Here is a 144,179-nt window from a genome sequence, read left to right as displayed (position 1 = left end):
CTGTCCATCAGACACCTAAGTATAGATGTTGAGTAGGCATTTTCAGTGGCACGAGAGGTGTGGAAACCAGATTATCCGTGTTGGGGAGTGGATTGGAGGTGAGACTGTGGAAGTGGAAACTGTACACGATGAGCCTGGCTATAGAAGGAGGGTATTCTTACCATGTGGGGAAAGGCGGGAGGGATGGGTTCAAGGGGAATATTAAAAGAAGAGGCATGAGCTTGTTTACAGGAAGAAGTGAAGAATGCAGTGGGAATTCACAGGTTGACAATCATGGGAGGGAAATTGGTCCTGATGGAGCCAGGCCCTTGAGGGAGTCGATGATACTGGATACATCTGAATATCTAGCTTGTCTTTTCCTCTGAGGAGGGGAAATGTTAAGAGCAGATGCAGTGGTGATGAAAGGGAAGGAAGTTGAGAGACTTCATATTTCTGTAAAATAAGAACCATGGTCAACTAAGAGAGAAGGTAGTTGAGCTGGGAAGGTGGAAAAACATAAAGGTTAGAAGAGACCCTGAGGGGAGCGGGAGAAATCGTGGAGTTGCTGAGAGTGATGAAGGTGTAACTGATGCTGGAAATTTGTGGGGCACCATTCTTCATTGTGGTGATATTATTTTCCCCCCTGGCATGGCAGTCCTAAAGGTAACTTTGGTATAGGAGGTGGATCTTTAGATAGGTTCATATTTAGGAGTTTAGGGGGTGGATGAACTATTGTTATGATAGAAAGACAAGCAGATAACGCTGAGGTGGTTTTCAAGAGAACAACTGAACTGAACTGAAACTGTATGATCTTGGCTAGATAGGAAGGAAATGAAGTAGATGCTGATGGCTATGAAGAACCAGGTAGAGGCAAGAGCTGAGAGAGGTCAAGGTGAGGTTGAGTGAGAGCTGGAGGAATCAGAGGCTGTGACCTTGGAGTGGAGTATTGAGGGTAAGACTTCAAAGTGGAGAAGAGGTGAAGGTCAGTAGGGCTGAAAATGTTAAGGACCCTAGAGACTGGGACATTAGGTATCATTTAACATGAATGCAAAATTCTCCCAAGATGATTCTGGGAATTGGGTGAAAAGGAAGTCAGTGGGTCTCCTCAATCTAAGTTAGGGAGATCCAGGCAGTCCCTAAAGAATAGTGATAATGGGGAGTCAGGACAGTGTGGTGGTTGGCTTAGTCACCAACGAGGGAAGAGGTTTTACCCCAAAACTAAAGAGGAATAGCCTGATAAGTTCTTCTTTCTGAGGTTCCTCAGCATAAATTTTGTATCTCTAGGACAGCCTGTATTGCATCTGGCCTCCTGCTATTACCAACCTTTTCAGTCTCTTTCTTTTACAATATTGTTAGGTCCTCGGGGACAGGTATAGTGTACTCTCACGTTGCAAGTACTTAATACATGTTGGGAAAGTTGGCCAGATTGTGACTTTTTGGAGAACATTACCCGAAACAAAATTTGTGACAGCTTTATTTCCCCTCATCAATGTGTATTTCAACATAAACACCCCACCCCCTAAACTCAACGTCAGGATGGTTTGCCTCTCACATGGAAAATAAGAGAGATGTTGGATTCCCATCTCCTCGGGCCTTGGGGTCTGAAAGTGTCCCTGAAACCTGGGGACACTCAGGCTCCTGGGGACCTGACCACTGGCGGGGAAACACAGGAAACTGGAAAAGACGCCAAGCCCGGAAGAGGCTGCTGGAAACCAACGACTCTACCAGAAGATCAGTTGTACAGTGAACAGCAAACTGTACGCAGAAGCAAATATTTAATTTGAGGTGGAGCTTTATTTTCCTTATATCAGAATAATACAGACTTTGAACCAAAGCCTTGGGGACTAATGTCAAAAAAATTAAATTAAGTGTAATTATATGCCACTCAAAGACTCCTGGGAAGCCATTCAAATACGCAAGTGTCCTCTGTGGAAGGTGGAGTTGGTTCTTCTTGATTGAGCGACGCAGACTGGAGAGAAGGTGGGTTGAGTGGAGGTAATTATATTTGATAAACTCAATTACCACTTCTCAGCAACTGTAATGGGTTCTGCTCAAACAATGGAAAAATGATTATATGTGTTATCCCTTTGATGATGCAAGTGAATAAAAGAAGAAATAACGAAGTTTCTAGAACCTGGCAACTTCAAGGCAAGACCAGATCCTAAATTATGAAAGCCACTTCAGGACTCATTAATACGTATTAGACCAAGCCCTTTACCTGGTAACCTGCTGCTGGTTAGCAGATTTGATAGAGGGACAGAGGGATGTTGGTAGCCCCCTCAAGGCAGGTACCATGTTTGATACTCTTGGGTACCCAGGCATTGGCCACAGTCGGTTTGGGAACGCTCAGTTTTGCTCCCCTGAATAAGGAGAACTTGCTGGTTTTCCTGATATAGTTGGCTACAAAGTTTTCTCTTTGAGGGTGATTGTAAAAGGCAGTTCTAGTTCACACTTTGATTCCATGTTAGCCCTCAGAGACTTAGATCTGTAAAAATTAGCAAACAAAAACCAAACCAAGCCCTAACCAGTTTGGCTCAGTAGATAAGAGCGTCGGCCAGTGGACTGAAGGGTCCCAGGTTCGATTCCGGTCAAGGGCATGTACCTTGGTTGCAGGCACATCCCCAGTAGGGGGTGTGCAGGAGGCAGCTGATCGGTGTTTCTCTCTCATTGATGTTTCTAACTCTCTATTCCTCTCCTTTCCTCTCTGTAAAAAAATCAACAAAATATATATATTTTTTAAAAACACCAAACTATAGCTTTAGCCAAAAACTAGCTATGCTAATTTTTGATTGGGATTAACAATATTCTTTTCATATCATTATACGTGTTAGTAAATGTCTTGCTCCCCAGTTTTTAACCCCTCTCCTTGTCCGAACCTTCAGACCACATGTCCAGCACTTTACTGACTGTTTCACAGGCCCTCCACATACAACCCTTCCCTTCTCTCCACTTTACTCCCAGCGATTCTCCCCAGTGCTCCTACCCAACCCCTCACAGTAACTTAGGGTCATCTTTCTCTCTCATCTAGTCCGATGGGTACTTCCCTTTCCCAACTTTCCTCTAAAATCTGTCCCCTTTTTCTCCAACTCCATCCATGAGCACAATCCTGGCTCATGTCCCTGTTGCCCATGACTTGGATGGGGACAGCCCTTTCCCAGCTGGCCTCCCTGACTGTGCCTTCTCGCAGACCCATCCTCTGTGTTGTTGCTGGAACATACTAGTACTTTGAAAGCCAAGGCAAACAACAAACAACAAAAACCATACAGGGATCCCAGTGCACATGGCCCAGTGGTTGAGGGCACTGACTCTGGATGAAGAGGCCTGGGTTTGAGCCCCAGCTCTACACTTCCTGACTGTGAGCCTTGGTTGCCTTGCTGGTAAAACCAGGACTAAAAGTAATCTCTGCTTTAGAGGGATAGCATGACAGTTCAGTGAGTGAATCTGTAAAGCACTGTGTCTGGTACAGAGTTAGCTGTTGTTTCTTCCCGAGAGGGAAGAAAAAGGCCACCTAAGAAGGGCTCCTGGTGGCTAACGAGGCCCAGAAAAAAAAAAAAAAAAAAAAAAAGGCAGAGGCTAGAGAACATTATACACTGGGCTGCTCACGCAAATTACACTTCTCAGAAAGTCTCTGTGCTAAACTGCCTGACTGCAGTGTGTTTCTGCCAGCTCAGCTAGCCCTTATAAAGGTTTCCTGAAATCCTATTTCAACCAATAGGGTTGAGGCTTTCTCCATTTAATCAGAGCAGCTCTATTCAGACCAGTCAGGACAGGGCCTTTCGGGCCAATCAAACTGTGAGGATTCAGAGCCCTCATTTGCATGAAGATGGACCAATCAGGGTCCAGGGATGGGGCCTCCTGTTCATATAAGCCAGCACCCCTCCCCCCCCCCCCCCCCCCTGGCTTGGAGAGTGAACTTTCTCTTCCCACAGAAGAATGTAGACTATGTGCCCTTGGCTGAGTTGAACCATCAGGCTGATGTGGGGTGCAGCAGACCATCCCAGAGCAGAGCAAACTGGCACAGTGCCAAGAGCAAAGCAGACCATCTGGAAGCAGAGCTGATTAGCCGACAGGGGCGTGGCCCATTGGCATTGAATTGGCACCAATGATTATTGGTTGACACATTTCAATCAGGGTTAGCTATCATTAGGCTCATGAAAACCCATCAGAGACTGCCCACAGCTTACAGCAATCACACTGTGCTTTAGGAAGGCTGGAGTGTGTTTTCAGTGTAAGCTTTTTGGTACTGTGGGTGGGTGGAGGAGGAAAGGGCATCGGCACATAAAAGATTATTTAGGATTTACTTTTGTTTTGAAATTTATATTAACGTGTTAGGTAGGAAATGCCCTAGTTTTCCCTGGAGCTTTTAAGTGGAACCTGCCAGTTTCATAATTCTCTTTGTCAATCAGCGAATATTTAGAATCACATTGAAAGGGGAACATTATAATTTCCTCTAAAATATTCAAACTGCCTTTACAGTTCAATATATTCCATTTTTATTTTTAAGTGTTCCAAATGTCTGATTAATCAATATTCTGATTTATATACTTGAAACATTTTTCAAAAATATATTAAGTTGAAGTATAATTATGGTAGCTCCAGTATTTTGTATAAACTTAAGAAAGTATATAAGTCTAAAAGGAACACATTTTAACCCGGCTGGCGTGGCTCAGTGGTTGATCATGGACCAGGAGGTCACCATTCGATTCTCGGTCAGGGCATATGCAGGGGTTGTGGGCTCCATCCCCAGTGGGGGATATGCAGGAGGCAGCGGATCAGTGATTTACTCTCATCATTGATGTTTCTCTCTCTCTCTCCCTCTTCCTTCCTCTCTGAAATCAATAAAGATATTTAAAAAGTAATAATTTTCAAGTTTCATGGAAAGGAAACCTCCTTCCCGTGACTGGCAAATGCTTGAGGGGAAAGGTCTGTCCTTCTGAGCGGAGATGTCGATGGAAGATGTCCAGGGTCTGACTATCTGGAGATGTTAAAACGAAGTCACAAGATTCGACATGCTTTTCAGGTGTTGGGAGGGTGTGCGCTGTCACTGGCCCTCAGCTGTGGAAAAAACACAAGCGTTCACGCTGTGAGGGACCCTCCCAGGCACACGAGAGGGGCCGAGTTGGCACAGCGACTTGGAAACCCCTCTCCCTGCGTCTCTGCTTCCACCCCGGGAAGGGCCTCAGAGTGAGGACAAGGCTCTAATGCAAAGCATGAGGGGTAGTTTCCCCTGGAATTGTGAGCGGTGTGAATTTAGGACCCTTAGTCAGTCCCACTTGAATCAGTGAGGAATAAGCGTCTGGACCTCCTCCCGTCTAGGGGGTCGCTGGCTGGCAGCTGGAGGGAGACTGGGAAGAGTTCTCACCTCTGCCCCTTGAGCAGAGTAGGGCCATGACTGGAGGAGGAGCCCAAAGGAAGGCTCCACAGGACCCTGGCCCTTAGAGAAACGGGGGGAGGGAGACACTGGGGTGGATGGGGAGACAGACTGGGCTTCAGGAGGGGCTCCCCTGGGTGTTGTGGTCCCCCCTGCAGTCGGCGCCCAGGAGCAGGAGGAAGAGGCAGGGCCAGCAGTGCCTTGCTGCGGTCCAACACGTGTGCGCTGTGACCTTGTCTGTCACTTAAACGTTTAGCCTTCCTCTGTGGTTAGAGGACTTGTTCCGTATTTTAGATGTCACGGCAAAGGGGCATATGCCTGCCACCCACTTTCCAGAAGCAAATACCTGGGAGGATTTGTAGGACAAAGCATTTGATTCGAGTGTTCCAGATAAGCTCACGTGGATGGCATTCCTATTCGATTATTAAGGGTTACTCCGGGTGTTTCAAGTTTAATTCCCTAAGTGCCCACTGAGCACGTGCTGTGTGCCCCTATCCAGCACTGATTTCCTGGGCTTGGTTCCAGGCGCCCCAGCAGGAGCTCCCAGTCCAGTGGAGGAGACAGGGCTAACCAGAGGAGAATCAGACGGAGACAAGACTCACCTTCGAAGTATGGCCCCCAGAGGCAGGGCCGGTGCGGCTGGAGTTTGGGAAAGGACCCATCTTAAACGGAATGGAGTTAGAACAGATGTCAGAGGCCAGTGTTGGGCTGGGGGCTCTATTCAGCTGACACGGGGTGGCTTCTCCCATGCTGTGGAATGTTCAACAACTCTAGTACAATTGATATGATTTATAAACCAGGTGACTGAAATCTAGTGTCCACAGTTAGGATCTAAGGGACTAGAGGAATCTGTGTATCTCCCTGTGGAAAGATCCTTTGGGATCACTATACAGAGGGGACATCGGGGGATGTGAGCAAACCAGGGCCCCTGCACATGTACGTATTTCCGGGGACTGTTTTCTCCCGTGATGTGGGCATCCCTCTGATGCCCGGCCTTGCAACATTGCAGTTACCCATCAAAGTTCTTTAGGCCCTAGCCAGTTTGGCTCAGTGGATAGAGTATTGGCCTGCAGACTGAAGAGTCCCGGGTTCAATTCCAGTCAAAGGCATTTAGCTTTCCTCAGAAGCGGGTCCCTCCCCAACGGTCAGATTGTGGAGAATGTTAGCGTGGCAAAAACTCAGGAACACTGTGCGGGGAGGGCCCTATTCCAGTCCTTCTAAGGCTGTGAGTTCATTTGTAAAAACTGAGGACACGAGGGTGTTGTCTAGGGAATTGACTCTCCAGCAGAACTTGGCTAAGCCCCTGGCATTCATGAGTCTCATTCTGGGGATGAGCTGGGGTCCATGCCTCGGCCCCAGAGTCTGTGGGGTGTTAAGCAACAGAGCACCAGCTATCCCCCTCTTCCTGTTGTGAGGGACTAGGAACTTTTCCTGGCTGAGAAAATGAAGCAGGAGGCTTATTGCTATTTCCCTGTGAGGTTTCTCCCATGCATGTAGCTTCACAGTGAACACTGAGGCAACTTCAAATAAAAAGCAGATTAATCAGATCAGCTCCAGTTCCCACGTGAGTGTGTTTTGGGGGAAGGACACTGGCCTTCAAAAGGTAGGGCTGGAAAAAAGGGCCGTGTTTGTTTTTATAAGTTATTTATGTTTTTGCTTGCCATGCAACCACTTTTAAGCATTTAATTTAAATTTGGGGAGAGAGAAGAGGGAGAACCTGTCCCCTGAGGTCATTTCAACTGCTTGCCTTAAACAGTTTTTCTTTTCACATCATTGTACATATGCACGCATATTTGGTAGAGCTATGACCCTAAAGTATGTATATATTCTTTCCACCTGGCCTTGGCATCTTTATATGTTGCTTTATGGATTTGAGATTTTGCTCAGGGCTGCATGATATTGCAATGCGTGAGCAGTTCAGGGGTTAATGGAATGTTCCTCTGGCATTGGAGAGCCAGGTGGTTTCTGTTTATAGACAGTACTAGTGGCCTGGTGCATGAAATTCATGCACGGGGGGGGGGGGGTGTTCCTCAGCACGGCCTGCACCCTCTCCAATTTGGGACCCCTTGAAGGATGTCCTGCTGGTTTACAGGGATCAGGCCTAAACCAGCAGTCGGACATCCCTCTCACAATCTGGGACTGCTGGCTCCAGCCGCTCACCTGCCTGCCTGCCTGCCTGATTGCCCCTAACCACTCTGCCTGCCGGCCTGCTTGCCCCCAAATGCCCCCCTGCCAGCCAGATCACCCACAACTGATCCCCATGCTGGCCTGCTCGCCCTTACCTTCCCTCCCCACTGGCCTGCTTATCCCCAACTGCCCCCCTGCTGGCCTGCTCGCTCCAAACTGTCCCCCCCCCCCCCCGCTGTCCTGATAACCTCCAACTGACCCCCACTGACAGCCTGCTCACCCACAACTGGCCCCCTTGCTGGTCTGCTTACCCCCAACGACCCCTGCCATCCCATCCTGGCCTGATCACCCCCCCCCCCCCCCCCCGCGACCCAAGATCCCAGCCCCTCCTTTTTTTCTTTTTCTTTTCTTTTTTTTTTCAGTGCCTCCTTGAGTGGAGGCCAGGGCCGGCTGGAAGCAAGTATCTACGATTTATTTATCTTCTATAATTGAAACTTTGTAGCCTTGAGCGGAGGCCAGGGCGGGAAGCTTGGCTTCCTCCATTGCCGGGGCAACCGAAGCCTCCTGCTTGCTCCAGCTCCGTGGCTGGCCGCCATCTTGGTTGGGTTAATTTGCATACTCGCTCCTAATTGGCTGGTGGGCGTGGCTTGTGGGTGTAGCAGAGTGATGGTTAATTTGCATGTTTCTCTCTTGTTTTTGATTTTTTTGTTGTTTAAAGTATTACATATATTAGTATATATATCTCCTTTCCCCCCCCATTGACCTTCCCCCAGCCTCCCCTACCCCCTGTTGTATGCCCTCCCCCCCCCCCAGTGTCTTGTGTCCATTGGTGTGCTTATTTATATGCATGCATACAAGTCCTTTGGTTGATCAATTTCCCTCCCTCCCCAACACTCCCCAGCATTCCTACTGTAATTTGACAGTCTGTTCGGTGCTTTACTGCCTCTGTATCTATCTTTTTATTCATCGGGTTATAATGTTCTTTATTTTCCATAAATGAGTGAGATCATGTGGTATTTTTCTTTCATTGCCTGGCTTATTTCACTTAACATAATGCTCTCCAGGTCCATCCATGCTGCTGCAAATGGTAAGAATTCCTTCTTTTTTATAGCATCGCAGTATTCCATTGTGTAGATGTACAATAGTTTTCTAATCCACTCATCTGCTGATGGGCATTTAGGTTGTTTCCAAATCTTAGCTATGGTGAATTGTGCTGCTATGAACATAGGGGTGCATATATCCTTTCTGATTGGTGTTTCTAGTTTCTTGGGATGATATATTCCTAGAAGTGGGATTACTGGGTCAAATGGGAACTCCATTTTTAATTTTTTGAGGCAACTCCATACTGTTCTCCACAGTGGCTGCACCAGTCTGCATTCCCACCAGCAGTGCATGAGGGTTCCTTTTTCTCCACATCCTCGCCAGCACTTGTCGTTTGTTGATTTGTTGATGGTTGCCATTCTGACAGGTGTGAGATGGCACCTCATTGTCGTTTTGATTTGCATCTCTCAGATAATTAGTGACTTTGAGCATGTCTCTTGGCCTTCCTTCTGTCTTCTTTCGAAAAGATTCTATTTAGGTCCATTACCCATTTTTTTTATTGGATCATTTATCTTCCTTTTATTAAGTTGTATACGTTCCCTGTAGATGTTGGAGATTAAACCTTTATCAGTGATAACATTTGCAAATATGTTCTCCCATGCAGTGGGCTTTCTTGTTGTTTTGTTGATGGTTTCTTTTGCTGTGAAAAAGCTTTTTATTTTGATGTAGTCCCATTTGTTTATTTTCTCTTTAGCTTCCATTGCCCTAGAAGCAGTATCGGTGAAGAAATTGCTTCGGCATATGTCTGAGATTTCTCTGCCTGTGGATTCCTCTAGTATTTTTATGGTTTCCCATCTTAAGTTTAAGTCCTGTATCCATTTAGAGTTTTTCTTGTGTGTGTATGGTGTAAGTTGGTGGTCTAGTTTCATTTTTTTTTTGCATGTATCTGTCCAATTTTCCTAACACCATTTATTGAAGAGACTGTCTTGACTCCATTGTATATTCATGCCTCCTTTGTCAAATATTAATTGAGCATAGTGGCTTGGGTCGATATCTGGATTCTCTATTCTATTCCATTGGTCTATATATCTGTTCTTGTGCCAGTACGAGGCTGTTTTGAGAACAGTGGCTTTGTAATACAGCTTGATATCTGGTATTGAGATCCCACCTACTTTGTTCTTCTTTCTCAGGATTGCTGTGGCTATTCAAGGTCTTTTTTTATTAGTGTAGATTGCATGTCAAAATTTAATGATTTCTTGAAGAGAAATGTCTTGGGTACAAATTAGGGAACAACTTAAGAAAGAAAAGCTAGCCCGGCCAGTGTGGCTCAGCAGTTGAGCGTTGACCCAGGAACCAAGGGGTTGCTGCCTTGATCCCCAATGGGGCTATATGAAGGAGGCAGTCAATTGATGATGTTTCTCTCTCATCATCGTTTCTATATCTCTATCCCTCTCCCTTCCTCTCTCTCTAAAAATCAACAAAAACATATTTAAAAGGAAGGGAGGAAGGAAGGAAGGGAGGGAGGGAGGAAGGAAGGAAGGAAGGAAGGAAGGAAGGAAGGAAGGAAGGAAGGAAGGAAGAAAGGAAAGCTAAGCCAAGGCTTCCAGAAGTGGGCAAAGAAACTTGATACCAGTATAAGAGGTAATAGTCAGTTGTCCTTCTGGGTCCCAGGATGACACTTGAGGTGGTGTGTTCTCCGGGATGCTGTGGAGTTTGTTCTGAATCCCCTCCACTGCCCTGTGTTAGGCTGACCCAGATGCTGTGTCAGTGACGGCATTTTATTCTTCTCTGTCCAGCACGAGCAGGGTGGGACCCTGTCTATAATAGTCTAAACAGAAAAATCCAAACTTACAGCATTTTTTCACTTTGCAAAGAGATACATGGCCTTACAAAACCTTTAAATAATGAGTTCCATTTCATCTAATTGTTTTATTCCCGATCACATTGGTAGGACTTCTGATTGGGAGAGGAGATGGAAATTAGGGGACTTCAAACTAAAAGCCTGGGGGTCCCTGCCCCCTCTAATATTGATGGAAAAGTAATCAGTCCAGGCACACAGAACAGGATTCAGTACGCAAAAATTCAGGCAAGTTAAAAATAAAACCAGCTAGAAAGTAAGGTGAACAACATTTGCTGCGCTTCAGTCAAGTCTGGGGTGGAATCATGGAATCACAGCTTTGGGAAGGACCCTCGTCCCCTCGCCTGCAGAGTCTATACTCTCTGAGGTCTCCTGGCAGATGGGCATGGAGTTTTGGGCCTAGAATACTTCCTGGTGTGGGAAGTCCTTACCCCGATGAGATACCCTTAGATGTGTGGCTTGTGGGTAAGCTCTTCTTCCAGTGGTGATGTCATCGGCCTCCCCCGGAGCTTTCTCGGGTGGCCCTGTGTTCCACCCTGTGGAGCAACGCCAAGCAAACCCAACCTCTTTGTCCACCTCTCAGGTGGTTGTGGCTGTCACCGTGCTTCTCTCAGGTGCACTCCTTTCCAGCCTAAATGCCCTCATTCCTCCTCATTCCTCATCAGACATTGCCATTCCAATGTGTCTCTTCCAGGCAAAGGCCAGTGTGTTAACATCTAACAGTGATGTTTATGGGCTTAGGACTTGGTCATCAGACCCACGTAAGACTGGGTGGGTAGAGGTAACCTTTCTGCAGTGACTTTTTCTTCTCTGTGGGACAGTGAGAGTAACAAACAGAAAAACAAGCCTGGTAATTGCACCCAACTTGAGTTCATCATTGGCTCTCTAGTGGTGGGACAGTTACTTGCCTGAGTCATTAAGGGTCATGGGGGTGGGAATGGATAAAAGAGCATCAGAAGAGTTGGCTTGACTCGCCTCTCCCAGCATAGAACACAGGATCTCTTTTATTTGCAGTCCTAGAAAGGAAGCACTGCAAGACTCTCAGAGGTCACTTCCATCAACCTCCCACTGCTCACATGACAAAAGCAGTGCCCAGAGAAGTTAAGTGAGAAGCCCAAGATCACAGAGAGCTCATGATAAGCCCTAACGCAAAGCCCAAATCTCTAGGATTCTTTCCATCAATTTCTACTTCCTCTTCCTCTCTCCCTTACCTGTTCTTAGACTCGACCTTTGCACCTGCTCCCAACCCCTCTGACCATTATTTTTACCTGAAAGCTTCATTTTCAAAATACAAGCACCAAAGTCAGAAGATGCCTTGGCACACCTTTTTTTTTTCTCTTTCCCATGAGAATCTTTTACACTGTGGTTTGTGGAGGAAGCTGACTGTAGCAATTAGGTGCTGTGGTGGTTATCAAAAGAGAACAGTGGCCGTTGAGACAGTGTATGGGTCTACATACGTCAGCAGGTGTAAAGTTGTCTTGTCCCACTGGGGCTACAGGAAATGTTTTCACCCAAATATGCAGGTCACAGGTAGGTCAGAGAGAGAGTGCAGTACCAGGGAGTCAAACAAGCCACAGTGTGGTTTCTATAGACATGCGTCCTCTCCAGGGCCGGGGGAACAGAAATGCCCATCTCTAGAAAACACCTGAATGCTCACATGGGCACCCATAGGAGAAAACTTATTTAAAACAAAATTTCTGTAGAGTCAAGGGCCATCTTTAATTTTAATCTCAGGTCTACTCACTACTTCTAGAATATATCTTGGATATTCCAATATGTTCATTTGTTTCTCTCTGCTTTTTATGCATTCATTCACTCTTTCAGTAATTATTCTTAGTGCTTCCTTTATGCCAGCAACTTTCCCTTCTTCTCTCTCTGAATTCTACCCCAACCCTTTAAGATTCAACTGGAATCTCACATCCTTTGGGATGCCTTTGTTGTCCACTGCAGCCCACAGAATCCTCCCTTTGTTGTTTATACTATATACCTCTCAACTGCTTTGAACACTTAATGCTCTCATATGTAGGCCTTACCAATTGGATAGATGAACCTAACATTGTTTAGCCATTTGCCGCCAACTAAGTTTATGTGTATTTTTACATTTAATTCTCATGACATTAGGTGTCATTATTCTCATGGCAAAGGTGAGAAAGCTGAAGGCTCAGGAAGATTAAGAAACTTGCTTGTCACATGGTTGGGGGTAAAAGTGCAAGACTTCAGAACTCAGGTTGGTCCATCTGACTCTAAAACTTCTACTTTTTTGTCTTCCACCCCACTCTACTTGTCTTAAACTTCCTTTTATTTTCCGAGTCTTAGATATTCTCAGCACTCAACTACATTCTCGTCGATTGAATTGTTCTAAAGATTTCTGCTCCAGTTTGATGTTAATAGAGGCACACATTCACTTTGGAAACGATCACAGAAATATGGAAATACTGGATTGGATTGTGGCCATTTTTTGTTTCTAGTGTTATCCTAATTTCTTGGGTTGAGCCTGGAAGAAGATGAAGACAAAGATGAAATAAATATATTGCCATTATAAAGCAGCTTATTTGTACACAGCTATCACATCATGCCCCACCTTCCAGAACAGAACTTGATTTCTGAGGTGGAGGAGGAGAGGGAGAGTGCTACTGAGTTGGCCTAGACAGAAAAGATGACTTGATATCTGACATTTAGTGAAAATCCTCACTTTTCATCTAGGTGTCTTAGCATCCATATCAACTCAGCTCAGGTTTGCTATTTAAATTGGGAGTTTGGCTTTGTTTGCTTGTTTGTTTGGATATTCTTTTTTTATGTGGTCTCTGGCAGTTCTTAACTCTAGCATGAGCTTAAGAAATTAGTTTCACTCTCTTGACTCAAACTTATGCTACCAATTTAGTAAGGGTTCCTCTAATACTGGGTGCCCTGTTGATCTATTTACATAGGCAATCATGTCATCTCTGAGTGAAGACAGTTTCATTCCTTCCTTGCCATCTGTATACTTTTCTCTGCCTCACCCGCCTTTTATTGTCCTATTTTAGCAGCTAGGACTTCCAGTACGATTGTGAAGAGGAATGGTGAGAGTTAATATCTTTGCCTTGTTCCTTATCTTAGGGGAAAGTTACCCACTTCTCACCATTAAATATGATGTTAGCTGTCTATTTTTTGGTAGATGTTCTTTATCAAGTTGATAAAGTTCTTCTCTATTCCTAGTTTTCTAAGGTGTTGTTTTCTTTTCACTGTGAATGAATGTTAACGCTTTTTTGAGTCAGTTAATATGAGCGTATAATTTTTTTGTCATTAGCCTGTTGATGTTGTAGATTACATTGATTGATTTTTGAATGCTGAACTAGCTTTGCATACATGGAAAAAACTTCACTTGGTCTTGGTATATAATTCTTTTTATTCATTATTGGATTCTGTTTGTTAATATTTTATTGAGGATTCATATGACTTTATTTAAGCCACAGCCATGGATAAATCGTTCATTTGTTCAAAAGCCTCAGTGGCTCCCAAGTGTAAGCAACTAAAATCCAGATCCCTTAGTGATTCAAAGCTCTCTATAATCTGGCCTCAGTTTACCCTTCTATGCTTATCTCCCACTCCTTTCTGTGAAGTACCCTCTATTTCCCTAAATATTTTCTATAATTTCTTACCATTCTGTTTTTATTTTATTTTATCATTATTATTCCCCCCCCACTCTGTTTTTATTTTTATTATTTAAAAATATATATATTTTATTGATTTTTTTACAGAGAGGAAGGGAGAGGGACAGAAAGCCAGAAACATCGATGAGAGAGAAACATTGACCAGCTGCCTCCTGCACACCCCCTACCGGGGATGTGCCCGCAAACAAGGCACATGCCCCTGACCGGAATCGAACCTGGGACCCCTCAGTCCGCAGACCGACGCTCTATCCACCGAGCCAAACCCGTTTCGGCCCCACTCTGTTTTTAAATACCCTGTTCCCTTCATTGGGAACTAGGAATAATAGTCAACTCTTTTCCACTCCCACTTTCTGAAAGCCTAGTTTTGTTTACTACGAAGCTCAAATTACAACCCTTTTCCCATTTGGGGAATTGTGTCTTTTTCATCTCTGTGTCTCCTGAAACACAGAGTCTCATGTATATAAGGAAGAGCCTGGAATTCAGCTTTGGCTTCACTTGTCAGGTCTGACTTTGTCTTTGTGTGTTATTTTTTTTTTTTTGGATTTCAGATATTGAGGCTATCTAGTCCAGCTTTTCAAGCTGAGAAGTGATTCCCTCTGTACTATTTCAGACAGAATATTGTTTCTGTGCTAATTATTTACTACCTTATGGTCCGTTCTGTTGCTGGACTTTGTAACTGTAGAAGGTTTGCCCACCTATGACTTCCATCATTGGTTCAACAGTGACTGCAGGAGCTTATAGCTTTCATGAAGTGTTTTTATAGAGACAGCATGGAGTAGTGGAGAGAGCCTAGGCTTTAGCATCAGGCAGTCTTGGGATAAAAGTCCAGTCTGCTACTAGTAACTGTACTGTCTTGGGTGAGTCAATGGATTTTCCAGAGCCTTTAAAATGGAGATAATAATACCTTTTTAGGAGAATTGTTAGAATGAATGACAAAGGGTATGCATGAAATAAATTATGTAAAGCTTCAAGTGCAGCACCTGTACTAAGGTAAGCACCAAATGATAGCGATTAGTGAACTCGTACAGTGTACGCAATACTCCATTAGGTGCTATAGGGAATCAATGTGTACAAACTAATCCTTCTCTCTTAAGGCATTTAAGGCTAATTTGAATTGTGTTCCAAATTCATTGTTTCAGATAAATATCAGGAGAAACTGTTCCTTCACTCATCTGTGCGATGAGTCCAGCTTGTCAGACGAGGGTTGTGATTTCTGATGGGGTCAATGTCATAGTTTCTTGGGATCAGGACTGGCCTAAACTTAAATGTTATATGATCAATCATTTCAGTTGAAGTGGCCAGTAGTGGTTTGGAAAGGCCAGACTGTCAGTGTAATGCTTGCGTGGGAAGCAGACTTTCGGGGAGCGTGGGGTGAGCTGAGTGAGCTGTAGACAGTGGAGCTGAGGGGAAACACAAGTGAGAATTCCTTAGAACTTTCTTTTCATGTCATCAGAAGTCATTGTGGGGACAAGTATCAATTTTTTTTTTTTCTGGTTGCCAAACCATCTTTAATTGAAATATCTTTTTTTGTAGTTCTCAACTAGCTGGGCATTTCACTGCATGACTGCAGATGTCATCTATGATGTCATGAAGGTGGTGGCCTTCAACACTGCAGCCCACAGACTGGGCAATCTCAGGATCTCTTTATGGTTCCAGAGAGTTCTCTAGCTAAAGATCGGTGCCACCTCTGCAGGAAAATGTTGACAATCTCACCAATAGTGAATTTCCACTGTGCTTAATGGTTTGTTTGTTTTCTTCTTCTTCTTCTTTATTTTTTCTTTTTTCTTTTTTCCTGCCTGTTCTGAATGGTCAGTTTCACTGTAATCCTCAGACCCTTCCAGTCACCACCGGTTGTTTTGACAGTGTCATCACCAACCTTTTTTGGAGACAGGCCCAGGGGACAGATCTTGGGGGCCAAGGCAGACGTGACACCGACTTCCTCACTGGTACATCTCAGTTATATGACATCTGTTATATCTTGTTGGGGTCAAGCTTCAGTGGCATGGTGGAGGCAGCTGGTGTTGGATGAACCTGGATTTGGGACCACCAAAGAAAGTTGCACCTAAGCTTCCTCCAAGCTGAAAACCGAAGAAAGCCCCCTCAAATATCTATTTTAAGACAATAATTCATAGTGATAGCCAAACCTTTTTTTTTTTTCCGAACATTGGTATACTCTTTCCCCTTCTTATACTAGCACGCTCATTCTATGACTTGTAAAGATAACCGTGTATAGCTCGTTTTGGTTAGGCTAGGCAGTGTTTATCCACTGGCATTACGATTCTAAATGTCGTGGGCACTTTATTAAAAGTTTTGTGGTCATAGTGGGCAATTGGTAATGGTTGACTTGAACATTTTCTAGGCTAACATGCAGTGACTGGTCTCTATGACATAGAGCTTTTGGGATTTTGCCACAGGTTGGAACAGATGCAGAATAAATTCCTGTGGGAAACTTTACTGCTCCTCTTGGCCCCCTTCTATGTGGAGGTTCAGTAGATTTTCATGTGGCTCCAATCCTGATTAGGCTCCTTGCCTTGGCAAAAGAGGACATTGGCCCTACCCTACACGTGGCTTGTGGCCAAAGCATATCCAGTCTTCCTTTAATAGGAACCATAGGTGATCTGAACCTCAAGCTTTTGCTTGATAGTATAACTTCCAACTCTGGAGCCTCTAGCCTGGATCAGAAGCTCATTTAAAAATAATAATGTTAATGAAGGATAACGTGAAGGAGAAGCCATTCATCTACTTCTTTATATTCTAAACGTCATCCTTGGGTAAAAGGGTACCATCAGATGGTTGCAGACTTGGACTACATTGTCTTTTTTTTTTTTTCAAATAAATCATTCTGATGAATTGAACTTTGACTTGTGCCATTAGTCTGTATTGAAGAATAGCCCCTGGGAACCTGCTGTTGTATTCATTGTGGGTCATTATTGAAGGTGGAATTCAACACACTACATTACAGCTAGGAGGAAATTCTCTCTACTTTTCAGTATCAGTACAACTGTGCTTTACCTGGGCACTTTTTTTTTTAAAAAAAAAAAAAACCTTTTAGAAACCCAACATCTTATAACCAATATTACTCTCTGTGCATTTGCCCTGGGAAGAATACTGTTAAATTTGTGGTCTTCTCTCTACCTAGCATTGCATCTTACTCCTTGCCTTATTGCTTTTGCCTACCTTATTTTTCCTTCAGCACAATATTCTCATCAAAACAAAACTCTAATTGTACTGTATGGGTATTTGTAATTGGCACAAATTCCTTTCTGAGCAGGCCAGGGCAAGTCTGAATTTGTAAAAGCTGCCTCTCCCCTGATGAAGGTCAGCATGGTATGTGGAAAATTCCAGAGGAAAGAGCAAAGGGGCAGCATTATCTTTGAAGAACACAGGCCAGCCTCTGTTTACATCTTGGTTCTGCAAAACACTCTTCTAACTCTCACAGGCAATACACTCAGGCCACAAGATTCAGCTTTCTCAGGAAATCATGGAGATGTTCCAGAAATGAAAGTCTGGGCCCATTGACCAGAAATGCCACAACCAAAACCAAACACACCCTTTGTCAAGATCCCACAGCTCAGTCTGCTCACCTCTGAGGGGACCAGCAGCTGCTCAGAACACGCCCTCACCCCCACATGGCAGAGCCTCCAGAATTCATGCATCTCTATGGCTCTGCTCATATCTGTAGGTCTCTGATTAGTTGCCTTTATTTCACCCAGTGAAGAGGCAGGCAGGCTGGTGAGGTCTATACAATCCTGATGAAGAGGTAGCAGTTACTTGCCATGACCCTTTGGAGAAGTCATGGACTCCTCAGCCATGTCCTCTCCCCTTGGGATGTCCTCACACTGTGCTCCATGCCCTTAACTCAGTCTACAGCACCCTCCTGGGTGCTATGCAGCCTTCAAGGCTCATACAAGTCCTTTAATTCTCTCCACGCCACTAAGAGGTAGCCCCTCATACCTGTAATTACTGCAGCCTGAGGTCTGGAGCATGCTTGGCCCTTAAATTCTGCTGTCCTGTGGCTAGGTAATTTTATTTGTCCATGGCTCTACTCCAGCTAGGGTTTAAACTTCTATAGACAGCACATATATCCTAACCTTGGTCTTATATTTCTCACAGACATCAACATGATTCTAGGACCAATAGGTGCTCAAAAATGTCTCCTCTCCTGTTGCTCTACATTGCCCTCTTTCTATTCCTCCTGCTTCTCTTTCTGTTTTTGGGACCCTATTAATCAGTTTTGCTGCTGACACAAGTAACCCCCAAACTTTAGTGGCTTATAAAACATAGATTTGTGTCATGAACATGCTGGGTCAGCTGTGGCTCTGCTTCACGTGTTCTCACGTGGGATTCCCGCTGAAGGGGAATGACGAGTCATGGCTGAAGGAAACTTGTACTGTCTCTAAAGCCTTTTCTCTGTTATGGTCAGGAATGTGAACCCAACCTATAGGAAAGCACTTAAGTCACATGGGGATGGTGGGATGTATGACCATCTTTCTAGGAAGGGAGCCAAGAATTGGGAACAATTAAATATTTTATCACAATAGGTGCTTGGCCCTGCTGGGAGCATCACATAAGGCAATGCATGCTCATATCTAGGTATAGTAGTTTTATGGCATCTAACAATTTTAGTTCTGTTTCATAACAAGAAAACAGAAGCTCAGACAATTTAATAGCTCTTAGATGAATGAATGAATGAATGAATGTCTGCATTTCTTCCAGCTTTTCTAGTTGACTACTCATGCCCAGCCCCATCAGCATTTTCCTTCTCCAGGTAATACTACCACTATCACTCTTACAGTTTTCCACATGGTCCTATAGAAGAGCATTCAATAGGTTTTAATAGATTACTTGTTATCTCTCCAGATTAACACATTGCAGACTAGTAGTTTTATTGGTAGCTTTACCTGGTGGCCAGATAAGTTTCTATTGAATGAGTACAAAAACGTTTTACATAAATGTTAAAGGCACGCTTTAAAATTAAATACCCATTGCATTTTGAAGTTATTTATTACATGTTCTTACAAGATAATATCTTTTTAAAGTATGATACTTTGTAAAACTCTGTGTAATATGAAGCGAGAATTTTCGTGATTCATCCGCTAAGATATATAGATGCCTCAGTCCCTAATGGTGAATCTGATGGTAGAAACTTCAAGCACCACCCATAGGCAGAACTAAGAAAACCTTGTTAATAGTATATGTTACTTTAATATATGTTCCAAATATATGCTGCTCTCAAATCATCAATGGGTCTTGACTTGAAATCAATGTAATGGGTTATCAAATATATATATTTTTAAATGAAATATAATAGAATGAAGTAAAAACTACCAGACTCCATCACATGTACTATGGATTAGTTTCATCAAACTGATGTCTCAGTTATGTGTGTGTGTTGTATGTTTATAGAATTACAATCTAAAATGTGTTTTTTATTAAGTTGCTGTTTAAAAAAAGTTTTGAAAGCCATTGCTTTAAAAAATATCTCCTTTAGTTGATTCACTGGTCCATCCTTTCTGGGATTCTGTTCAATGAATAGCCTTGAAGGCCGAAGTCCATCTGTGTGTCCCATTTTGCCATTGAATTGGGGGGCTGATATGGGTGACAAGGATGGGCTTTCCCTCTCTTCCAGGTCCAGGGCCTTGGACTAGGCATGCTGTAGGCTTCCACAAACAAGATAGTTGATCATGACACTCCATGTAAGGATCCTTTCAGCTCTATGATTCCATGAACCTGTCTCTTTTGTTGCAGAAAAAAGCAATCCAGCAAAATTTCTCATTTTTTTGATAACATGAAACCCCAAACATTTTGGGCTCTGTCTTCATACTGCACTCCGATGTCTGTGTCACTAGATGATTTCAAGTACTCAAATGTTTGCCAATTCATGAGGATAGTGGACATTGTTGTTGTTGTTTTTTGTCTGGCTAGCCCTCTTTCCTGCCAGTTCTGTTCCTACTTTCTATCAATAGCACTCAACCACAGCAGTTGGACCAATGGATGAATGTGACACAGCCATTAGAAACTTACTTTGAGATTTTCTCTAAGGAAGCTGAGATAGCTTTCTCCTTCTCTGGACTCTAAATGATGTTAAGCCTGGAGCCTTTTCTGCCCCCCATCTGCCTGAGGAGGCTAAGGACAGTAGAGGATGAGGGCCACACTCAGAGAATGGGTGTGTGGCGGTAGTTTCAGAGTGAAAGGGAAACAACAGAACATACCTGAAGTTTGAAGATACCATGGTTTGAACTCTTGGATCCATCTGACCTGAGATCCCATCTACTCCTGTTTTTCCAGGTCACACGTACCAATACATTCCTTTCTTGTGTAAACTAGTTTTAGTTTTGTTCACATACCCTTTGTTTAAAAAATTACACATCTTCTTCCCAAAAGTATTTATTGATCATAAAAATGTGCCACATACAATGCTTGAGCTAGACAATAACAGTTGCAAATCATACCTGCAAAAAATTTTGCTTTGAATTTTTTCCAATTTTTGTTCGGTGTAAAAAATAACATCATTAAAGAAAACTTTTCAAAGAATGAGATTCATCTCATGCCACCAATGTATTTTTTGGTTTTCCATATTTTCATCTAGTGTTCCCTCATATGCAAGGTAGTTTTCCTTGGGTAAGAGCACAGTGTGTCCCAAATTTAGAATTCTACTTTTTTTTTTAAAAAAAAATTAACATCAAATCATAAAGTCTTCATATTAATTATACTTAATTTATATAACAGGGTTACTCAACTTCAGCACCATTGGCATTTTGGGGTCTGTCCTATGCATTGTAGAATGTTTGGCAGAATCTCTGATCTTTCCCCACTAGATGCCAATAGAACTCGCCTCTTCCTCCACTGGGATGACAGAAAATGTCTTCAGACACTGCCAGATGTCCATTAGGGGTGGGAAGTGGGGCAAAATTGTACCTGGTTGAGAACCACTGCTGAATAATACTGCTTTGATTTAACACCATAATTTTCTTAACCAACCCCCTACATTTGGATTTTGAGGTTACTCTCAAATTATTGCTATTACAAATAATGCAGAAATTAATACTCTATGCATGTACTTGTTTATATTATGAAATTGATATTCTAAGAATAAATTCATCAAGGTCAAGTGGTAGGAGTGATATTTACTGCCAAGTTGCTTTCTAAAGAATTCCATCAGTCTCCAGCATCAGGTGCAATTTTAATTAATTGTTTCCTGCCATCTTGCCCATAGATAGTCTATGTTGCAATTTCAGGTACATGTGGTGAAAGGAATCTAGAATGTGGAGTCAGACTGGTCTGGATCAAAACCCAACATTAGTATTGATAGGTTGAACTCAGGTCCTTTCTTAATCTCTCAATCCCATGTCATCATTTGTAAAATTGGCCTAACAATCCCTAGAAGGGTTGTTTAGCTCAAAACTAGTAGCTGACATTGATCTTTTCTGCTTTGGATGCCCCAAATGCCTCTGCCTGTGAAGTCAGCGCTGAAATATACCATTTGTGTTTTTAAAAGCCTGGAGAGGGGAAGAAATTGACCTCAATCACAATAGGAGATCTGTGTTCCCCACAGAGGTGGAGGTTTATTGCATCAGAGAGGTTGTTGCTTCATATCAGCTGTCTGTATACTGCACTGGGCGCTTGCCTTGCTGGAGGCTATGGGGGTCATCAGAGCAAGAGGAGGCAGAGATTGCTGACACCTGAAATTACAGGAGCAATAGTAGAAATGACAAAACTGAGGGCTGGCCTAGGTGGAACCTGTAATGAGGACTGTGGGTGTACTCAGGAGGATGGGAGTTCCGGGGGCTGTGGCATCAGGGGGAGAAGGCTTTTGAGGAATTTGGGTGGGCTGCAGGTAAGCACAGTTGAGGTAGAGAAGATGAGGGGGTGGTGGGTGCAGGGTGTGTCCTTTAGTGGGGACAGGGAGGAGCCCGAGCTAGCCCTGAGGGGAGCAGGAGTGTGCTAGGAGAAGCAGTGGGGAATAAAGGAGGACAGGTAGGGTGGAGCTCAGGTAGAGTCAGGACAGGGTAGAGCCAGGACAGGGTAGAGCCAGGACAAGGTGACAGGACTATCCCAGCACCCCATCCTGCTGTTGCTGTTGGAGTGTTTCAGACCAGGTATTTGCAAAGGAATTGTTGGGTTGCTGAGTGGACCAGAAAGCTAATTTGAGCCCATAACAGCAGGACTCTTCTTTGATAAAAGTGACAGAAATACAATATGTACAACTTTAAGCAAAAAGAAAATACTACTTTTGGTGATTCCTCACAAAGTTGAAAGAAATTCCAGATGACCCAGCAATTCCAATCCTAGGTATATAACCCCCAAAATTGAAAAGAGAGGCTCACACAAAAACTATATGTGCATGTTCATAGCAGCACTACTCATAAGAGCTAAATGGTGGAAACAAATGTCTATCAATGGATGAATGGATAAACACAACGTGGTATATACAAATAATGGAATATTATTCAGCAAGAAGGAAAAAGATTCTGTTACATGTTACAACATGGATGAACCTTGAAGACATGCTAAGTTAAAAAAGCCAGGGGCAAAAGTCACATGTTGTATGATTCCATTTACAGGTAAATCCATAGAGACAGAAAGTAGGTTAGTGGTGACTAGTGGTGGTGGAGAGTGGTTGGTGTGACTGCTTCTTGGGCATGAAGTTTTCTTTTGGGATGATGAATGTGTTTTGGAATTAGATAGAGGTGGTAGTTGTGCAACATTGTGAATGTGCTAAATGCCACTACATAGTGCACTTTATTTTTTAATAGATTTTTATTGATTTCAGAGAGGGAGAGGGGAGAGTGAGATAGAAACATCAATGATGAGAATCATTGATCGGCTGCCTCCTGCACACCCTCTCTACTGGGGATCGAGCCTGCAACTCGGGCATGTGCCCTGACCAGGAATTGAACTGTGAGCTCCTGGTTCATGGGTCGAGGCTCAACCACTGAGCCACACCAGCTGGGCTAAATAGTACACTTTTGTTTTTATTTAACAGAAAAACAGATTTAACTTTATACATATGGGAACCCCACATACATGACAGGTTCCAAGATGAAAAGTAACATGAAGTTTATATACCATGCATATACTGTCTTGAGCCAAGGAATAGGATAGGGGCTTGTGGTTTCAGAGGGGAGGAGGGTAATTCACAGGACAACAATAGCAGATGTTCAGTAATTAGATGTTTGCCCCGCCATACGGATAGGTCATACCATTTATTTCTGGTAATAACTCTTAATTAGTATATTTTTAGGTTGTTAGTTTTATGTTGGTTAATTTCATCTCATTAAGGGGCGCTGCCAGACTCAGGAAGGGTAAGCATACTGCTGATCCTCAGAAACAGCTGGAAGCGGGAGGTGAAGGCCTGTAAGTGGCTTTCCTCTGCTGCCTTCTGGGTATCTTTCTGGGTATCACCCCTCATGGGGGAGATGTGGCAGCTGAGAGCTCCAAGATGCACTGAGCATAGCAGCCTTCCAGCCTCTCAGTCTCCATGACAGTGTTCCTTACTGGTCCAGCATGGGTCAGCCGCCCACTCCCCGGTCGCTCAAATACAGGGACAGGGTCCTAAAGCCTGCAGGGATTGGGGGAAGACATGGAACGGACATACTGGGATGAAGTCACTCAGGGCCTTCACCTACACGGATTAGATTCCAGGGAGAATGAAAGAGCTTGCCAAGTAGGTCCACCTCACAAATTTAATAGAGATGCTCAAAGTAAATGTCCTCTTTCTGAGGAACAGCCATCTCCAGCCGCCCCCCCCCCCCCCCCAAGTTATTATGACAAACAATTCTCTTCCAGAGAGTCCAACACAGATTGACGTAGGTGGCTTTGCTTTTGCTGTTGCTGGGACCCCGCAGAGTCAGCCCTGCACAGAGAAGGTCCTCAGTACATGCCTGGTGCCACTACTGATTCCAGGCCCCCAAGGATTCATCTCTTTCCTTCATTCCCCAAACTTCCTCCATCAGCAAGTCTGGTCAGCCCTACATCCGTTATACATCCCGATTTCCTGGACCCTCTCTCCAGTAGGCTCCTGCTAGTGCCCTGGCTTCTGCTGTTATCCCTCCACACTTGACTCCTCACAAAGCATCGGCCCCTAAAAGTTAAGTCAGATCATGTCACACCTTTCCTTAAACCCTTCAATGCTTTCCCACTGTATTTTGAATAAATGCAAACTCTCTATTGGGGTCTGCAAGTCTGTATCGCAGAGGCTCTCAACCCTGCCTGGGCTTGAAATCACCTGGAATGCTTTTGAGAATTCCTGATGCTGGGGCTTTCCACAGACCAAATTAGAGTCTCGGAGTGAGGAGATGGGGGACTGGGAACAAATATTTTCTGGAAGCCAGAGTTGAGAGCAGCCCTACATGATCTGCTAGCTGTCAGCCTCTCTGAAGTCCCCTTTATCACTGTCTCCTTCATTACCACATTCCTGCCACACTGACCGTCTTTCTTCTCAAGCCCAGACAAGCTCATGCTCACCTCAGGGCATTTGCACTGACTCCTCATTTGGTCTGGAATGCTCGACCTTCAGGTCTTCTCTTGACTGGCTCCTCTTGCTCTTCAGATCTTACCTTCTCAGAGAGTCCTTCTGACCCTCTGACTATTTTATCTGAAGTTGTTTCTACCTTTATTTCCCCCTCTCTAGTTGCTTTCTACCATGTTCCCCTGTTTTACCACCTTCACAGCACTTGCCACCACCTGAAATAAACTTAAAAATAAATCTGTTCGTATGCTGTCTCTTACAAGAATGTCAATTCCATGAGACAAGGGGCCTTTCTTGCTTTATTCACACTTTATCTCTACAGTCTAGAACAGTGTCTGGCATTTAAAATATGAACCCGTGCATCCCAAACTCTACATTGTTTAGATATGGGCTGTCCATTTGGCTACTGAGCACTTGACTTAACGATTAATTTGAATTGAGATGTGCTGTAAGTGTAAAATATACACTGAATTTTAAAGAGCATAAAAAAATGAATGTAAACTATGTTAATAGTTTAAAAAATTTTTAATCCTCACCCAAGGATATTTTTACCATTGATTTGTAGAGAGAGTAGAAGGAAGCGGGGGGGGGGGGGGGGGGGGAGAGCAACATTGATGCGAGAGAGACACACAGATTGGTTGCCTCCTGAACGTACCTGCCTGATGGGGGTGGGAATTGAATCTGCAACCCAGGTACGTGCGTTTGACTGGGAATGAAACCTGTGACTCTTTAGTGGATGGGCTGACACTCTAACCACTGAACAACACCAACCAGGCCAATAGTTTTAAAGTGTTGATGTGATAACATTTTTTGGTATATTGGGTTAAAGAAAACATTATTAAAATTTATTTCACCTTTTTCTTATTATAATGTGGTTATTAAAACATTTTAAGTTACAGTTGGGTCAAATTAAATTTGTATTGGATAGCCAAGGAGTCGAAAGGGCAGATGACTTTGTCAATGGTGCATCCCCACCAGCTCCCATAATTCCATTCTATTCTAGAAAGGTTTGGTGACCTTCACAGGTTTCCTATTAGGCAGACAGCATCTCATGGAATTACCAGACTCCTAAGGTTGTTGATTTATTACATTTGTTTGAGCCCTCTCTCTGCTTCTGATTTTTCTTCCCTTCCTTTATTGTTCAGAGTATTAAAGATGCCCGCCCTTTCCCCATTGCCCCCCTTCACCCGGTTCCTGGCCAGGCCCCAGGCCTTCACCACCCTATTCTCCGTGTCCATAGGTAATGCATATATGTTCTTCCTTGTTTTAATGGGAAGACTGAGTTTAGTTTGTTGCTTCTGAATAGTGAATTAGATAAGTTCTTTTCAATTAATTGTTTTGAATAGCTATCAAATCTTTATTATGATAGTTATCAAATCTTTATTATGAAACTAGTGACCCGGTGCACAAAATTCGTGCACATTAAAAGGGGATTAATTAAAGGAAATAATTTAATATTGCTATTTGCCCTTTCTCTATAATAGAAGTGTCAGAGATGAAAGAAAATTAGTAAAATGTATATGAAAACCTTCCTCCTGTCAGAGTCTGGGGCTCACCACAGGACCCAGAGTCAAGTCCCTGCCCACCCACATGCACCTCAAAATCGTGTGAGACCCAGACCCACCCCCATTGGGCTAGATCCAGACCCGGCCAGTCCCACCCTTGTCAAGCCCTGCCAGGCAGGGGGCATAGCCTCAGGTCCCCCGGCCCATCGGGGGCTGGGGGCGTGCCTTTAGGTCCTCCATCAAGCCCCACCAGGTGGGGGATATGGCCTGAGGTCCCCTGTCAAGCCCTGCCAGGCGGGGGGGGGGGGGGGGGGGGGAGGGGGGCGCAGCCTCAGGTCCCCCGGCCCAGCACTGGGAGGGGGGTGCAGCCTCAGGTCCCAGTCAGGCCCCACTGGCAGGGGGCACAACCTCAGGTCCCCCGTCAAGCCCCGCTGGGCGGGGGCATGGCCTGAGTTCCCCCGACCCAGCACTGGGGGTGCACCTTGAGGTCCCCTGTCAAGCCCCGCTGGGTTGGGGGCACGGCCTGAGGTCCCCTGTCAAGCCTAGCCAGGCAGTGGGGTGCAGCCTCAGGTCCCCTGGCCCAGTGCTAGAGTGGGGGGACCTGGCCTGGCGCTGGGGCGGAGGGAGCAGCCTGAGGTCCCCTAGCCCAGCACCAGGAAGGGAAGCGCACCTTGAGGCCCCCTGTCAAGCCCTGCCGGGTGGGGGGCGTGGCCTGAGGTCCCCTGTCAAGCCCTGCCAGGTGGGAGGTGCAGCCTGAGGTCACCTGTCAAGCCCCATGGGGGCAGGGGAGGGCGTAGCCTCAGGTCCCTGCCGATTGCTCATTAAGGCTCCTTATGGGAACTTGGCGTCCGCTGTGGGTGCAGCCATCTTTGTGATGGAGTGATGGTCAATTAGCATATTCCCTCTTTATTAGATAGGATACAAGAGTTTCATCTGATGTGTTCTAATTGTAGAGTTCACAAGAAAAATTTTCTTGCTAGTTTTTATTGTTTTGGTAAAAAAAAATAAGGCTTTGTTAAGTAAAGATATTCTAAGGTCTTTTGCTCAAATTCTTTTTTGGGTCATGCTTGACAGAAGTCTGTTTACTTTTATTACTTCCATTATCTAGAAACTTAAGCAGGTCATCCTTTTGAATATTTTTCTATTACTTTTTTCTTTTTTGGATTTTAATGAACTATTTTAAAATTTTATTTTTCAACTACAGTCGACATACAATAGTATATTACTTTGCAATCTTGACGATTTTCATTTATTTTTTGTTGTTGCCTTATAACAATGGCTCAAACCTCTAGTACACTGCTGATTAGAAGTGGTGAGAGCAGTAAACTTTGCATTATTTATAATCTTAGGAGTGACAGTATTCAATCTTTTGCTATTAAGTAAGATGTTAACTGTGGGTTTTGTGTAGATGCCTTTTATCAGTTGAGAAAGTTCTCTTCTACTACTAGTTTACTGAGAGTTTTAAAATCAAGAATGGATGTTTAATTTTATCCAATGCTTTTTCTGTGTCTATTGATATGATTATATGGGTTTTGTGTGTGTGTGTGTGTGTGTGTGTGTGTGTGTGTGTGTGCAAGCGCGTTAAAATTATGAATTATGTTGATTGATTTCAAAATGTTGAACCAACTTTGCATTCTTGGGATAAACACCACTTAGTCATAATGTATTATCTTTTATATGTAACATTGGATTCAATTTGCTGAGTTTTTGAAAGAATTTTGCACCTATGTTAATGAGGGATACTAATCTATGATTTTGTTTACCTGAGTGTCTATTTGGTTTTGGTATAAGGATAATGCTAGATTCTAAAAATGAATTAAGAAGTATTCCTTTCTCTTCAGTTTTTAGGTAGAGTTTGTGTAGAATTGGTATTATTTATTTTTTAGATGTTTGGAAGAATTAATCAATGAAGCCATTAGGGCCTGGAGATTTCCTTAAAAGATATAAAGCTCTTTTGGTTATTTATTCTTGAGTCAGCTCTAGGTATTTTATGTCTTTCAAGACATAAAATACCTAGAGCCCATTTCACATTAGTTTTTGAACTTATTGGCATAAAATTGTTCATAATATTCACTTTTTATACTCTTAGTATATGTAGCATCTTTAGTCACCTCTCTCATTCCTGATATTAGCAATTCATGTCTTCTCTTTTTTATTCCTGATTCTTTTGACTAAGAGTTTATCAACTCTATTGATCTCTTAAGAACTAGCTTTTGGTTTCATTGATTTTTCTCTTTTATTTTTAATATTTTACTGATTTCTGCCCTTTCTTATTTTTTTATTCTATTTACTTGAGTTTAATTTTTTCTTTTTCCAATTTTTAAGCTGAGATCACTGAGTTCAGACATTTCCTCTTTTCTAATAAAAGCCTTTCAATACTCTGATAAGAAACTTGCAACAGTTGCATTTCCTTCCTTCTGACCTTTGTTCTGTTGTTGTCAGACATTTTAGTTCTACATGTTAGAACTAAAGCCTCAGAACACTTTGCTATTATTTTTGCTTTAAATATTTAATCATGTTTTTTTTGAAGACTCTAAACATAAAATAAACTTTTAAATATTCAACCGCATATGAATCTTTTCAATATTTTCTTATGTATTTGGTATATTTCCCTTTTGTGTAAAAGATTTCCTTTAACATTTTTTGTAATGCAGATCTGCTGATGACTTTTTTCAGCTTTTGTAATATCAGAAAGTATTTTGTGTTTGTTTTTGAAATTTTTTTCATTGAATCTAGATGGCTAGGTTGACAGTTTTGTTTTTTTTCTCTTCAGTATTTTAAAGGTTTTATTCCACTGATTTCTAGTTGGTATTGTTTCTGATGAAAATTCTGATGTAATTCTTGTTTGTTATTCTTTATATAGTATATATTTTTTTTATTTTTTGGTCTGCCCGAGTTTAATATTTTCTCTATTGGACTAGCATGTTTGTTTATTTTTTGCTCAGGTTTGTTGAGCTTCCTGTATCTTTGGACTAATGGTTTGCATCATTCTGGGAAAGTTTTGCCACTTTCTTAAAAGAGTATTTCTATCTTCTCTCCACCTCTTTAGGGCAAGAATTTTGTTCATTTAGTTCACTGGTACTCTTTCTTTTTTTTTTTTTTTCCTGTTTCATTTGGGTACTTTCTATTGCTATGTTTTGAAGCTCACAAATGTTGACAATGTCTTATTTCTTGTTAATCCTATCCAGTGTTTATTTTATTTCAGACATGGAAGTTTTTGTTTTTAGAGTTTGATTTGGGTCTCCCCTCCCCACCCCCCCATTTTCCATGTCTCTACTTAACATGGTCGATCTTGCCTCATCTTCCTGCTCAGAATGTTGGGACCTAATCTCTCCTTGCGTTTATCATCTCTATAGGCAATTCTGTCCGGTGCCACCTTGTCCCTTTTAGAGAAGGCAACTTTCTACCCCCTCAGCTTACCCAAGTGAGCTGACTGAGGAGTGCTTCTAAAACGAATGTCAGTTTTGGTGCAATGACTTTTCCGTTGGGCTTCTTGGTCCGATGTTTTATGAGAAGTGCAGGCAGGCTCCAGGCACAGCTTTCCCACTTTACAGGGCATTGTCACACCTTGGGGGGAGTCAGGCCAAGAGTATTAAAAATGGGGGTATTTGGTTCTGGATTGGAATCAGCTATGGTATTGGGCTGAGCTGCTGGCTGTGATTGAAGAAAGAGGCCATCTGGATTATTTAACTGAAGACTTTTAAAGCTGTGGGTCCTGTGCTATGTTACCTTTTATTTAGCTTGGTCCACCTGATTCAGATCACAGCTTCTTGGGAGATGAATACAATCAACATTCAGTTAAGGAAAATTCCAGGAAAAGGGTACCTTGCATGTTGTCAGCCATATACATGACGATAACTAGTCCATTCTCATCTGTTTATACGGCTGTTTAAAAATGCTAAATACATAGACATGTAAGTAATTAAACATTGTTTAATTATAAATTATACACAAACTACGTAGTTATAAAGACATTAAAATAAAAAACACTAAAGATAGTACAACTATTTTGGACACTATTGTCAACATAATGTGGTGATGTGTTGGTCTCATGATTTGTTTTATGAAATGTCAAAATAACTTTGGGCTCAGAAAGTCACTCTAAATCTGTAACTTTTGTTGGGAAAAAAATCATAGTTTTAATGGCTGTATAATGACTTAGATCAGCTTTTGGCCAAAACCACAAGTCTCTCCCTGCCCAAGTGTGGATATTTTAGCCCAAAACTTAAAGGAAATATCAATATTTGGCTGAGAAGTAGAATTGGTCTATTTGTTATTTGCACAGTGGGCATATTTCTTTTATTTTTATGTTTTAAATCAGGAGCAGGAGAATACTTGACTTTATTTCTTCCTGCCCACTTTGGGCTGTTCATTTTTGTGCCTGGCAGAAACATGAACTTGGAGAAATTAGCTGCCCAAATGTGTGATTTCTTGGTCTGCCGGGGCTGGGCACAAAGCAGGTGCTCCTGGGACATTCATGGATTGTCCAGGGTGTTTGTAAAGGAACTGTCTGGACACCACAGTGGCATTATTTCCCAGTGTCCTATGGGCTTCAGATCTTTCCAGTTCTATGCGACAGATGCTGACTGTTGGTGACATATGGGGCTCACAGTTACCCCTAAAACTTGAAGATTAGGAAAACAGGGACTCGGGCAGTGCTGTGTAGCCAACAGAACCTGCAAAGGGGGTGGGCCGTGAGTGATGGGTCTCCTGAAACAGATGTAGGGTTAGGCTCATGGGCATATGAGCCTCCCAGACCTTGTCTGGAGTCTGTGTAAAGTAGGGATGAGTGGGCATTGGAGGCCCTGTGCTGCATCCCTAGCTGGTCATGGGACAAATAGTTTCTTCATCTGTAAATGAGAAGGTGGACTAATGAATGATCTGTAAGGTCCCTTTGAGGACACACATTTTATGTTTCATGATTCCCACTTCTCTGTGTATTTTCTCACTCTTTTCTGTCACCACTTTGGAGCCAAACATCGGCACTGTATGCAATCGGAAACAGAGGGGAAGAGGGGTTCCAGTCGAGGGTGGGGGCCATGTCCCCCCTTCCTTTGGCTCTCACTCTCCCCCCTTTTTATCCTCTAGGAAAATGCTGTGGAAATCTCAGAACTTGGAACAGCTCCCAGTAATTTATGAAGCTCATTAAGTGAATTACTGAACCAGGCAAGGCTCTTCTCAACTGACAACTCTTAGCTAGATGGACTGTTGAGGTGTCCAGAGAAATCAGGTGAATTTGGCCAGGACTGGGCTGACTCAGGGAGCTGGTAGTTGGTTCCTGGGGAGGGAGCAGTGTGTGTGTGTGTGTGTGTGTGTGTGTGTGTGTGTGTGTGTACTCACCTGAGCCTATGACACGCCCAAATGGAACCTGGGCCAATGGTATTGAGGCTGAGGTAAACAGGAGAAGCTTTTGTCAACAGCATCTCAGGCCTGCTTGCATGTGGGCTGGGAGACAAAACTGGGCCTCACAATAGCCCAGAGCAAGTTGGCATTGTCATACTTCCACTTAGAGTACTTAGTTTTATTTTCAAAAGCTGAGCCTAATCCTTTCAGCCCTCCCCTCCCAGTGCCTCCGGGGAGGAAGGTAATGCTGTGCTTGCCTCCCAGCTCAGGGAGGTTATGTAACTGGCACCAGGCTCTGGGAGTGGGCCAGTCCTGCCTGCATTCTCTGCGGGCTGTGGCGAGGACCCACAGGCAAGAGGCCCAGTCCTAGGGCTGGATTCCCCCCAACAGGCTGGAGAGAAGGGAAGGAGGTGCCTCTGGATCCTTCAGGGAGCTTTCCCGCTGCTGGACCTCTCCCCAGGACCCCAGCATGTCTTGAAGCATCCATCTTATATAAAAACTGCTGTTTGCTTCTGTAGATGCTTGCTTGCTTAAATAATAAGGAAAATAAGACTACTCCCACTTCAGAGAGGCCACTAAACCTTCCCCGGACGAAGTTATCAGTGCTGGCACCAGACCAGGCCTTTGGTTGAGGTCTCAAGGGCCCAACACATAGGGGCTCTTTAAAAATTTGCAAAGGAGGCCAGAAACACCCCATATTTGGGAGACAAAGAAGGGAAAAACATATAAATAGGGGAAGTTCCTCCATGTTGGGATCCAGAATTTGAGAGACATTTTCCTCTGGGCCCACGCGTAATAAATGTAATTCCATCTGTCTAAGCGTTGCTTGGTTCTTCTCCGGTTTTCTGTAACAGTCTGAGCCCCTCTCTTCACGTTCAGCCCTTGCCCTTCTCCCTCCTCACTCTCATATACCCCCTGACATCTTATTCCCCCACAGCACTCACTACCCCTCCTTTCTGCTAAGCAATAGACACACAACCAGTGACTGAAGGTCATTGTGGAGCAGTGGGGTTAACAGGCAGATTCTGATAACCACATCATGGTTCTGATGCGAGTTTTCAATCACTCTATGCCTTGATTTCTCAGCGGTAAATGTGGATAATAATAGCACGCTCTTCAAAGGGCGATGTGAGATTTAAATGAAATAATTCATATAAAACTCTCAGATAAGTACCCAGAATCTATTATTTTGTTATTTCTCTTCTTTACCCTCCTCCCCCCCAAAACCTGCCCTGCTCCAGTCTTCCTGGTCCTGACTACTGGCTCTAAGATGACCCAAGTCATCCTAGACCCTGCCTGTTCCTCATCCTGCATCCAATCACCTCCAGGCCCCAAGACTCACCTCCTCTCCTCTCCTCTCCTGCTGCCACGGTGTTAGTTACGCCCTCTTCAGTCCTCTCTTTTCTATCAAAGTAGGTTACCTGCTGGGCTCCTCACCTCCGGGTCTCATTTCTTCCAGTCTAGCTGCCTTGTGACCCACCCACCAAATCCGACCCTTACAATAAGGCCTCCAGTGACTCTGTCAGCTACAGGCCCAAGCCCACGCTCCATGGTGCATGCAGTCTGGCAGCATCAGGCCTTTGCCTATCTTTCTGGCCTCATTTCACCACGTGCCCCATGCAGTGACCATGCCAAGCCACAGCACATGCTTCACATTCCTGCCTTCTTCCCTAGACCCTTCCTCAGCCAAATGCCTGCTTCTCCTTCAAGACAATATTAATAGCCCTACCTATCCAGTTTGGCTCAGTGGATAGAGCATTGCCCTGGGGACTGAAGGGTCCTAGGTTTGATTCTGGTCAAGGGCATGTACCTCGGTTGCAGGCTTGATCCCCAGCCAAGTCGGGGCGTGTGTGGGAGGCAACCAATCGATATGTCTCTCTCTCATTGCAATATTTCTCTCTGTCTCCTCTGCTCCCTTCCACTCTCTCTAAAAATCAATGGGGAAAAATATCCTTGGGTGAGGATTAAAAAAAAAGACAATATTAACAAATACTGAATACTAATAGTTGATACTGTTCTAAACATGCTCTACAGACATTAATTCATTTACTCTTTTCAACAACCTTATGAAGTAGGTGCCATTTATAGAGTGAGGGAACTGGGGCACAGAGAGGTTAGAAAATTGAACAAACATGTAGAACTGGGAACTGGAAGAGCCTGGGTACAAACCCTTGCAGCCAACTCTGGAACCTGTGCCTGGCCACTGCAGCCCACTTCAGGCCCCTGCAGGGCACTGCCCTTCCATGACGTCCCCCACCCCCACCCTCAGCCTCTCCAGGCCCAGTTTGTTGCTTCCTCTTTCGTGTTGGTGACTACTGTCCCTTGTCACAGTGTCTGTCATACTGCTTTCTCCTGTGAGCCTCTGGAGATCAGAGACCATGTTCTATTCATTTCCACATCCCTGTTGCCCACAGTGCTTGGCACTGGGTGGGTGCCTACAACATATTTATTAAGTAAAGACAAAGTGACTTGCTTCTTCCAAGAAGCCCAGCTGACCCTCACTCTCTTCCGTTTGAAGCATCCCTCTCCCCTGTCCATGACTGTGTATATGGTCAGCTCTTGGTTGAGTCTCCAAGGAGCCAGCAGGAGCCAGCCGGCTTGGGAAGAGCTTTGGTTTTCTGATTCTCTCTGGTTTGGGAGAAGGAGGCTTGTGGTCAGATCCTGCCCAGCCGGCAGGAGGACAGAGTGAAGAAGGGTGGGGGTGGGGCTGAGGGCCATCCCTCTGCCATCGCAACTGCCCTCCCTCCAATTTCACAAAGAGTAGCAAGGACTCCAAATGCAAAACTAGCATCCCCCTCATGACTGTAATCAAGGAATCCACATACAGAGTAAAGGAAACGTCTGTCTCGCAAAGTATTCATTCTGAAACCGAAACTATGAGTCAGGGGCCAGGCAGGGCTCAGTGAGGCCAAGGCAAAGCTCCCCGAGCATCAGACCCTCCCCTCAGTGTAATGGCCTGTGTTTCAGGGTGGCAGCGGGCAGCCGGGGCCCCGCACTGAGTGAGCTCCTTCTATGTGCACTGGCTGCCCTTCACACCCAGTCCTCACTGAGACTCAGGAGCTGAGGACCGTGCCCTTTGTGCAGAGCATGGAACCGAGTCGGGAATCTGTTTGCCTGGCCCCAGTGTCTGACCCCAGGATGTTTGCTAGCTCTAACGTTAACCACTCAAGATTTTGGACACAATTCTCCCCTTCAGTTTGCCCCATCAAGTGGGATGCACACCCCCGAAGGAATTGAGGTCTATGAGCTGTGGCATTGTGGGCTCTTCCTCCAGGAAGCCCTTTAAATGTTTTGTTCCCAGATGCTCCCGCCAACCTCTACCCACACTTCCTGTGGAAGCTGAAGCTCAGAGAGGGCTTGGAACATTCTGTCAGCCACCTAGTTTGGTGTGGCTGTGTCAAAACAGCCCTTTCCAAATGTAACATCTTTGGTTATTTTTTTAAAATATATTTTTTTATTGATTTTAGAGAGTGAGGAAGGGAGAGGGAGAGAGAGAGAAACATCAATGATGAGAAAGAATCATTGATTGTCTGCCTCCTGCACGCCCCCTACTGGGGATTGAGCCCGAAACCCCGGGCATGCGCGTTGACCAGGAATCAAACTGTGACCTCCTGGCTCATAGGTCGATGCTCAACCACTAACCCATGCTGGATGGGCACCTCTTTGGTTATTTAAGTTACCAAGTACTATGTCCTTTTGTCAGCCATCTCATCCCTACCTCGTCTCTCCCTCCCTTGATCCCCACACTCCATCCCTGACTTCCTCACCATCCCTCAGCCCCTGCCTGACTTTCAGATCTCAAATGATAGTAGGGGCAGGAGAGAATAAAGCATTTACACATTACTTCGTAATTTTTCTAAAGCAAAACATCTAGTTACATGTGTGCGTGTTGCTGTGTTGGTTTTAGTTGACAGTAAAATGTGCCCTTCCAGAGGCTGAAGTTGGGGATGTCCCTGGGAAGTGTCCCTGCAGGGTTAGGCTTCCTGGTCACAGCCACAGGTCCTCAGATCTGGCCAGGCCGCAGGTTAGTTGGGACATTAGTGTTCTTAGCCACTGGGTCGTGCTAGCTCCCTTCTTGACACAGGGAAAGGTGCTAAGAATCCCATAGGACAGTGGTCGGCAAACTCATTAGTCAACAGAGCCAAATATCAACAGTACAATGATTGAAATTTCTTTTGAGAGCCAAATTTTTTAAACTTAAACTTCTTCTAATGCCACTTCTTCAAAATAGACTTGCCCAGGCCGTGGTATTTTGTGGAAGAGCCACACTCAAGGGGCCAAAGAGCCGCATGTGGCTCGCTAGCCGCAGTTTGCCGACCACTGCCATAGGATACAGAGCCGGACTCAGTGCACTCAGGGCAGGCCACCCTGTGGCTCAGGTCAGCTGGTCCTGGTGGGGCCACAGGGCCAGGGGGGAAAAGCCCTCGGCTGAGCAGTGTGGGCTATGGAACCAGGCCGACTGAGCTCCAGCTTGGCCACTTATACCTGGGTGACCTTAGACCGCTCTTGAACTGCTCCGAGGCTCATGTCTTTATTCATAAAAGGAGGGTAATTATACCTTTCTTTTAAGTTTGCTGAGAGTGAAATACCAAGACTCGTTCCCCTAATTCTCATCACTCCATTTCTCAGAAATCAATTGACCTATGCTATTTCCACACTTTCTCTCATTCCTGACATTGCTTCATCCTCCCTCACCCCTGCCCTACGAGGAAGATAGCAAAGTAATAGCAGACTTTCTTTTTTCCAAAAAGATTTTCTCTAGTGATTGCATGGAGATGGGGATAGAAGGAAGGAGAAAACTTTTGAAGGTGAAGGAAACATTTGCTATTTTGATGATGGTTTTGTAAATATATAGCAAACTGATCACTTGCTTACTTTCAATTTATTTATGTGCAATTTACTTATGTGCAATTTATTGTACTTCAATTATATTACAATAAATTTGGGGAGGTATTTGAAATGAGCAAAGAGAATGAAAATATGCTTTAATGCTACATTCACGTTTCATTAAACGACAACAGAACATTTTAAACAAGCTTTGCTGGTGGTCACATCAATAGACCATCCCCGTTTGCCTGTCAGCTGGGCCAGTGTGTGCTAAACCATAAGCTCTGCAGGGATGGTGTTTGTGGTTATGCCACTGCTGCTGGTTTCTGGTGTGTCCTTCAAGGGACATTCCAGTGTAAGTCAACCTAGAATGAGACTTGAGGATTTGGGCCAGATTGAGTCAACATTGGTTTGTTTGTTTGTTTTTAACACTGGGATGCTATTGTTTAGCTGCCCCATAATTTATTCAGACAGTCCCTCGCCCCCGACCTTTAGGTGTAAACATAATGCTGCACGTGTTTTGTAAAAAGCCACTAAGTTCAAAAGCTATATATGGCATTTCAATTTGTATAAATATTACCAAATTGCCTTTCAAGTGTATTTACAACTTATACTTCTACCCACAACACAGAGTGCCTGTTCCGCCACCCGCCCCCCCCCCACACACACACCCGTGCACTATAATATTTATGCAAGTTTTTTTCAGTTGATAGAATTTTATTAAGGTGCTAGAGGCCGGATGCACAAAATTCATGCAAGAGTAGGCCTTCCTTCCCCCAGCTGCTGGCACCGGCTTCCCTCTGGCACCCGGTACCTGGGCTTCCCTCGCAGCCCCGGCTTCGTCCAGAAGGTCATCCGGAAGGCTATCTGGTCTAATTAGCATATTACACTTTTATTATTATAGATAGAATTTATGCAGAGAAGCACACAAATCTTAAATGTATAGTTAGATGAATTTCCCCAAAGTGAAATATATCCATCTAACTAACTTCTAGGTCAGAAAGAGAATATCTAACAGTGACCTAGAAGCCCCTCTCCTGTGCTTTTTCCTCACTACTCACCATTCTGCCCAGAGGTGATCAATATCTGACTTTTAATACCATCATTAGCTTTGCCTGTACTAAACTTACCCATGGAATGATACAGTCTGTAATCCATTGCTTCAGTTTCTAACGCTCAGCATTTATGAAATTCGTCTATGTTTTTACATGTGGCAATAGTGCATTCCTTTTCATTGTGGCAGCATATTCTATTTCTTTAATATACCACAACTTACCTGTCCATTCCACTGGTGATAGACTTTGGGTTATTTTTAGTCTGAGGCCATTGAAATTAATGCTGCTGCATATGTTCTCCCTTCCTTCCTTCCTTCCTTCCTTCCTTCCTTCCTTCCTTCCTTCCTTCCTTCCTTCCTTCCTTCCTTCCTTCCTTCCTTCCCTCCCTCCCTCCCTCCCTCCCTCCCTCCCTCCCTCCCTCCCTCCCTCCCTCCCTCCCTCCTTCCTTCCTTCCTTCCTTCCTTCCTTCCTTCCTTCCTTCCTTCCTTCCTTCCTTCTTTCCTTGTCTAAAGTTGTACATTTGTCTTCTTTTCCCCGAATAGGCCATCCCCCCCCTCCCCCGCCAGCCTGCATATGTTCTTATACCCGTTTGCAGGACAAATACACTCATTTCTCTTGGATATTTCTCTGAGTAGAATAGCTGGGCAAGAGAGTAGGCTTATGCCCCACTTCCCTAAGAGGTTGTATGTATTTAAACTCTCCTGGTACTGTATGAGGGCTCTCCCTGCTTCATGTCCTCTCCAGGACTTGGTTAACAGTTTTTCAACTTGAGCCATTTGGTGGGTGTGTGGGTGATTTCTCATTGTGATGACTCCTGAGTTTGAGCTCCATTTTATATTTTTATTGGCCATGAAAACTTTTGTGAAGTGTCTATTCAAGTCTTTTATTCATTTTTTTCTATTGTTTTTTTTAAATTGATTTGAGGAGTTATTCTTTTGTGTCAGATGTAAATACTGCAAATATTGTCTCCCATGCTATGGACTGCCTTTTCATGTTTAAGTCTAGAAGTCTACTTTGAGGTCATAAAGATATTGTCCTATGTTATCTTCTAGAAGCTTTATTTATCATTCACATTTAGATCTCTATTTCATCTGGAAATTTTATGTTTGGTATGAAGTAGGAGCCAAGAATAAATTTTTCCCAGATCCTGTTGACTTGGTACATTTATTGAAAAGAACATTCTTTCCTTATTGCTCTGCAATGTTACCCCTGGCATAGAGTGAGTATCCCTATATGAATGGGTCAGTTTCTGGACTGTGGTTTTTGTTTTATTGGTCTTGCCATTTGTCTATCCTTATGGAATACCATACTATCATAATCTTTGTGATTTTAAAATAATGCAGGCCTTCCAACGTTGTTCTTTTTCAATATTGTTTTCAATACTCTTGGCTCTTAGACTTTTCACACACATTTCAGCATATATTTTTCAGACTACAAACACATTACCTGTTCCTTTACCTATTCCTTTCTTTGTTATACACACAAACTAAACTCTAGTATTCTGATTGGGATTGCATTTAATAGTTAAATTTGAGAAGAATTGACATCCTAAACACATTGACTTTTCCAATCAATGAATATGGGATAACCCTTATCTTGTATTTTTTTTCTCAATATTTTTTGAAGTTTTATATTTAGCATTCTTGTATATCTTTTAGATCTGTTCTTAGGTATTTTATTTTTCATTGAAATCAGTACATATTATCATTTAAAAGTGTTTTTAGTATATACAAATACAGTTGATTTTTGTATCTTATCTTTGAATTTAGCAGTCTTGCTAAACTAACTAATGACCTTAATGGTTTATCTGAAGATCCTTTTGCTGAAAAGACCATTTAGGTACTCAATCATGTACACTGTAAATAATGACAGTTTTTTCTTTTGTAATCCTCATGCCATTTATTTATTTCTCTTCACAGTCAGGGCATATGCCCAGGTTTTGGGCTCAATCCCCAGTGTGGGGCATGCAGGAGGCAGTTTTATTTCACTGACTAGGTCTTCTAGTATAAAGTTGAATACAAGTGATAGTAGTTGGCATCTTTATGTTGTTTCTCTCAGGGGGAAATTGATATTAGTATAAGTATTAAGTATAATGTTTATTGCAAGTTTTTAATAAATGCCCTTTATCAGATTGAAGAGGTTACTATATATTACTAGTGTGCTAAGAGTTGTTTTTTAATAATGCATTTCAAATTTTATCAACTATCTTTTCTACATTTATTGATTTTTTTCTTTATTCTGCTAATATGGCAAGTTACATTGATCAGCTGTTCAGTGTTAAACTAGCTTTATATTCCTTTAATAAACCCAGCTTGCGCACAATACATTGTCCTTTCCATGTGTTACTGGATTTGAAGGGGTAGTATTTTGTTAAACATATTTGAATAGATCTCTGTGAGGAAGATTGATCTCCTATAATTTTTTTCTTGTTAAATGCTTGTCAGGCTTTGATATCAAGGGTTTGTTGGCCCCATAAATGAGTTCAAAATGTTCCTTTTTAATCTGTTTATTAAATATGTTTGAGAAAGTGATTTTCCTCAAACATTTTGGAGAATTTAATAGTGAAGCCATCTGGGACTAGTTTTCTTAGTGGGAAAGTTTTATTTAAGGATTCAATTTTTAAAATTCAATGAAATTCATATTTTCTATTTCTTCTTGTGTCAGTCTTAATAAATTTGATTTTTCATAGTCTATTTCATCTAGTTCAATGGCATAAAGTTGTTTCTAATAATCTTTGATAATCTTTAATTTTAGTTTCTGATACTAATAATTTGTGGCTACTCACTTTTTCCTGATACATCTTGCAAAGATTTATCAATTTTATTACTCTTTCAAAGAACTACCTTTAGCTTTGTTGATTTTTCTCTATTTTGCATATGTTTTCTATTTCATTAAGTTTTTCTCTCATATTTATTATTTCCTTATTTCTTTTTTCTATTAGGTTTACTTTTTCTGTTTGTTTTCTAACTTATTGGTATAAATGCTTTGATTACTAGTTTTCATTCCTTTTCTAATATATCTATTGAAAGCTATAAATTTCTCTTCAAGAATGGGAAAATTTTAAGAATGGCCCAACAGGAGTGGCTCAATGGTTGAGCGTCAACCTATCAACCAGGAAATCACAGTCAGGGCAAATGCCCAGGGTGTGGGCTCAATCCCCAGTGTGGGGCGTGCAGGAGGCAACCAATCAATGATTCTCTCTCCCTCTCCATTCCTCTCTGAAATAAATAAAAACATTTTTTTTAATAAAAAGAATGACTTTAACTGAATCCCAGAAGCTTCATTACATTGCTTTTATTAATACTTAAAATATATTCTAATTTCCAATGTGACATTTTTTGACCCATGGGTAATTTAGAAGTGTATTGCTTAAATTCAACACCATATAATTCTTAAACTTGCATTTGGTTACTGACTTCTAGTTTAATTTCACTGTGGTCAGGGAGTAGACTCTGAGTCATTTAAGACATTTGAAATGTGTTAAGGCTTCTTTACTATGGCCTACATGCCTAATTTTAGTAAACTACCCAGGTGTACTTAAAAGAATGTCTATTTAGTAGTTGTTGGGCATAGGGTTCTACATATGTCAATTAGATTTTATTTCTTAACTGAGTACTTCAATCTGTTATATCTTTATCTACTTTATTTTTTACTGAGATATAATTCACATGCCATAATATTGACTCTTAAACTGTACAATTCGGTATTTTTTTGTTTGTTTGTTTGTTTTTTGTATTTAACAAAATTGTGCATCCATCACCATCTAATTTGAGAACATTTCATCACCCCCAAAAGAAACCCTTCCCAGATTGTTTTCCAAAGTGCAATACCATTTTACATTCCTCTTAGAAATAAATGTATGAGGGTTACAGTTTCTCCACATCCTCACTAACACTTGTTATTGCTCATCTTTTAGATTTTAGCCATCGTAGTAGTATTTGAATGGTATCTTGTGGTGGTTTTTATTTGCACTTCCCCAGAGCATCTTTTTATCTGCTTACTGGCCATTTGTATAACTTCTTTGGCGACATGTCTAAATTATTTTGCCCATTTTTAATTGGGTTGTTTTCCTTTTAATTGTTGAGTTGTAACTATCCTTTATATATTCTGGATGTTAGGCCCTTGTCAGGTATAGGACTTACAAATATTTTCTCCCATTTTGTGGGTCATTTTTTTTTTCTTGATCATTATTTACTTTTTTCCTGCTTGTTCTAACAGTTTTTGAGAGATGGGTTTTTCTATTTTTCCTTGTAGTAGTATTAATTTCTGAGGCTTAAGTGCATAAAAATATAGAATTATAGTTCCTTCCTGTTGCATTGACACTTTTTATCATGTCTGGCTTTTTTTAAAAAAATATATTTTATTGATTTTTTACAGAGAGGAAGAGAGAGGGATAGAGAGTTAGAAACATCGATGAGAGAGAAACATCGATCAGCTGCCTCTTGCACACGCCCTACTGGGGATGTGCCCGCAACCCAGGTACATGCCCTTGACCGGAATCAAACCTGGGACCCTTGAGTCTGCAGGCCGACGCTCTATCCACTGAGCCAAACCGGTTTAGGCTATGTCTGGCTTTATTTTAGTAATACTTCTTCTCTACAGTCTCTCCATCTGATATTAGTAAGCTATATGGCTTTTTTTTTTATTATTATTATCTAAAGTTTTACATATGTCTCCTTTTCCCCCAGTTGACCCTCCCCTCCAGCCATTCCCACAGCCTTTTAAATTTAGTGTTTGTATATCTTTTTCATCCTTTTAACTTCTCCTGTCTGTGTTCATATTTAGAAGGGATATATCCTTGTAAGCAGCTTATATTTATTTTTTTTACCCAGTCTGACGTTTTTCATTTAATTGAAATGTTTAACCCATTTATATTTTATGCAATTAGTTATATACAGAGTGTCCCCAAAATGTATATACACTTTGAATAATTATAAAGGCAGTGTTTATTAAAGTACATTTAATTTTCAAAATATAACACCTATCGCTTGGCCGGTGTGGCTCAATGGTTGAACATTGACCCATAGAGGTCACTGGTTCAATTCCCAGTCAGGACAATCCCCAGGCTCAATCCCCAGGATGGGATGTGCAGGAGGCAGCCCATCAATGATGTTTCTCTCTCATGGATGTTTCTATCTCTCTATCCCTCTCCCTTCCCCTCTCTCCATAAAAATCAAAGCCATATTTAAAAATACACACACATATATATATACTATAATAGCTTTCAGCTGTTAAAGTGTGTATACATTTTTAGGGGACATCCTGTATTTAGATTTAAATCTAGTATCATATTATTTGTTTGCTATTTGTCCCACTTATTTTATGTTCATTTTCTCTCTTCTTTTGCCTTCCTTTGGAATAATCATATATTTTTAAAAATATATTTTATTGATTTTAGAGAGGAAGGAAGAGGGAGAGAGAGATAGAAACATCAATGATGAGAGAGAATCGTTGATTGGCTGCCTCCTGCACGCCCCCTACTGGGGATCAAGCCTGCAACCCAGGTATGTGCCCTTGGCTGGAATCAAACCTGGGACCCTTCAGTTTGCAGGCTGACGCTCTATCCATTGAGCCAAACCAGCTAGGGCAATCATGTATTTTTTAAAGATTCCATTTCCTTGCTTTATTAGCTTATTGGTTACACATTATTTTATACATTATTTATCTAATGATCATTCTACTGATTATCTTGACTTATTAAAGTCTAATATAAATTAGTACATTTGCCACTTCCTAGACAATGCAGAGTAAAAGCCACTTAATGCCATTTTACCACTGTCTACCTTTTGTACTGTTGTTTACATTTACATTAATTTCATGTTTAACCCCATAATATATTATTATTGTCTTAACAGTCAATATTCACTTAAATTTACCTATTCCTTTCTTTGTTCTTCATTCCCTTCTGCATTTCTTTGTTTTTAGCTGACATTATTTTTTTTTATTAAATAACCTTACTTTTTTAGAGTAGTTTTAGACTTACAAAAATATTGCAAAGGTAGTACAGAGTTACTATTTGCCCTGTGCCCACATTCCCTATTATTAATATCTTACATTACTATGGTATATTTTTTACAATTAATAAACCAATACTGATACATCATTACTAAGTAGATACTTTATTCACATTTCCTCTATCTTGCCTAATGGTTTTTTTCCCCCCATTCAAGAACTCATTATATTTAATCATCATGTCTCTTTAGGCTCCTCTTGGCTGTGACAGTCCAGTTTACTTGTTTTTGATGACTTGGACAGTTTTGAGCATTATCAGTGAGATATTTCATAGAATGTCCCTTAATCTGGATTTGTCCGATGTCTTTCCTGAGATTAGACTGGTGTTATAGGTTTTGGGGATGAAGAACCACAGAGGTAAATTGTCCTTTTTATCACATCATGTCAAAGGTACATACAATTAACAGGTCCCTCAAAATCTGGATCCACCCCTGACTGTGAGTAACTCTGCCCATTGACGATTTCAGTAAATGACCAAGTGTCCCTGATAGGATGAGAAAGGAGTTGTGGATCAGATGTTTACTCAGGGTGTCTGTCACCACACCCGCAAAGGTGTGAGCATCCTGCTGTGCTGGGTATAGTTGTGTTTAAAGACCTGCCTTTTCTTTACAACATGGTCCCTAGATATCAGCCAACTATTTCACCTGGTGCTCATCCAAAGAAAACACAATTGTTCTGACACTGGAGGAAAAACTGGCTGTGCTGGGCTGACTGAGAGGTGGGGTGTCAGTTTCCAGCCTGGTCACACCTTCTGTGGGGGTTCTTAAAGGCAATTTTGACTCAGGTGGTTTTTGCTTTGCTCACTGACTTTACATATGACTCCACAGTATCTCCCAAAGTAAAGCAGTCATTCTCAGTGACTATATAGTATAAATACATATTAAGAAAAACATTTTTAAAGTCTAAATTCAACATAATTTGTTCTGCCCGTGCAGGAGATAACACTGAAGGGATAGTGCCAGCTTTTCTCTGCTCATCTGAGTTCCATGGGTCCTCTATGTCCCACAAAGATCTGAGCAAAGACTTGAAATTATAGCTTTTCTAGATCTTTGCTAGGTATGCTTAGATGATATCATCCTCCAAATAGCTTTGGTGATTAGAGGAAAGCTATTCTTTCCCTGATCTATTGAGCAAGTAAGCATTGACACGGAGGAGGAGTGAGGTTTCCTCTTGAGCATACTTGAATGGAGCAGAATTCTTTTTCTGAAATTACAGACCCAGTGCTATTCTGGGCCACTCAGAAAACTCTCCACAAGATGCTTTTGTAGATAGTTGTGGCTTTTGACCTCCCCCAACCTTACTTCTTCCTGGACAAACTGTCTCAACTTCTCCAGTCAATTGTGGCACCATTGCAAGTCTCATTACCATTTTAGTCACCTTCTTTGAATAAATTTATCTATATGTCTAATAAAAGAATGGTGCTCAGAGAGGGACATAACATATTGGAGTTGCTGCCAAGCCCATGGAATTGTGGAACTATCAGGTCTCTCAGCTCAGTACGGCTCAGAGTTGGTGCTTAACCTTCAGATCGTTGATACGTGGGGTGGTGGGCATCACCAACCCTCATGGCAGGACCACCCTGGTCAGCACAGCAGCCTCTCCACATTTAAGAAGCAGCAGGAGCAGTCTAGTCATCTCTCTCATCCGGATTTGAGAGAGCCCTGCCTTGGCCTTTGAGCAAGGCTCCCCAAAACGATGTCAATATTCATGCTCAGCTGCCCTCGTCTCAACCAGTCTAATGAGGACTGGAAAACATCCCTTCATTTCAGGCCAATGGATCCTCCAACTGCAGCCATCTTTCTTTGTTCTTGCAAATGCTGGGCCAACCCACAGGATTAAAAGGAAAACATTTTTTTTCTCTTAATCCTCAGCTAAAGATGCGTTTATTGATTTTTTTAGAGAGAGGGAGAGAGATAGAGAGATTGAACCTGCAACCTGGATATGTTCCCTGACTGGGAATCAAACCCTCAACCCTTCAGTTTATGGGACAACACTCCAACCAACTGAGCCACACTGGCCAGGGCCCACCCACAGGGAAAGAGAGAAAGCCACCCCCTGGCCACCCTGACACCTGCCTTAGAAAGCAACAACCTCACCTTACATTCATTGAGTGCACTTGTGTGATGGTCCCCAGGTACTGTACGATATAAGGGAAGCCCTGCAGACATGGTAGAGGAGCTGCTGCATGTCCCTAGTCTTCTGGTTTGAACCTCTAAGAGACCCTCAGGATGATACTCCATCTTCTACTCTCTTTACATCAGTCACCAGTGGCAGACCAAGGCTTCTAGGTCACCTGTCACCACCTGGCCTTTGTCCCTGGACAGTTCATTCTCTCCCATCTCCCGCCCCTTCACACCCTCCAGGTCCTTCCACTGCATGCTCATCAGCCACTTTCTAGATCCTCCCCCCTTCCTTTCTGAATGTGTCTTCACCTTCTTTTTTTAACTAGAACCCCGCTCTGCTGACCTCATGAAGAGGCTAATTTCTCTCTCCCACAGGCAGGTATTAGACAGTGTAGAGTGCCCCCTGGGAAGGCACATGGGCATTCTTCCTTAATAATTGTCAGCTGAACCCAAGGCGACAGGCAAAGCCGCACCTTGGTTACACATTTTACCAAAAAGGCAGATGTGTTCTCAGCATTGACTCTTATCTTTGCCCAGGTGTAGGGAAGTGGGTTTTGATATGTAAATCCAGCCAAGCACTAGGAATGAATAGGACTCTGGCCCACTCAAGAATGCAAATAATCTCCTTTGTCTTGACTTTTGGTGAAACTTCCTGGTGTTTGGGTGTACAAAATAAACACGCTGCTTCAGCTCTGTGTCACCCGGTCCCAGCCTTTTCCTTCTATCTCTGTGTCTTGTCTCTTTCTTTTATTTCTCAATCCCCAGCCCCTCTACTTGAAGAACCGGATCATCTCTCTTTCCGTGCTGGATGTGGAATAGAGAGATCCCGCCATAAGACAGGGCCCAAGGGTGGAGAGGCTCCTTCTAGCTTCTTTTAAAAAAAGTATTTTTATTGATTTCAGAGAGGAAGGGAGAGGGAGAGAGAGAAACATCAATGATGAGAGAGAATCATTGATCAGCTACCTCTTGCATGCCCCCTACTAGGGATCGAGCCCACAACCTAGGCATGTGCCCTTGATGGGAATTGAACCCAGGACCCATCAGATGGCAGACAGATGCTCTATCCACTGAGCCAAACCAACTAGGGCAAAGAGGCTAGCTTCTTGAGGCTGCTTCCAAACCTCCTCTTCTCCCTTTTTCTCCCATTCATGTCATTGAACTTCTTGTTTCTCCTCATAGCTGTGAACCTTGACCTTTGGTCACTCCTCCTTCAGTGATTTCAGTTCCCAGCTCAGATCTCTCTTCCGTCAATATACTCAGTGTCATTATAACACCAGTTCACCAACCCTGACCACATCCTGTGGCCCCTACTTCTCGAACCTTCCCCTCCATGTTATTTAAGCCACCTCTGAACCTTCAAAATTTGCTTTTTGAAAAAACAATTAAAACAAAGTCAATGTACATTATTATATTAGAATCAGGCATACAAGATAGTTCTTCAATATTTATATACTCAACAAAGTGATCATTTTAATAAGTCTAGTAACCATCGGTCACATTACAAAGTTATTATGCTATATCGACTATATTCCCTAGGCTGTACATTATATCCCTGTGACTTAAGGATTTTATAATTGGAAATTTGTACCTCTGATCTCCTTCAAACACACCTGCTTCCTCTAGCAACCAATACTATGTACCATAGTAATGTTAGCAATAGAACTGGGTGCAGGAACTCTCTATCCTATTCTTGTAACTTTTCTGTAAGTCTGAAATTATTCTAAAGTAAAAGTTCATTCAATGTTTAAAAGAAACAGCATTTCCCTTATCCCTTTTTCAGCTTTTCTCCATTTTCCTGCTTCCCTTCACAGGAAACCTCCTGAAAGTGTTGTGTATGGCTATGGTCTCTACCCCTAAACCCCAACCAGCTCATTTGTAAGTTTACTCCCATCAAGCTACTGTCCATAGCTCTCCACTGGAAATTCTTGGGTCAAGGTCAATGATAATCTCCCTGTTGCCCAACTCCAGAGCCAATTTTTCTCCTTATTTGGTTCCTCCATGACTTCTACCAGCACGTACATGGCCCAGGGCTCATTCTTAAGACTCTACTCTTTGTCAGTGCCCTTATCTCAGAGGTATATTTCATCCCATCTCATGGAGTTAAGTACAACTTACCTACTGTTGATATGAAGGTTTATACCTTCAGCCTTAACCCTATGAGGTAGGGACTGTTATCATGCTCCTTTCACATGAAAGCAGACAGGCTCTTAGACATTAAGGGGCTTCTCCAATGTTACACAACTAGAAGCTGCAGAGCCAGGATTTGAACCTGGGTCTGCATGACTCCAGATCTGTGCCATGAGTGACCAGGATGCCCTGCTGCCTTCTCCCTCTATCCCAGCTCCCTGTCCTGCTTGCTCCCCAGGCTCTCCTGCATGTGCTGCTTAGTCTGGCCTTGTACTTTGTACCCCTTGTCCACTTCTGGAATGATCACCCCTGCCTCCCCCCACTCCACCTCTTCAATCCTCTTCCCTCCCAGCTCCGGTGGGGGATTTCTTTACTCCTGAGGCCAAGATTGATCTCTCTTGGCCTCCTCTGAACTCCCATAGGACCCACATCCCCCCCTAAGGCCACTGAGGGCTCATTTGTATCTATGAGTTTCATGCTTTCTGAACCCAAGATGGGGGTCCTTGGCCCAAGTAAAGAGCACACTTGGGGACATTAAAGCACAATGTCTGAGATGGGGACTGCCTGGGAAAGTATGGGCCACAGGCCTCCATTATTACACACCATCTCGAGGGGTCTGAGTTACCCAGGATTATTTTTATTTGGTTTACTCCACTAAGCTGGTGAGCTCTTGAGAGATCATGAATTCATAAGTACCATTGAAAACAAGTGTGTTTATGTGTGTAGTTAGGGGAGTATGTAGTTTGATCCACAGTTGGGAATCTGCACATGCAAAGGGCCTGACTTCATTTACATGTGGGTTTTCAACTGTGCTGGTGGTCAGCGCCCCTAACCCCGGTGTTGTTCAAGGGTCAACTGTACTTCAAAACTCTATTCTCCTGGGTCCTGGGAAGCCAAGGAAAGTTCAATCCAGAAGTGAAGGAACTGATTTAGGGTTCACCAAGGTCACAGAAAGGCCAAACAGTTCTCATAAGGGCCACTGAGTTCAAAGGAATATTTTGAAGAAATGGGCTTGACACTGTGATCTTGATCATTTTTGAGGAACTGAAAGTGCCCTGAGGGAAGAGACAAGGAAGAGGCTGGAGACCTGTGAGGTGGTGGTTGGGGTAGGGGTGGGGCAGAAGGAGAGAACTGTGTGTGTGTGTGGAGGTCTATATAGTGGTTGAGAAATTGAGAACTGATGTCATGGGCAGAGGGCATGTGTTGGGGCTGGAACATTGCTTTCAATGACAGTGAGTTTGACCTCTGTCCCCATGATGCTGGCCTGGGTTCTGTGCCCAACCCTGTCACCCTCACTGTGCAACTGTAGGCAAGCCTACTTGGCCTCCCTGGGCCTCTGTCTCATTTCTAAACCGAGGAGATTGTGGAGATTGAAAAACTAAATGATGGGATTGGGCTACATCATTTCTAGCTCTTCCTGCTTCCTTCAGCTTTTGTCTCAGGTAATCCAGTGAAGACGGACTTAAGTGCTCCGCATTTCATATTTTACCTTTCGAAATGCAGATGGCTTAGGAGTAGGTATGTGCCTACTCCTTTTCAGCATTCTGAGTCAATCTGGGAAAATACCATCCAGTCCCGTCCTCCTGGGGCCACCCCTGCCTCAAGAATGGAAGAGCCAAGTTAATATGATCACTCTTATGCAGGCCTCCTGATAAAAGTTCTTTTTCATAGAAAGCAGAGGATAGGCAAGGGCTGAGGAGAGCAGGATGTGAATGGTTAAATCTTGCATGTTGTGAAGAAAATGGGCCTCATTCCTTCATGTCTCGCTTAAACATGACATTCCAGTCAGAGTCTTGGTTAATAAAACCATAATTGGAAACTGGTCTTATTGAATTCATATAAAGAAATGTATTGCTATGACTCACTCATTAAGTATTGCCAAATTCTGGAGGGATTAGGTAGGGAGAAAAATATATAACTCACCAAATTGCTTAAAGAAAATAAGTCTCCTTGTATCTGAAAAACAAGAGGAAAAATCCTTGTCCTTTTAACAAAGTGAGGAAGCTAATGGTAATGCCCCTGGGGCTGGGATGCAGGGAAGGAGAGCACACTGGACCCTCAGTCCTAAAGGTTTTAAGGGCGGAGATTTTAGGGGAGGTCCCAGGGAAAGATCTTAACAGAATGTTCAGTAACTTTCCAGGTGTATCCTTTTAGGGTTGTGGTCTCCATTCATTGATTGGCCAGCCCCAGTGCAGAGGGTCATTCAATGCAACTGGATCTGACATCAGCAGTGGCTGGTTTTGTTGCTTATCTGGGCCTGGAGCTGAAATACAACTGAGGCGTAGATGTTATCTCTAGGGAGGAGATGTTATCTCTAGGGGTCCAGACCTCATGACCAGTGATATGTTAGGGGAGGAAAAATCACCCTGGGGGCAAGGTCCCATCCTATAATTGATTGTCCATTATTAGGCACCAGGGGTTTTCCATCTGGTGACCTTCTGTACCTGGTCTATCCTTGTTCGGCTTGTGTCTAACTGCCTACAACAAAATCAGAAGCATTTTAGTCCATCTTCACTGATTACCTGAGACAAAACATGAAGGAAGCAGGGAGAGCTTGTCTTGGGCTTGGGTGCTTCTAGAGGCCAGGCTCCTGTAATCCATTGGGGACAATGGCCTTGGTGTATTCCCCACCCCCTACCCCCTTGCTGGACTTGTAAGTAAAGAACTTGGAGCTGCCTCCACCCCCAGGGGCTGGAGGTCACAATCACAGCCTTCAGGTGGTTAAGGCCAACACCTTGCCCAAGGATGCTTTGTAGACCCACAGCCCACTAAAGTTGCTGGGTTCCAGAATGGTGCCCATCCATGTCTGAGTCCTGAACTTGTCAATGCTCAAAGGCAATTCTGCTGTTGAAGGCCTGGCTGAGATGTGTCACTCACAGAACAGCTTCAGAAACAAAACAAAACAAAAACTCAAACAGTGAGGTTTTCAGAAAGTCTGAGATGGCAGGCAAAGGAGATAGGAGCTGGGCAGAGCCCAAAGAAGCCAATCTGAGGGTCCAGGCCCCACCAAGAGAAGAGAAGAGATGAGAATAAGAAGAAGAACCAGAAGAAGGTCTAAAGGTTAAAGTAATCAAGACAGGAATGTTCTATTTGGCAATGAAACAGAGTCAGACAGACCCAGGTTTGAATTCTGGCTCTACAGTTTCTAGTTGTGTAACACTGGGGAAGCCCCTTAATATCTGAGAGCTGTCTGTTTTCATGCAAAAGAAACATGATAATAGTCCTTACCTCATAAGGTTAAGGCTAAAAGTATAAATTTGTGCATCAACAGTAGGCAAGTTGTACCTAAGTCCATGAGATTGGATGAAATAATACCTCTGAGCCAGGCCAAGGTGGCTCAGTGGTTGAATGTTGGCCTATGAACCAGGAGGTCATTGTTCGATTCCCAGTCAGGGATTATGCCTGGGTTGTGGGCTTGATCCCCAATCATGATCAATGATTCTCTCTCATCATTGATGTTTTTCTCTCCCTCTCCCTTCCTCTCTGAAATCAATTATGAAATATACCTCTGAGATAAGAGCTTAGGCAAAGAGTAGAGTCTTAAGAATGAGCTCTGGACCATGTATGTGCTGGTAGAAGTCATGAGGGAGCCAGATAAGGAGAAAAATTGGCTCTGGGGTTGGGCCACAGGGAGATGACCATCAACTTTGACCGCAGAAGTTTCAGTGGAGAGCTAAGCACAGTAGCTTGATGAGAGTGGATTGAGAAATGAGCTGGAAGGGGCTGGGGTTAGAGACCACAGTCATACACAACTCTTTCAGGAAGTTTCCTGTGAAGGGAAGCAGGAAAATGGAGGGGAGGTAAAGAAAGGGATAAGGCCGTGGTCGGCAAACTGCGGCTTGCGAGCCACATGCAGCTCTTTGGCCCCTTGAGTGTGGCTCTTCCACAAAATACCACGGCCTGGGAGAGTCTATTTTGAAGAAGTGGCGTTAGAAGAAATTTAAGTTTAAAAAATGTGGCTCTCAAAAGAAATTTCAATCGTTGTACTGTTGTTGATATTTGGCTCTGTTGACTAATGAGTTTGCCGACCACTGGGATAAGGGAAGTGGTGTTTCTTAATCGGTGTGAGAGGAGAGAAATATGGCTAAGACTGGGCTTACATTTCATTTCTCCCATTAATAGGGTGTGACTTGTGGAAGCCACTCAACTCGACTGTTTCATCTGTGAAGTGGGTGCTCACAGGATTTCCCAGTTTGAGGATCAAGAGAGCTAATAAGGTAAGTGGGAGACCACACTGTGTGGACTGATCTGCTATGCAAACACAGTGCATGATTGTGAGCAGAGGCGGCTGCCGGGTCTCCCTTTAGTCCCCCAATCATACCGTGGAGATAGCTGTTCCTCAGCCATTCATGATTCGGAAAAGTAAACTTTGAACTAGGGAACCCATCATGCGCATGTCCAATTTGGAGCTTTCACTGTGCTCTGTCTCTGGCTGAGTTTTTTTTTTTTTTTCTTCTTTGCCCTTCCCAGTCACATTCTACCTGGGAAGTCCCCACTTGAGCCCCCGCCACCTCCAGACTGAGGTCCTTTCTGACTGCGAGAGCCCAGAGTGTCCACACCTGCAGTCCGGCCGGGCTCTCCTAGTGCTTCATGTAGTTTCCTGAAAGCAGGGACCTGCCTTTTCCCCTTGGGTCCCCCATTGGCTACGAAAAGGGCCAGTGGCAGGTAGAAACACGGACGGGGTAACATGGCCTTCAGCCTCGGCAGTTGCCAAGTATTAATATTAGTCTCCCTCCCTTCACCCATCCTCCTGTTGGCTGGCCTCATTTTGTCTCCCGAAGGTCAGTGCCAATGTCCATTTTTGGGAAACTATTTAATATTTTGCTCTCTGTCAGGGTGACCCATCACAAATCCACAGGAAACGAGAGCCACCAGCCGGGGTAGGATCAGAATACTTTAATAAGATATCAGTGTCAAAATACATTTCCTTATAAAGTTAAGCTCCCATACAGTAATAATGTCAGTAGGAATTCAACAAAATAATAATGTACATGAAATCGTTACATTGACAGGTAAAGTTAATATTGAAGCTCGGAATATTTCTCAGAGTGTTTTAGTAAAACTGCAAGGGTGAGCTACCCTCACGGCCGAGGCAGCGCACACGGGAATCCAACCCCAGTTTACCAGGCCGTGGCCCTCCGGGCTCTGTCGTCACGCCACGCGGGGCAAAGCTGCGGTGCTTACGTACATTTGGCCAACACACTGAGTAGATACTATTTCTCATATAACTTAGATTTCTTGTGAAATTTAAATTTTGTGTTTTGACAGTTAGTCCATCCAGGCTGGCCCCATGCTTGGCCTGTTGTGCTTTGGGTGTGTGTTTCTAGAAATATCTTCATGGTGCCCAGGACAGATGAGTTCTATGCGATTGGTGTTTAGAAATCAAAGGTGTAGTCCCTCTTACGCAGCGAGTTCAAGTGCTCTGAGAACACTATTTCCAGTGCTTCCTACCTATACAAGTCACTTCAAGTGACAGACTCGGGAGGGCCTGGGGCTGGGCTGCCCCCAGGTCTGCCTGCTGCTCGCCAGGGGGGCCCCGCACCTCGGCCTTGCAGGGTGATCTGAGGAAGGGCACTGGGCCAGGCTGGTCAGCACCGGCTGCCCCTCTCTCAGCCCAGCTCCATGTGCTCCGAGGTGGTCAGCTGGGAAGACATGGCCTGGGTCACTACCCCGTTTCTGAAGCCTTCCTTTCTTTCGCGAATTCCCATCGAAACCATCTCTGGGTGGGTTTAGAAACATCCCTATGTGCCACATGAAAGCCCATTAGAGTCACATAGCTCAGTGCACTTGAAGGGCCAGCAACAAGACCTTAAGAAAAGTTAAAGCACTTCATCTCCCTTGGATTTGCCCAGCCCCACACCCTTAGCCCATAATGTGCCAGTAGACCCTCTTGGCAGTAGTAATAATATATACATACATACATAATACACAGAGCACATATGAGGAAAAGACAGCTCCCACTTAATGATTCCACTTCTTGGATTGTTTGTCACGCTATGGCAGACCCCAAAAGCAGAAGCCCACAGAGCAACCTTGAGCAGTGTTAGCACGGCCCGGGGGTGCTGTACAACGCTGCGTGTCGGCAGGAAAGGGCTGAAAAAGATCTAAAGTGATTTTGTGAGCAGGATTCCACTTCCGTTTCTAAGTTTTTAGATATTACAAAGTACCCATATATATGATAAACACTTAACCCAGATATAAATTTAAAAAACTCAGTTATGGTTTTGAATAATAATAATTAAAAAAAAATCCACTGAATGTGGGGAGAGAAGAAAACACCAAAGAGTTTAGGAAAAGCCTCCCTGTGCAACTCTCACAGACAAGCACATACACTTGGCGTTCACCCTTCACATTTCTTATTTTTCACCCAAAGTCATCAAAATTAGAGCAAAGAGTTGGCTTTTAAAAAAGGCTGAAATTACCAATATAGTGATTAGCTTTAAAGAAGAAGGGCCATGAGAGAGAGAGCAAGGCCACAAATCAAGCTTGGAAAGCAAATATTATTTTCTCTTTGGCAAGAACAAAATCTTTTTAGTTCAATGAAGCCAAAGCTTTCCCTACAAACAGACACCCAACTTGTTAGTGTGAATATTGTGTGTGCACGAGAGAGAGTGGCCTCTGGATAATATAAATTAGAAGCAATTGAAGTTGGGGGAAAATCTTATGAAATTTAAGAACATTTCCATTGACAGAGTAAAACACAGCAGGTAAAACAACCGTGTGCTTTAAAAATATGGATACTAAAGTGAGCGTCTTCAGAAAAAGGCCATTACTTGGTAACCTGGGCAAGTCTGCCAGGTAAGTACACCTTGTAAAAAGTGTGTTGGTGTTAGAGATACCTAGTTGCAAAAATAGATGCTGAGAGTGAAGCTGGCGGACGGCCTGGCAGGGACGCCTGCCCTGGAGGAAGGCCCTGGTTCAGGTGCCCTGGTCCAGGGCTCTGAGAAGGTCCCCTCCTTGCAGGAGCGTGGAGCTTCCTGGTACAGGAACGTTCACCTCACAGTCATATCTGGTCAATTCGGGCAGCAGGTAGGGTTCAAACGAGGGCCCGAGCAGCCGGCTTGCCATACCTGAAAGAATGGTTGGTACCGTATTTTAAAAACCAAACCAGACATCCGGAAAAGGCTCTATTCCACAAGAGGCAGGCAGGGATGAGAAGGGTGCTGCAGAGAACAAGAGGCGTTTTCCAGTTTTTGTGAGTCAGGGTGACAGACAGGGCAGCCCTAACTTTACTGTTTCTTCAATGTAATCTTATCCGAGTGACCTACTGCATCCTCAGGGGGTGGACCCATATCACCAGGTGGGGTGCTGAGCCCCACGGGAGAAAGTGTGTCGTGCAGACAGCAGCTAGAGGAAGTTTTAGGGGAGGGTGTTGTGTGGAGGGAGCCCCCACGAAGGCTTCTTGCCTTGACAGAGGAGACGTCAGTTAAGAGCCTGTGTCACCGTGCATTGGCAACAGGGAGGAAAGACTGAGTAGAAAGGGCATTCTGAACGGGCTGCTGCCTGCACACACATGTACATATACACGTGTGCGCACACATTGCAAGGAGGAGCAAAGTGGAATCGCTCAGCACCCAAACCCCACTTCCCCAGAAGGAGGCCCAGGGACCGGAGGACAGCCTGGAAGCCCTTCATTGGGCCCCTGGACCTCACTCTGTGGACTGGGTGGGTCTCAGGCCTCTGTAGCCCCCCTTCTTGTACGTACTGTCAGAAACCAGGGGGAAACTATTCTTAAGGCTCAAGGAAACCTGTGGGCTCACAGCAGGCATGACAATGCAGTTCTTTACTGAATGCAAACCTCCCACGTGAAGGCTAAAGGCGCGGCTGGGCGAGTACAGCTGGAATTCTAGCCCAGGGCTGTCTGGTGGTGCTGGAGGCTGGGTGCTGAAGCCCAGAATAGTGATTTACCCCAAACCATAGTGCTGAGGAAACTGCCCTCTTTGAGGGCAGGGGTCTGGTATGTTCCACCACGTCCTCCACTATGTTGATGCAACCTTTTGTGACAACATCTATGTTTCCCAAGATGGTACCTGACTAAGAAGGCCCAGGACAGAGGGCAAGGCACCAGGTGACTAACCCTCCAGAAGGTCCAGCAGGGTGACCTTTTCCAGAGCCCCTGGCAGCATGTTTTCCGTATGTGTCCTCAGCCTAACTCCCACCTGAACGCAGAGGGATGCCCCAGAGGCCAGTGGGACATGAGGCAATCCAGCAGCATAAAAGACACAGGCTCGAGGGCTTTCTGGATCAAAGAGCCCTGGATGTCACCTGATGGTTGTAAGGCTCCTTCTAAAGCCCTGTAGGCAGATGGCCTTCCAGCCGCTGCTGCAGCTCTGCTGGGAGGGAGGGCTCGCCCCTCTTACGGAAGCGGCCTTTCAGGCAGCCAGTCCTGCTGAGCTGAGACCTGCCGCCTCGGGATGTCCACCCGCTGGCCCTCGCCCCTCCCCCACACAGCGGACGCTGGCACGGAGGCTGCGGGCCCTGGCGCACCCACCTGCTGCCTTGTGAGCCGGAGGCAGGCTGTAGTCCTGGTACTGAAAAGCGCAGCACTGCGGGGGGAACCTGCTCTTGGCGCTCTCCTCGGGGCTCATGGCGGACGGTGGCTGTGGTGGGGGCAGGTGTCTCAGAAGCTGACTTGGGCCCCTCATGGGGTTTTGGGTGAACTCATCTGAAAGATCAGTGTTGGAGTGTGAGGGCGGTGCCAACCTGAGGAGGGGAGAGACAGTCCCCAGGCCTCGAAGCCCAGGCTCCTGACGGTGTAGTTTGAGCCAGAAGAGTGGAAAGGGGAAGCTGTGTGTGTGGAAGAACCGAGATGTGCCCCTGAGCCCCCAGCAGACACCCCCACCCGATCCCGGGGGAACCCGGCCTGCTGCTCACCACTGGGGACGTTGGGGCGCAGCCGCTTGTCAGGTATCGGAGGGCAGTTCCCACAGCCCCTGAGACTCTTCATCCTTTTCCACATCAGATGTGAAGGGCTGCCTCCTGGAGGGTCCCCCTGGGAGTGAGAGGGGCAGATGTAGAGGGGAGAGGACCAGAGGACCCGTCCTCAGACTGCGTCGGGGTGGGCGGGCTCAGAGCAGCTGTCTGAGAGGCCACCTCCCCACCCCGCCCTGCTGCCCCTGGCTGGCCACTGAGCCTCAGAGTGTGAGAGCTGCCTGCCAGCCTGGATCTCTGCTCTCAGCCCCGATTCCCTGCCCGGCCTGTCCCGAGGGCTGTGGAGGAAACCCAGGGCAGCGCCGCCCGTCTGGAGATGGCTCACCCCACTCATGTCCTGGAAGGCTTGCTCCTCATACTCCAGCTGTCGCTTCAGCTTCAGCTTGTTGGAGAGGGCTATCATGGCCGGGCTCATCGCATCTGGGCCCTGAGGCCTGAAGCCCTTTGCAGACCTGCCAAGCCCGAGAGAGTGGGCCGTGAGGGGGTCTGGAGCCCCATGCCATTCGGGGCCTTCAAAGGGCCCTTCCAGCACTAATACGTCTGACCCAAAGGGCAGAGGCTCAGAGGAAGGGTGTGGGCCTCAGGGCCCGAGCTGCACACCGCTGCCCTTCCCCCCACCTGCTGAGATGCTGAAGGTTCAAGTCACATGTGCCGCCTGCCCAGCGGTACCCAGGCAGCCTCCAGGCCTGACCTTGGTTGCAGCGGCCCAGCTGGGCGGCATCAGTCTCTAGGAGGGTTTCTTGTGCCTAAAATGTTCCCCCTCGGACGAGTGAGGCTGCTCTCTCAAGGGCACGTGCCCCAGGGCAGCGTAACTAATGTGCCCTGGGAGCGGGGAGGGGCGGGGGGGTGTCATATGCCAACCATTGTGCTTCAGCCCCAGGAGCTCCCAGCCGGTGGAAAAGGAGCTTGTTGGGGTGATCTGAAGGAGCCAGGAGGAGGAGGAGGACAGGGAAGGCAATGCTGGATGTCTAAAAGGCATGGGCATCTTTTTACTTTTCTCAACCAGGGTTCCAGGAGGAAATAGAACCACTGCCCAGGTACCTTTTCGTGCTCTGAAATGAACCCTAGGTAAGAAAGGTGCTTTAGGGGGCTCTGGGGAGAGAGACAGGGGTGTGCAAGGGTGGACCAGCTAGTTCTCTCCCCTTTCCTGTCGTCAATCACCTCTGGGTCCCCTCCGCTCTGATAAAAACATTGCACTCGAGGCCTCACAGACCTCATGGTGATTCCCCTCTGCCGGGCTCACTGGAGGACCAGCCACTGTGGAGCAGGAGTTGGTGATGGGGCAGGAAGTCTCTGGGCCCCAGATCACCCCCGCAATGGGTACCCATCTGTTTCCCCCCCCCCCCTTTCCAGCACAGCCTTTGCTGAAGCCGCTAAGGATCACTGCCACTCACCTCTTCTTGAACATGGACAGATGTGGGGAGGGGACAGGGGGCTCCGACGGCGATATCCCCAAAGCCTCCACGTGCTGATCTCCTCCAGGCCACTTGGGGGGCCTGAAATGTAAGGGTGGATCAGGGGGCCACTGTGTGTTGAATCTGCCCCCCAAAGAAGAGAGCGGGGTGCTGGCCTGGCCACAGCACGATGGCAGGGACACCTTGCTCCCGCCATCGAAGAAGATGGAGGACATGGGCTGGTGCTCGGGCTCCGTCTTCTTGCTCTCCAGCTGCTGCTGGTACTTGTCCAGGAGGAAGGGGCCGGGCGCGGGGGCCAGCGGCTGGAAGATGCTCGTCATGGTGCTGACGCAGTGCTGCGGGAGGAACTGCGGGTTCTCGGGCGAGAGCTTCTCCTCGGGGCAGATGGGGCTCAGCTGGAAGTCTTCCCCGTCCATGGGGATGTAGGGTGCCAGTGTCTCCAGGTCCAGCTCATTGAAATCCAGCTGAGGAGACACAGAGCAAGAGCACTTGGCTTTCCGTAATAAATGCTTTCCTGTAAAGTTACATGCAAATGAAAATTTACGATTCTGATATATATATTTTGGTTAATCCTCACCCAACAGTATTTTTCCATTGATTTTTAGGGAGAATGGAAGAGAGAGGGAAAGACAGGAACATCAATATAAGAGAAACACATTGATTGGTTGCCTCCTGCACAAGCCCCAACGAGGGCCTGGGCCAGGAAGGTACGTGTTCTTGACCGGAATCGAACCCAGGACCCTCTGGTCCACAGGCTGATGCTCTACCCACTGAGCCAAATCGGCTAGGGCTCCGATATCATTTTTAAATGCATTTACACTAAAATAGTATTTCAAAGACTCCCCACTTTGTGAAGCGAGTAAGTGTTCCCTTTGCCTATAAATGTCTCATACACCTGGATGTGCTTTTTAAATGTTGGTCTTCTTTGAAGAAACATTTTTATTGATTTCAGAGAGGGAGAGAGAGATAGAAACATCCATGATGAGAGAGAATCATGGATTGGCTGCCTCCTGCAAGTCCCCCACTGGGGATTGAGCCCACAACCCGGGCAAGTGCCCTTGACCGGAATTGAACCTGGGACCTTTCCGTTCGCAGGCTGACGCTCTATCCACTGAGCCAAACCAGCTAGGGCTTGCTTTTTTAAAAAAATATATTTCGTAGTTTTGGCCTTCATGTGCACTAAGGGAGCTCCCTCAGTGAGTAGGAGATAAACAAGGTGAGAGTTGCAGGTAGCAGAGATGGTTTGACACAGGTAAAGCAGAGGGCAAAGTGGGAGGAGGGACCTCCACCGGCTCTACTTCCCTGCACCCTCATCTAGTTAGGGACCGTGGTCCAGCATCTCCCCTGGTCTCTGTCACAAAGGGGTGCCGGCTGCTAGACCGGGCCCGAGCCTTCTCCGCCGCCTGCTGGCAGGCACACCAGCCCAACTTCTCCGTGGCCACCTACCTGGGTGCTGCACTGGTCCTTTGCCTCTGTATCCATGGCAAAAAGCTTCTCAATCACCTCCATCTTCAGATCATCATTCAGAGATGTGTAATAGTCCTCAGGGCTGCCAGGCTGGGGGCCAGGAGGGGAGTGACTATGTCAAGAGTATGACACTGGTCTCCCCAAAGTCCAAGGTAGAAGGAGAAATACATTCTTAGGCCCACAGACCAACTCCATTCCACCCGACAAGTACTTGTAGAGGGGCCACTCCCTGTGAGCTGTGTGAGGTCCATTCATCAACCACTCTGCACCTCAGTCACCTCATCAACTGAGCCTGTCCTGAGGTGCCAGTGGGATAAAGGCCATGGCCAGCAGGGCTCTGGAGACTGTGCAGCTCTGTGCCCTGAGCAGGGACAGAGCTGGGGGCTCAAAACACTGCCCCTCAGCCCCTGCCTTCTGGGAACTTGTCATTTAGGTGGGGGTGGGGCTGGATACTGACAGCAAGCAAACAGCTGGTGTACCTGCAGGCATATGTCCCCTCTCTACAGGACTCTAGGATAACTTGAGTAGGAGGAGGGCAGTGTTTCTGTCCAGACTGACCGGCCATACGGCAGTGGCCAGAGGAGGAACCCGCTCTCTCCGTGGCCTCACTCCAGGGGGCTCACCGTGGAGCAGCTGCTGCTGGTGGCGCTGGGGCTGGTGTCCCCCAGGGTGGCCTCCTGGGGCATGGTGAAGGCGGGCAGGCTGGCCTCGTTCTGGGCAATGTGGCTCCTCAGCTCCTCAGCCCACGACTGGTTGGGGGCCAGTATGGTCTTGCCATAGGCTGATGACTCCTCGAAGCTCTGGTTCCCTGTGGAGACAAGCGTTTGGCTTGGTGAACAGGGATTCCGATCGGTCCATGGAGAACCCCCGAGGGCAGAGAAAAGCCCAAAGGATGCACGAGAAATCCCCAAAGCCTCTGCAAGGCTTGACTGGGACAAAGGGGCCTTTAACTGGGGCTCTGATTCAATGTGCAGGCTCCCTTTCAAGGGGACACCCTCCTGGAGCATTTACTTGTCAGAGACTAAGTGAATTAGGAGCCGCTCTTCCTCGAAGAGCAGCCCAGCCTGTAGATGAGAGGTTAGGAGAGGACAGAGGGCAGTCAGCTCAGTGAACGCAGGCTGCGAGCCTTCTCGTCCCAGACTGTCCTCTACGATCCTCTGCTGCTTCTCACCCGGCCTCTCAGGGCACAGCTAATGGGGTGAGCACAGGCGCTGCACCTCCTGTTCCTTCAGCAGCGCGGCCAGGCTGCGGGTCCCACCCACATGGGGAGCAAGGGCCCCTGGTACACGTGAAGGTGCTTCCAATGTCTCTCTGTGGCAACCAGAACTCAGTCCCCGCAGGACACACATGTTTTAAAGAAGTAGTGCCTACAGGGGCTAAATCTGGGCCTGAATCTTTTCTGGAATGATTTCTCCCAACATTATTTCAGTTCAGCCCCCTTCCCAAAAAGCATTTTGTCCCTCAGGGCCCAGGTGGAGCTCTGCCCTCACTGAGAAATGGTGCCAGTGACCTCCGAGCAGCTCTCTCGCTGTCATGGCAGGTTCCTACTACCCCTGTGGTGGAGATGTGACTCCTCCAGGCAGTCCTCTGCAATCTCCCCTGCGCCGCCCACCCCCGCCCCCCTCCCCGGCTCGGCACTTTGCGGTCTTGCTCCGTGCCAGGTGTTGTTCTTTTGCATCCAGTACAGACCAGTCTGACCACTAATAGATAATTAGAAAGACTCGGGGAAGGAACAGGGTGCCTCTGGTTAAGGAAAAGCTGCAGCCAGGGAGGCCTGTGACAGTCAAGACCTCCCCCACCCTCAAGAGAGTTCGACATCCCCCAGCTCGGTTAAGGGGCACCCACCAAAGTCCAGAGAAATGATGGCATCTCCCGCAGTGGGAGCCAGCTGGGCCAGCTCCTCCGGCTCCTCCTTCAGCTTGGTGAACAGGAGGTGACTCTTCTCGGACACAGCCACCTCGTCACTGTTCTCAAAGATGCTGCTCATGGCCATCATGTGCGGCTTGAACAGGGATTCCGTCTGGTCCATGGAGAACACCACGTCATTCTTCTCAATCTCACTGAGGGGACAAGAGGGTGCTTCAGACCTGCCACGTTTTCTAGCAAAATTCTTTCATCCCGCAGACCCAGGGACACCCTGATGGCTGAGCCTCTCAGCCAAACGCGTGGGAATGGACACTGTGTCGTCATGTTTTGAAGAACCACACAATGGAAATGTGGAGTTGCGGCAGCAACAGCGAGAGTGCCCTCAGACAACGAGTCTGCCTTGGATCCTGCTTTACGAGTAGGCACTGCATGGTGTACCCGGGTTTGCAGACTTTTGTATGTTTCACTTCAGCAATGACTTTATCCAGCTCTCTTCCCAGGGGCTACAGAGGGAATGTGGGAAAACACTCCTGTTTTTCCACATTCACAAAATGCTTATCAAGGAATGACTTTGTTCTGTCTGCCTCCCCATGTGGGTCAGAGGCATGGCATAGATGAGAGACTAGGGAAAGGGAAGAGAAGCACTGGGAGAGGAAGTCCCAGGTGACTCACTGTTCCTGCATCATCCGTGGCAGTGCTCTGGGTCCTAAGGACCCGCACCGCAGAGAGCTCACAGAGAGCCTGCGGAGAGACTGGGCGGAGCACCCTGGGCCTGCCATCCTCAGTGTGGGGAGCCCACAGCCCGTGCCCCGCGGGCCTTCCCACACTCACCTCAGGACGTAGTTCACACACATGATGCACTGGGGCTGCAGGTTGCGTGGGTTGTAGATGACTGTCCCCTGCGTCTCCAGCCACACGTAGCCCCCATGCTTCGCCAGCATCCGGTACTGGCCGCTCACCACCTGACCCTTGGAACACACTACGGGAGGAGAAAAGGAGCCTGAGGTCAGGGAGGTGGGGGGCTGAAGACCCCACGGGAGGGCAGTCTTTGGGAAAATGGACGGGACTATGAAGACTGGAGCTGAGAGATCATTGCACCCCATTCTTCATGTTAAATATAGGGACAGGAGGGCCACAGGGCTTACATGACTTGCCCAAGGCTGTCCATGCGAGGAAGTGGCCCATTGCCAGTCCCTTGACAAGTCTGCTCACCCTCTGGCTCTGCCCTACTTTCCCCCAGGGTTCAAGGACGGGGAGCCTCCTCTGTCAAGCTCTCCAGGTTGGGGGTGGGTACTTGCAAGCCGTGTGGAGAAAGCCCCCCCAGGGTAGCCCTTTGGAGCAGACCCTCTGCCAATACTAAAAGCTTGTGAATAAAGAGCTATTTTTAAACGATATCCTTGATTGTTCCAGGTCATCTGTGAGGCCTGCCACCACAGGGCCACAGAAGGTTTGTGACCCATAGCAAAGGCAGAGGTAAGGGCTGCCCCCCTCCCCACAGCCTACACTCAGCCTCTTCAAAACCATGATAAGACCTTCCCGCCCCTCCTCCTCCCAGCTGCCCAGTGAGGCGGCGTGCTTATGACATCTTTCCAATTCCAGAGTGTTCTCAAAGTTCATTTAGCTTTTGTGCGTCCTCCTCCCCAGTCCAGAATGCTCTCTCCGCTCCCATTAAAAATGAATCAATAACTCCCTTTAAATAAAAGTCTACTTAATGTTAGAATTTCTGGTGGTTTCCTGAACTGCCCAGTTACTCATATTCCTTGGGAATTCATTCTTCAGACACCCCCAAATCGCAAAGCATTGGAAAGAAGCATAGGGGAAGGACTAGGAGATCTTGCTAGCCTGGGCACTTGGGGAAAAGAACAATCTCTCTTGGTTTTGGCTTCTTCACCTGCAAAATGGGTTGCGATAAAAATTATGGTAATGATAATAATCATTGTTAGCTACCACAACTGTTTGTACTGAGGGCCAAATCTGCCTCATTTCTTTACTCTTCAGCTAAAGAAATAACTCTGTCCTCCCCTGACTTCCCTTTATCTGCGCCACGGAGGCTTTCCCGTTGCAGTGAGACGATTCTTGCACCATTTCAAGTGGCTGGAGTTAACTTGTTTAGATGGCCCTTAATGCAGACAAAACTCAGGGCCCTTATTCTTGATGAAATGGTGCATCGAGCAAAGGTTTTAACTGCATTTCTAGCGGCTGCAGGCGAGGGCCTGCTCTGTCAGAAGAATATAATTAGGCCCGCCTTCAAATCATCTGCTCATTAGTGCCAGCCTCCATGCAGGGCCTGCTACTTGGTAGATAGGCTTTTTATGACCTTTAATCTTATTTTCCTAAGAGCACATAATGTGCTCACACAACAAAGAGAAACCAACCCCCCAGCCCCTCCCCTCGGAGACTAACAATGTATAAATTACTAATCCATTTGGAAACGATGGCTTTCAATTATCTGGATCTGGTTTGAGGGCTGAGCTTCCCCAGCAATTTCAAGAGTGAGCATTCACAGGCAGAGACATATGGGTGCGGACATTCAGGGTGCTGGTGTGTCAACTTGGACCAGCCTCAAGCCTGGCCTCCAGCTATTTCACAGCATCAGTGTGGGTCTGCGGTGCGATTATATTTGCACAAACCCAGCGAGGGGGAGAGAGAGGGAGAGAGACTGGCCGAGGCCGATTTCCCTGTGCTGAATTAGGGCTTGCTGGCTGGGTACAGGCCTCTGAGCTCAGAGCTGCTTTACTTGCTTCCACCAGGGGAAGAAGGTGGCCTGTGATTTCCATTTGGGCTGTGAATTACCTTTAAGTGTGCCTAATGCTTACATACACAGATTCAATAAAAAGCACCATATTTTCCCTGGAGTCAGCAGAAAACTGATGTGACAAATTTTTATCCCACCTCTTTTTATACGAATCAAAGCTTTTCTAAGAAAGAGAAGATTAAAAAAAAAAATCCTTCTCATATGCCTAAAAAGAAGTCATCATTTTTGTTACCTTGGAAATAGTTTCTTTCCTCTATTTTCCCACCCAGAAGATAAAGTATAATACTGTCTGCCAAGAATTCCCAGAAACTTACGTTCGTCCTCGCTTTGACTTCACCCTTGGCTGATGAGAAAAGCTGGACTTTCCCCCCAGTTTTACATCTACAGGAGGGGAGGTCCAAAAAGCCTGGCCCTGGGGAACCTGGGAGGCTGGGCCAGAGCCCAGTTCTATGAGTCCCAGTGTCAGGAACAGTCACAGGGCAGAAAAGCATGAGGAACCCCAACGTGCAGGCTGGAGCCACAGCCTGCAAATTTCAAAGCTGGGGCTGGATCACACCCACCCCTGTGGGCTGAGCATACAAGGGTACCTCCACCTGCCTCCCCCATCCCTGGTCTACTAATGGGGCTGAGTCTAGGTCGTTTGTTTGTTTTCTGAGAAACTTCTCTGAGATATCATAAAGGCTCCTGTTCACTGTCAGATCAAACCCAAAAGCCACAAGGAAGAACCCTTTCTATTGGGTTCAAATAGAAAGACAAGACCTCACTCTATAAGAGAGTATTATGGTGATCAGATACCGCTCTGAACTTGAGCGATCCTAACCTTGGGATGGATGGATAGATTTAGGAACAGAGGGCAAATAGCTGGACTTCCCTCTTCTTCCTTGCCATGCCAGGCCACAGCTAATCCTGGGAGTCAAGACCTGCCCAGCCACAGGGAATCTTTGAAGACTTACCCATTTTCAATCCTTCTATAATCCTCTTGGTACCTCTTCTGCACTTAAGTTGAAGCATCTTTTCCAAATATTAGTTTTATGCTTTGGGTTTATCACTCATTTAGTGCTTGTACTATATCTAACACTGTGCTAGATACTGTGGCTAAAGGAATGAGCCACCTGGTTCCCTTGGAGCCCACAGCCATCCTTTTCCCTCAGAAATGAGATTCCTTAGGGCAGGGATCAGTGTTATCATTCCTCAACCCAGAGTCCTTGCATGTTGATGGGCTGTATGGACTCAAGAAAATTGTCTTGGATTGCCTGCAAATGGGAAGCCTGAGCTGGGGATACAGCTGGGTGAATGCACTAGAACTGCCCTGCCCAATATGGTGATCATTAGCCAAGTGCAGCAACTTCAATTTAATTGCATTTAACAAACTCAGCTCCATAGTTTCCCTAGACATATTTCAAGTACTGCATAAAAAACCCAAAGCATAAAACATATTTGGAAAAGAATGCTTCAACATAAGTGCAGACAGAGGTACCAAGAGGATTATAGAAGGGTTGAAAACGGGTAAGTCTGCGAAGATTCCCGGTGGCTCTGCAGGTCTTGAGCTCCCAGGATTAGCTGTGGCCTGGCATGGCAAGGAAGAAAAGGGAAGTCCAGCTATTCGCCCTCTGTTCCTAAATCCACCCATCCATCCCTGCGGACTATGTGGATGTAGAACATTTCCACTGCAGGAAGGTCTAACTCGGGTTCTTTCAGGCTGCAAAGCAGTCTCCATATGCCTCACTGGGTTGCTGGACAGCCTCCTCCAACTGAGTTCTCTTGACCCAGCAAGCAAACTCTTAGGGAACTATGGCCTGCCTCAACACTTCTCTCAAGGCCCTGCTACCTTCCTTCTGTCTCATCCTCCCCTGTCCTTCAAGGTGTCCAACTCTAGTGCCCTATCCTCTCCTTTCTGCACTTGCCCAGCCCTCCTCTTCTCTGAATGGGTGTACTTACTTCTAGAGCACATAACCCAAGGTGACTACGTGTCTGAGTTACCCTCTACAGGGCTGTTCCACAGGCTGTGCAGACTGGGGACTCCGTCTGCCAGGGCGCTCAGCGGAGATGGGGAGTGAGGCTCAGCCCACCTTCTACTCTCTAAGCCACGTGGCTTGGCGTGGGTGTGTCCCCCTGGAGGAAAGGTCCTTTGTCTCATTTGACTGAAGTTGTCATATAGGCTGGTGGCAGCCTTGGTTCTCTAACTATCCTGACCCTGGCTGGTTTGGCCCAGTGGGTAGACCAATGGCCCCAAGGACTGGAGGGTCCGGGGTTCGATTCCAGTCCAGGGCATGTAAAAACAAATTCTAATCTAACCATCCTGAGGGTACATCTTCCTGCTGCATAAGCAGTGGTTCTGTAAGGGAGGTGACCAGGTCTTCTCCTGCCTCACCAGTCACACCCCACTCAAGGCCAAATTCCACAGACGCAAGGGAGCCACACGGGACACTCCAGGAACTTACGGTTCTGGTGACTTTTGGTCATGTTCTCCGAGTCCAGTGCATGGTAGAACTCGTAGGCTGAGCGGCCGAGCAGCTCCTCTGGGTGGTAACCAATCAGTTCTGTGATTCTGAATTTTTAAAAAAAGCATGTGGGGAAGAGAAACCATATGAATGAGGGCAGGTGCTCAAGGAGCTAAATTCACAAGGTAAGTCAAATGCACACATTCAGATGAAAACACTACCGGCTTCCTGGTCACACCATTCATGCATGCAAAAAGCACACGGTGGTCAACCTGCAGCTGTGGGTCTGCCCAACCTCCACTCTTCCTGCCCATCCTACCCATCCTGAAGTCATGTTTGGGGAGGAAGGAAAAGCAGTTCCTCAGGGGACTCCTACCCCAGCCCTAATATACACATATGCCTAGTCTCCAACAATCATGCTTTCACCTCCCACCCCCCTCCCAGTTTTTGCAGGTGAGAGAGTAGAGAGATCCAGGGAGGATAGACAATTTGCTGATGTCCACACATGTGTCCAGGACAGGGCAAGAATGAAAACCAGGGCCTCCTGATTACTAGGTCAAGCTTATTCTAGTAGAGGGGGATATAAATGAAAAGTGAAAATGATGTGGCCCCAAGTGGGGAAGAGCATGGAGATGACCTCTGCCTATGTGTGAACCACAGAGTGCGGCTGCACCTGGGGCAGGGAGAACCCCAGCTGTGCTTGCAGCTTCACTCCTCTGGTTGCTTCTCCTCCTGTCCTGCCTGGTGACCTCACAACCCTCTTGGACACGGGCCTGCCTTCCATGGGTTCTTCTACTTGTCCCTCCCAATTTCAAGGAATGGAAGAAGGGCAGGAGGTACGGAGAGGAAGAAATATAAAATCACAGCCATAGAAACGTGCCTCCTCATTACATTCTCCAATAAACATGCAGCTCTAACAGGATCGGGCTTGGCTGTCCTAACTGTGCCTCGCTTCCTCCTGTAAGGTGTCTATTTCTGATGGAAAGTAGACAGAGAAAAGGCAAGTATGGAGAACCATGAAGAACCACTTAACCCTCAGCTCTGAGGAGTCATCAAAATAAACCAGCCCTGTCCAAGAACCACCAGATTAGCCACATCCCCACGTCATACCTACATATTATTTTTCATAACCTTTGTTATCTCACACATTTTCTCTAATGGGCTCATTGTCTCATTAATTTGGCTGATCACAAATGAGAAGTGATGCTACTCTCACCACTCCAAGCTCTGTGTCAGATGCATGGCTCTTAGGTCTGGCTCCATCATTTATCACCTGTGTTGGAGATTAATAATATGAAGAGGAAAGCAGGAGAGGAAAGTGGGGCCAGCTCAAGGCCTCACCTTCTCCATGGACGCCTCGCCAGTGTCTCCTCATGAAGTCAATACAGGCAAACACAATGTCACAGAGAATTATGTATTTGTCTCTCCACCTCCCACCTGGGCTGTCAACCCCTGAACTCAGGGAACACTTTCTCCTTTGGCCTCCCCTACATGGGCATATACCCGAGTAGCTGACCAATGGATTCTCTCTTAGGACCTAAACCAGAGCCCTGCCTGTCCAACCAAGGACTGCTAAGGAATCTGGGCACCATTTCTCTCCACTTTTCCTCCTAGAATAGGATGAACTGCCTCAGTGCAGGCTGGTGTGCGCGTGCACACACACACACACACCCCTCAGCAGAAACCCTCGAGATATTCAATCCACCCTTTCTGGAAGGTGTGTCTAGTGTTGATGTGGGCAGAGAAGAGGCAAGTTCTCTGCCGAGGTGAGACTGGGGGTTAAAGCCTGTGTGCGACAAGGGGCAGCTGAACAGGCCTGAGAAGCTTGGGGCTTAGCTGCTTCAGCCCAGGGGACGTCTCTCCAGGGAGATGCCAGGAGCTCATTTGCACCAGCCAGCTGGTCACACACCAGGAGGAAGTGTCCCCTCTGAGAATCTCTGAACTCATCAGCAATGGGCATGTTCCTTGTCACCCTCTCCCCAGGGCTGGCACCCAACGTGGCACCTTAGCCGCGGTGGAGACTGGGGGAATGAGGAGACAGTAGGACAGTGCCGACCCCTCCTTTCCTACAACCACACATCTTTTCTCTGCCCGTCAGTGCCTTTCTAAAGCTGAGCCTGGGGATCAGCCCTGGGGGGCCCTGCCGACATACTAGTAGATGTGCCAGATAAGCCACTTTGTTTCCTGGACAGGTCTAGAATTTTAGAGAGACTCTCAAAAATGAGGCTCTTCTGGAAAAGATTTGATTCTAGTCCCTGAAGAAATTCAATTTTCTTTCAAGATTAGAATCTTTAAATGAAAATGTTCAAAGCGAATGTTTGTTATGATCCGCCTCATAATAAGATATGTTTAATCAAATTAATGTACCATCCATTCAAAGGCACACAATGGGCATGTTTTGGAAGTGGACAAACAAACCTCGATTTCAGAATGGCCAGCTATCTTCCCAGTAGCAGCCTTCATTTATCTTGTCAACTAAAACAAATATTTAATGTCTCCTTCTTCATTCCTTTAAACAGACTATAAAAACTGGGAAATACGCATGTACCCCAAACACAATTGACGAACATTCAAGTTGTCAGGCTTCACAAAGCCAGGAAACCCCAACTTAAAGCTAATGGTCATTCGCCTCCATCTGTAGGCACGCAGACGCCATGGGGAGGGTAATGAACCCGGCTTGTTTATAGGGTCGGGCTGCTACGCACAGAAGGGCCTTCCCGGCTAATTTCCCCCCCAGAGAAGCCTCCAGAGCTATGATAACAGTTTCATCTGTTCCGTCCACCGGGGGCGGGGAAACTATTTATTCTTTTCGTTCTAATTAAGAGCCCCTGGGGGCTCACTAAGGGAGAAGTCAACTCAGTAGGGCTGTTCTGTTTTTAGAGAAGAAGGAAATATAAAACTCAACCTACCAGATTTCTTAAGTGAGAAGGTCACCCTCAAGTAATAAAATGGAAAAAGAGACAGATCCGGGGGGAGGTTGGGAAGGAGATGCAGACATAGGCAACCGCGGGAGGCAGAGGAAGAAGGAAGAAAAAGAGAAAACAAAATAGGAAAGAACGGTTGTTGAATTCTGAAGTTAGCGTTACCCCCAGTAAATACAAGGTTCAACCATCAGGGCCTGGATTTCAGAGTCAGAGAGTCATGCTTTCACAATGCAAAATGACAGGGATTGATTCATCGCTCTTCAATGGCCCTTTACCCTTAAAAAATGATCAGAGGCTCTTTCCAACATGGACGACCTGTGACCGAGAGGTGGAGGAAAATCAGCTACAGGGTCCGTGCCATGACCTCAGGAGGCAGGAGAGACCCATTAGGAATAAGGCGGCGGCTGCTCTTCCCTGTGACACCGCAAAGGCCTATCCCTGTGGGACGCAGCAGCAAGTGCCCCAACCCCGGGAGCCACTGCCCGGGAGCCACTGCCCGGACTCAAAGGAGGTCTGGCTGCAGTTTTCACCCTGGTTCCCCACACAAGTAAAGGATTTGCTAAGTAAAGTAATCGTGTAAACAAGATGGGTTAGAGCCGTGGTCGGCAAACGGCGGCTCGCGAGCCACATGCGGCTCTTTGGCCCCTTGAGTGTGGCTCTTCCACAAAATACCACGGCCTGGGCGAGTCTATTTTGAAGAAGTGGCGTTAGAAGAAGTTTAAAAAATTTGGCTCTCAAAAGAAATTTCCATCGTTGTACTGTTGATATTTGGCTCTGTTGACTAATGAGTTTGCTGACCACCGGGTTAGCGTATTGAAACTACTAAATAGGATAAAAGTTCTAAGTTCTTTAGAACCACCTATTGGTTTTTTCAAGGAATGTACTTGCTAATAAACCACACTTCTATTAAAGTCTCTGCCTGTTTTCCTCCCTGCCCCCCACCCTTTGGACAATGGTCTCTCCTAGACTTGATTCGCCCCATTTTGGTTTTTATATGTGCATATCAGCTTTGAAATTGCATTTCCTCATATCCAGACTACTCACTAACTCAGATTTCAAATGCCTTCTGTTTTAGTATATTTTTATGCAGATTTTGTTTTAAACAACAGTACTTTTAGCCTTGTGCTTTCCTCAAATATGACACAATCATGTGAAATCTATATAGCTAGCGCTGTAGTCAATGGGTAATCAGTTTCCATCCTGTCTGTGTGATGTGTCCCCGGCCAGGTGAATCTATTCCTAGGAAGGTCGCCCTGGCTCAATCCTGGATTGACCCTGCTCTGAGCGCCACCAAATGCCTTTCATTGCCTTGGAACCCACACACAGTTAGAGGAAATTTGCCTTGAATTATAGCAAGAAAGAACCAGAGTGTGTAGGAGGAATAGCTTTTGAATTGCAAGGTCTAGTAAACTTTGAAATAAATTCCAAAGAGAATTTGTAGGGCTGCCCCTGTAAGGGAGTATCTCAAGCAGACTAGATTAGACAGGTAACACTTGAGCGCTTCTCATATGTATATGCTCAGACTCTCTGAGGCTGATTTCAAGACTTTGTCATTAAAAAAAAAAGACTTTGTCATTTGCAGGAGACACAGATGCACAAGGGGAGCATTTAAAGTTTCTTCTAACTCAGGGATTTAAAGAAACACACTTATCCTCTTGCATAAGATGTGTAGAGAAAAGCCAATTAGAGAAAAGGCAAAAATGTTTAGAATACACTATATATTAAGCTAAAAAAAAAATGACATGTAATGTATTGATCTGAAAAGATCACCTTGACTTTAAAGATGCCACCCATGCTCTTAAAAAGTAAAACAAAACAATTTGTTAAATGTATCTCAATAGGCCTGTAAGTATATAGTCTTTGACTATTAATTTGCCTGAATCAGCAAACTGTTTGCTTCCTAGACTTCAACATTTTTTGCCTTCCAGGTGTTTTGATGTGTATCTATTTTATAACTCACGGCTCTTTCTAATTTTATTCATTGACATTACCTGCATTATCTTCACTATTATCATCTTTGCTATTCCCACTTCTTAGTATAAAAAACTCATAAATTTGAGCCACAGAATTTAAAATGCAGGCATCTCAACTTATTAAACTTATTATGCTTCTGATATTATTATGCCTATGCTGCCTTAATTCAATACCAAAACAGGACTGCCCTGAAACTCTGCCTATAAAGATTACATGCCCCTCTTTGTCACTTTCAAATTTTTACTGTACTTTTGATGCCTTCCCTCCACTCCACTCCCAGTTATATGGATCCTCTCCACATAATTTGCTTTTATAATTTACTTCTAAGGTATAGGAAGACTCATAAAACTGACAAAATCACAGTGGGATTATGCAAAATACAGATTTTGCTGTGCCCTCCGTGATGGCTTGGCTTCCAGTTATTCTCTTTCACCACTAGATGGCACCTCCACCTGAATTGAAGAAGCAACCCAATTTAAACTACCTATGAACACATTTTTGTCTTCCTTTGGGTGAATGGAATGCTCTAGTTTGTACTATTCACTGTGGTTTCATCAAGTTGCTCATGTATCAAACTGTAAACTCTTAGAGGTCAGGGACCATCTCTTTTACTTCTTTAATATAAAAGTCTCTGGCACAGGTTAGATGCAGAGTAGATGCTCAATAAATAAGCGTTCATTAATTGGTTGCTCAGTGTTTTAGGAAATGGAGTATAAATGAAGATGAGATCATGAGTTATATTGATGACTGGGACATTCTTCTTCCTTAACCTTGTGACTCAACCTGACTCTCCCTGTCTAGAGCAGTTGACTATATACACATAAATGCATTTGACATATATAAATTGTTATAGAATTCACTTTTAAAATGTTTGCTATGTTTCAAATAATTAATACAAGAGTTAATACAGTCCTCTGACCCTTTATTAAAAGGAGCAGGACAAATGCATTTTGAACCATCTGCATTCCTTCACTCCATTTCAGATGTTTCAGAGTGAATTGATTTTGGAAACTTGAGAGTTAAACACAAGATTAGAATCCTATTTTCTTGCCTCTTTTTTATTTTTCTTTCCCTTTTCCTCTCTGTTCTTTTTTTTTTCCTCCAAGACCCTTTGTTCATTTGTTTGATTAGGTCTGTGATCTTAACACATCTAAGAAGAAGTACCAAATGCTCTCAAAAGTGATTTTGTGGATTCGGATTGACTTACATTTTCATCGGATTCTTTCTAATTTTCCGTATTGGGGGAAAAAAAATCCCTTTGTAGAAAATCATAGCCCTTTGTGTGTGTCAGATGCCACTAAACTAGTGCATTCCATGATTAAAATGGGAAATCACCCCCCCATTAGCTATCAGATGCAAGTATTAGTTTTTGAAACACTGATCTTGGAAGGGTATTAAGGAAAATATGAGAGAGAGAGAGAGAAAGAGAGAAAGAGAGAGAGAGAGAGAGAGAGAGAGAGAGAGAGAGAGAGAGAGACTACAAATATGCTTTTCCCCTTCCCAATACAAACAATGAAAACAAAACAAGCTACCAAAACTAAAATATACCAGTCCTCATCAAAGCAATCGAGAAATAATACTTAGGGATTAAGGACTTAAAATAGTCACTTTATAAATTGTCTAAGCCACGTCTGTGCCCTTGTTAACTAATCTGCTAATCGGTTAAACACAACTTCTGTGTAGCACAGCATTCTAGGTCTTCAGATACCTCTGCATCATCTCTCCGGCACCACTGAATTCGGAGCGTGGGCCATGACATCAGGTTTCGTGAAAGGCAAGGTTTTGCTTCAAGTGCAATGTAACCAACAGAACTCTCACGCAGTATCGCCTCCACACTCGTGAGTCTCAAAGCCCTAAACCACAGATCCCTCCCAGCCACTGCAGCCTCGGCCTGCCAGCCCTGAACCCACGTCAGGGCTGTGTCCCTTTCCTCTTCAACCACTCTCACCCCCAATTCCTCATGTCCCCCCTCCTCTTTTATCCAAAGGTTGCTTGCTTTCAGGAAATGACCCGAAACACATTCCAAACAAGATAATGAATAAAGAATAACTTCAAATTACCCTTCCCAGAGGATTCTTTTCCTTCATTGTAACAACAATCAAAATCTTAAGCTAAAAACAAAACAGAACTCCTCTCTTCTATTATCTAGGCACGACAAGCTCTTTTCTAGGACAGCAGGGTTTTCCTGGCTTGTGGGTGACAGTGGGGACATGCTGTCCCCGTCCCTGGTGCTACAGCTGCTCCTCAGGGGCACCAGCTCCTCTGAAGCCAGACGTGGGCTCTGCAGCGGATGTCCCTCGTCATCTCAGAAGACTATACAGAGGGGTGCATATTACAAAACTGTCTTCTGCCAAGAATGTTCATGTGAACACAAAGACTGCATCTGATAAATAACCTTACACACACGTGGGTTTCTCTGGTGCCTGCCTTCGGAGCAGTCTTTCCCTCTAATCATCATCATCGTTACAATAACAACAGCGCTAACAACTATAATTAATGCTGACGGTGTCAGCACCAGGGCAAAAGTCTTCATACATGACATTTTCTCCCTCTGAGGTTAGAGTACTTCTTTCTAACTATGTAATTCCCACCACCTCCAAGACTCGTGAGTCCTGGCACCTTGATAGTCAGAACCGGGGGACAGGAATGACTCAAGGATGCTGTTACAGACATTTTTAAATTGTCCCAGAGAGTTGGCCAATTCTAAGAAGGTGTGCCAGCCAACATCAGGTTAGTCTAGAATCAGGGGAAAGGAACAGCCCGGCCTGGAAAGTCGGGCCCTGCCCATCAAGAAAGCTAGATACACCTGGATGTCCTGTGGATGAGAGAATTTCCAGTTGGGCCTGGTTTTGGGGATGAGAGTCTGACTTAGGTCTCTTTGTCAAAAAGCCTTCAAAACTAGGCTGGACAGTGGCCAGAGTAGAGGTGACACAGAAGGAGCGAAGACTAAGGGAAGAGCTCAGTAACAGAAGAGAATACGTGCAGGACATGCGGCCGTGGGGCAGTCTCCCGGCCAGAGCCCCGGCTCCCTGCTGGCATCTGAATTGGAGGTACTGATGGAGAGCTCTTGCCCCTCATCTCCTGGGGAAGCAGACTGACCTGGAAATGTCCTCAGGAGCCTGACACACATATGTGGAGGGATGTACACACCACAGTGATCAACAATGACAACAGAGCCGCACACCAAACAGCTCTGCAGTCAGACCCTGGCACTAATCAATGGGGGGCAGCCAAATATGGTGTTAGGCATCCCTTAGCTGCATGGATGGAGTGAAACAGTGACCCAGGCCCACAAGCTGGCATCCCAACAATACAACATTTATGCCCCAGACCCATGCCTTTATCACTGGCACAACTAAAACACACACACACACACACACACACACACACACACACACACACGACACTCTCTGCCCACAGCACACACGCTCCTGGGCCCTACTTGTCATCGCAGTAGGTGAACTTCATGTCCATGCTGTGGCGGCTCAGGAAGGTCTTGCTGTCCAGGGGGATGTCCATGTGTGACGGGTGCTGGATGGGCTCGCACATGATGATGAGGCAGGAGAGCAGGGGCTCCTTGTAGCCGCAGAGACCCCCATGCGGGGGGCAGTTGTTGTAGACCTTCACCTGGCCGGTGCAGTGCAAGACCTGGAGACCAGCCGTGAAGGGTCAGATGTGGGGCTGAGAGCATGGGGCGGGGCGCATCTGGGGCTCGGCCCGTGCCCGGTGTTGCCCTACCTTCCAGGTGGCGGACTTGAGGTTGACGGTGCGGCCTCTGTTGGTGACAGTGCACTTCATCCTCATGAAGAAGTCCCGCTCTGTGGACATGTCTTTGCTTTTCTTCCCAAAACCAGAGCCTGGGTGAGGAAGGGTGGACAGAGCCATTGAGCTTTTCACTGATATGCAGAAGAGGGACCCAGTTGCAGTGCTGTCTGTGCAATGTATTGTTTGTATTTCCCAAGTCTCTGCTCTCTTAGCACCTGTAGCCTGCCCTGAACGCTGAGGACCATCGTGGCCTATGGACTAAAGCCTTCTCGACTCCCGCTTGCCCCCCGACTGGAGTACAAGCACCTAAAGAGTAGGGGTGTTATGCTGTTTTCTTTCCATTGCACCTAAGCCCGTGGGAGGTGCTCCCTTCACAGCAGCAAGGCAATGAGTGACTATTGGCCACAATCTCAGCAAATCTCTGCTGGGGCCGGTGCAGGCTCCCTAGGAGGAATCCCAAGGGATAGTCTAGGTGAGACCACAGTGACTCCAAGGGGATATGCCTCTCAGATTAGCAATGTCCCTCACACACTCCTGTCTTTTCCTCATTCCCGTCCCACGGGAATTTGTACCTTCCTGTGCCCTATTTTCCACCGACCATGGCTGCAGTCAGGATAATGTGCCATCAGCTTTCCCCCTCAAGTGACTTATGTCAAGTTCCAGACAGACCTCTGGTAGGAATCTCCTGGGATTTGGTGAGCAAGTCCACTCTAAGAATTAGCTCAACATGGATATCCTTTCTCAGCCAGAATTAAATAAATCACCAAGACAAACAATATAGCTTCCTTCCTTATAGTTTCCAAGTAGCCTGCCCATTCAGAACTTTCTCCGCTTTTTGTAAAACAAATTGATAAATGCAGAAAGTGTCATCTGAGTCCCCTTGTCCATGTCTAAATTCTATCTTATACACCATCCCGATCCTGGATCCCCAAGATGCACCCCTGCCCCCTGCCCAGCATCCGAGAACATTTCAGAATCTTGTTTCAAATACTCTCACTCCTCCCTCCAGGCCTAGCCACCAGCCTCTGCACCTAAACCTCCAGAAGGCTGTGATTTATTTGACTGTCATATCCCCAAAGATCTGTGTGTCCAGTGAATTGTGTCATCTTTCATTCTATCTTATACATCCCCAGGAGAGCCCACTAATGGACCAAATTGGTGGATTTTTTTAAAAAGAAAGAATATTCCTCCATCATGATAATAAAACCATGCCCTCCATACTTAATGATGTTTCCTACAATTTTAATTTTCGTAGGTGGGGTTGGCATATCATGAGATGTTCTTGGGGCCTGGCCCACCACCAAAACCAGCTCAAGTCTGGAGATGAGTGTGGCTGTAGTTTGGGTTATTATTCCCGTGGCCTCCTAACTTGTTAGCCTCTGGATTCTTGCCATTCTAGCATTTGATTAATCTTTCTAAACACAGCTCCAATCAGATTACTCCACCCCTGCTCAAAAACCTCCAATAGCTCCCCGCTGTCTACAGGATAAAGTTCGAGGCCCTCCACCTGGCCTTCAAAGTTTTTCACAATCTGCCTCCTGGTCTTATCTTCCTCTTGCTGCTCACACTAACCCTTTGCTTCCAGATTATGAGTCCATTCAGGCCGGCACCTTCAATAAGGATCTGCTTGCTGATTTACTGAGTTTGATACCAAGTCCTGGAAACGTGGACCAAGAGACCTAAAGTTTACTTAGATAAATAGACTAGGATCATGCTGTGAATCATGGCACTGGAGAGCTGGAAGGTTCTAGACTTTGCCTGGTTCAATACTGCCAATTTGAAAAGAAAGATTCCAAGGAACCGAGTAATGAAGGGACTTGGTTCAGGTCACATGGTCAGACAGAGACTAGAGATTGAGAACCCAAGGACCAATGGGTTTCTGGAGCAAAGAATATAAAAGACACTTTGGTTTTCCCAGGCTTCAAACACCTGCTTCAGGAAGGGATTCAGAGTCTGGTAGCCCCTTCCCCACAGAACCAGAAAAGAAGTCCTCAGAGTGCAGAGAAGACATGGACCAGCCCATGGAGTGCTCTCTAGGCTGTGTGCTCTAGGAGCTCGGTGGTCCGAGGTCTTCAGGTGGAGAGGATGGGGCTGTATGAGAGGTCAGTGGGTGGGTGGGGTGTGGGGGTGGTTAAAATTCTGCATTTTGCAGGCCCAGGCTGTAAGCTCTGTCTGTAACAAGGGTGGAAGTGGGCCAATAAAATGTCTGCTTTTGCAGAGTGTATGGTAACAGCAGCCAAACCCTGCAGGCTTAGTACCACTCCCCTGTTATTCAGGTTGGACAAGCACACATCATGGCAGTGACAGGTGAGAGATGGTAAAGGCGATGTTTAGACATGGGCAGAATCTGCCCAGGGCAGTGATCGATGTCAAGTTCAGACGGGACCTTGAAAGTCACTGACCGCCTCTTCTGCCCAAAGCCTCAGTCTTGATAATATCCCCATTCATATCTTTGCTTGAATGTCCCCATTTATATGAGATGAAGCAGCAACTCCAGCTGCCATTGCTAAGTGCTCTCTGCTTGTATGGGCTCTCCCATCTACCAGCACCCACTGGGTGCCCCACAGGTAGAGTTGCAATACACTAAACTTTTTAAATTTCTTCTCCATCAAAATCTACCTGTCCTGTCTCCACAGGGAACCAGATTTAGTCTTTGGCTCCAGGGTAGCTAGTCTCCAAAGGTGGCCCCAATGAGCCAGCCTCCTGATATTCTCAGCCTGTGTAGTCCCCTCCCACTCTGACTCGGGGCTGAACTGTCACTCGCTCTAACCAACAGAATTGGGAACAGTGATGCTGTGCCCACTTCAGCATCATTCTGGCAGCTTCCACTTTTGCACTTTGGGGAGCCCTGGGCTGCCATGTAAGGAGTCTGGCTGCCTTGGATACTTCTCAGTATCACGTCCTTTACTAATATGTGCACCTCGATCTCTTACAGGCTCTTCTGGAGTGTGTTGCGTGTCAGTTTTTTTCTGGGTCATGATACTCATGATCCATGTCTCCTACATTCATATACAAAGGGAATACAGATCCCCTGCCAGGTGGCACAAGAATGAAGGAGACACAATAAAGAATGCCTTACCGTCTTTGAGACTCAGGTTCTCACGGATCTCCTCATGGTCACAGGGATGAGTAAAGTCAAAGATGCTGTGTCCTGTTAGCTCCACCTGTTTCAAAAAACAAGGCTGGACTTCAGTATTCCAAACACTGGAAGTACAAGGGTCCAAGAGGAAGCTGAGCCACCTTCTAGATTGGGACACAGGGAAGAGACCGAATCAGATCTTCCCAGATTCCCAGCTCAGGGTGAAGTCCACAGACAGACGGATGTAACAGGACTGCCCTTGATGTCAGAGACTTGATTCACGAGAGCTGGCCTGTTAGCCTAGTCAGCAGAGCTGTCCCCCAGGATGGCCTTCAGCAATGCCAAACGCAAGGCCAGGGGGTGAAAGTGTGGTTCTGAGGCTGTGGTTGGGGATCAGAGAGGGAGGAGTGTGGGTATGTGCAGGGACAGGTGAGGAGGGATGTGATCAGAACCTTCCACTAATTTCTACCCCCAAATAGAAACATTTCCCCAGAGGCGGGTGGTCACCTGTGTGAGTCCCATGAACTTGCTGATGTTTTCCGACAGAAAGATCATGTCACCATCCTGGGTCACCACGGCAATGAAACCCTCCAAGGCCTTTAGGTACAGGTTGTCCATCTGCTGGTCAGCCTCAGCTTCGGACTCATTTTCAGAGCAAACTGGAAAGAGAGGGGTGGGGGGTGAATGGCTTGCATGAATGTGGTATTGACACAGATGTGACTGGCATAGAGGGATGGCACACAGGCATGGAGTGGGGCTTTTCTGGAAATGCACACGGCCAACCATCTAAGTATCTGCCATGTGCCCAAACCGGGGGCCTGGGATGAGCACACAGGGTCAGTGAATGTGCCCGAGTCACAGATGCTGCTATTTCTACAGAGGTCTAGAACAGGCCCTTCTGGGGACAGGCCCGCCTTTAGAGTCAGGAGTGGGCCCTACAGAGTAGTATCCTGGTGGCTTCCCCTCTGTTTTGCTGAAATCATGGAACAAAAGGAGGGAAATTCTTTCCTCTCCACACTCTGGTGCAGGAAGCTAGCCGATAGGAAGGGAGACCATCTGGGAATGGCCTTATACCGCACACATACCCACACTTGATCCCTGCTCACTTGGCGTCTGCCAACTAACTAGTCAGCTACACTGATGGCAATGAACTGGAGGCCAGGTGAGGGTGCTGCCCTGACCATGTTAGGCTCTCCGTTAAGGTCTATACTGGAACAGAGGCTTCAGGAAGACTAATGACTGAACTCTGTGCTTCCCAATTTGAGCACATACCCGAATCATCTTCGGGGCTTCCTAAAACAAGGACTTCTGGGCTCAGGACTGCCATGTAATTTGCAGGGCTCAGTGCAAAGTAAAAATGTGGGACCTCTTGTTGAAAAATTAAACCAGGCCCCGCACCTTTCTAAGTGTGGAGCCTGTACAGTCCCACTGCATGAGGCGGCCCTCGATGGGCCCGGTCCCCAGGGTTCTGTTCAGGAGGCCTCCAGTTGGGGCTGAGGATCTGCTTCCCTAGGTAGCTCCCAGGTGACGTTGGAGCTGCTGGGCCTCGGACCACAGATTGAGAATCACCACCTTGATTCAAGGCCCTGTGAGTGATTCCAATGCTGGTTGAATCAGCCTGTTTTGGCAGGGGGTGACCTATTTTGGGGTGGGTGAGGAGAGGCTTTCAGCACCATTTAAGTGACACCAGATAGGTGACCACCTCCTCCAGACTGCAGAGGCCAGCCCTGTGATTTCTGGCCTATGAGGGAGGTTTTTTTTCTCTTTAATTTCTTTGATCTCAGTGGCAACACTGACTTCAAAATCTGGAGTCATCCCAAGACAACCTTATTTGAGTTAACTAGGCCCAGAGGAAATAGTTCTGCTTAAAATTTCCTGTTTTTAACAGTTCTGACAGAGCTAAACTGGTTTCCATCCATGCCCAGGACACTTGCCTCCACGAGGTGGTGAAAGTAGCCACAGCAGCTGGCCAGCTGGCCTCTGGCGGGGAGGGAGAGGGGCACTCGGGGGGCCATGAATGGAAACAGAACGTCTTGGAACTGAAGTCACAATGGCTGGAGGACCAGGAAGCCAGCAGGCCGGGCCCCTGGGGACCCGGGGACAGCCGGGCCTCTTTCCTCTGTGGGACTGTTTGCTCCCACAGCACCTGCTTATCCTCTGGGGGCTTCTGAAGGAACCTGGCTGGCTCCCTGTCAGCTGGAGCTGAGGGTGAAGACTGTGGGATAGAGGCAGACTTTCATGCAAGAGGCCAGGGGTCATGAACATCACTCTCGGCTGAAGACTCCGCTGCCTTTTCTCGCTCTTTCCTGCGAGCATGTGCGTTCCCTAATGCATCACCAATCTCTGGCTCAGTGTTAGGCACATGGGAAATTAATTATGCACTTATTATGCCCCTATAATGTATGTGTCTGCCCTGGGCTAGTCGCAAAGCAGGAAATTAGGTATCTGCCGCCAAGTAGTCACTCTGTGCTCAGTCCTGTCCTAGGGAGTACAAGCGTGTGGAGAGGAGTGAGAGCAACCCTTTCCCCCAAGGACTGGACGGTGCTGGTGGAGACAAAGATACACTGCTGTGACGCTACCCAGCCAGGGAGAAAGACCCTTGGCGCCCAATAAAGAGCCCCAGCGGAGGCGCTCAACACGCTGCCACGGGCGTCTTCAAATGGCCTTGGGTTTTCGGTCTGTCTCTTGCTTCCCAAGACCCTTCAGTGTCTGACCCCAAAGAAGAGGGCAGGTCACCACAATCAGAGGCACTTTGCTGAGCTGCAGCCTGCGCAGCCCAGGGAGCACAACAAGATCCTTTAATGCTAAAAATAGCCCCTGTAAACAGGCTTTGATGACTCCCCACAGCCAGGATGTGCGCGGGCTGAGGTTTCGGAGCACTTTTTCCGGAGCACCACTCATTTCCTTCAGGCAGTACCACCCGTGTGGGGCGGGCCCTCGGGCAGCAGGAGCTGGGCGTCTGGGGTGAGTGGCAGGGTGGCAGGGCACACGCTCCTGACGAGGCTGTCCCAAGGCGCTGTCCCTCTTGCTTTCCTACTCTGAGAGGTCCCAGCACTGCTTTGACTCTGTGTAAAAGCAATTCTGCTGAGATCTTCCTGGTTCGGATGTGCTTGGCAGACAGTCTTAGTTCTCATTCCTTTTAGACCGATTCCTCTCCTCCAGCGCTCCCAGGGCCACAGACACCCCACCCCCAATTCCTGGGGGTACGGACTGCAAGAGCAGTCTTCGTTGCCGCAAGGAAATTACTTTGGGATCCCTTACTGGATCATTAGCCACACCTGTAAACGCCACCGTTCCCAGGTAGCAGGCTTGGGCTCCCCTCATCTTTGGCAGAAGGTATTGGTTTCACCTGTTATTTCTGGCCTCCCCGATGGCCTTGAAAGTTCACCCTTAGAGATTCATTCCTTTGTTCTTTACCTATCTTACTAGTCTATCTTACCTCTCTGAATTAACCTTCATAAGCTGTAGCATAGGAGTGGGGTTAGCGAATACCTACTGATTGACCAGATCCTTCTTTGGTTTAAGTCTTAAGGAAGTGATCTACACAAGGTCAGTATCTCTAGAAGAGATTATCCATTAGCTACTCTTAGACATTAACATCCTAGCCTGAATCATCTTATCAGCTCCTCTCCAAACAGGACAGAAAAAGGCCTTGGTTTGGAGGGTGAATGAGGCAAGGGGGGAGGGGGGGCGGTAAAAAAAGTAGGGGGTGAAAACCTAGGAAGACAAGCCTGAAAGTGATCCTAAGAAGGCACCAGAAACCACGTCTGCCTCCACTACTTCCCGTCGTGGTTCCACTCTTCCTGCAGGAACAGGTCACGGTAAAAACTTTAAAATGTCTTGTCCCACATTTGAATATCTTTCCCTGAATAGTCTAAAGATCAGGAAATCAGAATCTCTTATTAAGACTGATGTCTTCCCCAAGCAAATGCCAATGAATCAATAATCAACCTGACAATTCTCTTTAGAAATCTTGCTTGACATTAACCCCCAGCCCTCGTGGAAAATGAATTTGATTTCACCCCATACGAGTGTGGGGAAGTAAAATAAATCCGTTTTAGGGTGAAAAGCCAATTTTGCGTATTTACAGTTGCTCAGTGCCCTGCGAATGCAGAAGTGACCCTCCTCTGGTCACGGTTTGCAGAGCTCATCTTAAAAGAGGATTTAAGACAATCAAGTGGTATTTCCACCGATGTTCCCGTCAGAGTGTGTTCTGTTCTCGGCCCAGCGTGGAAGCTAATATCATAAAGCTATTGTTTCAGTTTGCTTCCTGTGATACAAATCTCAATCGGCAGCCCAGACTCCTAGCCTGAATTTCTTAGCGTTGAGGTTTCCTCTCCAACATTCCCACACAGAACAGCCTACTGTGAGAATCAAAGGGAAACATGTTACTAAGTAAAGAAGAAACTTTTCTAAAGCAAAAGCCTGGTCTTTTTTCGCCTTTTGAACTCTGAGGTATGCAACCAGCTATTTCCTATTACAAAACGAACCAACATCAGCGCTCACCTTTGTTAGAAATGTTTCAATAATGAGTCTATTTTGACCTGGAAAAGCGTGGCAACTCTGCATTTTGACAGAATTTGCTGAAAGGTAGGCAAGAGGAGAGTATAGTCATTATATATATTATTTATATATACTGATTATAGATCGATTTACTTGTTCCTAGTAATTTCAATTTCTAAGCTATCACTTAAGAGCCTAGTATGTGGCAGGCAAGAGGATATGGGTTTTTATATCTGTGATCTCAGTCCTTATCAGCATCACTTGGTAAGTCCTGTTATCCCCTCTGTGCAGACAAGGAAAGTCAAGCTCAAAGACAGGAAAGAAATTCCCACAAGGCTGCAGAGAAAAAGCAGCCAGACCGAGATTCCGACTCGGGTCTATCTGCCCACAAATCCTTGCTCCTTTTCATTGAGCCATGTGTGTTGAAAAAGCAAACTATGACTCGGAAAGAAAAAGATCCTGTGTCTCCCACCCAATTCCTGGAAACAATTTCAACAACAGGTTGAGGGAACGTGTGGTGGGAGCCTGGGAGGGAGGGGAGAGAAAGGGACACCGAAAGCCATCTATCTCCTCCTCCTCCGGGCGATGCTTGTCGTATGGGAACTGCTCCTTCAAGGACACCAGGACCAGATGGCTTTGTATCCTTCCCTGCCATTTCTTACTTTGGGACAGAGAGGACCAGAGCTGGCATGCTGAGGACTCTTGTTGGTCCGGGGCCGAGCCCAGCCAGAGGGCAGGCAGTTTGCGTCCACAACTTGCAACAAAGGCTCCCGAGTGGAGATGTGAGGTCTCGCTGTGGCCACTCTGCTCCTATCTCCCTTGGCGTGTCTGGCGCACAGGGGGTTCCCGTCAGCACACGTGCAAGACGTGCTCAGCCTCTGAGGCAGGGTCCTCTCAAAGTCAGCTTCTGAACCACTGAGAGGCTTATGGGTGGGAGAACATGGAAAACAAGGCCATGCACACTAACAGAAAGGACAGGAACAACTCACCAAATGGGTGAGGACCTCCTCCCCTCCCCACTGCTTAGGGTCAGCCCCGAGCACCTCCATTTAACTTTGGTTCCCTGCCTTTCCCCTCCTTTTCCACACACACCCAGTCCTTGTCAACATCTGTGCCTGCCCAGGTTGCAGAAAGGACCTGCCCTCCTGGGTATTTTTCCCAAGATGGACCAGGCAGCCCGTCAAAAGACAAAGCCAACGTGACTGCCCTAAAGCTCCAGCTGGTAGACGCCACAGTTCAACCAGGAAAAATCTCTTGGTCCAGAGCTTCGTTATCTTAAAAATGTCTCCTTAACTTCTGGGTCAGGGCTCCAAGATGGAACCATTGTCAGCTCTTGGGCAAGATGATCCTGGTTCCCTGCCTTTGGTTCCCTGCCTTTCCCCTCCTCTTCCACACATACCCAGTCCTTGTCAACATCTGCGCCTGCTCAGGTTGCAGAAAGGACCTGCCCTCCTGGGTATTTTTCCCAAGATGGACCAAGACGTAGAACGACTTGAATTTCAGGCACAGATTCGCCCTGTCCCAAGTGTGTGACTTTGGGCAACCTTGGCTTCTCTGTGCTTCAGGTTTCATCATCTGTGAAACGTTCGACAGTCCAAATTCAATCCGAGAGGTGTCCCAGGATTAATGTATTAACCTTTCTGGGGCTCTCTGTTGGTGGAGGAATGGGGGATGGTGGTGGAAGGAAGCAATGATTAACTCAAAGGAATTAATGTCTAAGAGCAGAATTTCAAGTACCACTACTAGGAAGTTGAGAAGATGTCTCTGGGTGACAAGAAGGGTCTTCATCTAGTTATTAAATTTTCCACTGCTGACTCTGTGTATGTGTAGAGCAGATTCAGATACTGCCCTGACCTGCCCCAGGAGATGAGCCTCTTTAAAAGAAAGAGGTACACGTGTCCCCTGAGATGGCATCTCCAGGCCCTTCCTACACTTCAACCCATTGTTCCCTCTTTCTGTAGCATGTCTGACAACGAATCTCCCACAGCTTTGCATTGTTTCCTTGAAAGTATTTTATAGAGTCTGTCTGCGCCCTTGGTTCTCCCCCTCCTGTCTGTACTTTTCCAAGATTCTTTGCACTCACAGTACAGGCTGAGCCCTCCAACCCTCGGTCCCACTGAGCCGTCATCCTATTTTCTGAAAGTCTTTTCCTCACATCCTTCCTGTGCTCCAGGGCCCAGAATAGCATTTGTCCGTCTGGCCTCCCAACCTCACGCTGGATTCCCCTTGCTCAGGGTTACTTTCCCAGAATAGCCACTTCATAACAGGATGGCGGAATCCACCCGGCTCCAAGGCACCCTGCTCACTCAGGAAAACTGAAAACCAACCATCAAACTGAGAACCTTCCCTTCCCTTCCCTGCCCGCCTCCCTCGCCCTCACTACCTTGGATGCTGCCAACCTGGAGTGCCACAACAGGCGACACTACCCACCGCCCTGATTCCTTACAAAATTGACCAACTAAATGGGACTGTCGCATAAGATCCGAAACTGGGAAATTCCTGAGGCCATCTCCTTCGGTCAGGACTAACAGGAAATGGCTTTATGAAGAATGTAAACTCTGCGGGAAAAAAAAAAAATGTTTTGTGAACTTGAGACTTACAGAGATACCAGGGAGGGTGAGAATGAGTTAGTTCCACGGGGAGGTTGTTATCCGTCAAAGACGCCCCAGCGTGAATGAGTGTGGCTGGGCCAGGCGCCTTAAAGACAGCATCTTGGTTAATTCTCACCGACACCCTATGCAACATGCATTTTTAACCTCTTTTTACAGTTGAGGAAACCAAGAGCAGAGGCACCAAATAATTGGCCTGGCGTATTGGCTAGGAAGAGGGGAAGACCGTCTGGGCACATCTCTGCCCTTTTGGAGAAGGTAGCTGGGAGATACAGCCAATGGGAAAGCAGCTGAGAGGCCAGCAAAAGCTGCTTTGTTCTCCCAGCCCCCCTCTCCTCTTAGCCTCCAGGTGCCCATGCATTTCTTTGGTCCCGTCCTTGCCCTTCATCTCATGGCTGTATTCAGGGTAAAGGTCATTGCTGGAAGGGAGGGGTGTAACATGAAGGAGTAAAGCACTGATGATGGTGTTTCTGTGGGTAGAAGTTTTGCAGAGTGGGAGTTCCTGGGTGGGGAGACCTTCCCAGTGGCCTTCTAACTCTGACACAACGGAGCCTACTGGGCGCATCTACCAGCCTCACCTGAGGACAGGAGCTTGTGTGTTCGCAGGAAGCTGATAGCCAGCCGCATGATGGAGGCCTTGTCCAGGTGGGAGCTCACACTGTGAGGCAAGGGCAGCTCGTGGGCCAGCTCGTAGAAGACCTCCGTCTCCTTGCTCCTTCGGCACCTTGCTGCATCCCGGGACTTCTCCTTCCTCCTCTCCGAGCTACTCCTAGATTGAGAGAGAAGGGGTTAGTCCTACAATGTCACTGTCATTCTATCATACCCTTGGATCAAGGCATCCCGAGGGATCCCCACCCATGGTATGACCAAGCTCTCACATTGAACCAATACGTGCTCACACCAGTCATCTGAACCACACAACCTGCTTTCTACTGTGAGCTCTGCTCTCATGGGTACTGTCTCCCTGCCTGCTTTGCTCCCCCTGTCTGCCCAGACAGGGCTTCACATGGTGGGGTCTGAGCAAAGACTTGCCAATTAAATTCATCCACTGGCAATGCCTTGGCCCTGGTCCTGGTTATCTTGGGGCTGAGGTGAATGTCCAGTTCTATATACGCAAATTATTTAAATTGCTTAGCCTCAGTTTTCTCATTTGTAAAATGGTCGTAACAGTAATTATACCCCACAGAGTTATTGTGAGGATTAAGTATGACAATTTATGTAAACTCTTTAGCATCAGGCCTATCTCCCCTGGAAGCAATCAATGGTAGCTAATGTTAATAACAAATCTGTCCATGAAAGGATGATCCTGAGAATAAAAACATTGCCAAAGTCTATGGTACAACCCAATTTTCATAGAAATATATGTAATAGTTCTTGTATGTTATATTGGAAAAAGTCTAGAAAGAGAATAAAATAACTATTATTCTTATAGCTATCATACGTACAGTGCCTTACTATATTTCAGGCACTGGTTTAAGCACTACTACTTTAGCTTCTTTAATTCTTGCAAGTACCCCTGCAAGTCGTTATCATCATCATCATCTCTAATTTACAGATGAGGAAATGTGTCCATCGAGGCTAATTTCTCTGCAGCTTTTCTGCAGGTACCTGGGGAAGCGGGGCCCAGCACCAGCAGGAGGGCCCCAGAACCATGGATGATTGATTGTCTTGTCTCTCTATAGACAAAGATGTTAGCAGTTTTAGGTTGGTGAGCACAAGGGGATTTTTCCCCCCTCGTGCTTATCTGTATTTTTTATGTTTCTAGAAATAACATGTATTGTGCGGTTGGTAAACAAGTTTTTTTTTTTTAAGTGTCTAATGCAGTGTGGCCCTCAAGGCCTCATCCAACCGGCTCCAGCTCACTGTCTCTGTCCTCCCATCTGAGATTCCAGGCCAGGGCTGTGCTCCACTTGTCTGGCTTCGCTGCCTTTAATCTGGACAGAAAATCTGTATTTTGGGATTCGTGGAATGTGGACATGCCTTTCAAACCCTTCAGGATCTGGGGCAGAGGCACTGCTTTGACTTTACAACATGTTTCATTTTAAAAAACAGGACATCCAGCTCCCTGGATGGATTAAGCACCGTTTGCCCAGATGGCAGAAAGAATGTCCAATCGCTGTTAATGGTCAAGAAGAACCTTCAGAAAAACTGTGAAAGGGTGAAACTTTTTTTTTCTTGTCCTAGCTCTCTTTTATGTTTCCTTCACCTAATCCCTGGCCCCTTTGCTCCCCGACTTCCAATTCCCAGAACTCCCTCCCTTGCACCCCACCCATCACCACCCTCTCGGATCTGCCCTCATGATCAAGTTGCTTTTGCACCAGATCTCTTGTGACAGTTTGCATATTAGTTTCTCCCACTTGCATCTTAGTGTCGACCTCTGATTGTGGAGAAAAAGCAGCTGTGCAAGGTTCGCAGCTATCCTGGCACAGGAAGTAAGGGTGGGAAGGGGACAGGACACTGAAACTGTACACATCACCCTGTATGTCAGGAAAGCCAGCGTCTCTAAGATCCTGATTCCATTCTCCAGCACCAACCCTGGCACACCCCAGCAAAAGCAACGTCAACACGTGACCAGTCATCAGGGGCACCTAGAGAAGCCATCCTGGGGTGGGGAAGGTCCCCAGAACAGGCTGTGACATTAACACCATTGTGTGTGTGCACAGAGTGTCCCTTTGCCATTGTCCCTTCCTTAGAGTGAAGAGCAGACGAAGCAGAGAGAACCAGGAAGGGGAAAAGCAGTCTGGGGTCAGCGCTCTGTCTGGTAACGGCATTTGACACTTGGGTCCTACCATGTTCCCTGGACCTGCAAACGTTCATTGACACCTACTTTTGTGCCTGGCGTTGCACCAAGTACCTTACAGATATTACATTATAATCCTCCTAACATCACAATATGGTAGGGTTTTGTGAGCAGAATTTACAAATGTGGAAACTGGCTTGAACATAAGCAACTTTCCCAAGATCACAAAGCAAGTGTGTGCATAAGCCCTGGAGATTGTCAGTGAGCAAGGGACCTAGAAGTCCTGAGACACATGGGTACGCCTGTCTAATTCCATCCTCACAACCATCTTGTGAGATGGGCAAAACAGGAACCGCTGCTGTCCCCATTTCACAGATCTGGAAACTGAGGCGCAGCCCAGTTAAGTGACTTACCAAAAGCCATCTAGCTGATTAGTGGCAGAGCTAGGGCTAGGACCCATCTCTTCCTAGGCCAATACACTTCCCACTGCTTAATGGTAGGAGACAGTGGCTTTAACAAGAAATAAAGAACCAGCAACATCTTAACATTTAGAAAAAGAATGATTGAGAATCTCACACAGCCATTTGGTTTTTAAAAGTCACGACTCCATATTAGCTACCTGGTTTTTAGTTGCACGTTGGGGACTAACATGACTTTAATGAAGTTATCTAGTTCAACTTGACACAGCCCAGAGATATCTGCCTAATGTTGACTCTCCGAAGAGTCAACACTGTCATGTGTAACACTGTCATGATTTCATTAGCAACACTGAAGAACAAGTATAATTAACACCAAGTGTGAAAATAAGACTCCCCCCCCCCGCGCCCCCCCCCCAAGCCCAACTGCTGAATATACAGTCTACTTCCTCACACAATTTATCATAGTTAGGTCTCTTAGCAAATAGAACAGGGGACTGAAAGTTAGGAGGACTGGTGTTTTACTATATTGGCCACAAACTATCTAGCTATCTGACCTTGGGCAAGAAAGCGCATTCTTTGTGCCCTTATAGCCTCATCTGTAAAACGGGAGCGATCTCATGCCTTATTTGTAAGGATCAAATGAGAAGAGTGTAGAAGGGTTGGCAGTACAGGCGTACCTCGCTTTATTGCACTTCGCTTTACTGCGCTTTCACAGATGTTGCGTGTGTTTTTTACAAATCGAAGGCAAGACCCTCCCCAAGCAAAGCTTACGACTTACTTTATTGCGGAGCTCTGAAACGGACCCGCAATATCTCTGAGGTACGCCTGTGCCAGAAAGCTCTCCACAAATGGAAACCATCATGACAGACAATAATGATTCCGTTATCTGGCTATTATGAGTATTAGTCACATTCAGACTTTGGCCATCACAGCTGTTCTTCATCGCCAAACCGTCTCAGGGCTGGAGGCATATTTGGGGTCAGGCTGATCTTGACCAGTCCTTTGTGTCATGTTGCTGAACCTTCTTCCGTCAATGAGACTTTGTTTCCTAAAATACTCCAACTTCATTTTCTCTCCCTAGATGGGTTCTAGAATTAACTGCAATAGACCAGATTTTTTTTTTTAATGACCATTCTAGACACGGCATGTTAGAATTCTCTGGTTTCTTGTAAAAAAAAGATCTTTTATCCTAAGTTTTCCAAATCCTCATAAAAGACTCAGAAATGTATTTCTTACTCCACGTTGCTCTTTCGACAAAGTTCCTGCGCCTGTCTTTCTTGGTGGCCTCGCTGTGACCACAGGCTGGTCTTACACAATATTTTGTTTATGGGACACGCAGCGTAAACCTGGCCCTGGGCACCTGGGCCTGCAGACTCAGAGGTGTTTACCGAGCTCTGTGCTGGACCTGCGGACCTGCAGGGTGGATAAGAAGTGCATTCCTTGTTTTCAAGGTGAATGCATTCTAGTTAGGGAGCCGGCAACTTGAAACATTTCTATTAACTACAAAACAAGTACAAACAATAAGCACTATGGATGGTTAAGATAAGAAACAAGCTGTGAGTAAACAAGGTGAGGGAGGCAGGGTTTCAGCTGATCCTCGGAGGACATATAACAATACCTTGGTGATGTTTGCAGGGCTCAGAGAACACTTTTTGTTCCTACACGTGTTATCTCATGCGAGTCTCACAACAGCCCTGAGAGATAGGAACTCTCATCCCCAAGAAGTGGGGATTCAGAGGGATTAAGGAACTTGTTAAATTAGATATTGTCTCAGACCTAGTTCTCCAGGATCAAAGGTTTCTCCACCGGCAGCAAGGAAACGGTTGCTTATTGTATGCCTTCGAAACGCACTGTGCCATGTTAGATACTTGCCCACAAATTGGATGTTCATGTACAGGACAGGAGGAAGAGGAGGGTTAAAGCTTTGAAAAGAGACAGTGACATAAAGATTCCACGGGGGATGGGAGGAGACTCTGCCCTTAAGTGAACACCCACTCACCCGGGGAAAGGACCTAGACATCAGGAGTAGGACTAAAAACCCATATCGGAGTTCGAATGGGGAGTGAGTAGGAAGACGGGGAGCCAGTGCTGTGGGCTTTGCAGGAGGCTGCCTCCATCTCTGCAGGGCTGGGCTGGGGTGGTGTTGTCAGAAGGGACTCCCTAGTGCTCCCTAAAAGCTGCGGGGCCAACCTGCATGTGTGTCTCTCTCCGTGGAGAACAAGCAGTTTCTGTCTGTATTTTTTTCCCCTCTTACATCTTAATATACACAAATTTATACTTAAGTCCCCCGAGTTGGAAACTCAAAGTGTGAGACATCGGATCCCACCAGAGGAAAGTATCCACGTGAGGGCCAGGCAGCCGGTCAAAAGACAAAACCAACGTGACTGCCCTAAAGCTCCAGCTGGTAGATGCTACAGTTCAACCAGGAAAAATCTCTTGGTCCAGAGCTTCGTTATCTTAAAAATGTCTCCTTAACTTCTGGGTCAGGGCTCCAAGATGGAACCATTGTCAGCTCTTGGGCAAGATGATCCTGGTTTCTGGCTTCCAGGTGAACACAGCCTGGTGGGATGTTCAGGATGTCACCAGCTGGGCCCACGGGGCTGGTTGCTTAATTAGCGATAGTCTCCTGATGTTCGGTATGATGAGGACTGCCCCACGTAACACCTGGGGACCACCAGGGTATCAAAACTCTATGTCCATCACCTATAAGGTGTGATGGCTGAGGAGCAGAATGGGTTATGGGTCAGGGAGAGAGGCTGAAGCTAATGAAGCCATCTTAGATGAGTCTATTGGTTGGTGGTGAAATTCTAAGCGGGTACTGGTGTGCAAGAGATGTGAATGAGGAAATGAGGTCAAATGCAATGAGGAGGAGCTCCCCGGACCCCCGGATGAGGCTGCCAGAGGGAGGAACACACCGGCGTCGGGTCCCAGAGAAGAGGACGAGTGGCTGGCCCACACACCTAGGGGGTGACTGCCTCGTGGACTAAATGAGAGCAGAACCAAAGCCAGTGCCTCTCAATCTTGGCTCCTCCCCGGAACCATCCGAGAGGAGCCTTACAAACTGATGCCTGGGTCCTTTGTGGATTCCCATGGGATAGGTCTGGGGTGCAGCCTGAGCACCAGGGGTTTAAAGCTTCCCATGTGATTCTCCAGGGCTGGGAACCACTGTGGCAAAGCAGTCAGCTTTAAGATACCCCCTCCCACCCCCTGCCTTTATTTTTGGTGGAAGGCAAAGGAAACTGATACTGATTGAGCACTGGGGGCTAGGTGCATTTCATCTGACCCTCATTTAAAATACGCAGGGTTTTTTGCCTAGCAGTGGTTTGCAACTTGAGGCTACAGCTTATTAAACCACAGGTTTCTGGTGCTGTGGTCACACGCCTTTGGAGGACTGACACCCAGCCTGCTCCTTATACCTAACCACACGCTTTCCCTCTGAAATGCACCGTGTCCACATTCACCACGGCCAGCAAATTGGGAGTCACCACCAACAGCCAGCTATTTATCTGGGAGCTGGTGTGTCTATCACTGTCCCAGATGCTGTAACTGACAGACAGAGGCCAAAGTAAGGAGGTAGCGGCTTGAATGGGTGCCACAGAAAACGCAGCTGCCCCTCAAAACAGCCACCTCGGGAGAAGCTACAAACTTCACTCCTGTGAAGTGGTCGAGGTGCTAAGCATTTTGGGGAGGTCTTTTAAGAATTAGTTACAGAGCCCCACAAGAAAATCAGTCAGAATACTTCATAAACCATGCTTCGTTTTGAATTCCAAACAATATTCTCCCATGGACCCGCCCCCGTGGATGGAATTTGGTTGTTTAAAAGAATAAAATGTGCCCTCAAAGATAAGGCCTTGCCACAATTGAAGGTTTCCGAAAGAATGGCCTTTGGCTCTGCAGGCAATCCGAACGGCGTGGCAAAAATGTCTTAGAAGAGGGAGTGTTCTGGTGACCAGCTTTCCGGGGACGTTCTGATGTCATCCAAAGGCAATAGTGATTAACAGGGGAACCTATTACAAAGGGGAGGAAAGGGCATCAACATAGGCCCGTCAACATGGAAGAAATCTAATTCAGGAGGAACTGGGCAGATCAAACCCACCTGGTCTCGGCCCTGAAAGAGACCACAGCCTGCTGGGAGATAGTAATACTATAGACTAGTACATCAAAAGTCCAAAAGAGGGGATACACAGAGGAGGTGAGGGCTGGAGTGGCTAAAACAGGAATGGAGGTTTTCACTGACCCCTTCCCTGGATGAGGAATCCTGAAAAGTGTCTCATACCTCAACCTCCAAACTCCATTCCCCTGGGCTGAGCCCCAGCTCCCTGCTCACTCTGACGGCCCCTGACTCACTCTGTGCCCCTAGAGGGAGGGCCTGGACTGCATTCAGAGCTGACAGTAATGTCTGAGGCCCACCCAGCATGGCCCTCTAATGGTCAATTGTGCTTGGGGCCCACTGGAGATGCTTATCTGGTGGCCTTCTCCGCTCCAGGCAGCCTCAGAGAAGAAATCAGCAGATCCAATTACTGAGCAGCCCCATAGGTGACTGCCCATCTGGGCCCCCGATAACCCAGGTCCTTCCATAATCGGAGGACGGACGTGTGCAGCCCCAGCCCAGCTGGGAGAAAGCTGTGCGTGTACAGGAGTAACAGTGACAAACTGTCCCTATGCTTAGCTTCACCAAGCCCAAGCATTAGCAGGGTTCTCTTTGTTCAACCTATTAATGAGTGATACCACTTTGAGCCTGTATCATTCCTTTTAAAGCACTTTACAAGTAGATCCGGAAATCTTCCCAGTAAGATAGAAAGAGCAGATATCATGATTCCCATTTTAGAGGTGAGGAAAATTGAGGCTCAGAAAGGTGTGGAGTTGGAGCAAAATCCCTGAGGTCTCTTTTAAGGATACACACACAGAGTTCCTTGCCAACCAGCCACTACACCTATCACCTAACTGGAAATGGGCCTTCATCATGCATTACCATCTCATAACCAAGTTTATCGTAACAAATTATTTCCTTTTTTAAAAAAAGGCTATGGTGGGAACAAGGGTAATGCATATCTAAGGAGGCAACGGTGAAAATACACAAAGGCATAAAGAAAAAAAAATTGAAGTCCCATTGGATTTATGGCTTTTTACTTAACATTTTATCACATTTCAAAGAATTCTTTAAACACATTTGTAACAGCCAGCAATGTCATATTGTGTGGGTGGACCACAATGCACTTGACTGTTGGTGTTCAGATATGGTTTCTAAGTCCCAGCTGTTATAAATAACACTGTGATGTCCACCTTTTATCGGGTGATGCGTTTTAATTTGTTTTGTATAATAAAAGATAACACGTATCCAGCCGTGTTACTGAATGTGGAGCCCCGGAGGTGGCGATGCAGAGACAGGTACCGGGGAAGGGAAGCATTCAGGGTGTGCACACCCTCTCAGCATCTTTCTCTGCCCAGTCACCCCACCCCCACCCAACCCCCTTAGGCTTCCTCTTTCCCTCCTGCCATGTCCAGGTTACAGCATCTGATCAGGGATGACCAGCTACTGAAATTGGGGAATCCAGGTCTGCGAAGATGGCCACTCTTGTTGTTCCATGTTTTTTCCATCTGTTGCAATCTCACCACACCCAGGGCACTGACAGAGGAGACTCGGTGGCATCTGCACCCACGAAAAGGGGAGGACAGCCAGTAGCCACAGCAGGTGTGTGCCTGTCTCTCCATTGCTCTCTCTGGCCTCTGATGTCTGCTGCTGCCCGACCCCTACACTGTGCAGACTCCGGTGGAGGGACCCCTTATCCCCAGCCAGCTGAGAGGCTGCAGCTGCGGCTGGGAAAGAGCCACATGCAGTACCTGCAGAATGATGGACTCTCATCGCACCGCCTCTGATTCCATCCTGAAACAATCTCACGAGGAAGCTATGGTCCCATCCCTGTTTTACACACGAGGAAACAGACCCGAGGATGTCAGTGGCATGCCCAGTGTCACCCAGATGGAGCCAGCACTCACACCCATCCTTTGACTCTAAATCTAATATTCTTAATTCAAATTGGGCAACTTTTCCCAAAATGTGCAGAGGCAGGTCCTTCTTGTAGGGTCAAAAGGTTTAGCTGACCTAAATTTATGTGGGGGCGGCGGGGAGGAGCCCTCCAAGGACACTCCTAGATGAGCTCTTGATCTGGGAGGCAGCAAAGGTGATATCTGGTCACCCTCTTGCCCTAGGTCAGCCCTCAATGGACTCACCAGGTCCAGTGGAATACTTTCTCTCTGCTTAGAGATGCTTGTTTTTGTTGTTGTTGTTAATCCTCACCCAAGGGTATTTTTTCCTTGATTTTTAAAGAGAGTGTAAGGGCAGGGGAGAGAGAGAAACATTGATGTGAGAGAGACACATGGATTGGTTGCTTCCCACACTCCGTCCTAGGGATCGAGCCTACCACCTAGGCACATGCCCTTGGGTTAGAATTGAATCCAGGACCCTTCAGTCCACAGGCCTATGCTCTATCCACTGAGCCAAACCGGCTAGGGCTCACTAAGCCCTACTTTGATGTCTCCTCCCTCACATCTTCTCCACCTCTATCATGTCATCCCTTATTTCTTAAAACTCCATCCTCGGGGCCAGTTCAAGCTCTACTTCCCCCAGATTCTTCCCTGGCCACCCTCACTTTCTTCTCCAAGGCGCTTTCTTCCTACATTACTCACTTGCCTTCATTAAAGGCCTCCCTGTCTCGTTGGCTTTTCTAGGCAAGCTTGGTGCCCTCGGGGGATAGGACATAGGCACAACATCTACTTCTGTGCATCCATCACGGGACTTGGGCCATGGCAGGCAACCTGGGCAAATATTTGCTAATTGATCATCAAGACAATTCAAGTGTGCCCTTTACTCTTCTCCTTTCCCTCTCGGGAGGAAAGAAAAAGTGATCCCAGCTGGCTTGGCCTCCATCCCCAGGGCGGGGCCTCGCTGCCCTCCCGGGAGCTGCAGCTGGGCCAGCTTAGGTTTCGGCTCTCCGCCGCACCTCTTCCCTTCAGTGAAGAGTTAAAGCCCTGGGAAGGCTGCTTCCCACTTGGAAATCTCCATTTCCTCATGCAGCGTGAACAAGAGAACATCTATGGACAGAGGCTGAGCGAGCCAACTGCGCAGGGAGGGAACTCACTCTGAATGGGGCTGTTCTAACACCCGCCAAGGCAAGTCATTAAGATGCCATCCCCGAGGTGCAGCCCCCAGCGTCACCTCTAGATACCCCCTGAAGCCCCGCCGGCAAAAGGGATGAATGATGAGCACAGAGCCTAGTGAAAGCAAGCTCTTTCATGAGTGGGGGGAGAGAATCTCTGTGCCCGCACTGCAGTGGGGGGTTGGGTGCTGCAGAGGAGGCAAAAGCAGAGGTCCCCCTCTCTCCTACTCCAACCCCCCCCCCCCACAACACACTGAACTAAAATTAATCCCTGATTTATGCAGAGTTGCCAAAACAATTGCTCATCAAAAGGCAACCAAGGTGGGGGGTTGGGAGGGGGTAATAACATTAGAGAAAGTATGTGCGATGCCAAAAATAATCATCGTGTCATGAGAAAACACAGCCGGGCCGCCTCAGGGGCCAGTGCTGGGTATATTCAGGAAGCAGGGGGCAGAAATTCCCCTGGCTGGGTCGTCAGACATTCTGGGTGAAAAAAAAATAAAAAGCCATAACTGGAATAGGCAGTTGTCAGAGAGAGCTCTTTTCGAGTACAGAATATGATTTTTTAAGTGTCAGTTCTCTCTTCTTTATTTCAGACTCTTGGATTTCAAAGGAAGTAACGTTTGTTTCGTCTTTTCATCGGGTCTGGTGCTCCATCATATGCTAATAGTGAAATACCCTAGGATTGGCTTTACTAATCCTAATCTGACGCCAGAACTCCGGGGCCTGGTATTTAAAGCATCTCCAAATTCGAGAGAAGGGGTGGGGGCACACAGAGGAGCTCTCATTCTCCTCCCCCCCCCCCCCCCCCCCGTGTCCCTCTTTAAAAAAGGAAGAGAGAAAGCAGAGGGAAAGGAGAGAGAAAGGAGCCGGAGAGAAAGTCAGAGACCCTTTCCCTCCTGGGCTTCCTTTGGAAGCCTGATTTCTAGCCTATTTACACGGTCAGTCCAGAGCTGTGGGATCTGGTTCATGGCCTCAGTGAAAGCCAGTGGCTTCTCCCAATTCTGCCCCGTCACACTGCGATGAGCCTCGAGATGTTCCTGCGCATTTAGGAAGCTACATTCCATTCCTTTGTAGAGGAGTCATCAAAAGCCACGGGAAATGCCAGCAAGTCTTCCCCAAGTTACTATCACACCCTCAAATGATAATATGGAGCAATTTGGGATGTAGAGCTGTGTTTTTCCCCCCAGCAATAGCTTTTTTTCTTTCTTTCTTCTCTCTCTCTACTCATTCAACAAATATTTACCTCCTCATGTGCTGGGGCTGTCAGGAATGGAATGAGACCTGGAACTGGGAGGTTGCAGAGAAGTGGGGGGTGAAGTCCTGAGGGATGGGCCTGGTGTCAGTGATGTGATGGGAGTACGAGGGGAGGCAGAGGGGAGAGCTCCGTGCTAGAGGTGGGGTTTGAAGGAGGAGCAGATATGGGGAGGCCATCAGGAGATCAGGAAGGACAAGAAGGACAGAGATGCTGCTGGGGTACGAACAGGGGTGCCAGTGGCCAGGAGACAGGCTGGAGGGCAGGGGGCAAGACAGGAAAAGCCAGAGTGGAGAGAATTCAGTCAACAAACACCACTGAGTATCCACAAGGCGCCCAGCGCAGATGAGGGCCTTCAACAGCGAGAGGACTGGCAAATGAAGGCAGAGGATCTGATGGCTGCCTATGCCATTGATTCGTTAGTGGCTGATGCGCCAGGTGACGGGCAGGGCAGAAGCCAGCCTGGGTCCCTCTTCTGCTGGGGGAGCATGTGTCACACTGCACAGCAAGTATGAGAAGCCCTCCCGCTCGCCAACAAAGCCCGGGGGAACGCGTTCCTTTGCTGGGAGCTCTAAATATGGCAGCGACCCCTGGGCCGGCACAGGCTGGAGCTTCGGCTCAGCCCACAGAGACCTGGGGGAGGCATTCTTGCTGAACAGTAACTCATCAACGCGGCCCGTGGGACGAAAAGCAAACTTCACCAAGGGCACACGCCTCCTCTGGCTCCAGTCGTGTTTTATTTTCAAAAAGACTTTAGCCCCAATCCTCCAGCTGTTTCCCCTTGCCCCTTGCCTCCTTGACCGCTGATCAAACAGAACACAATTCCAATCAGAACCCAGGGAGAGGACTAACTCACCAGTCTACACCCCCTTTCCCCAGACCATTCCGGCATGTCATCCCGGATTTAAAAACAGGAGTGGCTTCCTACTTCCCTCACATTGAAGTCCAACCTCTAGATGCCCCTTGAGGTCTGTTAGTCCTGAACTTGCTTTGCAAACGGAGCTCCCACAAGCCCGCAGCACCCTACCTGCTCCAGCCAGCCCACACTCTGCACGGACACCCACCACTCAACACTCCTGTCTGCCACCCAGGGACCCCCTCTCCCCAGAAATGCGATCCTTCCTTTCTTACATTCCAAACCCTATGCTTTCAGGACCAACATAGACCCACCACCTCCACAGAGGTTTTCCTGATCACTCTACCCAGCCCACACTGATCTCTGCTCCCACCCGGGCCCTGAACACCTGCCTGGAGAATTGAGCTAACGCGCTTAACTGCAAGGGAGCATCACTTCATTATTCCTTATCCTTGAGATCTTCTCTGAGGGCACAAAATGTCAAATTTCTTATGTATCTCAGAGCCTGGCACTGTGCCTTACCCCAGCAAGGACAGTTTCGTCCAGCTCATTCAGATACAGCTACAGTGTAGAGGGCTGGAGTGACCCCCAGCTGCAGGATTAGGATTGTGGAGTTAAAACGCTGTGGTGCTTTCCAAAGAAAAGCACCAAAGAAAGTGGGTTCATGAAGAGGAGTGGTAGTGGCTCATTCATCACTAGGTTACCTAACATCCGGTGACTCGCACTGTCCCCAGGAAGCTGATCCCCATCCCCTAAGGATGTTTTCATACAGAAGTTGCTGGCTGTGCCCGGTGCCCTATTGCAGGGGGTGTTCCGTGAGCCAGATGCCAGTCAGCTTTCACTGAGCCTGGGGAGCAAGCCTGGACGGGGCGGCCCCTCCCCCACCCCCTGAGGAGACCAGGGAGGTTTCTGCCTCTGATCCCACCTCCTGACACAACAGAATAATCTGTTGCCCAAAACCACCCGTCGCCCAAAGCCCGCATATCACATGTGTAGATGCTCTTCTTGCAGCAAGATTTCTGCCAGGGAGGATGCCAAGGCTTGGCCAGGGTTGCACCCTTGGGTGATGTAACATGGAGGTGAGAAAATGAGCCAAAAACAAAACAAAACAAAAACAAAAACAAAACCCCCACATACACACAACAAAAACACAAAAACAAAAACAACTAAACACAAAAATCCTAAGGAAAAAACACCAAACAAATTAAAAACCTAATGACAACCATAAAGGTCAGCAAGTGGAGTTCAAGAATGACCCACTTTGGGATAAACACTCTTCATTCGCCCAAAGTTCAACGTTTAAAAATCTCGTCCCCAAACCTCAATCCTAACTTCCCAACACACACACCAGACCGGGAGGGGGTTAATAGAGTCCAGCTGCTCCTCTTATCTGGCTAACGTGCTAATGGCAGATCTCTGCTACTGAGATTCTATCAATGATTTCTGCAAATCACTTTTATTAGAGATAATGTCATTTTTACTTCATTATCCAGTCCAGCAGTCAAAGGGAAAATAAGTGGATCTTTTTTCTTTGAAACGCCAGCTCTGTCCATTAATGCTGAGGGTGACAGCAAATTGAAACCCTTGGCCACGCTTTTCAAAAGATTTTGGTCAATTAACCCTGGGCAGTTAGCCCTCTGTTTCCTGGGCCGAGCAGAGCACCCCAGCAGCCTTTGCCCCAGCGACTCGAAAGCAAAGCAAGGTTGGTTTCTGTGTTCGTGCCTCTCGCTGCCCTGACTGCTCAAGAAGGGACCGAGGTTACACAGCGGCCGTCCTGCATACTCAGGTCTACCGGGCAGATAAAACACTTGTATAACAGCCAGGCAGGCGGGCGCAATGTTAATTCTACTTTGAGGAAAGCAATAATTAACATGTGAGTCAGCAGCAGAGAAAGACTTTAAGCCCCGGGAAAAAAAGCCCCAAAGTCCCTGAAGCATCCGAGGCTGCCCCGTGTTCCATGAGACGATTTACAAGATTAGCCCGAGTGTGGGGAGACCTGAGCGGAGTGGTTGTGCAACTCCAGGGCTCTCTCGAGCCGCCTGTCAGCTGTGCCGGGGACGCTCCGAGTTCTGCTGCCGGTGCGTACAAGGAAAAGGTTCATTCCTCCAGAATCAACTCAGAGATGCTCTTTCCGTGCCCCTGCTTAGTTCTTTCTCCTAAGTATTTTTTAAAAAATATATTTTTATTGATTTCAGAGAGGAAAGGAGAGGGAAAGAGAGATAGAAACATCAATGATGAAAGAGAATCATTGCTTGGCTGCCTCCTGCACGTCCCCCTACTGGGGATCAAGCCCGCAACCTAGGTATGTGCCCTTGACCAGAATCGAACCTGGGACCCTTCAGTCTGCAGGCTGATGCTCTACCCACTGAGAAAAACCAGCTAGCCCCCCCCCCTAAGTATTTTTATAATGCTAGATGTAGCTTTCATTTCATTGGAGTGATTTCCCATGGCCTCCAAGACTGGGGCCAATTTGCCCTCTACCCACTGCAGCCTCTGTGGTACCAGGGTTCTAAAAAACCGAGCTTGAGCTAAAAGAGCAAGTACTCCTTTGCATTTTAACATTTTTGCCAGAAATGAGGCTCTCTGAAATTAATATCCCATCTGGTGTTTGTGTTCAGTGAGCCTTAGCTTTCATTCATTCAACGTTTACTGAGTGTCTACTCTGTGGCAGGCACTGGGGATACAGAACTAGGATGTATATATACTAGGCTGCCCTCAATGAGCTGTCTGAAAGCCTAGTGCTGGAGACAGACAAGCAGACCGGGACCCGGGGCCAGGTGGACTGCCTGGGCTGGGGGCTCAGACTCTTCCTCTGTGACTCAGGGCAAGTTACTTCAGTCTTTCTAAACCTCCGTGTCCTGAGAACAGTTACTCTACGAGTCCCTGCCTCCTAGAGCACCCCTGAAGAATAACTGATGTGTACGTGTAGCCTTCTCAGAACCGGGCCCGGCACCTGCCTGGCCCTCGGCCGTGTGGAAGCTATTGCTGCAGAAATCAGGAACGAGAGCTCGAGGAGCACAGAGCGTAGCCACCACCCGAGGTGGGAGAAAGCAAGTCTCATGCCGGGCTTTCCTGGTAAGATTTGAAGAACAACAGGAATAGCCAAGACAGAGGCAGTGAAAGGTCCAAGAAGACGGAGCGGAATCAGGCATGTGAGGCCTGCTAAAGCGGCACTCGGCTCAGGTTTTAGGGGGGGCCGCCTTAGCAGTTGGGGCTGACCTCCAGAACAACGGCTGGGACCATCCCTCCCGAGGTGTCCCAAGGTGCCCTCAGCCAGGAGCAGAATCCTGGGTTAGCTGAGCCACGGGCAACCCTGTTGTGGCATTTCTTCTGCTTTTGCATTTCTTGTGCTTTGACAATGAGATGATTGTGCGGATATTACAAGAAGTGATTATCTCCATGGGCACTGAGCCTATTTTAGCGCAAAGACCTTGCTTTGCCAGAGCCAAGGCTTCTGAGGTCACAGCTAAGTTGCCAATTCTAGAGAACCTCCGACAAACCCCAAGGCCACCAGGAAACCTGCTCTTTGCAGGATGGCTTGTTTTATTTATTTTTATTTGTTTTTATTTTATTGATTTCAGAGAGCAAGGAGAGAGGGGGGAGAGAGGAGGAGAGGGAGAGGTAGAGAAAGAGGGAGAGAGAAGGAGAGAGGGAGGGAGGAAGGGAGGGAGGGAGGGAGGGAGGGAGGGAGGGAGGGAGGGAGGGAAGGAGAGAGAGAGAGAGAGAGAGAGAGAGAGAGAGAGAGAGAGAGAGAGACATCAGTGACGAGAGAGAATCATTGATCAGCTGCCTCCTGCACACCCCACCCTGAGGATTGAGCTCACAACCTGGGCATGAGCCCTGACCGGGAATCAAACCATGACCTCCTGGTTCCTAGGTGGACACTCAACCACTGAGCCAGGCCGGCCGGGCCAGGATGGCTTATTTTGAAAGATCAGTGGCACGGACATGGGCATGTGCTAAGCATCTCCATGTGCCTGGCTCTGTGTGCAGGGATTGGAGGGAAGAGAAAGGCAGCCGCTGCCACGAGGCAGTAACAGCTCAGAAAGGATCGCGCATGTTTCTGGATTCCATGAGCCTTTTCCCTGAGACCTCTGTGGGGACAGGAGTGCCTGGCGCAGTTCATGCCTTCACAGGGTGGGAAGCACAGATCTGTCTGACTGCCATGATTAAAAGCATCAAGATGGAAACTTGGAGGAAAAGATTCGAGAAAAGGGAAACAAAATCGTACTGGTTTTTCTGCGTGTTACAACAAACACAGGGCAGCCACAAACGCTCTGGGACCTCGATCGGAATACGTTCAGCAGTTACACATTCTTAGTTGGACTTAAGTCATTCTGGAAATGATTCACCCTGATGCCTATAGGCAAACTTCCTGGCTGGGAGGCATAGATAATTAGGGAAATGAAAATGTGTACTCTTTCATACGGGGCACACAGAGGCTATACAGATAGCCAGTGGTATATTATCTTTAGGAAAGTTTTCTTTTTTTAAAAGAAATCTTGCTACTCTTATTATTCCTTAGAAAAAGAAATAGAGATGAGCACATGAACAGGCAAGGTCTCCAGGAAAAAGACCTGGTCCTAGAGGGTGCGTTCCTCGGTCCTATTACCTTTTAGCTGCCAGCTTCACTTGAGCATCTTCCTGATCTTTTCTGGGTCCCCCGCCCCTTCCCTCAAACTAGGAGAGCCTACATGCTCCTCTCCTGGCTTGCAAGGATGGAGAGACTAGGGGCTGAACTCAAGGAAAGCAGGAGCATTCTAGAAACGGCACCTCCTACCCGGTTGTTGCCTAGCACCCAGATGTCTAGCGTCAGCAGCCAACCCTAGGTCTCCACTTTTGGACATGGTCTAATCCGCCAGGAAGGATTTCTAGAACTGGCCTTATTAAGGAAAAGAAATGTCATATGTAACTGGACTTAAAAAACCCAGGAAGCTCTAACACTCTATCAAGTTCTTTAGACTTTTTCTTTCCTCCATAATCCTTGGCCAAGTTCAAAGGTGAGCCCTTTCCCAGAGACTCATTAGGAATAATGTTTATTTCATTCATTTGGAGGCTTCAACGTTTGATTCCATCTTGCTTATTTGCGGGGGGGGGGGGGGGGCTTTTTTTGTGAAAGCAAAGGAGGCGGGAGGGGGAGTGAGACAAGAGTAAAATTTGAGAGAGAAGAAAGGTGCTTAGAACAGGGCCTGGAAAGCAGACTCCAGTTCTGCCCGTTTTTCATCTCTGATTTTGTGTGAAGGGTTAGAACGCACGTTGCTGCGCCTCTCACCCTTCTGAACCCGCATGATCCCATCTGGCCTCCCTGCCTTTGTGGGTGCTTACGTGAAGGTGTGTTTTGATGGCAGATGTGATATGTGCTTGGCCTGCACAGAGGGTGCTACGTAAATAAAATGCACTGACAGGTGTGACCAGGGTTTCTGGGCTCTTGAGTGTGAAGCAGCAGCAGAGAGCTGTGTGAGGATTTGGAGTCTGTTCATTTGGAGTCAGGATGCCACTGCTGACTGCTGGGGGGACGAGTGGGAATTCTCAGCCACTGGTTGAGGCCAGGGATTCCACGCTCGTGCCTCATCTGTCATTTCCATCTCCTTTCTTTCCCCCAGAATAAGGCACCACATCTATCTGGTGATTGCTTAGTGAGGACTAGTGGGAAGGGCAGTGGCCCACCTGGCCTCTCCTCACTCTTCAAGGACCACTCAAGCCTCGGCTCACCCCTTGCACAGTGTCCTCAGTTGCCAGGCTGGGGTGACCTCACTGTCTGCATCGCTCTGAACAAGCAGCAGTCTCTGCCAAGCATTGTTAAGTCTCCTGTCCCCTGTGTAGAGCAGGGTCACTAATGGCTCAATCTGCATATCGACCTTGAGGAACTATGGGATAGTCAGGTGGCAGGAAAATGAAGAGGCTGTTGCCAAGTTTCCTCAACACCTAAATTCAAACCCTGCTGGGAAGAGAGGCCCTGCAATCCCTACGGTGGGGAAACCTTAGGGAGCAGGAGAATTCATCTTGATAAGGGGGGCTCAGGAGGCGGGAGGCAACAACACTGAACTCTAATAAAGCGGTGGCTTGCCCTGGCTGGTGTGGCTCAGTTGGTTGGAGTGTTATCCCGTACACCAAAAGGTCGTGTGTTTGATTCCTGGTCAGGGCACATATCCAAGTTGAGGTGTGATCCCAGTCAGAGCATGTGTGGGAGGCAACCAATTGAGGTTTCTTTTCTGTCTCTCAGAAAGAAAAGAAAAGAAAAGAAAAGAAAAAGAATAAAAGAAAGAAAGAAAAGAAAAGCTGAGGGCTCTATTGGGTGCCTCTGTGTGCTGCCCTCTAGAGGGGTGTGTGTAGGGGGAGGAAAAGTGGGGGTGCTGGGAACATCACCAGAATGCTCAGGGCAGCTTAAAGCTGAGTGGGTTTTTCCACCAGTCATTCAACAGGTGAATTGTTTTGTGCCTGTGCTGTGCCCGACACTATGTTCTACTGGGATAATCATCCGGGGATCCATGAAAACAACAGTGTAAGCCTCTGTATAGTTTCAGACCACACTACTGCTTTGGGCAAAGAGTTTTATAGATCTTGTCCCATCTAAATTCTAAAAAGATAACAGGCATTTTTCCACAATTTAACTTAAATATTAATGCAATGCTCTAAGCTTCAGAATTCTGGGATTTGGTAAACAAGTCTGAGCTCCTGTCTGTGGTCTTTGTGGTTCTATATGTTGGGTTTATAGTTGCTATCAAATCTCCCGATGACTCTGGTCCACTGTAAACTCTGTTCCTAGTCTCTTACCACCATACCACCAAGTTTTAACTTCTAATATTCTTTAATTCTCTAATAATCTCCTGAAGAGTAATGGCCTCTTTTTACTTAGATTAAAGCTTCGTGAGAGCTGGGACTATGTATTCTCCTTTCTCTCTTGTTCATCAGGCTCAGCACAGTACTGGGCACATGTCAGGCACTTAATACATACTGAGTCACAAAATTAATAGCATTTTGGAATAAGCAAAATGTTAGCATTTATCTCGTCCAATCCAGTCCCTTTAATGTCTAGATGAGAAAACTGGGGCCTAGAGGTTGTCAGTCACTGACTCAAGGTCAGCACAGGACCTCCTTTCTGGTCTTGGAGCTGAGACCAACTTTATGGACCTTAAGACACACCCTCCGACATAGATACTACAAGGACCCCCATTTTGCAGTTGAGGAAACAGAGAGGTACAGAGTGTTTAAGTAACTTTTCCAAGATGCTCCTCAGCTAATAAGCAACTGAAGCAGGGCTTGAACCCAGGCTACCTGGCTCCAAGGCCTACCATCTTACCACTCTATCCCATTTCTCCTCTTCAGAACCCCCTGGAGCCACTTCCCCCCACTTCCCTATCATGGCATTTACCATCTTCTGCCTTGACTGTGATCACCTACATGCCTGTCTTTCCCTTATCCAGTCCCCACTAGACTGTAGTTCTTACTGGCAGGGATAAAGACATCTGATTTTCTTTTAATCCCCGGGGTCTCCAGCCAAGTGCCTCCCCTAGACTGGGTGTTTGTTGGATAAAACTCTAGGAAGATACAAATAAAGTATGCCAGGCTAGGTAAGGCAACCAATTTCTCCCTCCTAAAATGCCGTGCAGAACTTTTAGCACGGGCATACCTTGGAGACATTGTGGGTTCGGTTCCAAACCACCCCAGTAAGGCAAGTATCACAATTATCACAATAATCTTTTGCTGGTGGAGGGCCTTGCCTTCAGTTTGTAAAAACGCAACATCTGTGGAGTGCAATAAAGTGAGACGCAATGCAACAAGGTTTGCCTGTACTTGTTTTCCCTGGGGAGTGAGGGGGCGGGGCGGGGTGGTGGTGGAGATTGGAATCTACTAGGAACACAAATGCCTTTGCCAAGGCCTCTCTACCCTGGCCAAACGTTGCCCAACTCTTGCACAACCATGAAGTTACAGGGGAGTTTCATCCCACAGGCAGGTGATCCAGCTACTCTCTCCTGCAGCCTATGGATGGATGCTTTTATGTCCTTATTCTTTTGCTCTGTACAGAAGACTCCATCCTGGCCTCCATACTTAATAGTAAACCACTCCAAAAAATCTTATTTCCCTTGATATTAGGCAGCTGGCACTGGAAGTTGAGTGAAAAGCAGATTCACCATTCCCCTAGCTTCTCACAGGAGCCCAAGTAGATTTCCTGCTGGTGGGAGAGTCAGCAATGACTACTGGATTCCACACAGGAGAGGGAACTGGGCTCTCCCCAGGGGCAACTGGTGCCGGGAGGGAACTGCCCCAATGCCAGACTCATTTCCATTTCGCATTGAATGTCACCCTTTTCTCAAATATTCAAAATAGCATCCATGCTATTCCAAGGCTGCCTCTTGTGAAGACTAACTGGGCCCCATAATTACAGTTTCTTTGCAGGAAGTAATCGCTACAGCTCAGCTATTTTCTCTCTTCAGGACTTAAAGGGGGTGGAGGTGAGGGGCTTTCACTAACTTTGTAGATAGCTGTTTTCTGTTTCTTCTACATTTTGTGTTCTATTTTTAAAAAACAAAAAGCCCTAATGTGGATTCTGGGAAAAACATAATCGTAATTGAATTTTGACGTTTTCTCCCATGTAGCAGCTATGGGTAAACATACATAAAACTTCCTGGAAGTGAAGGTGCACATCTCCATGGAGTTCTTCTGTAGCAGGAACAGAGAAAACGTTGATGCAACTCTTCCTCCAACACCTGCTTGACACCACAGCCTGCAGACCGATTTCTCATTGAGCAATAGAAGGGCTGACCATCTCCCGTATAATTACCCCCTATTGATCCGACTCACCTTGAACGTCAGCTGAACCACCCGGAGGTCACCACCAGAGTGAATCAGGTCATCCTTCCCTTGCTTACAGGATATTCTTACCCTGAGACAATTAGGGCTTTTACCACAAGGGAAGCCCACCCTTAATGTCTGTCCTAGTCCCCCAGCCCCCGGGTAACACCCACATCAGCAGTATTTTGTTTTTATGCTCTGTTTTGCATGCTCCTCTCCCATCTCCAGTGGATGGGGCAAAGCAGGCTCCCCTGCCCCCCCACTAAAACTATCTAAAAAGAATTGCAAAGGACATTAATATTCAAATACAATACAATAATGATATCCTAGGACTATTTATCATCTAAGACTCTGACCTAGAGCACCCAGAACCACTGCCCACTGGAAAGCAATGCGTCATCCACATCCAAGGGAGCCGCCTTCTCGGTGCCTTCAGGTAGACCTATGCTCCTCCCAGGGTCATCCTTAGGGGATTTCCCTGTTCCATCTGGCAAGGTCCAGTCCACCCTGAGAATAAACTGGATAGTTTTTCTTCTCTTTCCATGTGAAATGAGCTACAGAACATACCTAACTAGTAAACAGCCTCTCTGTCCATGGGGAACCTCCCAATCCAACACTTGGCTCAAGTCTGCACCCACGGTAGAGAGGACAGGACGGCTCGTGCAGGCTGCGAGAGTGGCTCCAGGAGAACCGTTTTCAGTGCAGAGCAGGAGCATTAAGTGGTTTTGGCTTCCCCTGCCCTGACATTGAACAAAACAGGCTCCAAAAGGAGGACTCTGCCTCTCCTATAAAGCCTTTTATAAGGTGCCGCTAGTTTCCCACTTACGTAGCTGCTTTTAATACATGGCTTTAAAACTTAATGCGGAAAAACCCTGGCACCCAGGAGCGGCTCAAAGATGACCACGTTTCATTCTAACCAACCCCGGGATTGCCCACCCCACGGGGCACCATTACAGCCAAAGTGGGCAGCAGAGGAGATGTGCTTCCTTTTCTTGGGCTCCCAATGTCATGCTATTCCCAAACCAAGAGGGATTTGTCCAAGTATGTGTACGAGTCAGCCGGGACAGGGCACATCATGAAGGACAGGGCACATCATGAACTCTTTTTTTTTTTTCTCTAGAGGCCCTATATTCAAGTTTTTAACCATTCAATAATCTGTACTGATTGATCCATTTCCTTTGATCTGCATCACTATGGTCAATGGCTTTCAATGGCCAACTGAGTCACTGTTGTATGTCTGCATGAGACTGACTTTCAACCTCATCAATGGCGTCATCGAAAGCCAGGCTGTATTCTGGAAAGATTTCTTGTCTCAGGATATATCATTAGATGAAGTTTCCTTCCTCCTTTTGCTGATTAGGCTACCGAGGAGGTCCTATTTAACAAAATAAAAGATAGCATGACTATAAGCGTGTTGTATAGAAACACGGGTATTAAGAATGTACAGAGAAAGTTAAATTTTCTATAGAAAGGGGGTCTCCAAGGTTAGGATAGTCAAGTACTACAGTTTTTCCTCTCAAAACAACCAAGGCAAAATCAAGGAAGGCTCTTCAAGGTCAGAAGCAAATGCTCCCTGTAACTACATCCTGGTTTGGCCAGACAGCCTTGGACCTATCTGTTCTCAGGGTTACTTCTCCCTGCAACATACACCTTCCCTATCTATGCTCTTTTCAGTGCTGGCACATGACCTCAGCTCCAATCTTTCCCTCAAGCCCATTAGGTGCCCAATTCAGATCTGAAAGGCAAAGTCACTCAACACTTAAAAAAGTGCATATACACAAATACCAACAGACACGGACTCACTCTCATGTCAGACATACAGGGTAGATGTATACACATAAGCACATCTTACACATATGCTAATGATCACTACAGTGTTTCTTTTCCCCAATGTTTTAAAAGAAGATCTGAACTTTCAGGTAATAAATATTTATTGAGAATCTACTACATGTAGGCCTTGCTAAGGATGGTGGGCACTTGAGACATATATAAACATAATTCAGCCTGCCCTTGCTTTTAAGCTGCTTGCAAACAACAAATGACACTAGATAGCTCCCTGTACACACAACTGAAACAGACTAAATATTTATTGTTGGTGATGACGTGGGCCAAACATCGTGTCAGCTGACAGAAACATGCAAAAGACTGTGGTGGGTTATTTCAGAAAATGGTAGAATCACACATGACACAATGCTTCTTTTAATTACTCAGGATATAGTTTAGAAGGCCCTTGACCTATGTAAAATTCTGCTTCCTTTAACTCCCGTTGGAAAAGGGTCTGAGAGATGTAACAATGGCAATGCCTGATACAATTCATGATTTTTTAGAGGAATTATTCCTTTGATCTGTCCATTTGACTAATTTTCTACTAGTCTCTCACTTGATGAAACTGCAAAGAAGATATAAATCAATGGATGCCTTTGAAACTCAGAAGTGCTACAGAAATGCAAGGTGTCATCTCTGTTCAATCTTACTCATTCCTCCTGTCCATTTGTTACAAGACCTCATCCAGTGGACACAGTTGTCTCTGGCACCTACTTTATATCTATCTTTGTTAACAAGTATTGAGCACTATTTTCTATCCATCACTGAACTTTAGAACCAAATAATGGCTCATCACTTTTGAATAAAATATAGCAGATATAAATTAGACAAATTATGGCAGCTTAAAAACAACCTCTCCTTATTAATGTCCTCTGAATTTTAAACTTTTCAAGGGTAAGGGCTCCTGGCCGAGGACCCTGCCTTGCCTGGTGCTGAATGAAGACTCGGTGATGAGCCGAGAGGTCCCCGCACACTTTGGGACAGTGATGCTTCCTGCAGCTCCCAATCCACCAATCACTTCCCCACGGGAACAGCAGAGGCTTTGAAGTGAGGATCCCCAGCTTCAAATCCGGGCCTTAGCACTCTACCTATGTGGCTCGAGGCAAGTCATTTGGCCTTTTGACAACTCAGATCCTATAAGTAAGAACAATGCCTATTTCACAGGACTGATGTAGAGCAGTGGTTCTCAGAGTGTGGTCTCCAGACCAGCAGTGTCAGCATCACCTGGGAACTTGTTAGAAAGGCAAATTCTCCAGCTCCACACCCCTCCAGTCCCCCAAGACCTTCTGAATGAGAAACTCAGTAGAGGAGGCCCAGCACTCTGAATGTTAGTAAGTCCTCCGGCTGTTTCTGATGTTTGCTAATGTCGGGAACTCCTGCTGTAAAGCAGTCACATAGTAACTTACAAGTCCTACAGTAGTTCTTTTAAAGAGGGATGTCATGTTTTCATCTGCTACACAGTGACTAGCAAAGTGCTCAATTAGTTCTAAGTTCTTTCTTTTGCTTGTCACAATATAAGCAGCCGGCACAAGAACCTAGGGCAGTGATGGCGAACCTATGACACGCGTGTCAGCACTGACACGCGTAGCCATTTCTGATGACACGTGGCCGCTGAGGCGGCCGCATGCCGAGGATGAAACATTTGCTGCTCCTGAGGATGAAACATTTGCGAAATAATGTTTTTTCCTCAAAGTGACACACTACCCGAGTTATGCTCAGTTTTTTGGCGAAGTTTGACACACCAAGCTCAAAAGGTTGCCCATCACTGACCTAGGGGGTGGGGAAGAGGGGTGTGTGTATATTATTTCAGGTGGCACAATTAGATAGTAGGGTAGTTTAAAGACTAAGAAAACCCTGGGCAAGATGTCTGGGGGATTTCCTCCCCAGGGAGAGGAAAGAGGATGGGCTCAGGCTTCTGTAGCCAATGACGACAATGCTTAGTCTTAGGGAAGAGGGGCACTTAAGCCCAGACATCACGCTAACGCAGGAAGGATTCTACAGGGCAGACCCAGCTCACAGCAGGCTTCCTTAAATCTCATCCAAAGGGTTCTGTTACTTCGGCCTCTATTTTAAAATAGCTTCACTTGCTCCATAGCACAAACTTTGAAAACAGGTCAACTGAGGTGCCTATACTGTATATAATAATCACATGGTGCTTCCCTCCCTTCCACCGTTCACTCCCAATAAACATCACTGCATTGATAGTCTCATTTCCCGCACAGGTATTAACAATGGGGCCGTGATTTCCATTCCTACACAGGCCATGGTGGCAATATTAAACATAGACTTACCATGTGATCCAGCACTTCCACTTCTAGGTCTACACCCCAAACAATCAAAAGCAGAGACTAGAACAGATATTTGAATACCCATGCTCCTAGCAGCATTATTCATAATAGCCAAAGGAAGAAAAAACCCAAATGTCCATTTACAGATTAGATAAAACAAAATGTGGTCCATCCATACAATAGAATATTACTCAGCCTTAAAAAAGAATGAAATTCTGCTCCGGCTGGTGTGGCTCAGTGGGAGAGCATGAGCCTGTGCACCCAGTGGGTTAGATTCCTGGTCAAGGCTGCATACCTAGGTTGCAGGTTCAACCCCAACCCTGGTTGGGAGGCAACCAATCGAAGTGTCTCTCTCACATCAATGTTTCTCTCTCTCCCTCCTTCCCTTCCACTCTCTCTTAGAAACAATGAGAAAGGTGAGGATTAACAAAAACAATAACAATAAACAAACAAAAAAAGGAATTAAATTCTGGCAATGCTAAATGAATCAAACTTGGAAACATTAGACTAAGTGAAATCAGCCAGACACAAAAGGTCAAATGTTGTATGATTCCACTTTATGAGATATCTGGAGTAGTTAAGTTCATAGAGAAAGTAGAATGGTGGCTACTAGGGAGTTGTGGTTTAAAGGATGTAGACATTTCAGTTTGGGAAGATGAAAAAGTTCTAGAGATGGATGGTGGTGATGGCTGCGCAACAATGTGAATGCACTAATGCCACTGAACTGTACACTTAACATGGTTAAAATTAGGTAAATTTTACGTTATATATATATATATATATATATTTTACCACAATAAAAAAAAAATAACCACCTTCACCCCACCACCGCCACCGAAGAAAAAACACCATAATGGAAACCTAAACTCTCACGCCTTACATAAAAAGGACTCCCTAACCTCTCCAAGCTTGAAATCTAAAATGATAATGGCAGCTACACCCTTTTAAGACAAATAGTATTCCCAACTGCTTCTGCTTGCCACGCTCCAAGCATATCTGATGTGACCAAGAGACACTTTGGCTGTGGTTTTCCACTGTGCGCACTCGGTGACTTCAAAATCCCCATCCTTCTTCCCGTTAATGAAGGTTTGCTTCGACCTTTCCATTAGCCCACAAACTACTATTAAAAAAGCCATTTATCAGATTAACACCGAGGACTGCAAAAGTCATCTGCCAGCAGCGTGCGCTTTTCCACGTAGGGGTTGCCATGCCAACAGCTGCTGCACGTTCAATGTACAGAACTATCAATTTCAACAAAGTCCTGCTTCATAACTCTGAGGACCAGTTCAGTCTTGTTGTCCCTCCCCCACTTCCCACATGTGCACACATGGCAAAGACCCCACCAAAATCAGGCAATGACCAAGAAGGGGAGCAGGTGTAGAATCAACTTGCTAAAGGCCAACATGCCTACAAGGTTGTAAAGCAGGCCAAGGTGATTTATTTCCTCTCCCTAACTCTTATCCTCTCCTAACCCCTCGGGAGTACAGTCAAGAATTTCATGTAATAATAGTCTGGCCAGTAATTCTAGGAAAAGGAGTCCTGGGTGAATAAATTGAAGGAGCAGCTATCATTGCGTAAATTGTCATAATAAATTATTTCCCTGGAGATAAAAAAAAATGGGGGAAAATACTTAAGATTCTATTGATGCTAATTTCTGTTGCAAGTTTTTGTGTTAAATGATGCCTGAGAACTTTTAAATAAATGTGTTTAAACTGACTAGCATTATCATGATTTTGGTTTAGAAGAAGAGTCTGAAACAGCTCTAGGAAACAAAAGTAAACCTAACAAGCAATTTCCAACAAGCCCCCGCCTCATATTAAAACTCCTGATTAAGTAAAGAAAAAAGACCAATCCAACTTAAAAATGATTCAAAGAAAACAGGCAAATGCTATAGACGCCTGGCTCCCTTATGAACATGAGTCATCTTTACGTTGAACTTTACTGTAAATTTAGACCATACTCCCAACCATGATCAGCAGAGAGATAAAGCTCATCACAACCCTTAAAAATATATAGTGCAGTGAGGGCCTGGGGAGGGAGCTGGAGTGGGGGAGAGGGGGTCAATGGAGAAAAAGGAGGAATCTCTGTAATACTTTCAACAATAAAGATAAATTAATAATACATATCTTTATTTATAATATATATCTTTCGGGGATGGGACAGAAACATTGTATTGATAGCATCTATTTCAGCTAAAAAAATTTTTTTAGATCTTCTAACTGTAACAAACATGAATGACACTAAATATACATTAATGTTTTCAGTACAGTGAATACACGACTGTGCAAAGGAGAAAGGGAACCTCTTAAGAGGAATGGATTATGTCACAAAATTTCAGGAGGACAATCACCAATTAGAATTTCAAATGGAGCTTTAACGTCTTAGGCACAGCAATGCCACTGAAGGAAAACGCGTTCTCCCAGCGAGTGGCTTCTTGCTCAAAGCAGACACATGGGCTACCCTGGGAGACCCAGCCCAGCCCTGTCAGCCTCATGGCCGCAGCCCGTTCTCTGTAATCACGTGAATTATTCTAAGCCTGGAGAAAGGACTGCATGGGCACAAAACCTTTTAATTTGTAGTTATTTCTGGGACACCAGAGCTAACAAACATATTGGTCCGGCATATAGAAGAGATGCTGTTCTCAGGCTTGAGAATACTCTTTACGCTGGTTAGAGCTTGTTTTCTGAGCCTGGACACATCAATGAACAGGGGTGGTATTAGGATACGTCCATGCGTAGAACTTAATACAGCTATATTACATCTATGTGCCTTGATAGCCAGAGATAATTCTGATATATTGCTGTATAGAAAAATGCATGTTCACAACAGCATATACTAATACTAGAGGCCCAGTGCATGAATTCATGCACAAGTGGGGTCTCTCGGGGTGGCCTGCAGGGATCAGGCCCCCAGCTCACACCCCCAGCCTCACAGCCCCGCAGCCCTGTCTGGCATCCCACTGTGGCCTGGTGCCGTCCCATCACCTGCTCCACCATCCCGCCTGCTCTCCCCTCCCCCCTGCTGCCACTGCTGGTGCTGTCTGTGGGGTGATTGGGCCCCCTGCTCACACCCGCCTTGGCCTAGTGCTGCCCGCTCACTTGCTCCACCGTCCCGCTGCCACAGTCCTGCTCTCGTTGGATGCCCAAAGGGGCCGACAGCACCTCCACTGCTGCCCACTGCCAGCGCTGCATCACCCACACCCGCCATGTTCCGCGCCACCCCTGGTGTTCAGTGCACGTCATAGTGAGCGGTCGGACGCCCGGTCGAACAATTTGCATATTAGGCTTCTATTATATAGGATTCTGTAATTACATATTCATATTTATTATATAGAAGAAGCATGTTCATCGAAGTGTTAACAGGTGTTGCTTCTAGGTGGTGAAATTTTGGTGATTTTTATTTTTATCTGGATGCCTTCCTGTACTATGACTTTTTACAGAAAACATGTATATTTTTACTAATCAAAAGAAAACAACTTAGCCACTTGAAAAACAATTATCTAGGAAAGATAACTTATGAGGACTGGTGTCTGTGTGTGTACACTTGCACAGTCTCCCTAACTACCCTTATGCTAAAATCTTCTGTCAAGTAATTTGGGGAGCCCTGTTCTCCTGCCCTCCAGCCACAGGGCCCAGGGAACCCCTGGGTGATGTTCCCACACCCCTGTCCTCCCTCTACATCCTGCTCCCCGTTCAGCAGCGTCAGTGAGCTGCCCCCACACTGGGGGCAGGCATTCAAGAAGCAAGGAAATATTATGCAAGAGCACAGGAAGTCAGAGGAGACAGGATTCTGGGCAGGCCTGGCAAAGAGTCTGTGTGAACTCCAGTGAACAAGCGGACTTTGCTCAGCGGGGCCGAAGCCAGCAGAAAGCCTTCCCAGGCGGCAGGGGAGAGCCGTCCACCTCAGGTCTCTGGCCAGTGGGAAGCCATCCAGAACTTGATGTACCTGATGAAAGGCAGATAAACCCAAGTCCCAATATTTCCACTTTTCTGGCACAATTTCAAGGTGACTCCCCAACAGTCATGCACTGTGACTCACCTCTGTCCCACAGAGTGCTCCCCCGCCTCCCCAAAACAGCGTAGCTCCATTCAGTAATTTTCAAGCCTGTTCCTCTCAAGGCCACCGGCTTTCTGACTCAGTTCTTTCTCCCTCCTCCTCCCTTCTGCCTCAGATCAAAAGACACAGTCCTTTGGGTATGTGACAAAATCGTGTCAATCATCTCATGTTAGTATCAACTCTGAGCACTCCAGGTATGTTCAATATATATATATATATATATATATATATATATATATATATATATATATATATGCAAATCGCAGCGGCAAAAACCCCCGCTTTTGTAGCAGTTTATGTTTTCCAAGCCCAAACCAATTGGCAAGGCAGCGATTAATGCAGCCATCTGACAGATGGGAAGCCGAGGCTGAGAATGAGTCCATGACAGGCTGCAGCGTGGTGTCGTGTTGGAGGTGGGAACCAGGGCTCCTAGTGAAGGGTACTCTCACCCCTGAGCAGCCTGCCTCCTTCTTTCCTGGCATCAGGAGACCAGACGCTGTCCCTCCTGACAACACAGCTGTTCCGTTTTGTAGAAACCACTGGGCAGTGCCCATTCTGTCACACCTCAACCCACTTCCTTCTAACGGGTGCTCCAGCTGCTGTTGTGGAAGTGGATCCAGACCCTTTCCCCGCTCAGTGGTGACTTCCAAGTCTCTGCTCCACTCCACTGAAACAGAACCTCCTCTTGTAGAGGAGGAGTCGCAGGGGAGTTGGAGAGGCTTCCTCCAAACCCTCACCGATCACCTTTAACCTCCCATCTTCCTTCCCTAAGGAAGCACCTGGAAACAGGTGTCAGAACCAGGCTCCACTGAGACTTTACTTCACGATGGAACTGGAACCCTAGAAGGATGTTTGAGTTTATCTTGTCTGCTTCCCACCTATGGGCCCATTTTAATGATGGAGAAACTGAAGCCCAGAAGTCACCTGGCTGGTTAGCACTCCTCTTTCCTTTCCATCAGGCCACAGGGATTCCACTAGACACATCAAGACAGTTCCCAAGCAGAAAGGGCCTAGGCCCATGTGGTAGGCTAGACGGTACCAGGCAGAGTCGGGCTGTGGTCCTAGGACCCCCACTCCCTTTGCCACTCTTAGGAGCAGGCAGTGGTGTTTTAACAGGAAGAATCAGCCACACAGGGAATGACACCCACCCAGTCACTACCCCTGGCCTGACAATTGCTAATTGTGGTAAGGACCGACAGTGGCATTCTCCTGGGACTCTGCTGTGTATTTCCAGACGCCACAAACACACAATGGCTCCTACTCCTCCGGCGTAAACACATTGCCAAATAAGACAAACAATAACATCGCCACGACAGAAAAAGAAGGTGCCTGGAGAGACAGCACCGGGCAGTGGAAAGAGGCTGGGGCCGGGGATCTCTTAACAGGGGCTGTACCACTCTCTGGTTTGGGGATCCCATGTTTGTGCCTCAGTTGTTTCATCTGTGTGATGAGAATGACAAGTGCTTTAGTCTACATCCTGAGCTTTGGCAAAAACAAACACTGAAGAAATGTAAGAAATGATAATACGGAGTTGAAGACAAAGACCTACAAGCCTGGGTTGATATTTCACTTAACCTGTACTTAAGGAGCATCTTATATGTGCTCAGCGCTGCCCCAGACACAAAACATTTGGTGTTGAGCAACTCAGCACAGTCCCTGGCCTCAAGGAGCTTACAAACTAGAGGGGAGTGACAGACAATAAGCAGACAAATAAATTACAGCATTTGTGGAGTGTTATTAAGAAAAAGAACAGAGATGGAGGTTAATGGAGGGAGGTCTAGAAAGGCTTCCTTGAGAAGGTTATATTTAAACTGAGACCTAAGGCCCAAGTCAGCTGGCCTGATGCAGGGTAGGACTGAGGGAAGGGCAAGATCAAGGACAAGGTATCAGGGGTGCTAAAGATGATGGATCTGAGGCTAGAGTTGACCTGCCAAGTCTCAAATCATGATGTGGCCGAGCCAGGCCCTTCACAACCAAAGCCTCATTCCACTTCCAGTAACTCCCGAAGGCCCAGGTGTCTTCTAGGCATGCATGCCCCTCATGTATAGACCCACCAATAAGCTGTCTGACCTTTTAAAGACCTTGGGTCAGGCATGTAGGGAGCCCACAATGATGAATGATGTCTTGCATGTAAGATGAAAGCAACAAGTGGAACCTGGGCAGATGTACTGTGGATACAGCCTTTCATTCTACAGATTTGGGGGTGCTAAGTCAAAGGGCAAATTCTCATTCATACAGGACAGCAGCTGGAGTGGACCCTCTATCTCCACAGGTGAGGGAGAACGGCCAGGCATGGAAGGGGCACATCCACGGTCAGACTATTTTTCAGGAGTCCTGGAGGGTTCCTCAGTCTCTTGGTGTTGTTAGGTTTCCTTGAATCTCAGAGTATGGGAAAAATATAGCTCATACCCTGAAATCACTATTGGAAAGATCCCACACTCCTGAAAAACCCAGCCAGGGGGTGGGGGGTGAGGGAATTGGGACTTAAAGGCCTGGGAACAAGCATCTCCTTTTAGATTCTCCTAAGACTCCCAAGTGCAGACAAATCACTCCAACAGGTAATGATGTGCCAAGTGATTATATTGCTGTGCTTATTAATAATGATGCCTTAATGGTCTGCACTTTAAACTTTTCAAAGGTCTTTCTAGTAAGATAATAGTTGCAAAAAGATTTTAAAAGTGTAATATACCTTTTAAATGCATGGTTTTATTGAAACTCTAGCTCATTTCTACCTCATAATAGTCCTCTTAGAAAGCAGTTAGTGTGTCTAACCCCCAATTAGGAATGGGAAAGATGCAGAGAGGTTGAATTACCTGTTCTAGGTTACACAAGAGTTCCATATTTCTTAGCTTTTGCTTTACCGAACCGATTCCTAGACCCTCTTGAGGGCTCCTCTGAACCTCACGCACAGGCAGTCTTTGCCAGGGACTCAAAATGAAGGTGTCCCCGGGAGCATTTATAATCTGCTTGGTAAAACAAAGGCTAAGAAATATGGAACTCTTGTGGTCAGCCCCTGACACTAATTTTGGAGGAATTCAAGTGGGTGAAAGTTTGTCTTTTTCCAAAATAAACATGTACTCTGCCTTGGCCCGGAAGATCTAACTCAAGGAGAGGTAAGCTGTCATCATTACCCTCATAACATTTGGATCCATTAAAGGAGCTACGGGTAGCCCAGGATCATAGGGCTATGTTGATCTGAATATCGAGAATGTTTCTAATGTGCTCAAATGAATAGCTCAGAAAAGAAGGAATCAACATTCACAAGTTATCTCAGACTCCCGAGGCCCGACGCCAGCCAAGTGTGCCCAGGTCCCATCACCTCTCTGATCCAGGTAGGAAAAACAGTTTTCTAGGAGTTCAGCAGAAATGAAAGTTTCAAAAGGAACCTTTATTTTGGAAAAGAAAAGAAAAACAAAACAAAACATGGTAAGTTCATGGGTTTTTATACCCTCACAGTATAGTCACAGCTCAGCTTGGTTAGGACATCTTCCTTTGCCTTCCTGAGGTCTGTCTGCAGCTGTAGGAAGGTAGATGCTAGACTCAGATGTCTAGCTTTGGCTAGATTCAAGTGAACACTAGTTTCTAATCTATGGGTTTCTTAGGATGACCCTGAAGCAGCTCCCGGGGGAATGACCAAGGCCCCAGACAGCCCTATGTCTGGGCTAGGCTGCCCCCTAAAGTCCGGAGGAGGAGGGCTCCTTCCACCTGGCTCCAGAGGTCCCTCTTGGATTCAGGTACAATGTTCAGCATCCTGCACAGAGTAGTATTTAAATGGTTACAAGTATGCCACTGAGTAAAGGAGTTCTGCCTGGGCTGGGCAGCAGCTTCCCGATTCTACAATTATTTACTGATTATGGAGGGGATAGAAAAGGAATGAGATGAGACATGCAGTTGTCATGATGAGATTAAATTCCAAGTCAAGCATTCAGGAGCTGCAGCCTCCCTCAAAGTACCACTGGACAGGGTACACTTAAGTGACTTGCTTGGCCTTTGCTGGTGTGGGATCTTCTCCAGTGATTTAGGATCTCTGGCCAAGGCCCTGCTCGCAAGTGTCCAGCCATGACCTTAAGAGCTTCTAAATACCTCTAGGGGAAAGGTTAGACCTATTGGGAGAGGAAAAAGCCCCAGCTGCCCTACCCAGGTGACTCCAGAAATATGGCTCCTTTTTCTTTCTCTTCTGGCAGCATCCGGCCAAACATCAGAGCTCAGGCTTTAGGGAACGGTGTGACACATCGCAGGAAAGGAGAAGGCCAGGGAACAGCTCGGCTGCAGTGCTCCACACAGGGCATGCAACAGTCAGTTACTGGTAAAGATGACAAAAGGGGTGTTCTGTTTTGATTGGGCCTCCTCCCTACAAATAGGGGAGTGTAGAAGAGATTGTCCTATCTCCCTGCAGTGATCAGATTCAAAAACCTGGAATCTGGAGTGAGAAAGGGAAAGATCAGGTATCTCCCTCTGGTTCCACTAATTCCTAAGAGAGGCATGCACTGCTCCCATGGCCCCAAGGCTGCCCAAAGATTTCATCACAACATGACTCAGGGAGGACTGTCCCTAAACTTCCCAGCACCAGCCCAGGCCTGGTCTTCATCTCTCATTCATTAATAGAGCTCAAAATTAGACTCTGGAAGGAGCAGCTCAACAGCCCTTGCCTGCACACGCTGTGTATTTCTGCCTCCTCAGTTGACTCAAGCCGTTCACCCCAACCGGAATGCCCCAAACACATGTGCCTATCAGAATTACACCTAATCTTCAAGACCTAGATCTTAATGCTCCTCCATTACACCTCCCTCTAATCTATGCTGATCTATACAGATCTATTTACCCTTATTCACTCTCACTTAATTACTGCCAATCGTCTTCTGTTTGCTTAATGTTTTATCTGAGATAGCTTTGACTACCAAGATAGCAACATCTTAAAGATGGGCCTAGAGCATCTGTTAACAAAACCATCTTGCAATGTTTTAAGAAAAGGATCTTATGAACTTGTTGACTCTCCAACTAGACTATAAGCCTCCTGAGGGCAGGGGGTCCATCTAATGCCTCTTTATAACCTCACTGCATGGCATGGCACCTGAATTTGGTAGGTAATCTACAAATGTTTACACACAGTGATGATGCCCACTTCCCCACAAACTCACTACATGCATGTTGGGTGACCAAGGAAGCTGGGTAAGTTGATCTGAGCGAAGGTTTCTGCCTGTACCTCTAACCCTCTGCACTGAGTTCCCAATGTTTCTGACATAGAACTACTGAGTCTGCATGCAGTTACTGGGCACCTCAATGTAGGCCTCTCTCTGGAAAGAAGAAACATAAAAAGATGACTAGGTCCCTGCTCTTGGAGGGCTTACCACCCAAGTGGTAATCAGGGGCAGATACTACACATACACACACACACTCAATAACAACAACAAAAGTTGCAAAAGCATCATACAAATAATTAAATACAAACTGAAGACCATATAAATAAAGGGGTAACCAGCGCTGCGAATCAGGGAGGGCTCCCTGGGAAGAGGACTTCTTACAGAGAGCTGGGACTCTCCCGTGCACACTGTCCTGCCTGGCTTTTTTTACTTTTGAGAATAAGCTGGAGTGCTTTGTTGGGCTGTTCCTTGCCTTGGTGTACTGGGCATTCTTGAAGTGAAGCATTGGCATAATACTAGCCTGATGTTTGCCTTTGATGAAAAGTCATTTATCAAGACCTGCCTGTGGTCCCTCTGAATTTTTCTTTTCCTTCTTCTTTCTTTTTAAAGCAAAATGAGTAAAGAACTCAAATCTACACGAATGAAAACAGCAGAGCCCAAGAGGCAGGATTTCCAAAAGCCCAAGGGACAACAACAAAACAGTTCTATACATTTTCAAAATTAGAATTTTAGGGATTCAAAATATGCAAGGTATTACAAGACACATCAGGAAATTAGACATCCTTGCCCTTGAGCAACATGCGATCTTGTTGGAAAGACAAGAACACATAAAATGTCATTAGATAACAAGGAAACATAATCAGGCAGGCTCTTTGGCAAACATAACCAAGTGTTAGAAACAAGTGGAGGGGGAGGTGCCAGCGTGGGAATTACTACAGAAGGGTTTGTAGGAACTGGGGGACTTGGGCTCACACTAGGGAAGTGGGAGATATTTGAGTAGAAGTCGAGGAAAGGAGCCTCCAGGATGGAGGGACTAGGGTGAGAGAACAGAGGTGGAAACGAGTCCTGTGAGACAGGGTGGACAGGCCTTTGAGGCAGAGAAAGGAGCTCTGCCTATTTGGAGCTCAGGAGGCATGTTGGATGATGGTGAATGGGGTGAGAGCTGGAGGTGGGGGGAGGGTGGTCCCTTACTGTCAGTGAGGTGGATTCCCACTGCCTTGTAGACTGCCCTTGGGAAGAAAATTGGACCAAGGATCCATGTCTTCATCCAGGGTCTGACTGTGTCTAGCTAATCCTTGAAGATCTTTAAGAGAAACACTAAATCCATAAAAGACACCCCTTTCCCACCCTAAAGACTCAGTGCTCTGAGGACATGGCAACCCTAACAGGCCTAAAACAGGGGCAGCCTCGGCACCATGCACACCTCTTCTGAGGGGCCAGGAGAGCTATCTTAGCAGCCTGAATGCTTCCTGGTTGGTCAGATAGCAGGGAAATGCAGGGGACACTATAGTCCATGGAGCACCAGAAAACTCCAGTGCCCCGGGAGGCCACCGAGTACACTGGGATTTCCCCCTCACTTCCTGACCACCCCAATGGGCCTCACCAAATGGAAGGGGCATGCCAGGTTAGCCAGAGCATCTAGAGTGAAGGCAAGAAAGCCAAATACTTGGGAAGGACCCCAGCTGGCTCCCATGACCCTCCCACCATTAATGCCCCTAAGCAACTGGTATAGAATAAAAGACAGACTCCTGCCACACAGTGATATAGTTACATTTATAGAAGCTCTCTGGTCACCAGTGAAATGTGACCTTCATACTTTTCTTATCTTAATATCTGGGTAAACATCTGTTGTGCAAGCACACAAATAAAGGTTCTAAAGGTGAAATGTGGTGTGTCGGGTAACACCACACTGCTCCAAACCCAGGCACCAGAAAGTCCTTTTGGCACTGCCGATGCCTTCTCTCTCCCTTTACCCTGGGCACCAAAATTAGCATCATCAACCTTGGCCAGTGCTGGAGTGAATGTTGCCATTCTAAAATAGCACCGGAGAACTCTTGGAAACACAGGGGAGAAATACAAGGGTCCAGTGGTTTCCAGACACTGAAGAAAGCAATTTCAATGGAGTGCTTTTCAAGCCAAATAAAAAGAAAATGAGCATTATCAACATTAATTCTAGAATCTCTGTAAGTGCTACTCTTCTACCTCCCTGAATCCCCCACGTAGCTTATTATATACGCCTTATTTGATACCATTAAGCAAGACTGTTTTCATTCAGAAAAAATGTGTTCATAAAAGAGTGTTCATCAAATGACCTGTACTTTAATTCAAAAATTTACTTTACTAGCTTGCACAGTCCTGATATTTCTGGAATACTCTCTAAAAATATCACGAAACATCGTGTTTCCCAAGCATAACTTTTTTTGTTGTTTGCACATAAAATTCATAAACAGAGCCAGGCAACCTATTTTGTGTGTGTGCTTAGAGCCACTCTTTCTGTAACCGTGTGTGACGCATTTTTCCAGGACAGTCTTTCTCAATACTCCAAAGTGCTTCAGCAACAGGAAGTCATAAAGGTAGGAAGGAGGCCTGTAAATATTTGCTGTAATTACTCATTAGTAATGAGAATAGTTAGCATTGAAATTTGAGTCCTCCCCTTTGTGCTCCGGCCTCTTCATTACCTTGTCACAGGAGCCCAGGGTACTACATAGGGGCTCAGCCTCACCCTGGGACACCAGGGTCCAACATTACACTTCATTGCAGATGGCGTGGTTTGTTGCTTTCAGCAGCTCAACTTCCCAAATACTAGGTAAATGTGATGCCTTTCCTTCCCTCTCTGCCCCTTACCCAGAGGCAGTCAAGACAAATCTTATGCAAAGTGGTGGCAATATGAAAATTATTTTTATCAAGGGTAAAATATGCATATCTGTTAGTATAAATGTAAGAGACACAGAGAGAACACCATCTGGCTAAGCATATAGCACAGCGACTGAAATGATTACTACCGAAAAAGAATCATGTACTGTCACTGATATATTTTAAAGGATTTATAAAGTGTTTCTGAACTGTCTCAAATTGAGCCCATGTCCTTTTACTCATAGCAAACCACCCACCCCACAGGGTCACAGGTGAGCAGGGCGCTTCAGACTGAAATGAGACCAAAAGAGTCAACTAAAGACATGATAGAGTTGATTAACTGCTAAAAAGATTCCACTATTGGCTGTCCCCCTGGCAATGTGGGCAGCGGGGGTTAGCCTCCAGCATCACAATCATGAGTGAAGCATACAGAGTCATTTTCCCCTCCTGTGTGTTATCACACAGCCTCACGCAGTACAATCCCTGATCTGTTAGGATTCCTAGCACTAACCGCTCAGGATTGGTTTTTTTATTGGAGGGTGCCAGGGAGAGGAGGTGCACTGGAGGATTATAAGAAGAGAGTTATACCGATCCACTTTCATGGCTTCGTAGAATTTGGAAAATGGCAGGTGGGTGAATGGCAAATAAATATATTTTTAATGGGGTCATTTTCCTGACTGAGGAACTACCCTTTCTGCAATATCTTTCCACATGAGGAAAGGAACTGTTTCCATTATCTTACACAGAAGTTACTTGTAACTTTAAAACAGAAGACTTTTTCCATTTAAGGGGAAAGGTGGGGGGGGGGGGTGTGCCTCCTGGGAACACGTGATGTTTCTGGTGCACATGCCATATAATAAGAATCTTGCTGATGTACAAGTGGCCTCTAGAAACAGCCTAAGGCAGTGAAGCAAACCAGTATTTCTTGAGGAATCAGACAAAACAACCAGGCCACTTAGAAGTAGATAACATTCCGGTCCATTCCACACCTGTTTCCTCAGCTCCAGAGATCTTCCAGGGCCTTGCCACGCTTCTTGACTTCATGCTTGCAGATCAGTTCTGTGACTTCCAGTTGCAGGACCAGACAACTGGCACCAAATTACACCCAACCTCTACTTGAAAATCCCAGAGCCGTGAATGGCATGCACCCATGCATGACTACCACACCTGTGGTGCTGTGCAATTGCCACCATGGCTTGCCTCTCTCTGTGCTGTATGTGTCGGTGCAATTGTTTTCCAGCTCTGCGAACACTCACGATGACTTCTAGGTTCACAGTGCAGAGGCCAATGGTGTGACAGCTGTGAAAGCTCGGGGCTCATGAGAGAAAGGGCTCCATAAAAATGCAACATTATTATTGCAACAACCAAAGCTATTCTTTATTCCCCTATCCATTCTTTCCTTCCTGTGCTTGCAATTTCAAAAGATCAAAAGAGCCAGAGGAAGTCTTGTGCATCTTGATTTGGAGATGGTTCTTCAGAAGCCACAGAGGAAGACTTCTAACAGGTTCTTCTGCACAATGGAGTCCGAAGGCTAAAGTAATTATTGAAGTCTTGCCACCAGCTAAGGGCGGAAGGTGGAAAGCTTTGAACTTCTTAAGGGCAAGAAGGAACTGCCTCCTGCCAGAGTTGAGGAAAACCCACGAAAAATAAAACCCACAAAATTTCCAGGACTGCCAATTCCACCCTTCAGATCTTCAATCCCTGTCTGAGTGTAAGGTTCAATATAAGTGATGAGTCATAAAAGGGAAAGTAACTATAATAATTATAAATCCAACAACAAAAGCGGTTATCATTTATGGAGTACTTACCACGAGTCAGGAATGGTAATAAATACTCTATAGATATCTTAAAGAAGGTGAGGCGGCTTACATCACTGGTTCCGAGTGTAGACTCTGGAAACATTTTGCCCTGTTCAAATCCTAGTTCAGCCCATACTACCTATTTGACCTTTGGCAATTCTCCTTTCTTTTTTTCTTTTATTTATTTTGTCTCAAATTTAATTTTTTCCATCTCCATTTATCCCCTCTATGCCCTCTTCTACCTCTCCTATCCCCCTCCCTCCACAATCACCACACTGCTGTCCATGTTCATGAGTTCTCTCTCTTTTTTTCTTTTTTGCTATATTTCAGTTTTCCCTTCAGTAAAATGGGGATAATAACAGGGCTTATCTCACAAGGTTGTTATTAGGATTAAAAGTTAATCCATATAAGTTCTAAGGACAGTGCCAACACAAATAAGACTAAGTGTTCGGGTTTTTTTTGTTTGTTTTGTTTCATCCTATCACATATATGATTTTCCCCTAGGACACACACATGCATTCCTAGCACATAAAATGACCTCCCAGTAACTGTGCAGGGCCCTCAGCTCTCCTTCCTCCCATGGCTGAGGGCAGACGTGGGGTACAGGTAAGGTGAAGTTGCACCCAGCACCCTTACTAGATGCACACACCAACCCTCACTTCCATCTTGAAGACACTGAGAGACACTGGCAGGGAAACATCAGAAGTGTTTGGGACCCAAACAGAAAGACACTGAAATGTAAGGCAGTCACCGAGTCTAAGAGCCAGGGCTTCCCTTTCCCAGATCATAGAGCCTTTGAAAGGCTATTGAGAGCTGAACAGACTTCCCTCAGAGAGAAAAACACAACAACAAAACAACAACACACAAAACACGCTTATACACATAATACCTTGCATGGAATTTCAAAGGCTCACAGACCATCCTCTGAAGCCCATTCATAAAGTCCAACTTAAGAAGCTCCCTCTCCCTTGGCCTCCCTGGCATCATGGCTGCCTCCACAATGGGACCAGAACCTTGAGCCCTCTCCTTCCTGGAGCCATCCCTATTGAATGACTCCCTCGGTGCCCATAGCAAGTGTGTAGAGAACAGCAAACATTCATCATTGGGGGCCTTTCTGACCATGGTGTCAAAGTACATGACAAGGAATACTCTTGAACCCTCCCACTTTTTCTTTACTCTCATTATCCCTGACACTGACTACCCGGATTTGACCTGCCCTCAGAGCCAGTCTTTATGCTGGTGGTCAGCACTGACCCTGCGTGATTCCAGGGAAAACTATGAACCAACCCTCCCACCCACAAACACACACAATACTTTTTAATAATCGTGTATGCTTGTGGGGATGGTTACAACGGCCTGAAATGCTACTGAGAGCTTCTTATCTTTAGCTTCAAAAGATTTGATCCTAACAGAAGAGTCACCTGTAAGCTGCCAGCTACCTATAGTTTTACTTAAACTTCCTGGTATGTCTTTCTCCCCATCCCCGACCAAACTAAGCGATTTGAAGACAAGGACCACATCCCCTATTTCTTAGTCTCCTCTTCGATCTTTTATGCAGAGTAAGAGTAGGTGTTTAATACATATTTGTTGTGTTATTGATTTATATCATGGTGTGAACGGCAGAGCTGGTTTGCATCATGAGAACAGACAGCATAGTACTGGGCAGGGGAGGGTACTAGGGGCCCAATGAGCAAACTTGGCTAACTTGACATTATTGGAAAAACCCGACCTGTTATGCACTAGCAGTGATGGTCAGTACTAAGAGGAACAGGGAAGATTCATTAGGCTAAAATGAAAAGTTGGTATGAAACAGAACTGGGAAAAATATTTTAAAAAATTGAATACTACTAGATAGATTTTCTGAGAAGTAGAAAAGCCTAAATCTTGAGATAATTAATGACAGCAAATATTTTCAAATGTATTGGGCTAAAGTCCTGGAGCACTAAGATGATCTGATTGGTCCCTTCTACGTGTAAACATTGTATACAATAGATTCCTAGAAAGTTAGGGTCACCCTACACATACATACACACACACACACACACACACACACACACACACGAGAGAGAGACAGAGAGAGACAGAGAGGATGAGCTATTGACTGATTTACATTCGAAGTGAATGAAACAGTTTTAGTCTTGTGGTTTTCACTCCTAGTGAAAATGCCACCTAACTCAATATAGGAATCAATCTAATAGCTGCTTGGATGTCTCCTCTGACAGGAAGTTCTCCATTTCACAAAGCAATCTGCTCCAATGGGGAGGAGCCCTTTCATTGGTTTTGTTTAATGAGCTCCACATATAAGTAAAGTTTTTTCTAAGTGAAATACAGGGAGAGCACTAAAGCAATGAATTCATACTTCCTAGAGTTTACAGACACTGGGACCAACACCAACTCTACTTCCCGACCCCACCCCATTTCCCCCCCCCCCACCACCACAAAACAAACAGAATCCCTCCTGGTGCAGCCTGAAGTCTTTCATAATCTAGCAAAGCAAGTCTCCTCTCTCTAAGGTTCAGCGTTTGGGGAGCGCGGGCACCACAATCCTTTGGAACTGTGCAAGCATGTCAAACTCAAAGGCTGACACGGGCCAAATAAATGAGGCATGCGAGTGTGACATGCTTGGTCTAGAGGCACTTCAGGACTGGAGGTACTATTTTGCCAACAACAGGAAAATACATACTTAGTTGAAAGTAATAAACCAGGGTTCTAATTCTTACCAGAGCTAACTTTCCTTGTGACTAGAGGTCACTTAATCTCTCCGGGCCTCCGTGTCCTATCCAGAAAGGAAAACATTTGACTAGATCAGTGGTTGGCAAACTGCGGCTCGCGAGCCACATGCAACTTGCACACCGAGGTTTGCTGCTCTATTGACTGAGTTTGCTGACCACTTACCTAGACTCTTGATTCCAATAATTACAGGCTGTTGTTGTTCCTTGTGATTAAGCCCCTATCCCAGTGATCGGCAAACTCATTAGTCAACAGAGCAGCAAACCTCGGTTCGAGAGCCGCAGTTTGCCGACCAATGGACTAGATGATTTCCACAGTCCTGATAAAATAATTCTAAGCTCCATTAGTGACACTGAAAAAACCTGTTAGCCAAAGCATTCTTTTGAACTTCATGAGAGCTGTACAAATTAAATGTTAAAATGCCCGAACCTACCTACAGCCATTCTTTATCCCTGAATTCTGATAATGCAACAGAGACAGGTCAAATGTTGAAGGGATATTTATAGAGAATATACGTAAATTGAGAAAACCTATCCACCAATATTTTTGCCTTCAGTACTGGAAAAAACTGGACTTGGGTTTTATTTTAGCAGAGGAACAACTACGTCCAGCTGGCAGGGAGAGGAGGAGATAGTTTGAAAACTTCTGATCAAGATGTCTCTGATTCCTTCCACCATGGGCCCCACACTAAGTACTCTAAGCCTTCCTTGGAGAAGGTGTTCTGAGCTGGGTCTGGCTTTGGGGATGGACTTTGATCCCTGACTATCCAAGGATCTCATTTACATTCACTAGAACCACTATCCAATCTCTAGGTACCTAAAAACCTCCAGACTCTCTTCTCTCCCAGGGAAGGGATTCAGAAATTGTCTTATCAGAAGGTTAGTCACCTAGACACTTGCCAGCTCTTCGTGGAATCAGGAGCCTTGATTAATGAGGCCTCCATTTCACTCCTGACGTATCAGTGCTGAGAGGTGAGGGCAGCTTCAACTGACCATCTCTGATATCAACGGGAACGCCACTATCACCCAAAGAGTGCACTTTGATACCTTCTATCAAGGCCAGCCGGCCAGCCAAACTCTTAGAAAGCAAACTCTTTATTATTAAACATTAACGTACCCATCGACACATGAACATTTTGGAACAACGTGATCCTGCCCCTTCTTGAAGGGCTGTTAGAAGGGACATTGCAAGTATCCGTGCATCTTGAATTTGGGGGAAGAAATGGCTCTGCTGAACCATAAGAATCAAAACTGCTACAAATTAATGTGCAGAATCATCATGTGAGAGCCCTCGTGGCATCTGCACACTGCACTTGGAGAGCCGCTTACATGTTAACACTAACTTTCAGTGTATCAGTTCACATGTTTTAATTACACCTTTGTCCTGCAAGGAGCCTGCACCAGCCAACTGAGCCCAGACATGAAAAGTAAATATCGTCTCTACACAATTATCCTAACAAGAATTAGACAACCCTTCAAGGTACTCTGGGTGGTGAGGGGCATGCCCTTTGCCCTGCCAGTCTGCGACACAAAAATCAAGGGAGGTCGCAAAGGGCAGGCCCACTGGGTGCTGTAGCCCCCGCAAGAGGCCTCCTAGGCAACTGGAAGGCAATCCTGGCAGTGGTTTTCACGAATAATTCAGTCTGATTACCCCACTTTCCCCTGCCCCTTATGGTTGCCTCTGTCTTTAATGAAGGAGGCACTACGGCCAGCTGTGTTGAAATAATTTACCCAAGTTTCTTGCCACAGTTAATACACATAATAGCACAGAACCCATGCTGAGCCACATGGGGGAAGTTGACACGTCGCATATCTGTCAAGATTACCTTCTGCGAACCAGTCTGATCCTGGCATTCACCGAGAGGCATCACAGTTGTAAATGTACAATAAGCTCCTTCCGCTGTTCTGGGGCCTGGGGAGTGGGCCCGGAGAGTGTACGCATGGGAACTGACTATAATTTTGTTTTTTGATTGTTCAGTCATTATTATTGGTATTCTGAATTAGGATACATTGGTTTTACAAAATGCCCTGGGATCTTAAACTCTCCTCCCTGCCTCACTGCTTTTCAAAGACACTGGGCTCCGAGGCCCCAGAGGCGTGGTCTGGGGGCTCAGGGTGGCTGGGCCAAAGCTCCCTCTCCCATCCCAGGCTTGGGAGCGCCACAGTGATGTGGGACGGGGAGCTGCTGTCTGGAAGAGGGAGCTGGGCTCAGTCCCCTGCCCCCAGCGATCAGAGAGCGAAGGGTCAGGGCGCCAGTCCAGAACAGGCGCATTTTACTCCCTTTTATCAAATCCTTATCGGTTCGCCGAGTGGGAACCGCAGCTTTCCACACGGTTTTTGGCTCTGGTGTCCAAGTGGAAGTCAGAACAGGAGCAAATCAACACAGGCGCTGAGCCCTTTGGGGCCCCAGCTCGAGGCCAGTCACCCCCTCCCTCTGTCGCTGCGTCCCCCATCCCCACCCAGCAGCTCATCTCCGAGGCTCAGGCCCTTCAACAGGTGGTGCGCTCCATTCCGATCCCCCAACCCCAGCTCTGCCAAGCTGCCGCCAAGCGCGGGGCTGAAAGTTCCAGCACCAGTGGAGATAGAAGTGAGGGTCAGGCGGCCAGCGGCGCACGACTGGGGAAGCAAAGCGGTACCCAGGTCTGTGCGGGCCGCGCGCTGCACTCTCAGCCTAGCTGGGAGAGGGCCGGGCGGGGAGCGGCCGGGAGGGGGCAGGAGGGCAGTGAGAGTTGGCCTGAGTGGCCTCTCACCCAGTGCCTAGAGGCCTGTGAGGGCCGGCAGCAGAGATCGCGGCTGCCCTTCTCTGTCCTCGGAGAGAAACACTGGGACCAGCCGGGAGGTCCCGGTGTAGCCATCACCTCGCCGCGCACCAAGACACCTGCCCCCGCGAGGGAGCCGGGTTCACTAACCCCCTCTCCACGGAGTCAAGATGCGGGAGGGTATCCGGAAGGGAGTTTCTCCAAGCTTCGGTGGGATCTGGAGGCCCGGACTGGGGGCCCTTTGCTGCATCCTGGCCCCTGCGCTCCGCCTCCGACCCCTCGCCAGTTTGGGGCGCAGAGAGAACAGAGCAACTCGTTTAGAAGGACCCAAAGGATCCGACGTGGATACTGCCCGGCATGCGAGAGTCGAAAGTTGACCTGAGTTAAATCAACCTAGAAAACCATTTCCACCTGCGGGCGCGGGAGTTGGGCGCAGCGGCGGGGGAAGATACCGCGGAGCACCTCCGACCCGCAGTGCCATCTCCCTCGGCCTCCTGGCCTCCGTGCACGCTCGGATTCCCGATTCCTTCGGGCCACAGAACCCTCCACGAAGCTGCAGCACCGTGTCCCCAGACGGAGCACCTGCTCCTCTCTTCCCTCAAAAAACCCTTCCAAATCTGTCCCCGGGCCTCAAAGACCTCTCTGCACTGCTCCCCGAGCTGCCCTCCGCCGCGCCGGGACCCCGAAGCCCGCCAACCCCATTCGGACGAGCTCCCGGGCCGGCCCGACGCCCGTTTACCTTTTCTTCTCCTTGTCAGCTGTCATTGTCGCCGTGGCCCTTGCAGACGCCGAGCGCGGTGGGAGCTGCAGCCTGCGTTGGCCCTGGCGCGCTCCCCGAGGTCCGGCCGGTGTGAAAGGTCCTAAGTGCTCGCAGGCCCGAGAGCTCCACGCAGCCAGGTGGAAGTTTGCGGGCGGCTGGCGAGGTGCGGGGACCGGGAGTGGAGAAAGGTGACAGGGAGGAACCTGCACCGGGAGGCGGGGTCAGGGGGAAGGAGTGGGAGGAGGCTGTCAAACGCCAAAAAGAGGGCAGAGAGGAGGGCACCGACGTTCCCTCTTTCCGAGGCGTCCCTTTCGTAGGAAAAGACGTCGCCCCGACGCCCGCAGTTAGGAGGATCCGGGGCGCAGGCTGAGAGGACCATACAGTCTCAGGACACTGCCGAGGATTGTACGGCCGGCGCGGGGAGCGGGGCGCGAGCGCAGCGGGCGCCGGAGCAGTGCGGCGGGCCGCTCCCGAAGGTCTGGCTCCCTGGGCTGCCTACCCACTTTAAAAGCTCCGGCGGCCCACGCGGGGGAGGCACGGGCCGTGCGGGCGCGGGGGGCGGGGCGGGCGCCCGGACAGGCCCCGCCCGCGGGGCCCGGGCAGCCCACTGGTCCCGGCCAATGGCGAGGCGCCGCTGTCCGGGCCACGGCCCGCCCCCCGCGCCCCAGCGCCTGTTCCTCCGCGGCCCGCCCACCCCGCCTCCTCCCCCCGCAGTTGCGGTGGTTGTTTATGAGGTTGGCAGGTAGCAAGGTGGGACTCGGCGCCCTTTAGGGGCAGTGTGCGTGTGGGCCCAGCGACCGCAACAAGTCGGTCTCTGGGAGTGCGCCTCTGCGCTGGTGTCCTCCCCGCTCCCGCCGCGCCCTTGGGACGGACGAGGGCAGGACGCGAGTGCCTGGAGAGAGTCCCGCGCAAGGGTGCGTTTGGCAGAGCCCGTCGGCAGTCCCGGGCCCCGCTGCACAGACCCTAGGCCCCCGTGGGGATAATTCCAGGGGCTCCAGCTGCCGCGCTGGGGGCCCAGACGCTGCGCTATCCACCCCGCCCCCGAGCCCCCATCCCCCCGGCAGAACGCCCTGACTTTGCCTTTTGGGAAAAGAGACGGGGAAACCGATCACCTGCTCCTGCCCAGTCTGGGGAAACAGTGTAGTGAAACTGTGGTGGGGCTGCGCCTCCTTCTTTGCTGTCCTCGGTTGCTTGTGGGGTTGTGCTAGGAGGTATACCGGCTTTGAGTGGGATGAAGGAGAAGAGGGACTCTGAGCCGTCTGGCCTGTCAAACCTTACTCACAACGCCTGGCCACCCGGCCAGTTCAGAATTGGACAAGTGAGTCCGGCTTCCCAGTATTATCACGGGAAAAGAGTTGACACCGTGTCCTCCAATCACGAGACCGCAGGCCTGCCTGCTGTGTCTGCGGAGTCCGATTGAAGGCCGCAAGTGTCAGGCGTGGGGAGACTGAAGCTCTAAAGGGCAGGTGGTGAGAGCTCAGGGATATTTCAGCTGCGCTTTAAATGCTGCCTTCACCCCGCTCCTGAGCCCCTGCCCTGCGCTCAGCTAGACACCCATTCCCTACCTAGATTGCGGGGATCCAGCAGGGATAGCTCAGGGAGGCTCTTAATCTCTGAAGCTCTGAGAGGGCCCAAAGGCTTCACAGGTCAGAGTTGAGGAGCAGAGAAAGCAAGGGCCAGGGAAGTGGTCCTCCCTGGGACTGGGAACTGTGCTGTGCCTTTTCCCCCTAAGCTTGACCACCACAAGATTCTACTCATATGCAGTAGCTGAAGTAGCCATTCGTAGACACAAAGTAGAGAGGTGGTTATCAGGGGCTGAAGGGGGACAGGCGAAGGGGTGGGAAGAAGTGTTCAACAGGTATATAGATAAAAAAAAGTTCTAGAATCCGTTGCACAACAATGTGAGTATATTTAACTATTGTACACTTAAAAATGGTTAAGATGGTAAATTTAAGGCTGTGTATTTTTACAATACAAAAATAAATGTAAAAAAAAATAATCTAAATGGAATTTGGGGAGTACAGTTTTGTGTCACCACCAAAATACAAAATAAACACCTATTTTTTTCCTTGCACGTGGTAACAGAAAGGGATATCTTTCACGAGCCTTTGGAAAAGCAGAATTAGGGAGAGATGGAAAAAACCTGTAAAGAATTGGGGAATCAGGCACATTTTCTCATTTTCCAAGAACCAATGGGAACTGTGCACGCAGACTTTAAAACCAAATGCCAGGCATTCAAACAAAAATTGCAAATTTCTCTAGGGAGCCATTCCTTGGGGCTGGTGGATTTCAAAAAGGGGGTGACTTCATAGTGGGCTTCTCCTGCCAGCTGATCCTAATGGACACATTTATCTCAATGAGGAATTCAAATTGTAAGACCAGGTTCTCCCTTAATCAGCAATAAGCTTACTCATCTCACTTGGGACTGGAGTGGGAGAAGAAACAGGTTCTTTTCCAGGTGCCCAAAGCCATTCCCTGCCAGAGCAAGGAGAAACCACTGAGCCCTGAGCTGTGCTTGCCAATCACAAAGCAACACCTCCAACCTTTAAAGGACATTTCAGCAGGGTAGCGCTTATGAAATTAGCTTTTTAGAGATGAAAAAAAGAAAGAAAGAAGAAAGGTGAAAGGTCACTGAAGAACATATCAGCCATATTAATATCACTCCTTCCCCATGGCCAGCCTGCCCATCTTTCTAATTGGGATTGTGCCCTCTAAGCAAAAGGTCCCAAGCTATGATAAACACTTGGACAGATTTTGTGGAAATCCCAGTGAGTAACTTTGAAATCTGGGATTTTGGCAGTGTCAGGAGAATCACCAAAAGCCTGTATAATTCCCAGAAGTCTTGGACCCAGCCTTGCTTAGAGCATAGCTGAGGGGCCCAATGACCTCTTAAGATTTCTTCCAGGATCCAGTTCAACAAACTTTGCAGGAAGGAGCTGGGAGTATAAAGACAAAGGCTTGCAGCTAGAGTGTCCCATTTTACTTTTGAAAGCCCATGGAGAACTAAAGAAGAAACACTTTAAAAAATGATGGGAAAGCTGGGTCCCAGGACTTAGTGTCTCTAGAGACATTGATGTTTTAGCCATAGAGGGCAGCAGAGGGCACCACTAAGCAAAGCTCCCAGGCTGCTTAAAATGGGGACCGACTGCTCATCTACCAGCAAATCTCTCCACCTGTCTCCCAACTCTAGTCTGGACGGCTTGGAGACAAAGGCCATGGCAGCAGGGAAATACCCTCTTGTTTTAACAGAGGACGAGACTGGGTCTCTAGCTTCCTCTCTCCTCCAGAGAGCACACTCTTAAGAGGAGCATGAATAGAGATAAGGACTTAGTTTACAAGCTGGGTAGAGAGCCAGCAATTGGGATGAAGTGGGCAGGTGGGAGAGAGAGGGCGTCGGTCATCCCATTACCATACAGACAGGGTGGTCCAGGATGTGGTTGGACATCAAGTTGGGATGGGTTGGATCTAACGGCAGAAGAGATCTTGGCTATTTCTTTAGTGTTTTACAACTTTCACTGCATCGAAGCAAGGAAGGCTCCCGGGGTGAAAAAGAGGGCTCTCATGCCAGTCCCTGCACTAGTCCTGGTCCTACCACGTTTGTTGTCTCCAGGATTCCCCATCTGGCCCTGGTCTGGCCATTTCGTTGGTTTTGGGCCGGAGAGAGCATGCAGGCCAGGGAGTGGAGGTGGAGGGAAGGCCTATCTGGCAGAGGCCATGGTTCCTCCTCTATTGAAATGCTTTCACTGAGTCACCCCCTTCCCTCACACTTGCATGTTACTCCCCCAAAACAAAACCAGCTCTTAAATGGTGAATTCCCAAAACCTGTCGCTCACACTCCCTGTCACTGAACTCCAGGGCAGGAAACCATACCCCCTGTGTTGGGCTTCAGGCCAAAGCTGTGGGATATTTCACAGAGACATATGCCTTAGCCACCATTAAATGTTGTGACAAATCCAGAAGTTGTCATCTTTCAAAAAGAGTTCTGTGATGTTTATTGAGAAAAGGGTAAAGCTTTGTTTCCCCCCTACTGATAAGGATCCCATTTTAAAGAATCACAGCGCCACCCATACCTCATACCTGGATTATCAATAACATAGAGACTAATGTCTTCCATTCATTCCTAAATTTGGGGATGAGATTTTGGTCCATGAAAGGTCTTGTCTGTTTATCATTCTGTCATTCAACTAAGAGTGAAGGAGTCATTGGTCCATGGGAGACTAGAAAGCATCCATCTGCTGGAAACGAGAGCCAGCTACCTCCTTCCCTCCAGGAGCAAACAATTCAGTTGTATACACACTGCATTTCCCAGATTATGCCTACACGTTTACTCACTTTTTAAGGCTTCTGAAATCAATAAAGCATCTTTTAATGTAGTAATGATTTCAAAGTTATTTTTAAATTCATATATGTAATTTACAGATTCTTTTTTATTTTAATTTGTATTGAATTCAAAGAAGGGAGAGGGAGAGAGAGATAGAAACATCAATGATCAGAGCGAATCATTGATTGGCTGCCACCTGCACTCTCCCCCACCCACTTACTGGGGATCAAGCCTGCAACCCAGGCATGTGCCCTTGACTGGAATCAAACCTGGGACCTGCAAGCCGACGCTCTATCCACTGAGCCAAACCAGCTAGGGACAATTTATAGATTCTTAATTAAAATAATATAAAAAGTGAGAGCAAAATCATATAGTTTAAACAATAGGTGTTGTAAGAATTTGGTGGTGGTGGGTGGAAAGGTGGAGTGAGTGAGTGAAAAAGCAGAAAAAGCTACAGTCCCAGCCATGTCCACTGCTAGGACCCAGAAAAGACTGACCAGGCCTCCAGGTTGGCGGGTGATATCTCTGGGGTGTTAAAATATCTCCTATGTCAGAGGAATGGCCAATAGGAAGGACATACCAGCCCCACCTTAGAGAGAAAAAGGCACAACAGAAATGAAGGTGCTACAGTGAGTAAAAAATGATGACATTGGGCCTGGAGCCTAGATAACTAAGAATGATAACAGAATGGGGACAGAGATACCCTTCCCATTCCTGTAGTGTGTCTTCAGCCTTTAACAAGGGTTAAAATAGGACTTTTTCTAGCTTAGTTTCCACTGAGGTTCCAAGACATTGGGCTGCCCTCGAGGGAGGGGTGCAATCTTTGACAACAGCACTTGGGGGAGAATGTCCTTCATTCCTGAAGAGTGATCTAGGCAGCATCACAAGATCTAGTACAGCACACAATGTCTGCAGAAGAGATGGGTATCTACGGGAGGAAACCTATCCAGGATGTCGAAGGGGATCCTTCCATGTAAGCTTCATCAAATAGATCTCAGCAGAAGAAGGTGGAGATGCCATTGGCGGTAGATCACAAGTGGCTAGCTGAAGGAAGATCAACAGGGGAAAAGTCAAAAAACCCACTAAGACACCAACAAGGGAAACAGCTGCTATGGCCAGAGAAAACCAGAGATTATGCCTGTGGTAGCAAAACAAAACAAAACCACAAAAACAACAAAGCTTCCTTACTCCTTAGGTAGACTATTAGGGGGATGGGAGCAGAAGTGCTAGGGGAGGAAATATCTTAGGATCCTTAATGCCTAGCAGGGCACCTGGCATAAAATGGTCACTCGGTAAATGCGACCAAATGAATGTGTGAATGTATCAACAAATGAACAAATGACTGTATCCATCAAGATTCTAAGTTGCAAGTAACAGACACCATCTCTCCTCCTGTCCACACAGGCTGAAAGAGGTCTGAGCTGGGGAAGACAGAGCTTTAATTTAGGATAAAGCTTAAGAGTTTTCATTATTACTCTGAACTCATACTTGATTAAGTATGAGCAAAGGAATGTCTATTTTTATTATTTAAGAGTGATTAGAAAATTCTTGGGTCCTAAATGAGGTTTTATGCAAAGTGGGAATGCAATAATCCATCAAATAGTCTACTTAAAAGTTTAATGGGAGAAAATAATAACGTTGCTTTCTAATTGTACGGTACAAATCCTACTTGTTCAAGATAACTATTTCAGGGGCCTTTGGGCCCCGTCAAGTCTGTGCATGAGGATGATGTCAGAAGCCACAACAATCTGGTGACTCATTGGAAGAGATTCAAAAAATGGCCCAGAAAAAGAAAAAAGGTGGGTCCAGGAGGCTGTGGCAAGGATGCTGACTCAATTTTAAAGGAGGCCTTAACTATGGACATCACAGGAAGTGGAAGATTGGGAAGCAAATGGCAATTACAGATAACAAAAATGCTTCAGGGACTCCCAGAAATAAGTGATGGAGAGACCACAAGAGGGAGGGGCATCTTGCTGCAAGAGTCGGCCAAATGTGCAATGTGCACCATACATCTTGCACCATACATTTTCTTCATTCATTTATGGTAATGGACCTTTTTTTTTTCTTTTTCTTCTTAGCCCCTTAGCATCTAGACCTAAGCATCTCTCTGTTTGGGGAATTCCTCACTTACATTACAAAACAAAGCCTTCCTTTCACTACAGAAAGTAAAAATGCCAGGTACTCTCAGCCTCCCTGGAAACCTGGGTATGAATATGGACTCAGGTTCTTTTTCCTTTTAAATATAGATTTTATTGATTTCAGAGAGGGAGAGGGGGGAGAGAGAGAGAGAAAGAGAGAGAGAGAGAGAGAGAGAGAGAGAAACATCAATGATGAGAGAATCATTGAGCAGCTGCCTCCTGTACACCCCCTACCGGGGATCGAGCCTGCAACCCAGGCATGGGCCCTGACCGGGAATTGAACAATGACCTCCAGGTTCATAGGTCAACACTCAACCACTGAGCCACACTAGCGGGGCTAGACCCAGGTTTTTTGAATTAGATATATCTGCTCAGACTTTGAATCTCATGATTGAGGGAAACAGGCACCTTGTAAAGCGGGTGCCATCTCAGGGCACCATGGGTTTGTTCCCAATAGTTAGGTGGCCACCATGGCAGTGATGACACCGAAGTATACTGGCATTGCTCTGCAAACTGTAGAAGCATCTGTGGAACAGAGCACAGATGTCCTTGACTTGGGCAGCCTTTGGCTCAGTCTTTCACCAGAACAATTTATCTTTCTTGTTCAGCCCAATTTTTAGAAAACATGCATGCTTCTTTTATACCGAAATTTTTGCTCAATAACCATATGCATCAGAGGAAATTTTTCTGTCGATTCTAGAATCTCCCGAGTATGCCCCCTCTAAGCAAGAAGCCAATTATTATAGCCCTGACATTGGAGGGGACGCTGTCTTTATATATGGCCCTGGAAGTATAAATGGGTGGCTGTGGAGGCCATTGCATCTTGGGGATGTGCAATAGGGTCAAAGGCAAATCAAATTCTCCCCCACAGTCCAACTCAGGGGTTATTGAGCTGTGGGCACGAGGAAATCCCTACCAATGGGAAGAGTGGACCTAGAGGAAGTCCCCAGGCCTGCGGGTTTCCACTCAATTATTGCCCTGGGCAATCCTGCCCCTCCCCTGCTCTCTGTGCCTGTTCCTTTCCTTCTTTTTCTCCTCTCCATTTCTTCTTCCCCTTTTGCCCATTCCTCTTTCCCAGTGAATATATCATTTCTCTCCAGAAGTTTCTTTTGACTTTGAGGTTTGCAATGACCAGACTTCTCAATCATGATGATCACAGGGATGAAGTTCTTTTCCATTAGTCTCTGCATAAGAAAAAGTAGAACTGAACGGGCCCCTGTCCGCAGGCCTGGCTGGACTGCTCATGAAGAACTGTAGGGAAAGGTGTAGGGAAGTAGAAGGTCATGCTCCAGCCCCTTCTGTGGCTGGAAGTCACTCAGGACAGTGCCAAGGAACCTAGCACCGTGCTCAGTGTTGGGGGTGGTGCTGGAGAGGGCATGGGAAGAACAGATGCTGGAGAGGTGTGGCAGAGAGAGCTGAGAGAAGGTGTCAGAAACAAACAGATCCCATTTCCCATTCTTCCTACATTTATTTCTCTTCCAAACTAAAGGAAACCTATCTTTCTTATAGGATGAAAAATTAAGTGAGACATGAGATGGGAAAAGTCTAAAACCCTATATAATGATAAGGGCTTGATCCAACTGAACTGGGTCCGTGTGAGCTAAGGTGCTCTGGCCTAGAGTAAAGCTGGAAGAGGAGGTGGTTTAATGGTCTCCCTTTTCTCCTTTAGGCCCAGAAGTTTCTATATGGGAGGGTGCTGTGGAGCCCACTGGATGGGGCTTGGAGTCTGAAGCCTGGAGTCCAGGTTATGATCTCCACTTCTTAGGTGACTGCCACATCTCTGAGTCAACATCTCCCTCATTTGCAAGATGTCCCTAGGATTGTGAAGTAGACAGGATCAGATGCAATACAATGTCCAGAAACACCTTATAAATTATAATACAACTAGTGGCCCGGTGCACGGATTCATGCACATTGAAAGGAAATTAATTAGAAGGTGGCCAGTGGGGCAGGACTGGGAGAGCAGGGCCGGACATGCAGGGCCCTGGATCCAACCTCCCATGGTCCCTCCCCACCTGGCAGCACCTGGGGTGGTACTATGGCTTAAAGGGTGTCTGCAGTTACAGCAGCTCAGCAGTAAACCAGATTCCCAGCCGACAGTGCCCCAGCAACAACATAACCCACATATGTGCAATAGGGTCAAAGGCAAATAGGGTCACTTGGCCCCACGAGGAATTAGGCTCCCTCCTCTCTGGTTCTGGGGTGCATCATCCAAGAACCACCACTGCAAAGTCACTGCAGCTCAGCAGCTCCTGCGTTGAGCATCTGTCCCTGGTCGTCAGTGTGCATCATACCTACTGGCTGGTCAGATGGTCAGAAGGTCACTTAGCCTTTTATATATATAGATGTGGTTGTTAATATCCTATCAATATCATAGTTCCTTATACCATTATAGATCTCCAAAGGGAGAGCATCAGCAAGCTAGAATAGTCTCAAAATGGACTAAAAAATGAAATCTTGCACACTATGTTAATACCAATTCTGTGTATTTCAAAGCTTAGTTTTTATTTGAGATCATTTAAAATCAGTTTATGTTAAAATTAACAGGTGTTTTTTTTTTTTAGAGTCAGGAGGGACCCCTCTCCCCTGCTCTCTACTATTGCTAAATTAGCCTGCTGGAGGGGAGAGCCCACTTTCCCCTCCCCACCCTCTAAGGTAGGGCTCTTAGGTAAACTTCCTCCCCTTCGCCCTGAGCAGATGGGTGGGACAACGTAAGCCTCTGGTTACATTTTTAAAATAGTGTTGAGAGAAGGAGGGAGGGAGGCCCACCTGACAGGATGGGCAGGTTCTTCTGCCTCCCTCCCTGCCTGTAATCTCAAGGCAGACCCAGCGGCTGAGCCCCACACCCTGTCACCTTGTCACCCCAGAGGAGCTCACATTGGAGGGCACTGCACTGGCCCCACAAGAATCTGTCCTTCCCACTAATTTTCCCTTTTTCCCAGGGGCCTCCCCCACAAAGAAAGAAGTCCCTTCTCCTAACACGGTTCCTGCACCGGTAACTCGGGCAGCCTCAGTCACCCAGCCATAATCAGCTAGGAGCTGGCCACACTGAGAGGATGGCTCTGTAGGGAAAGTGGATGGTGGGGGCCAGACTCACCTGGGCCAGTCTGAGATGTGGGTACAGGCTGTACATGGCTCTCCCAATGGCTCTGCCCTGGCCTTCTTCTATGCTCCATAGCAGCGGTCGCCAACCTTTCGGACCTCACGGACCACCAGTTGTCCACGGACCACCGGTTGGTGACTGCTGAAGGGATCCAGGGCCCTGAGTCCCAGGCCCAGGGAAGGGAAGCAGTCAGGCCCTCTGGCTTTCCCATGGTGGCAGCCGAGCCCATGGCATCACCCTCTTTCACTTTCTTTCTTTTTTAAAAAATATATTTTCATTGATTTCAGAGAGGAAGGGAGAGGGAGGGAGAGATAGAAACATCAATGATGAGAGAGAATCATTCATCGGCTGTCTCCTGCACACCCCACACTGGGGATCAAGCCTGCAACCCGGGCATGTGCCCTGACCAAGAATCAAACTGTGACCTCTTGGTTCAAGGGTTGACACTCAACCACTGAGCCACGCCAGCCAGGTCTCTTCCACTTTCTGTATACATAGTCCCTGCCTCACCCTAAGCCCCTGGTTAGTTCCTTCCTCAGTGGCTGGCACTGTCCCTCCACTGGGCATAGATGTGGCTGTGTCTTGTTCTTGAATTATTCTCAAGTTTGTACACTTCCTGTCTCCCCTGCCAGACTTCTCACCCAGGCCCTCAAATGATACTTGCTGGATGATTGGTTATTTGTCTTTTGGAGGACTGAATGACAAAACAACCCCAAGAGTTCTAAGCGTGTCCTCAATCATCTCTGGCCTGAGGGGTTCCCAGGATGTCTGGAGCGCGGGCCTGCATGGAACGAATGATGGAGAAGTATAGCGAATGCTTTAGGACTCTAAGCCTAAGGATGGAGCTGTTCAGGCCTTGGAATTAGGCTGACCTAGGCCAATTCCCAGCTCTGGAATTCCTCTGTATTCTTGGACAAATCCATTACCTTCTTGAATATCAGTTGCTGACACCTACTTGGAGGGATTATGTGATGATTAGGTGAGCTTTAACACATACACAGTGCTTAGGCTAAAAATCACCTAAATACCACCCAAAGAGTACATGTGAATGAAGTCTGGCTTCTGACTGTTGTGTTTCGTTTTGCTTTCTGCTTTGTGCACATGTATTTTCAGAAAAATTATCTTCTGTTGCAATTCAACCTGCGGGGCCCAGGCTGGTTGCAGGGTGACATGTGTCACGTGCCTTCTTTCCCAATCCACTGACAACAGGAGTTATCTCAGCGCAGGCACCACAGCTAGCCTGCCAGTATGCCCCCAAGGGTTTCTGTCGATTCCCCATCTCCCCGTGAGGAAACCAGGACAAGGTTCTTGCCCCTATTAGCCTGAGAGGAAATCACCCTGGAAGACAGTGAAGCAATGCAGCTGGCTTGAAGCTGATCTCCAATCCCAATGTTGCTCTCATGCCTTCGCACAGGGCTGCCTTGGCCGTGGGGAAGGGCCACTCTCTCTGTGGGCTTTAACACAGCACAGTGGGGCAGGTGTGACCAGTGACATCCATTCGAGAGCTGTCTGATCAGCATGGATCCGGAGGGAAAGGATCCGGCTGGCACCGGGGTCACTCACTGGTTTGGCCTCCTTAACCAAATTAGCTAACCAGCCACGCGCAAGTGAAGTCTCAGAAGCCACAAGGTTCATGTAGAAAATTAACTCGAGTTATTATTATACAGACTCCACTTAATCAATGGAATTTAGTGAGTGTTTATACCAAAGGGAAAAGAAAATACCATCGCCTTTGCTTTTGTATAGCCCTTTGTTCTTTAAAAGTAACTTTTAAATTGGCCTAGCACTGACCGCCACCCTGTCTCTATGACAGAAAGAGCATAGACATGACCACTGGCATTTTAAGGACAGATAACACAGGAGACTAAGGGGCATATCTAAGATCACACACAGCATGTTGAGGAATCCAGGGCTCCTATCTCTTGGTCCATTGTTTGGTTTTGTTTGGTTTTCTCTTGCCACCGCTACAGACTATTCTCTACACAGCAGCCAGAGTCATCTTTTAAATCGCAAGGGAGATCTGTCGCTCCCTTGTTTATACCCTATGTCCAGTGGCTTCTCCTTAGGGGCAGAGTACATTCCAGGTGCCTTACCTGGTGCAGCTGCTGCTCCTTCTCTAAGCTCCTCTTCTGCTCGCCTCTCAGGCTGTGCTGCTGCGTTCGGCCCCTGACCAGGCCTTTCTCATGCTGCCCCTTCTCCCTCGCTGGGTCTCCACAGTCTGCCTGCCTCCCATCAATCCCAGGGTCTTCCCAGACTTCCAGGCCTCTGAACTACTGGAATTTTTGCTCTCCGGAATCACGTTTGTTTCTTGTCGCCCACCGTCAGGATATCAGCTTGGTGGGGTCAGGGACTTTGTCTTGTTCATGCTTGAAGAAAAAGTGAAGAAATAAAATGGAGTCACTATAGTCCAGCTGCTAAGTTACTAAAATCAAGTAGTCTAAGATACTCTTTAATTGTTCTGGGAACTTAAACTTTGAACTTTTCAGTTGTGCATCAATGCCTGGAGATACATAAATTCCTATAGATAACCCTCTGAAGGGCTTAAGAAAGAATGAAGAATTTAGCAAAGAATGCCCACATGTCCATGTTGCCTAACATTCATTATCCAGACCACAGCACATCTAGAAAATTATCATCTTGGACAATCCAGAGGCTAAGAATGCAGGACTCTCAAGAATGTACATCAGCTTTTCTTTCTTTGCAACACTCTGGTTATTGCCTGGTTGTATTTCCCGTTAGCAAATCCTAAGACCCTTGAATAAATCTTTGCCACTTACTTCTAGCCAAAGTCTCCTGACTCTTTGCTGTTAGGTTGACATTTAAGACGTCAGGGTGGTACGATCTAAAGAACACTCTGCTTCAGTTCTGGTTCCACCATTGGATCCAGGCAAGGTAATTGCTGGAGCCCTTTGTGCTCTGGGACTCCAGTGGTGAATTCTCTCAGTTCTAAACCTCCCTCCTTCGTTGAGGTTCAGATCTTTTATTCTTGGGTCCTCTGATACTGGTCTTTGTAATGGGGCATTCTCTTTCTAACTCTGCGTGGGAGGGACAACCCCATTCTGGAACGCCTGCTGGATTTACTGTCCATCCTCTGGTAAATATTTGTCTTGATGAACTTCTGATACAAAGAACAATTTGGAATTACAGTGGCCACTTCAGGGATCTTTGGAAATTCCAAAATTAGTATATTTACATGCACAATTAGAGAATCTTGGAAATGTTAAACAAGCTGGATGGGAAGCATTTTTGGTGTATATTTAGAGGCCTTTAATAAGTTAAATGATTCAAATATCACCTAAACATCTCGTCTTTTTGTCCAGCCATGTAAGCTTTTAGAGAGATTTGTCTTTGACATAGGACCTTCACCCCTAACAAAAGTTTCTTCCTCAGGAACTCTAATTATATATACAAACATTTTGGTTCCTCCTCTTGTGCTTTTTTAAATAAAATGTATCAACTTAGCCAAATAATTTAAAAGTCTAATGGCCAATCAGGAAAACCTTTGTTTTAAGTCCACCTGCAGGACCATCCCTCAAAGAGAGAATACCAAACCTCTAGGGAACAATGGAATGCATTCTTTGATTAATATGCAGAAGCTTCTAAAAGACAAATGACTTTTAAAAAAAAAAATCAGTTCAGTCCTAGCAGTTTGTCTCAGTGGATAGAGCATTGGCCTGCGGACTGAAGGGTCCCAGGTTTGATTCTGGCCAAGGGCACATGCCCCAGTTTCGGGCTCAGTCCCCAGTAGGGGGCATGCAGGAGGCAGCCAATCAATGATTCTCTCTCATCATTTTGATGTTCCTATCTTTCTCTCCCTCTTCCTTCCTCTCTGAAATCAATAAAGAAATATATTTTTTAAAAATCAGCTCAAAAAGGATCCTAAAAGAAACTTTGGCCATCTGAGCAGGTACTTTAAAATTTTTTCCTGTTTCTCCCACTTGAAACCTGACAAAATATTTGAAAGGATTTA

General features: G+C 46.6%; 1 protein-coding gene across 1 annotated transcript; it reads right to left on the bottom strand.

Annotated features, from left to right (window-relative positions):
- Positions 1-52,370: 52,370 nt before the first annotated feature.
- On the bottom strand, positions 52,371-131,148 carry EPAS1 (endothelial PAS domain protein 1). Its single transcript, XM_079792013.1, has 16 exons — positions 130,627-131,148; positions 85,797-85,987; positions 78,614-78,765; positions 78,107-78,191; positions 75,001-75,119; positions 74,705-74,910; positions 66,365-66,471; positions 62,000-62,147; positions 61,148-61,362; positions 59,926-60,110; positions 59,282-59,392; positions 57,815-58,299; positions 56,746-56,872; positions 56,364-56,481; positions 55,981-56,154; positions 52,371-54,559 (listed from the first exon to the last, which is right to left on the bottom strand). The coding sequence occupies exons 1-16, from the start codon at positions 130,650-130,652 to the stop codon at positions 54,408-54,410; spliced, it is 2,601 nt and encodes an 866-aa protein (XP_079648139.1). The 5' UTR covers positions 130,653-131,148; the 3' UTR covers positions 52,371-54,407.
- Positions 131,149-144,179: the final 13,031 nt, after the last annotated feature.

This window comes from Cnephaeus nilssonii, assembly GCF_951640355.1.
Source record: "Cnephaeus nilssonii genome assembly, chromosome: 15".
Lineage (NCBI taxonomy): Eukaryota > Metazoa > Chordata > Mammalia > Chiroptera > Vespertilionidae > Cnephaeus > Cnephaeus nilssonii.
The sequence above is the reverse complement of the archived record's forward strand: the minus strand, read 5'-3'. Positions and strand labels throughout refer to the sequence as shown.

Bases quoted from the DNA above. Each gene is read 5' to 3' on its own strand.
- EPAS1 (XM_079792013.1), bottom strand. From the start codon at position 130,652: ATGACAGCTGACAAGGAGAAGAAAAG. The intron at 78,766-85,796 runs GTGAGGCTGGTA...CTCTCTTTCCAG, and splicing joins ACACAAGCTCCTGTCCTCAG to TTTGCTCTGAAAATGAGTCC. The intron at 66,472-74,704 runs GTAGGGCCCAGG...TTAAAAATTCAG, and splicing joins TTCACCTACTGCGATGACAA to AATCACAGAACTGATTGGTT.